General features: G+C 39.2%; 1 protein-coding gene across 1 annotated transcript; it reads right to left on the reverse strand.

The window, feature by feature from the left end:
- Positions 1–49,363: 49,363 nt before the first annotated feature.
- On the reverse strand, positions 49,364–119,876 carry ANO6 (anoctamin 6). Its single transcript, XM_083859018.1, has 20 exons — positions 119,747–119,876; positions 93,734–93,810; positions 85,199–85,327; positions 77,303–77,368; positions 75,472–75,750; positions 75,006–75,119; positions 72,841–72,956; positions 72,280–72,414; positions 70,852–70,957; positions 69,580–69,640; positions 66,115–66,260; positions 64,596–64,673; positions 62,895–63,120; positions 61,844–62,013; positions 61,198–61,295; positions 60,449–60,579; positions 59,010–59,215; positions 54,945–55,144; positions 54,400–54,505; positions 49,364–53,482 (listed from the first exon to the last, which is right to left on the reverse strand). Exons 1-20 carry the CDS (start codon positions 119,829–119,831, stop codon positions 53,276–53,278), a joined length of 2,736 nt encoding a protein of 911 aa, XP_083715144.1. The 5' UTR covers positions 119,832–119,876; the 3' UTR covers positions 49,364–53,275.
- Between the last annotated feature and the right edge of the window lie 9,876 nt (positions 119,877–129,752).

Raw genomic sequence — 129,752 nt, forward strand, 5'->3', positions numbered from 1 at the left:
AAACCACGTGCCATTCGCTCATTTCTGTTCCCCTCTCCCTGCCCTGTGGCAGGATGGAGAAGAGAATTGGAAGCAGAAAAGATAAACATCACAGATTGAAATAAGAACAATTTACTGGAAACAGCAATGAAATTTAAAAAACACCTCTAGACAAACTGTAACAGTAACAATATCAAACATGAATGCTCACAGCACAGAACCCCAACAACACTCAACCACTCAACCACACTATGTGACCCAGAAAGGACCCCTTTCCCTGCTCTTGAGAATCGTGTGAGGTGGTACAGAATAACTTCTGGGTCCTGTCCATGTCCCTCTTGGTTACTGCAACAGCTAACCCTGTCCCTTGCCAGAATCAGGACAAATGGGGATGAGAAACCTCTTGCAATGCCCTACTTCCAGTCTACTTCTGGAGTTATTTTTAGGGAGAACGGACAGATGCAACTAGCAAATGTACCAAGCGTCCATTAAGCTTCAAACAATTTTGGTTGGATCTGGTGGTCAAAAGTCTTTAACTTCTCTATGACTGCCACTGTTGTTCTAGATTTTGTTGAAATTGTCCAAGAGGTTGAAAAATTTCCAGGGAAACTGGGGGTAGTAGTTGAGGGAATGGATAATGCGCCTGCATAAGCCTCATTTCCTAAGGACGTTATACAACAAAATGAAAAATCTGCTTGATGGGGACATCTTCAATATTTAGCAGTATAGATGTTTTGTTTCAGTTGTTAATCTTACTGCTAGTTTGTGGAGAGAAGTTAAGTTTGCTTAACAGGAAATATAGCTAATCAGTCTTCATTATGCTTGGCTTTTTCTTTGGAAAACAAGAGTTAAACTGAAAATATTCTATCTCTAGTTATCTGTAGTTAGCATTTCTGATCAGAACATCCAGTTCTTTCTTCTCTCTTTCCTTTTAAAATTATGTTTTTATTTCAACCACTTTCTATCAGCAGGCAAAGCTGCTGTTACACTGTACCCAGCTGTGAAATCAATATGATTTTCATTACAAAGATAACAGAAACTCTCTTAGAAAGACTGTGAATTGCCAAAGGTCAAATAACAGTCAGTGGCACAGCTTAGAATTTAGATGCACTAATTAAAAAATCCTGTGGTATAAATATATTAATGAAATGCACCCTGAGAAATGTTTGCATTTAAGATGGCAACAATTTTAAGATATTACATTGTTTCTTTAATTACTGTAGTACATGTAAGTCACATCAAAATATAATGGGCTCTTTGTCTGGTTTACGATAATTTGTAATAAAAATAGGTATTAGCTCTTGTTTCTTATTTAATTCACAAATATTTGAGCTTGATTATACTAGAAAGTGTAACAGGCACAGAAGACAGAACACACCTAGTGAGATTTCTATCATATTGAACTCCAAAAATTACACATACACCAAATTAATGGGTGCATCAGTTATTTCTGTGATATATGATTTCATTAGGAACAAGAGGAAGTGCACCATCAAACTGAAAGCAGTACTTGAGTCTTTCAGCCAAAGCAGCCAGTTCTATTAAATTAAATCAGCATTTAAAAAAAAATGTTACTACTTTTCCCAAGATCATCCTTGATCTTTTCTTTTAAACCTCAATTTTCCCAGCAGTTAAGTTACATTTGCCTTATTACAAATGAAAATATCAGGAAATAAATTATTTTACCACTTGTATTTGTTTGATATTTCCCTCTCACATCGCTCTATTTTTATTTAAATTCTGTCTTCTCCATGCCATGCGCTGAAACCTTAAACTCAGATAGCCAGTTTTTTAGGGTTTTAATAGAAAATTTCCTCACCTTACGGCTGAGGGATTTTTGCGTTACTGTGCTCCCTCTGCTGGATAATGCCTGTTAATTTTTTGTTCCCTGAGCTGTACTAGTATCCGTGTTCTGTAAACAAGCAATCACACTGCCTTAAAGAAAGAGGCATAAAAAGTGGGAATGCGTCATTTTGATCTCAGAGAACGTGGAGGGTGACATCTGTAGACTAGGAAAAATCCTATTGTCGGGCAGCTCAAAAAGCCTTCAGCAGACATTTGAGGAATAATAATTTACCATCTTTTGAGCAAAACCAGATGGACACTAAATAACCTTCTTTCATTTGTATAACTTAGAGAGGGTGATGTAGCTTCTCATACTTTGGTAAATACAACGGTATCCTCAGATGTCCCTGTAATGTTATTAGTGTTTCAGTCTTAGTGGCATGGTTCTCATAACTTGCTTTATCCTTTGGCAGATCTTACAGAGTCACTGCTGGGGTAGCATTTGCTCAGTGGAAAAAGCAAACATACTCTCATGCTCAGTGCCCACCCCACAGCAAGATGGTGAGAATACAATCCTTTCCTGTCCCCACTGCAGTGGGGCAAAAAGCAGGAAGGGCAATATTCCAGCTTTGCTTCTAGAAGTGATTTTGATCTTTGTGGCCTTTGACTTCATGGGGTACTATGGGCTTGTTCTCCTGCTCACCTTTCTTCCACTGCTGTCACACAGTGAACCTGGCTCTGTCTGTCCTTCCCTCCTTCCTGCTTTCCTTTCTTCCTTCCTTCCTTGCTGCCTGCCTCCCTCCCTCCCTTCCATTCTTTCTTCCTTCCGTCCCAGTGGGATGTGGCTTGGGTGGGCACCCCCAACATAACTGATTCAATGTCACAATCCTCTCTCAGTTGACCCTCTAATCTCCTGACAGTCCACCCCCCCAGCCCCCCAGGGACCACCCAGGCTTCCTCACGGAGCACTGCCCACATCAGGCAACCCCTGTGTCTCACAGCCTCCCAGCACTTCTCTCTCTGCTGGCTGACCCAATTGGTTCTATGGAAAGGAGATGGAAACTCAACATCCACTTCAGTTGCTGGTGAATTTTCCCCATCTAAGCTATTTCTTCCCAGATCTTGAGCCATGGTTTTTCCAAGTAAGTTGGATACCTTTGCAGTTTCCTTCAAATTTAATGTAACATTATAAATGCCACTGCATATTAGTAACAACAATCTGGAATTTTCTTTTTAATTTGTCATGGCTGCCCTGACAGATTAGTCCACATCTCTCCCATATTTTAAAATAGATCAGGCTGGTAGCCTATTTGTGAAAATAAATAGAAAATTGCCAGTTGTTAGAGGCAACAAATTATTTTGCTTATTTTACCATTTATTTAATTTACCATTATTATATAATGGTAACTTAAATTAAATATCATTATTTACCATTAATATTTATTTCATTTTTCACCGTGATATAATGGTAACTATTTGACTCCCAGGAGAGTCAACTAGGAGATTTATTTTTGGAAAAGGCATTATGGGAAAATTCTAGTTAAGAATTTTTTTTCTAAGATCAGTTTTAAAATTCAATATCTGGATATATAAATTAATATTCCAGGTCTTTGAATCTCCCAAGCAGTCCTACAGTGAAGTAATAAAAATAATTACTTTCTCTGATTCTTACTAATAAATAAAAACAACTTCCATCTACACATACACTTTTTTTTACAAAAGAGAGTGCTTTTTAAAACTATTTTTAAAATAAAAAGCTGGTTAGAAGAATAAATTTCCAATTCCTAAAACTTTCAGTTCTTCCTGTTTAGAAGAAAAGACAGTTGCTTGGTATATTCTTCTGTTGCTAAATAAAAAAGCTTTTGCTGTTGAATAAATATTTTTCCTTAATTTAGCAAGACCTAAATAAAATCAGCATTACCATTTACAGGACAGCTTGTCGATTGGTGACAGTTTTGCTGGTGGTGGGGCTGGGCTGTGCAGGCTGGAAAGGACTTCTGCAAAAGGAATCCTTTATGCAGGAGCTTCTAGGATGAGGTTGGAAATCTTTTGCCTCAGATGTCCATTGAGTTATAGCAACTAAAATACTTGACAGTGCTTGTCTCAGCAAGGGCATACACCATATACTTTGGGAACGTCCCCAAGCAGAATATTATCCTCCTAGTGCCACAGCACCTCATTAGTACCCCAGTCACCCATTCAGTGGGACTAATCCCCCAGCCCCTGAAGTCAGTGAGGAGATTCAAGTTGTCTTTAGGATACTTGAATAAAACCTTAGATGGAGTTTGGATAATTTAAGTCACACCACAGGAATTATTTTCCAAAGTTTTAAATGCTTGCTTATTTGCCGGTTTCTTTATTCCAAGCTGCTTGTTTTCCACCATCTTATGAGGAGCAGTGATGTGAACTGGAAAAAGGAATAAGTTTTTAAAGACTTTGTGTACATTTCTGCTATTTTCATAAGTTTTTCCAGAGAAGGACTAGAATAAACTCGCACTGGAATTTCATATAATACTAACTTAAATGCAAATATATATGTTGAACAGTTTTTTTCTCTAAATATGTGACCAGTTAATGGGAAGAACTGTGGAATAAAGAAAGTACCAGTTTAAGCTATTGTAGTCCTCAGTCAATTCCAGTCAATCTTTATTGCTCTCTGGCCACACAATAATAGATAAATAATCTTTTGCAAAGTATCTTTTTATATGTAAGAGAAGAAGAATTGGTATTTGCCAAAAAGAGCCCCCTTCAGGTCCCAATATTTTTTCTAGACTAAGTTTCTTCATATGTTGGAAAATTTTCTTTTCACTCCTGTGCATTTTAAGAGCCGTTTTGAATTTTTTTTTTAATCAGGAAAAAAAAGATAATTAGGTATGTGGGAAGTGAGAAAGAATGAACCTACAAGCTGTACAGACAAAAGATACTATTTCACATAAATATATTTATGGTAGTGGGAGGGAAACTTAGATCAAACAAGAAGAAAAGACTGGAGAGGATCTACTCCAGATTCCACTGATGTGATAACAACTGCTATTACAGTACCCAGCTTTTTGAATTAAATATTGATAGAAATAAGTGAATAAAAGTCTGAGTAAACTGAAATGTGTGTTCTGGCTTTGTAAAGTACTTTTTTTTTCAGCATCTGGAGTACCAGAATCAACACCCTTTTATACAATTAATAGTACTAAATAAGGACATCAGCTGACAGGAAATAAGAAAGTTCCTATGGCAACTAAAAATAAGCAGAGGAGGAAAAATGCATCAAATGCTGTCAGCAGAGAGCATAAAAGGTGCCTGCATGTCGATAATACAATGCAAGCAGAATTAAATCCTACTTGTAAACATACACATTTTAATCGCTTTTACTGGTACTCTTTTTTCTTTGTTGTTTTGGTGTTTTTTTCCTGCAAAGAGGACGGTGATACCTTGGTTACAGAGTCTAATTACCAAGATCTCAGATTGCGGCATAGGATGCTGGTTTTAAAGCCTGTGAAACACAGGGACAGAGCTTTGCATCTCCAGGAGAGCAGCTGTATTCCCTCAGATTTGGACACTGATTTAAGAAAACCTTTGGGTGCTTCAAGTCTCGTGCACCTCTGGCAATTTCTCTCCACGTTACTCTTTGGTTCCTGCATACAAAATGTTTGAGAAAAATTTTGGGTAGAAGCAGAATGTCTGCTAGAGCTGTGCCTCGTGGAAGAAATAGAATTGTACACATCATGTAGATACTACTTACATTCATTTAAAGTTGCTTGAGAAGCTGTAGATGATAAAATCCCTGGCAGAGGGGAAACCTGAGTGTGCAGCTGCACTGCTGAGGCCACGTGCAAGCTGCTCCTTTCATCTCAGTGGGAGAACTAGTTTTAAGGACAGTTTAACTCTTGAAATTCCTGAGTTATCTGTTTTTCCTTCCTATCTGATCTTCCTACCTTCATCTCTCTCATAAAAAACAAAACCAAACTCCCTCCCACCCCTACCAGACGTGTGCATGGCAGAGAATGCTGCAGCACTTCCTCTTTGCTCTCCAAAGTTGTTGCTGCCCTTGCAGACACATCCAGGTTCCCTCTTCTGATGCAGAGATGTGGTTTTCGTAGTAGTACTCTTCTGCTGAGCAGCACAGGACCCTGCCTGAATGGCTTTGTTCACTATGGCTTGTGGGGTTGACAAACCACTATCAGTTTCTTGACTATCTCAGGAAACTTGGTTTCTGCGACAGAATATTCAGCCCTACAGGTAGCAATGGGACTGTATTTCTCCTCTGTTATTTCTATCCTGTTAAGTGATAGAAATGTGAGAGAATGCCAAAGCAAGAACAAAAAATAAGAACTGGGAGAAATGTGGTCAGACAGCCTTAATGCCAATAAAGATTCTTATATTTACTCAGGACTTCTGTAATTTCTGTTTTTGTTATATGTCTGTTCTGATTGCTGACCCAAATTTTGAATTCAGTACTCAAATTTTAAAAGGAATTCCATTGTTCCAAAGACAATTTCATTTTCAGTTTTAATATTATATGACTCAGAGGACCTTCTGGGGCAAGAAGCCCATTCCTCACCTATGGTGAGCAGCTATGTCATATAATTGCTTCCATAAAACCAATTTGGGTGTGTTGCTGTATTTATATTTGTATATGCTTCCCAATCCTGTTGTTCCATACTTATATGATAGTGTATGTCAGATGTAACCCATCATTATGTGACTCAGGCTGCAAGTCGGCACATGTAACCACAGGCATGTGGAGTATGAATAGATACCAGGCAGTGATACTGTTATAGCTTACTCTGCAGATTGGGTATGTACAGGCTGCTGTGAACAACACCCAGCCCTCTGTGGACTATACTTGCACTGCCTGCATGTCACTGCATGCATGACTCCAGAGAAATTTAGGAACAGATCATTAGGTAGTCCACAAACAAAACGTCAGAAACTAGGTGATAGTCGCTCAGAGGGAATCACCTTCTCAAACTGGCTGACAAGAACAAGCGTAAACACGTTGTGTTTTGCTCTGACATAATTAGCACAGCAAAGAAATTAGCTGTCTTCTGATTGAGTAAAGATGGATACTACACAGAAATACTCCAGCAAACAAAATGCTTCTGAAATTATCTGAAGCACGATGTTACTATAAAGGGAATTTGCACGTTATATTGTAGCAGAAATTCAGGGGATGGCAGCTGAGTGTTGGCAATTACCTCTAGATTCATAACAAACTCATTGTTATTCACGTCGTGGCTACGGGGGCAGAGCAGGCTGTGTCCGTGGGAGCTACAGGACTTGTGACAGGAAATCCTTGGTCTCTGAGCCACCCATTCCTGGGAGCAGTGTCGGGCAGGTACAGCCTGAAGCAGGAGGCAAGGCACAACCTGTTCTGTCCTTCCCTCCTGTTTGTGAGTACAGTGTGCTCTTCAACAGCTAGAGGAACTTATTGACCACGTCTCTGGTGCTGCTACAGAGCCGAGTAATTGCAGTGATTACAGTGATCAGATTACAACGCAGTTTTTCCTACTGTGCTTGTGAGATGCTGCAGCTCATCTCACCTTTTATTCATGGCAGATGGTAGATTTGCTGAGTGTATGAATGGGTGCTGCAGGACTAATCCTCTTCCCGCCCCCCCACCACAGCTAGGTTATACTCTTCACCTTGTGTGAACTAGCAGGGCAGTAAAACATACAGCTTGTCTACTTTGTGCAAGTCAGACTTGACATTTAGTTTATCCTCTCATGTTCAACTCTGCTGAGTTGAAATAACAGCAACCAATGACAAGCGAAAACAGCAACAGCAACCTCATAATTTTTGTTCCTTGGGTGAACAGATACTCCTGATTGGCTGAATCTAAAGACAAGTATTAAGAGAGAAATAGAAGAAACTAAACATGTAGTCTGAATGTTTGCAGCAGATCAGCTGTAAAGAATACATTGGGATATTGGAATTAAAAAGTTTAGGTTGGGTTTTGTTTTAGTTTTTGGGTTTTTTAAATACATGTTTGAGGTAGAAAATGGCAATGTATTTTTTACAAAATTAGTTTAGTTGTAACACAGAATGAACTAAGATGTTGTACTTATACTTGTAAGTCCTATACTAAAGGTTGCTTCTAGTGGCTCAGAACATGATTGCTGAAATGCTGACTGCTCAAAATGCCAAAATTTATGGAGGTTTAGGTCTTAAAAATATCTACAAAGCACAAAAACCAGTTTTCATATGAAAAATGTGCTTCAAACAATTGAAGTGCTAAAAGAATTTCAGAAGTCTTATTTGTGGAAGAACTAAATGAAATGTCTTTTCTCTCTGCTGTGACATTTGTCATCCTTTTCTCTAATAAAGTCCACCTCCACTGGACCTGGTGAACTTCTGGATAACATAAGTATTTGGCTTACTTATGCTGATGCAAAAATTTCTGTTCTAGCAACAGCAACAGCTCTTTTGACAGGTGCAGTCAGATTAGTCTGTCCAGCACTGGCCACTTTGTCAGCCCAGAAGATGAGAGGGAGCCTGCATTGATTATCACTATTTCAGCAAAGTCCATTGTTGAAAAGGTGTCTGGTGTTGGACAGGGAAGGCAGAGGCAGTCACACAGGGTCTGAAGTTCAGGTGACTCCTGCTGACCAAGAATGTGAACAAACTCCTAAAAGAAAAGCACTTTTCAGCTGGAAAGAACAGAAAATGAGGAAAAAAAGGGAGATAACGGGAATGGCTTTGCAATGTTAATGTGTAGTGTAATGGCTTTTTCCTTTGTAGAGTTACTCATGCTCTGAGAACTTCATACTAACAGATCTCATTTAGTGGCTCACTTGCAGATTATGAGTGGTAATTCTCTTTGTTTCATTGATGAGAATGTCGGCAAATTTTTATATAATAAAGTTAAGCTTGTTGTTTGTGGATAGTGTACTTGGAATAAAATGTTTTATAGTGCCTTTATGAGCACTTGGAACAAAAACTTCTGATATAAAATTGGACACCGCACATACAAGAAGTCAGTCTGTGTTGGTATGGGAGATTGCTCAGAAACTGAAGGAAATTCTGAAATTGGTGGGTCAAATGTTCTCTTGGCATAGTTGTCCTGTTCTGTTGGAATTAACTTTTCTCATTAAAAACAAATGTAAAATATTGCATGAAACTGTTTTTCATGTAATTTAGAGAAGGATCTTTCATGTGCTTATTCCTAAGAAAGGTAAAACACTTTTGGCTATTACTGAAATGAAAGTCAAAGTTGTTTAGTACCTCACAGGACTGAGCTAAGATTGCACATCCTGAGACCTCAGGCAGTGAAGTAATGTCATCTACTTAGTGACCTGCTATACTTAATAAATATAGCTGTCCCAAAGGAAAATCATTGCATATGTTTAACCTGAGAATAATCAGAAATATTTTATTTTATTAGTAAATTAAAACCAGGAATCATTGCATCTTCTAAACCGGGAGTACTTTTCTTTTTGAGTACATAGATTTTTTTCCTTGCTCAACATGTTTCTGTTTCTTCAGCAAGTGTAATTGGAAGAGAAAAAATATATGACTGATGCATTAAAATCAATCATACTAGAAAATGCAATATTCAAAAGGTTCTCCAGATATTCTGGGAAAAAATGTACGTGATGACAAAATGTAGTGCAATGATTAGTACTCATTTGCCATATTGAAGGCAGAAATATTTGGTAGTTTAATTTTACTCATGATTATAAATGGCTCATGACTTCAGTGGAAAGTCCAGCTATATCACAGCTTTTGAGATAACCAGGTTATCTTGCACATGCAGCTTAAAATGCATGTGGCAGAAGGGCATGTGACATGCATAAGTCACTGTCCCGAGCATAGTGTAGCACATATCGTTTGCATCTCACAGGACATATTTGTCATTTTATGCTAATATATGGTAATGAAATTTTCCCAAGAAGTGTAGCAGTTGTGTTTGAAATCTTTTCAGTGTATGTAACTGGATTAATTTATTAAGCATGGACTCCAAATCCGTGTTCCAAGTTCAAGCCCTTCAGGGGTAGGCACACATGGCTGATGAGTGCCTGGGAATCTCTTGATTACAAAGGACACAGGACAGAGGGGAAGCTGCCAGAAACCTCCATTTTGTTAAAGGCTGTGATGGTAAGACAGATGAAAACATTTGGGGTTTGTATCAATAATCAGCTACTGATGATTTGAGCTGAGGAATGGGAGCTCCAAGTGGAGAGGCATGAACTGGAGGAAAGGTCCCTTAGATGGTACAGGGTCCTTGGACTACCCCTGCACTACTAAATGAAGTAAGACCACAGAAGATGCTTGACCTTTTGACATGGGCGTAGGCTGCCCATGTCCACCCTACACACTTGGCTCTATATCTCTTCCAGCTGCCCATGACCCCAGCTCACAATTGCTGTCTGAAGTGAGGCTGTTGTTTTGCTGTGAAGCTGAAGTTGCACCTTGGATTCCCAGGCCATGTCATGGTACAGGGAGGCTGTCCAAGGGTAGCCAGTCTTTTGGGACAGTAGTGGAGGCCATGTCTGGTGGAGGTAGTGCTGGGGGATATTGGAAACATTAAATAGTATAGGTGATCTCCAGCCTAGAACCTTGGCCCTCTTATTTACCAGGTAAGAGACTCTTAACCAAAGTCTTAGATTTAGCCTGACTTTTTTTTTTTTTTTTCAGATGTTACCTTGTGTTCATGGAAAACCTGCTGTTAAAGAGGACTGCTTTGTGAAATTGCATCAAAGACAGATTTTTACTGTTTGTCATTGGATTGTATTTCAGTACTAAATCACATCAATCCCAGAAAGATATCAGGAAAAATGGAAAACATGTTGCTGCTGTCATCTCAAGTTTTCTTTGCAGTTCTTTGCATAAAAGCTCTGATTTTGCAAGAATTTTGAAGTTGATCTTGTTCTTGTCTGTGCTAGGTTTCTGGAATATATTGTTAGTTACTAAATCAGATCTTGGTGTTGCATGTAGTATGTTTATGTGTTGTAAAATCATCTGGTCTAAATGATGCTCCTAGGGAAGAATATCAGCACTTCAAACCATAAGATTATAATTTTCACTGTAGCCATTCTGCATTTTGTTACTATTTGCATGTGTTAAAATTATATATTTTAAAAAATGTTAAAAGGACAGAAAGTTTAGAAAATCAAGCAGTAAAACATAATTCTGTTTCTTTCTGGCAGTAATCTGTGCAATTTTAACTAGCTTGCTTAGGATTTATGCACTGTGATCAGTCTTTAATTAAAATAACACACTTTTTTGTTGTTGTTGTTCTTGTTGTTGTTGTTGTTGTTGTTCTTGTTGCTGTTCTTGTTGTTCTTGTAAATGAACCTCTTCTACTGGAACTCTTTAAAGTCAGACAACTGGCATGGAAGCATGTTTTATGTAGATGGTCCATTACTGAATTCAGTATTTGATTTTACTGTTGTCTTCAAGGAGCATCCAATGCTGATTCTTTTCATATTGTGCAAGACTGACGTAATGCAGAATTATTTGTTTCCTTACAACCATTTCTTTCCTGTACTTAGTGTACTCAGCTGTTTCGCAGGCAGTAATGAACTTCTTGCCATACTTGTTTGCTGCAATGAAGAGTATTATTAGTCCCGTGTTTCAGGTAATGAAGCAGACAAATATGAATAATGACTTCAAGTACAAATTTTGGGCACTGAGTAAGAAAACAATAGACAATTATTCTTCAGACTTCATTAGTTCACAATACAGCCCTCCCTGGTGTCAGGTGTGGGTGTGAGATCCCACACTTCTGCAAAACCACCACAGTCTCCTGCTCAAGCTGATGCACAGCTAAAGGGCTGAGGAAGGATGCTTTGGGGAATGGCTTTGTGAGGTTAGCTAGCTATAAGGTCTAGAAAGGAGACCCATGCCTTTCCCTTACCAACCACAGGGACTGATCCCACTGATGCAACCACCTTGTGTAACCTCTACTTCAGTTTGGTGTCTGTCTTCTGGCACAGCACAGATGGGAAAGGCAATTGTAGAGACAGTCTGGGCTTAGCCTCCTTTATTCTGAGGTCAGAAAAAAAATAGGCTTAACATGAACAGAATCCTTGGAAATGCTATTTATCAACTGCTACTAAGCATATGCAATCAGATATTTTCTCACTTATTTATAACTTGGCCATATTTGCGCATTATACCCATCCATACATATAGATGCACAACAAAAGACTTACCCATCACACAAAGACTATTCAATGCCAAATTTCACTTCCTTGCCTCAAGACATCATACTGCCAGAAATTTATAAAACTGTTGAAATACTCACTGGTAAATAGCATGATTGGCAAATAATATATTTTCTGCTGATTTTATTATTGAAAACAACTGGACAATTTATGCTAACACGGTTTTGGAAGTCAGACATGGAACATTTCAGTCCCAACAGTTAAATTCTGGAAGAGTTTTTAATGACTGAAATGAAGGGTTTCTAATGGGAAGAGTTTGGCAGCATTAACTACAAAGAGCTTTCACTATTCAGTCTGCAATTGCTTCTCCTGAATTGTGAGTTGCAAATCACCTCCACCCCTAATTCTTGCCAGAGTTACAGTCCCTGGTAAGAAGAGAGCCCAGAAGTTTTAATTTTTTACATGGAGCATGGGGGTAGAGAGGTTGAGTAGCTCTAGAATATGGTATTTTTAGGAAGACTCCACTGCTAAAAGCATATATGGAAATATTTGAGGACAAATTAAGAAGGAGAAATTATTTGTACATGCAAGGTACACAATGCCTGTAAGGAAATTTTTCAGTTTATTAATCTTTCTGGAATGACTAGGAATAGTGTTATCTGTTATTGCATAGTTGATAACTTCCAGATGTAGAATCAGTGTGTTTACAGTTTTGGTTTGATTTTAGTCATATGAATTTGCTGTGAGAAAGATGCAGACTTATATTAACATGAGTCCTGCCACAAATAAAAAAAACCCAGTGTGTACTTGTCAGGGCAAACAAGTTATAAAGAGCATATACAAAGGAGTATGTATGATTGTGGTACAAATGGGTTTGGATTTTTTTTTTTTTTGCTCATAGAAATACCAAGTGCAACAATGCCATTGCTTTTTAAATAAGCTTATCTCTCTGGTAACCTGGCTTAAAAAGAAAGCCAAAGGGCCTCACCTTTGAAGTGTTTCTTTGGCTTCAGGTAAAGGCAATACTTTGTAGAATCCATGCAGGAACTATTTTAATAGCATGGAGCTAAAATGGGCTTACTTTTACATCTTTGAGAATTGTCAGTCATTTTGTACCCGTTCATTTCACAGTCACATCCCAGTTACAACTTGTCCATAAAAGTTGGAAAATACAGCATAGAAATCATTATTATGTATTGAGGTATTCATTAGAATGTTTGGTGTGTGTATTTGGGAGGGGGTGAGGGAGAGCATCAGCAAGGAAGTGTTTTTCCTTACACTTGCAAGACTTGAGCCAGTAAGCTTCTTGTAGCTGGGAAGTTTATGCCAGCACATTGCAGAAAACAGGTTTTCACTATGAGCACGGTCATCCCTCAACTGCAGGTGTCAGGGCACAATAGAAAAGCCAGATTTTTGTGATTGATAATACAGAATTGACTGGACATACCATAAGAGTCAATATCCTGAGTCATATTTTACCAGTGTGGTGGTAAAATTATTGATATTTCAGAGAACTGATATTTGACAGTTCTGGCTAAGAGGTTCATCCTAAGTACAAGAACAATCCTTTCAACTAGGAGCTTGCAGTCCATTTGTCCCCTCTCCCCACTGCTAATTGAAGGCAACACAGGGTATACCTGATAATAAAAGCTTCACATCCTTACCTTATTTACTGTATGACTCCTTCTTGGAGCTATGGCAGCCAGCAAGCTACTGAAGAAGTCTGTCCCTGTTGGAGATGGTTACCTAAGTTCATTAGTTCATTAACCACAATGACCTTTTTTTTTTTTTTTTTTTAAATTCCCTGATGCAGCCTATATTAGAATGATTACAGACTACAATCACTTAGCAGAGCATAGGAGAGCAGTGAGGGTGATACTGACCACATGTTATCTCACTGTGATCACAGTTAATAAAGCTCCAGTCTGACCTGTTCTAATTTTAACTTGTGTTATTGCACATTTGGATTTTCCAGATCTCCCATTCCAACTTGTAGCCCCAAACTTTGATGGTAACAAGGTTTATATGATAGAAAAACAAGAGAGTCACTTTCATATTAAAAAGAAAAATCTGCTTTGTTTTCCCATTTTCTTCTTCAGTTTTAAGTCTTTTAGAGGTCTTTGCATGGCATTTCAGTAATCTTTATCTTCAAGAATTCAAGAAGCTTTTTTTTAGCCCAAAGGAACAACTTCTAAAGATACTATTTTTCTTAGCAAGACCACATCTTCTGTGAACAGAAACATATTACTTGGAATTTATAGTGTAATATTGTTTCTCTGAGTCATCATAATGAATCCACATTAGTTTATTATCAGTTACACTCAGCTCCAACACATTATATAAATGATATGGGGTAGCTTGGGTATCTGAATACTAAAGTCTACCCCACTGCTTCTGTTGTCCTGTCCTGTGTTGCATAAGATAATAATTGCTGCTGCTCCTGGACTAGTGCTGTTGTCACTATACATGTACCTATAACTACACAACATCATCTACTCAGACAGTATGGAACTGGGTATATTTTAGATCTGTAGATATTATCACTTGTGACTAAAATATTTATAGTCTCAAAGTACAACCCATAAACATAGTGTATGTTCATGCTTACCGACATTAAAAAGCCATCCTCTTTCTCTTTAAAATGAAAGGTCTCAGTTTAAAATGAGTACACTTTTTTTTTAAAAGTGCTATTTACATTCATGGCAATGACAGTCTGTTCTAAGGCCTAACTTTGCTCTTACTATTCTCAGATGTTAATGAGTTTGAAAGTGCGTTTTTGCCTAATAAATCTTCACATTGTATAAATCTTTTAGAAAAGAGGATTTGTTTGCTGTGTTTGTAGTTTGTTGGTTTTTTAAACTTTGGAGCTTTTTCAGTTTCTGCTGTATTGGTTGAAGCTTTCCTGAATTGCTTCCAGTGGAATTTTTAGTCGTGAGTTGCAAACACAATATTTTCTTCATTTCTGTTATTTCATCTAAAACTAATAAACTGAGTTAAAAAAGCAGAAAAAGGAATTTCTGTCTTACAGTTTACAAACTCCCAAATGGACGAGAAAAATATCAGTTGAATCTGAAAATTAAAGAATATATGAATATATTTGTGACCATATTCTTGCATGTATGGCTGCTTTTCAGGAGTGCCTTGGCATCTTAATGGCACTGATTTTGATGGGGAAAAAGCAGCTGGCCTACTGTAATTCTGAGACACCACAAGGCAATGAACTGCTTTATTAGGCAGCAAATACCTTTTGAAGTGAGGCCCACGATGACCAGAAACAATATGTTATTTCACTAATTACAATTAATATTTCTTTTGCATAATATTGTCATTTTAAGTAGTCTAAAAGCTTCATTTTTATGAAACAGCAATAAGAGGTCATTTATTTTACCTGTAGAAGCGATTTTAACAGGCTCATTTTTTATATTCTTAAAATTTTACTTCCATCTTTCATCTGAATACTGGTTATAAAAATGTCTTTAAGATTTGTCTTAACAAAATAATCTCCAGGAAATGTGCCCATCATTATGACCTGACATAAATAGATAGATAGATAGATATAGATATAGATATCTGTACAACTTATCATCTAAATAAATGTACATGGGACAGATCAAAAAAATGTGAACAGCTTAAAAATAACAAATCCAACATAACTGTAAAAAAATTGAAAATGATCATGCCAACCAATGAAAATTAAACTTTTTGATCTGCACTGACAGTGTCCATAGAATGCAGCCCAAGCAGGGTTGGAGCCCAGCTGTGCAGCCAGCAAACCAGGACACTGCCAGTTGCATCCCCCTGGGCGCAGGGAGCACAGCCTGTCATGGGGAATGGTCTGGATGGTCTGCAGGATACACTGGCCTGTTGAATAACAACTCAATTTTCACTTTTTTAGCTTCAAAAGGGACTTTCTTTTTAGATTTTGTTCTTAACAACATCTTTTTGGGGGCATAGAAGGGTAAAAATCAAGAGATATTTACTATTTATACAAATACTCCATGCTTATTGCTCGTAAGGAGCAATTTAAAATGATTAGTCATTATTCTATAAATCAGATATAGACAGACAACTTACTGGACTCCTTCCAATATACACTTAGACATGCACCAAAATATCGGAATGTAATTACTTTCATTATGTATTCCAATTAATCTGAAAAGGACTGAGTCTGTAAAGATGGCATCCTGCTAATTTTTACTTACATAAACCCCAATATTATATATAGAATTAGCTGTCCTCTGTTTACTTGATTAAAATATGGACTAATCAGGCACTGCTTTTCCAGAAATAGTTCTTGACTATGATAATTTGCCATCTTCTGAGATTTTCTTTATTTAGCCAAAACACAAGTGCATATTTTACCTCATGGCAATACTTTAAACTTATGTCTGCTTTGGAACCAATGACTTAACTAAAAAAAACCTAAACAAAAAAGCCATTTTAATATGTATCTGAAGATATACTCTCTTGTGTGAACCCATGTTCTGATATTCCAAAGACATTTTGTTGTTTGGTCACAGTGCTTTTTCAATATGCATAATCTTTTTTTTTTTTTTTTTGGAGATCATTTTATAGTGAACTCATCTTCACCTTTGACATTGTTTCAATCAGGAAAAGGATATTTGGCCATTGCAGTCATGTAACTGTTTCTGACCATGTATTGTCAATTATTTAGACCTTCTTTTTTCCTTCAAAAGCAATGACTTTTCTGTCTGTCTTATTTGTTTCAAAACCTGCTTCCTTCTTCCCTTAAAGTGGAGATTCATTTTTGCATATTTGGAGTTCTCCATAAAGGGGAAAGAAATCACATGAATCTTAAAATGTTGTAAGATATTAAAATGTTAGCTAAGAATATACTACTAATGTAGCATATTTTAATAAAAAAACTTTAGCTCTCGTAAAAGATTGGAAAGTTAAAGGAAGAAGCTCAATTGCACTTCCCTGGAAAATATGTTGTAAATGACGGAAGAGAAGTGTACAGCAAAACCTGAGCTCGGGACAATCAGATCAGGCTGAGAACTTTCCCTGCCCCACCCTTGGGGCAGTTGAGTAGGTGAGGTACAGACTTGCTGAAAGTTGTTACAGGAAGTGGGCTCATGTCAGCCCTGCTTTGGTAGGTGGGCTTTTCCTGGACAAGTGGTACCTGCACAGACAAAATCACTGAAGACAAGGATGTCTTGCCTTGGTGGCCAATGTGCAGCAGGCCTTAGAGCTCTTCCGTGGAGAGAGGAAAGATTCAGCTTTTGCCTGCTCCTAATTCCTCAGCTTCCTGAACACTGAATTAATTAATTATGCCTGTAATCCTCTCCTCCTCTGTCAGTTTAAGTCTTCTCTTCTGACCTTGCTCCTCCCTCTTGGCTCCTTCTTCACTGGCACCATGCTTCATTCAGTGCTTAATTACTCCACTGCACTTTGTGTTCTCTAGTTTGAAGCCCTTGTTCTTTGTTTTGTCATATTCTGGTAATGCAAATAATCCTCTTCGTTTGAAGGTATTTGTATTCTGTGATCTTGTTTCCCCTGAGCCTTCTCTTTGGCAGACTGTAGAAACTGAGTTTTGTCTGTCTAGCCCAAGTCACTAGGTACCTTTTAATGATGTTCTCTGTATATGTTTTCTGTACTTTTGTGGCACTTCTGAGCTGTGGGGAGCAGAGTAGACCAAAACTAAGGCCCCAGTGCACTTACATAAAGTATGCCATATCCTGTATTATTTTTACAGAACAACAGTGTACAATCATTCATCTCTCCTGAACTTTCACTGTAACTCTTCATGTGAAGGCAAGTACCAAGGAAAAGGGGTATCCATTAACCTATCAACAATTTGTCAATTTAAAATCTGTGCCCAGTCTAAAATCTGTGTTTGTGATTCACCATGCAAGGCAGTACTGAGACCATTACTGTTTAGAGACATTTTGGCTGTGCCTTGTCTAACACATTGATTCTAATGAAGTTATTTGTGGCTTGCATTGACTGCTTTGGAGTCTTTCTCTTTCCTAAACCTTTTCTTACAGGTGTAAAGTTGATGGGGTCTTGTGATTCATGGCAGTAAGGATACCTTGGAGAAGATAACAACCAGAAATCATGAGGCTCCTTCATGCCCTGGATCCCTTCACAGCAAGGAACTGTGTAATAACTTACAGAATGAGTTAACCGAAGAAGCTATGGAAGTACAGTGATCAGAAAATGTGCAATGGTCTCTGATGTACAAAGGTACTGACAGCAAGCACCAATGTCTCAGCTGGTTTTCCTCCATCATCTTGTCATAAGTGATGGGGAGTGGCCTGGGTGGTCTGCAGTATACACAGGCCTGTTGAATAACAAGCCAATTTTCACTTTTTACCTTCTAATCTGCTACTTATTTTTGACCCTGATGTTAATCAGTTCCACCTGGGCTGAATGCTTCATGTAGCTAGAGCTCACGGAGGGCTAAAAGAGCAGGTTGCAAGAGGCTCATGGTAATAATTGCCATTTGGCTCTGTGCAACCTGATTTTATTGGAAATTATTTGTTACAGATAGACATCTCGAATCATCAATCATTTTTAATCCCTCTTCGTCTGAGGTATCTTGCCTCTACTAGTCGTGACTTCAAAAGTTAAGGAATAAAACCTGTGCCAAAAAATATCTCACTTTTGTTCTGCACATCTCATTGTTTAGTGAATATTTCTGGAAAAATAAAAGTAAACTTAGGACAATGCTTTTTCTAGAAAACTTATTTATCTCAGTACCTTCTCTTCTTGCTTTAATATCATAAGTGATAATGGCACCCCCTGGGTACATCTGGGCCGATATCTAAACCACATCTAGAGCTGTTTTCATTTTACTGTGAAAAATTGTTTGAAATGAGAAGCTACGGATGTTTTAATACCAGGACCACAAAATGAGCTATCAATAAATCTCTATCATTTAAAAAAGGTAAGTGATGTTGAGATTTGTTAAATACCAAATATAATTTCACTGCTACCAAATACCATAGCCCCATTCTGTTGCATTAAAAACAAATGATAAAATATAAAAATAATTAGCTTTATGGATTCAGAAATCTCATAGAGCCCAAATAATAACTCTGGTCTTGACTTGGTAGTACACAAAGGATCTACCCTGTTCCACAAGATTTCCCAAAACCTTTCTGCTACTAATAATGCTTAATGGCTTCAGTGGAACAAGAACTTTTCCCAAAGAAAGTTACTTTCTCCCGTTGTTATTGCAAAATCCAAACCAAAAAACTTCATTAAAATTACGTTGTGCTTTTTAGCACAAATGATGATATATTTTGTAGGCTTCTCCATAAGGGGTAAGCAGCATGGATGAGTCTTCCCTAGTCCTTGCAGAAGCAACAACCTGGGAATCCCACAAGGTGCAGTAGGCATAGTAAAATAAGTTGTGCTTAATCATCTGACAAGGAATGCCAACAGGCAAATATACTGGAAAACACCATTTGGCTGTAACACAAGTCCTTGGAGGACAGGTAGGGAAAAAATGAAGAGAGTGCAACAGGTAAATTCCTATTTGCAAAACGATTCTCTTCCAAGCCTGGGTCTCATGTCATAAAGCAATTTGGGATGTCCACAATTGCCTCAGAAGCATTGTGCAGGCTCTGCAGAGGAATGTGTTCAGTGTAAGGAAGATACTCTAAAATATAAATACTAATAATTTTTCTCAGTTCCTCTCTTCTAAAATTATAGGCATTTCTAACTAAATAGAGTTGAAATAGTCTTTACACGCTAATCTGAATAAATTCAGATTTACTATGGAAAAATATGAAGTAGCTTTTCCTTATGTACAAGATTCAGTGGATTCCAAGACAATAGTATCAAATTCCACATTCTTTTCTAAATGCCATTCTTTTAATTTCAACACATTAGTTTATTAGAATATGTTGCAATCATTTTTCTTTCCTATCCTCATCCTGGAGGAGGGGCCCAAAGAAGAAAGCCCATGCAACCAAAGTTTGTGGTTAAATGTATTTTTTTGACGTGACATTTATTAATGATTTTTCCACAATCCTTCACTTTGAAGATTTTTTCCTTAAGATTTCTGACAAGAGGTTAATGCAAAAAGTGGCTGAGCAGAGTTACTCTCCAGGATGTGGAAGCTGTAGTCTGCCTTTCCTGCTAGCGCGGAGCCTGGGGCCAGCACACCACCAGTGAACTGCGCACTGCCTGGCACCACCCTGCAGTCCCAGCTGTCCACAAGGAAAAAGCACTTCTGCTTTTTGTGGTTTTGGGGTTTTCTCTTTTTTTTTTTTTGCTACAAGGTCCAAAACCATTACATTTTTAAAAAATCCAAACCCACAATTAAAATGTTATATATTTTATATATTAAATATTAGCTTTCAGTAAACTGAATTACCAGAAAATCTATGGATTTTTTTTCAATTCATTTTGTAAGCAAGAGGATAGAAACTTGTTTGTATCTGATGTCAGCCTTTAACAGATTGCTTGGTGCAACAGGAAAACTTTGAAAGTGTCTCTAGTCAAAAATCTCAAGAATGCAAAAGACAATGCCAACAATCTGCAGGTATGATGCAACAGTCCACTATCTGTTTGGTAAATAATAATACATTGTAGAAGCTAATCCAATGCATACAACTCTGAGAGTATGAAAGGAGAGAAGCAAAACAGGTATGGTATGAAATATATGCTGGACAGTCTTCTGAGGAGTGGGAAAAATGTGAAAAGAAAATTCAATTTTATATTCTGTGCACTCCACTTCTTAAAAGCCATCTGAGCAAAACATCTACTGTTAGCTTCCCTGTAAAGAAGAATGGGAAATGGGTGTCTAAAATATATAAAAGGAACAAGAGACTAAAAGCTAATTGCTCTTATTTCCATATAATTCAAAAACATAAAATTGCCTGAGCAAAATGACAAAAGAGATTTATTCCTAGCCTGTGAATAACTGAAGGCTTACTTGTTTCCCTATTCTAGAAAAGCTTGCATAGGAAAGTTGAAACAGGAAGCTCATGTATGCATTTCTTTCCAGGGTGAAGTTTGTCATTCAAAGATGCTGCATAGCTCCTAAGCCTGAGCAGGGGCAGGTTGTATCTGGAACTGCACCCTTCCCTCGCACAGGCCTCAGATCCCCCACCATAGCTTTAAAGTCAGCACCCCTTTTTATACTAGGAAGAACTACTGCTCTCCCCAAAAGCATCCTGGAGAGGGTGTTTGTGCCAGAATATGTGTTGTACTGTCTCCCCCGCAGCAGGGGTGTTTGGGATGACTGAGAAGCCAAAGGTTCATGGTACCAAAGCTTCCCTCAGTACTGGTCCATCAACCTGAATTGCTGGATCTCTGCTTTGTCTCACAAAAGCAGAGGACAGCATCTGCCGCCTTAGCAGGAGGCTCCAGTAGCAAGAAACACTGCTGTAACTGGGAGTAGCAATTAAACTCAATACTGGCAGCGCTACATAGCAGGACTTCAAGTTTAATAGCTCAAAAGTTAGGACAGTAGGCAAGAACGCACACATCAAATGCATTTCTTTGAAAAATTAAAGCAATTAATCAAAAACGAAATAATTAAATCTATAGAACTGAGTAAAAGGCAGTATTGTCACTACTATCATAGTATCATAGGCTTGTAGCATAATTCAGGATGAAAAGGATCTCAGAAGGTCACTAGACCAGCCTCCTGCTCCAAGCAGGGTCACCTCTGAGCCCAGACCAGGTTGCTCAGAGATATACCCATATGGGTCCTGTAAAACTCCAGAAATGGAAACAGTACAGCCTCTCTAGGCAGCCTCTTCCACAGTGTGGTGGAGAGAACGTGTTCCCTTTCAACACACCTGAATGTCTCTTATTTCAAATTATGCTCTTTTCTCTTGTTCTCTTGCCATGTACCACTATGAAGAACCCAGACCTCCCTTCTTGCCAAGAACACCACCATGGGTGCTGGGGAGCTGCTCTTGGGCCCTCCCATAGCTTTGTCTCTTCCAGGCTGACCAAGCTGGTTCCTTCACTCTGTCCTCAAAAGGAAGATGCTCCAGCCCCCACCCAACCTAGAGTGAACTCAATCCAGTTTGCCCATGTTGTTCTTTGTTCAGTATCTAGATAGTCCCTTCCCTCCAACTATGACTAATGCGGCCCAAGAGAGTTCCCAGTCACATTCTCCTTCAGGTGCCAGAAGTGCACTGCAAGAGGACTCACTGAATGATTTCCTATGGAAACAACAGTAGGCTGAGCAGTCTGCCGTTCCCTGGGTTGTTTTTTGTGCCCTTTTGAAGATCAATGAAACACTTACTTCATGTCAGAGGAAGAGACAGGAGGGAATAAAATAGAAGAATGGACCATTTTAAGCTCTGGTTTACAGCTTTTCATCTAACAGATTTTCAGCTAGGTCAGAAAGAATCAGAAAGAACCCTGAAAGATCCACAAATTGTCTTCTGGACTGTGAGAATGACAAATTAGGCCAGATTATAACTCTGCTACATGATGCTAAATCTAATAGTGATCAGTGTAGAATGTCTAGATTTTGGGTATCAGAAAGTATATAAATGAAGGGTTCACTTGTGTGGAACACTATCTAGTACCCCAGGACACCACCTCATCTTCAGCAATCATTGGGTTTGGGCTCTTAATTACACCTAAACCACTCTGCTAAGCAGTCCTCCTAATCCCATTGTTTACATACTCATTAAATTCCTTTAAAGGTGATTATTACTTTGGTAGCAATAAATTATGTAATTAAATTCTCCGTTATGTTGGAAAAATGCTTCCTTTTGTTTGACTTAAATATACAGTTGAGGCTGTTGCCTAGTTCTTCTGTAACAGGAAACAATGGGAAACGAGCAATTCCCCATTCACCTTCTTTCCACAGTATGCACTTCTTAGATCTCATCGAAGCTGCTCTTGAGCATTTTCTTTCCTGATGAACTTCCTTTGAGATACATTTCATATGTCCATCTGTCTCTCATCCCCTTCCCATGCATCTCTCTCACAAACACCAGTTTGAGAACTGTTTACAAAACAGTCCACAGATCTCCTGGCAGACTCTTAAGCAAAACACAGCCTCTAGCCAAAGTCTGTATTTTGGAAATGTTTTTTCTTTAGTAAGTATAGTTTCATTTTTATTTGATTATCTCCATTGGCTAAATGTGGTTAGCTAGCATTTTACAACAGCTATATTTTGTCAGCTGCAAAGACAGGAAAGACTCTTGTGCTGTATTTGAAAATGGGAGTGAAACAGGTCAGGAATGGCCTTCACCAAGGTCTTTCAAGTTTTTTGCATTCAGAGGGCTCCCCACATCCATGTCAAGGTGACTGCCTGGTGCAGGCCATTGCTGCCACTCAGGAATTCAGGTGGGAGGCTTTGGAGGAGGATTGGAGATTGGGAGGGAGAGGCAGGACAAGGATGTTGGGGTGTGAGTGCCTGCACACAGTGCCTGCTGGCATCTGCCCTCTGGGCTGTGGGCATCCTGCCAGAGCAGTGCTTGCTCACAGTTCTGGCTGCCACGTTCCCTCAGGATCATGCTTTTCACAGCACCACCACCTTTGTCTCTGCTTGGGGCTGGGTGCAGCACCTTTGCCATGCCACCACCAGGTGCCAACTCTTCCTCTGTAACAGTGATCCTGCAGAGCAAAAGGCAGTCTTAAAATATTACCCTTGGTGCAGTCAGTATTCTGAGTTTAGTGACCTTAGATTCAATAGTGATATAAATCAGTGCCGGAAAATTATTTCTTGCTGTGAAGGGGGAGTTTCAGCACACTGAGGTGATGAAGCAGCATGTCCTGGACCGACTGCACCCACAACTCCATGCACTGCTCTGTGAGGCTTTAGTGTCCATTATGTGGCAGAGAACCTCCTTTCCATTGTTTTTATCAGACAGAACTGCAAAAGTGCATTTTATCCTTTTATTAGCAAGCCAGGTCCACCCATAATTTTAATTCTATGGAGAGGACTTTGGGAGTAAATTTTCTGGTCATTCAGTTCAGAGCTGCATGTGTTGCCCTACAAAACTCCTCTCCCTGTCTCTCATCCTGCACCTGGTAAATACAAAACCCACCAACTATAGACATTATTCTAAATAGAGCTGGGACAGGACAATGTGTTTTGTTTTTTTTTTTCTTACAGTGACCAATAATGGTGATTAAGTATAAAAAGAGAAAGAAGAGAAAGGCAAAGCTACTGATTCTGTCCCGGGTGACATTTAGTTTTAGTCTAGACTTTGGAAAACCTAAAGCATTTTATTCAGCTTTATCATATTTTATGTGTATCTAACTTATTTTTCAGGTTTGAGTTTGAGCAGAAGTGTGGGCCTTCAAGACACGTGTTTGTAGTTTGTGAATGGATAGAACCAATGGGGAACTTCCTCCGATAAAGCCTCTGAATTTTCCATTTCAGGAGTCATACACTCTTTAACCTTTTCTTATTATGTAGTTTAATGAAGTAAAGTTGGGGCTGTTCAGCCTAGAGAAGAGAAGGTTGTGTGAAGACCTCATAGCAACCTCCCAGTATCTGAAGGGGGCCTGCAGGGAAGCTAGAGAGGAACATTTTATCAGGAACTGTAGTGATAGGACAAGGAGTAATGGGTGCAAATTGAAAGACAGTAGGTTGAGATTAGATGTGAAGAAGAAATTCATTACTGTGAAGGTGGTGAGACACTGGAACAGGTTGCCCAGAGAAGCTGTGGATGCCTCATCCCTGGAAGTGTTCAAGGACACGTTGGATGAGGCTTTGAGCAACCTGGTCTAGCAGGAAGTGCCCATGCTCATGGTGGTGGAGGTGGAACAAGATAATCATTGAGGTCCCTTCTAACTCAAACCATTCCAAGATTTTATGATTCTATATCAACACTCCAACGCTCATGTTTTCTCTTCCACAAATAAAAACTTTTGTTTTCTAGCAGCTCCACTGCCATGACAAGCCACACATATGCATAATGTCTGGATCTAGAAAATTTATACTTTTCCATTTCATCATCACAGTAAAAGGAGCAAGCTGAAGGTACTTAACGAAATTGATGTGCATTTTCTTCAGCAGTAGTGTCAGTAGTTTGAAGATCTTTCACTTTCCTTTGATTCAGCCAATTACTACATTGTATTAGTTTTCTTTAATACTATTATGTGCAAGAGCTTTTCTTCCTGTCTTACCCATGGTCGCAAGCCTTAATTGTGTAAAGTTAAAAACAGAAGGTCATAATGCATTTGTTTTGCCAGTGCAGATAGCATACAGAAGATAAGAGCATTTACCTATGGCTTACTCCAGCACAATCTCTTATAGACTATGCTGAAAATATGCAGATGGGCAATCTGCATAAGGTTGCTGTGAATGCTCTGGACAATATTTCTGACTAGATCTTCAGCTAATTTAAGTTGGCATGTGTGTGTAGACCACAATTAAAAATTATCTCAGTTATGTGCAGTGAACATGTTCACCTCAAATTTAAAGATGGCCAAACATCATGGGTTCTATTAGCCAAGAGACCATTTATTCCTACTTGAGTGATAGAAATTTTAAAGCTGGTTAAAACTGCTATGCAGCCAAATTCTTTTCATTGGGCAACCTTTCCAGAAAGGTTTCCAGTATATATTCAGTCTTTTGATACTCTGTAGAAAGAATTAATACAATACAGAAAAATTTTAAGAAAAAAAAAAAATACATATTAATTCCAGGGAACTCATATGGAGAAAAAAAGTAGAATTTGATTTATAATAAATTTTCATGTGACCCATAAAATTACAAACTTAACAGTGAAAGAAACTGACAAATATTTAAAATGTGCTTTCTGTAGGCAGTGTTTCAGATTATGGTACTTTATTTCAAAATTTATCACTTCGGAGTTACAATTCCTATGTACTGGTACTCTTCAAAGTAATTCTATTAAACTACATTATGATGAACACAAATAGGAATACCATGGGTATTTTGAAAAATGTTCTCTATAGATGTCTGTATTCCATTGTGTGTGTTGTTACATCAGGTTGAATTCAGTTAAATTCTATCTCGGAAATCTACAGATAATCTTATTTTCATTTATGATTAAAATTATTCATGGTTTTTGTTTTTGAAAGTTTTCAATAGATAAATTTATAAACCTTAGTTAATATACATCTTAATCTCTAATACTAGGGTTATAATTCATTAAATAGAAATAAATAATGTACACATTTCTTTTGTGTACTGTCTAATTGCACTTAGTTTATACTATCCAAATTAAACATCCTAATTTTTTCTCTGAGATATACATACCATTTATTTTCCACTTTGCTTAGTTTTATTTAGGAACTAAGTATGACAGATTTTATTTATTAACACCTCTGTTTTTCAGTGGGGGTATTTTCCTCTCAAAACTACACTTACACAGTTTTTTGTGTGTATCTGGAGATGGACCTGTACTGCTGGATAAATCAGAAAAGTTGAGGTGTTCTCCTTCATCAACACTCTTGGTGGGCTTTTTAAAGGACTTGTAGAAAATGTGGATATAATTTAACAGGAAAGAGTTGGTTTAGGGTTTAGACTTTGTCAGACCTTAAAAAGAGTTTGAGGAAACTACACTACTTAATCAAAGTGCTTGAAGATCCTATTTCCTAAAGTATGAAAAAGAAAAGAAATCAATATTTTATTAAATAAGCTGTTAACCACAAAGGTTTACATCATCCAGTATGAGTTTCTGAACAAGAGAAAGGTAAAAAAAAAAAAAAAAAAGCAGACTGTGCTCTATGTCCCCATGGAGGGCCTGGGCAAATTCCTGCCTCTGTGCTGAACGTTTCCCCTGTGGCATGGTGGGAACTGGGGGAAGCAGAGCCTCCACAGTCAGTGCCACTGACATTGCTGTCCCAATGCCACAGTCACTCTGCCCCTGTCCTCCTGCCCTGCCCAGCTTCTGCTCTCTCTCCTGCTCTGGGAGCACATACTAGAGGGTCCATAAAGAAAACTGAGCTTGTGTCTCTCTCCAGCAAGGATTACCATTGCATTTCTCCAGTCTCTGCAGAGGTTGTAGTTGAAACATTGTGTTTAAGCCCACATGAGTACCGGACTGTTGAATATTTAGTTGGCTCTATTATTTTCTTTCAACCAGGACAGAATATAATCTGATGCATTTCTAAGTGATTGTAGTATCTGGAAGTACATCTTTCTTTCCTGCATGGAGCGGTTGTATACCCATTCTGAAGTACATGGAAGAATATTTCTGCTTCTTTTTAATTCTTCTTCTGACATTTTTCATAGTCTTACTGTGTTTGGAAAGTCTCCAATATGGAAACCGCTAATTCACAAATTTTTGTTGTGTGTTGTTAGATTTTTAGGTTTTGGCAGATCTGAAGAATCAATCTTCAATCAACAGCTTAGACATTTTCCCAAATGCCTATATTCAGACTGTTAAAATATTCTATATTTATATATAAATATGTATTTATATCACATATGCTATATATCAAACATAGTTCGGTTTTGCAGAATTTTTCTGAGGTCATTTGCTGTGGAAAGATCACAGTTCTAATCAATCTGTTAGATCTACTGAGTCTTTCAGTGTTTTCCACCCTTTGTCACAGTTTTCTGTTTCACAGTGAATTACTAGGACCCTTTTAAGCCTTGCCCCTTAAACAATGCCCTAGGCTCCCTGTCCTTGTGCTAAAGCCATCTCTGGATGCTCAGCCTCAGCAAGGGAACATGCATCCCTGGGATTCACACTCAACAGTCCAGCAAGTATGGTCTCTTTCTACTTGGACACCATGCTGTTAGAGAGTTAAGAAACTATGTTTATTAGATTTATCTTCCATTACCTACAGGGATCCTCAAAGACCCACATATATCTCAGCTCTCTATTTGAATCCTTCACTGGGTACAACCTTTCCAGCATCCCCTGCCTCTCCAGTCATGTGTTGTATGGTTTTAGCTCCTTTTAGCTTTCTGTTTGTTCTCTCAGTCTCTAGTTTCCCCTAAAGGTTGCCATGGAACACCTTCCTTATGATGTTCCCATCCACACCTCCCTCCTCTGAACTGGCTGCACTGCATTAGTGTTTCATGGCCTTCACTACTCTAGGTACCACATGATGCTGCTGTACACATGCCTGTGATAAGCCACTTCTGACATTGATAGAATTGCACAAGTGAATAACCAGCAACTTCTCCACACCACTCCTCATTTCACTCCCATTAAATGTCTTTTTACACATAATGAGTTTTGCTGGTTCAATATGTCCCCATTTGGAATATGATCCCACTTTTGGACCATCCTCATTGTTTCTCCTACACCTGTACCATTTCTACAATGCTTTTTAAATAGCCAGGCCTGAACTGTCACCAGTAAGGGTAATTTCACACCTACCCAACACCATAGTTTCTGGTTTAACTTTTATCCCTTTCTTACATACTGACACAGTCAGTAGATTGGCTCTCTGCAATCACTTGGCAGAGCACAGGGGAGCAGAGAGACCAATGCTGTCCAAATGTTTGTTCCCCATGATCATGGTTAATAAAGCTCACTTCTGACCTGTCCTACATTGTACTTATGTTATGAAGCACTCGGTGTCCATAGATATGACACTTGACAAAACTATGTGTCTTTCTGACCACTGTCAACAGTGAACTGAGTGCCACAGACCTACCAGCAGTGACTCCTAGCTCTCTTTTATTTATGGTAATAGCTAATTTAAAATCCATTTATTTATATATGCCTAGTTAAAAATGTTTGCCTCCATATTCATTATTTTACATTTATTGACATTGAATTTTCGTCTGTTATTTTACAGCCTGCATATCCAGAGCTTGTTCATCAGACTAAATGTAGAAAAAATATCATCTGAGCCAGGCAGCACGTTTATAGGCAGCAGAGAGAAAGAGGCATCTTATACCCTAATGTATATATCCCAAACAGACCAGGGGAATCCAGCCTGTTTCTCTCCACTGAGTACAAAATGAGCCTCAGGTGGTTTTGTGTTTCTCTAACATTTATGTTGTGGTTAGGTAAAATAAATTCCACCTGTTGTGAGCTGTCTCTTTCACATTGCAGACAGCCTTTGTTTATATTGCCCTAAACTATTTTGTGTCATCTACAAACCCTGCCATGCTGCTATTTGCTTTTCTCAGATGATTTTTGCGTGAATGGGGCAGGCATACAAATCCACAGATGCTGTTGGGACTGCCCTGGAAATCTCCCTTTATGAAAAAACCCAAGAAAACCTTTAGGACCAAAAAGGGTTCCTACCCTTTCTTTTTTTACTGTAAGAGGTTTATTTATTTAACAACCTTTTGGGAAGGACATTCTCAAAATCTCTTTGGAAACACATGCATGCTTCTGCAACACAGCATCACCACAATCCATGCTCTCAATGATTATTTCCACAGAGCTCAGTGGATTTCTGATGCAAGATTTTCTCCCTACAGAAGTTCTAGGCTTTATTATAAGTTTCTTATGTCAGTTCCTATGTCAGTATTACACATCTATAGGTGTTTGGACCTTTTCTAATTTTCTTTTCCAAAACTGAGTGCTTATCTACCTTTTAAGGGGGAGATTGAGCAGTTTTAGCAGTTCTTTTACAACTCTGGGGAAATACCTTAGGGTTCTGCCGGTTCATTACTACCTATTTTATTGTTCTGTCCTAAATATTCCCCTACTACATTTGAGGTGCTCCTATTTGTTGTCATCAGGAAAGCCCATGAAGTGAGAATGTCCCTGAGTTCTTTGTGGTTACCCAGCCCACTTAGCTTCCCTCTTTCTGGAAACTTATTCCTATTGATTCCCTGATTACCCACAGCAAGTTTGAGAGAGATTTTACTACGTCTTTTGGTTCTTTTAGCAAATTGTCTTCAAAATGTTTTTCAGACCTGACTCCTTATGATCTTACCTTTTGCTTACCAGAACAAATCTATGCCTACTTCCTGGACATTTGTCTTTGATGTTGTTCATATGGATAAAATATTTTTTGTTTTGTTTTGTATAGAACCCAGTATTCTTATCATAGTGGATTAGATTAAGTGAAGCTATGACCTACATTAGGCACATATCTAATCATTATGGTGAAGGTGTAGTTTGCTATTTTTGCTCACAGTTGGTAGTTTTGGTAACAAGAAAGAGTAATTTCCATTAGTCTGAGATGATCCAAGGTAGGCAGCAGAGGTATTTGTGCTCTGGTAACCTCCTTTTTCATGGCATTTTTAGAATGCTCTCTGCTTCATTAAAAAAAGAAGAAACTCCTTCCATCTTTAAATTAATTGAGTTTATACTGTTTTCACAAGAGAGGAGATTCCTCAGAGGAAGGTCAATAACATAATTAGCAAAATATAATTAAGACGGTGGTGCTGAAGAACAAGAACCAAGTCACTGGCCTGATGCTTCCCTTAGTACAGCTGATAGGTTGGTTCTGTCCTTTGGCTAGGCTTGTGAAAAAGACAGAATTTAACAAGAAAAAAAAAAAGAAAGTTCTTGGGTCTGAATATCTGGCACTTGAAAGACAGCACGATACTACAATTTGGTTTCTAAGCACTCAATTTTCTTTGCAGTCACTGGACTTTCCCTTAAGATTCATGTTTTAGAGAAATCTGGAAGCAGTAGGATTTCCTAGCACATCCTACATACTTATAGGGATGTCAAACTGCAATTGAATACTTAAAATCTTGTTTCTGTTGCTAGCTGACCCTGGCATAATCGTAAATGTCTAGGCATCTACATTTCTGCCAGAAAAGTCTAATTTTTTGAATGATATGTTGGGAGCATGACCAATACCATCTCACTGAGAGTAACTGGGTGTTCTCATATATCCACTAAACATAGTAATTTCTTCTGTTAGATCAATGTTTGATTTCTTCTCCAGTCAATGTTTTATATCAAATAACTGAATAATCTTGAGAGCAGAAAGTGTAATGACATAAACTTCCATGCCTACTCTAAGTGACTAGATTAGAGAGTCATTTTCTGGCTTATTAGCTCAACAGACATGCAATCATTTAATTAAAACTAGAAAAACTAACCTGAAGAAACTGGAGAATGACATACAGATATATGTTGCTGGCCACAACCAGATCTATGTTAAAACAGCCTTGGCAGAGATGAGTGGGCAAGACTCCCACAGACTTGGATGGCTGTCCTCCTAGAAAGCAAGGAAACCAAGAAGGTTCCATCAGCAGCTTCCTGGGGATGAGGGAGAAAAGGTTCCCCTCCCAGCTCAGTGCCAACTAGATGAGAGATTTCTCTATTCCTTCTGGTGGCTTTCCTAGATCTTGTTTGGACATGTGGATGTCCCCACATATACGACAGGGAGCCTAGGTATATGACCCAGGGCTAGATATTTCTCAGTGGGACAAGATCTTGGATTCATCCCATGTAAGACTCAGTCTGAATTATTGCTCGGAATTCTCCATTAACTTCAGAGGAGCTCTGCAAGGTCTTTGTTTCTGGCTAAGGTTCCCAAAGGTAACGGGATGAAGCCGGCTGAAAGTGTCAGAAGTGCGACACTTGATATTGCAACTTCTAAAGGCTTTTGTGGACTGATCTGGTGGGGAAATTTTGGTTAGGTAAATGCAGAGGTATTTTACAATTGACTTTAATAGCCCTGGAAGTAATTTAAAGAATTCTGTAAAATAGCTAATGCTGCTACTCTAGAAGTAGGTATTAACTGCCTTTGGTCCAATAATATTGAGGGATCAAAGCCATTCCTACTAGGTCTTGCTGTAATGAAAGATGGGATTTTAACTATTCTTTAAAAGCAGTGAATCGTTTCAATTCTTTCTCTCCTGAAAGCTCTTTCTATCAGATGTATTTTGATAGAGTTAGAATCATGTCCCTGTTTTCTTACTAAATGTTCCTATTTATATGTTAAAAAAGCTGGCAGGTTTGCAAGTACTGAAAAAAAAACCTCAAGGGGACAGCATTTTTTAAATGGAAAGGGATTCAAAGTGAGAATTCATGAATATGCCTTTGGCTGGCTATGACTGCAAATCTTACAGAGATCTGTGACACTCTCATTCAGCAGAGTCCAGCTGGGAACTGGCATGTTGTGTCTGTGTAGCCCTTTGCTCTCTGCATCTGTAGAGAAGGAGGTCAGTCTCGAGCCCCGTGGAGGGGGAGAACGTGGGAGCTCTGGTGCAGTTTGGGGAGGGGCTGTGGTTATAGCTGGAGAGCAGGCTCTCTGCAGGAGAAACCTGAATGGCTTGCATGAAACTGGGCTACTGTCAGCCTTTTATTTGGTTCCTGATGAAGAAAGAGGCTGTGGGTTGGGGAAACCTTCCTGAGCTCAGTACTAACATACACATCATTAGAAATCTGTTTCGGCATTTGCTGATCTCTTCTCTTTGAACACTGACTCTACAGAATAGAAATTACCATATTGCACGGTGCATCCTTAAAACAGAAAGCAATTATAGTCACTGCCAAGTCAAGAACATCTGCCTGAGGGAAGATCTTGCTGGTCCAGGCCATGTTGCTGTGAGGTAGAACATTGATGGTTTTTCCAGCATTGTTCTGTTATGTGGCCCAGTTCACTTCTTCTGATTGTGCTTCCATCTTACTTTTTTCTACATTCCCATAAACTGTTGAATGAAAAAAGACTTAGGAGCAGAGAAGGTCTGGAAGAATACTGTCTGCTGCCACAGATTAGATAAAGGGTGGAAGATTAGCTGCAAGGGTTATAGGGTGGTAGGAAAGATGGCACCAATCAAGATACTGATCTAATTTTTTTTTCCCCCGATTGAAAGTCACTAATGCCTAAGAACATAGACAAAGACAACTCATTATTATACTTAATGAGCAGTTAGTTGTATTGCATCAGGTTTCCTTTATGTTACAGAGTAATTGGACAAAGCAGAGTCTTGCCATACCAACAGGCATCATCTAAAAGCTGGGAAATATTTCTGTATAGAGAGATGGAGGGACCACAGCTGCTTGATTCAGAAAGCGAATAAAAACAGTAAATGCATGAATAGAGTCAATATTGAGTGGAAGATGCACAAAATAAAAATGTTATAGAAAATCAAGGTCTCCTATTTATTCTTGAGCATAATGCCAAAACAAGGTAATTTGAAATGGAAGTCAAAAGCAGCATATCCTGAGTGGTATATTATCAATTTATGGTATTGATTGGTGCATCAAAATGAAGGATTTAGTAAAAATAATAGCAAGGAAAAGTCTGTGTATGGATAATGAGAAGATCTAAAACCTGTTAGACAGCACTGGATGACACAAGCCAAGGGGACAAAAGGTAGGGCCTTAATTAATTGGCAGTAGATTTCTTGTCCCTTCATTTTGGCAGTAATCTGAACAGGAATTTCAGATGGCCAGATCATTTCTCTGATCATGTGTTGCAATGCTGTAAAGACAAGCTTAGGCATGATTTTGCTAAAATGCTCAAAAAGGCTTTTGTGTATCCACATTTGCAGCTAAAATACGTTTAACGTGACTGCCGTGGACAGCTTGGTGTCAGCCACAGTTGCTTTTCACAGCCTAAGCAGTATTAAGGAACACGAATTTTATAAGAAACAACTGGAGTACACTTATCTCTAAGGTAACTCCACTGACCTCGCTAGCGCTGATCCAAAGTTCAGTTTAGCCTTGACCTGTTTTTCTGTAGTTCGCAAGTTGTGTGTCTGGAGAACTGCTTCTACTTCTGCTGTTCTATCCATCTTTGTTCAAGATAATAACATAAGAAGTAAAAAAGGTTCAGGGAATGGCAACAAACATAACTGGAGCACAGGAAAACTCTCTTTGAAGGGAGATTAATAAGGTTGGAGTTGTTTCTCTTAGGTGAGGCAAATAAAAAGGAGGCAAAATAAAAAGTAATCTGAAAGGACTCATCCACATATCCCTTGTGACCCACTAAAGGACCTTTAGAGGTCCATAACAATGGAATTAAACTCAACTGCTGCTCCCTGCTGCTCCCTGCCAGCTGGATGTGCACTTGGGCTCTCTGTGCCTTTTGGGGTATAAAGGCTAAAAATCATTCATATAGGGGAGGAGCAGCTATTGTCCCTGTTTCCCACCCAAAAGAAAATAGAGGGAGTCACAGAAAATCTGAGAATATTCCAAGTCAGAGGAAAGGGAGAAACCTTTCCACATAATACACAAACACCCATGGAACTAGGCAATAAATAAATAGTGTTTGAAGATACTATGCTTTGTAACAAGACTTTTCTGGGTTATAAGAGCTGCTGGTAAAGCTTGGTGCAGCTGTGCAGCCTTGGGGATGCTGAATGCTCCATGGGTGGGATGCACAAAGACTGACAGAGAGCATATTTCCCAGGAAAAGGCAAGGCTGAAGTGTCTGAGGCTTCAGCCACACTGGGGTGTTAGCTCCAGTCATTATCTGAGGCGAGAGGGTCAGCCCAGCTTGTGAACATAGCCTGTGGTCAGTGTGGACAGCAGTATTCATAGAGGGATGAAACTGGGTCGGAGCAAACACAGTTTCTCATACATTTGCAGTAGACAGGCAGTAGAAACAAGTAATCAGTTACCATGGTTCAGTTGGTGTTTAGTAACTCGGGGGTGATGGTGAAATATCACAAGACCAAGTCCTAAAAACATGCCACCCATGCCTCTGTATTTCACAGGTAACAACCATTGTAACAATCTCTGAGGACTCACTAAACAAGTTCCCTAAGCAGCTGATGATAGTGCTATACTTTCTCAGTAAATTCAATTTCATGTCAGTGTACTTTATTTGATGAGTATTTCTTTTTTGCTGCAGGGCTTCAGCAGCAGTGCAGATGGAGACTGCCATGCCCTTGCTTTTTACCATGGGGTTCACTCACAGTACACCTGGGTTTGTAACCCAGCAGTCCCCAAACAGGGTATAAATGTATCTTTTGTGCCTGGACTGGGTACTCTGCCGAGTCCCTTACTGCCCAGGAAGCACCTACCGACTTGGCTGTCATTTGAGAAATGAGAAGTATCCCTGGGCTACTGCAGGGACCAAGCCCTGGAGATGACAATGGATTCCTACTCCCAAGCCTGTAAGAGATCTGCATGTCAGGGGCTTTTCTTTCTAACTTTTCTTTCTTCCTTAGAGAGTCTTTGAATTCCAGTTTATTCTTCATTTAATATGAAGGGAATTACATTGATCACTCTTGTTAATAGCTGTTAATGGGAATTTTATTCTTGAATCTCCTGTGTTTGGAAGCATCAATTTATTTTCAGAGCGAATTTAGGTTTTAAGTGTTCATGGGAAGAAAAAGTTATCAGACCACCCTCTGCACTTCCTAACTGATGTTATACAGCCTTCTCTGATTAGTTTTAAAAAACTATTTCTAGCTTAAATATGCAGCATAGAGCCCTAGACACAAAGCTTGATGGTGCTTATCACTTCAAATACACTATCAACAACCTCCTCCCAAAAGGAACAGATTGTAGGTGTGTAAGAAACTCCCTGTTTTCCTCCTGCAGTCTTCACTTTTGATATCAAAAAGCTTGGCTGCAGTGAGTTCCCCAGCTACTTTAGCCTGACTCCAGAGATGGCTGAGGCTGCAGGTGAGCTCCCTGCAAAAACTGGGGCAACCTCAAGTTCAAAGTGAAGCAGCTGGAGCTGGATGGGATGCATTCCACAGACACTTCTCTTGTCTTATATTTTTTAAAATTCCCTTTGCTATATTATATTATTCTATTTCTCTTTTACTTCTCATTTTTCCCAACCCAATTAATGTCTTTTCACTTGAAAAGGTTTGTACAGTCGTTAGGATTTGAGGAGACGTAGCAGCTGTAATGCTGTAAGAGCTGGGAGGCTTTATCCTATAGCCCTCTGTGAGTGCCTCTCAGTGCTCTCAGAGGCCTTTGTACATGGTAACCTTACTTAGGGGAGTTTGTCTAAGAAATTAAATTGTCATACAGATCTTAGTTTATGGAGGTGGTTGAGTGGATTTAGGATGCTTATGTGAAATTGAGTATATATACATGGGTAAAAATAATAGTAGAATAAAAGAATATATAAAGCAATAGCCTTTCTAATGCCCAGGCAAAAGTAACAGTTTTGTGTATCCTAAAGCACATGGAATGAGCTTTCTGATGACTAGGTGCAGAAATGCTTACTTATGCCCCAAATATCACGTTGCCCTTTGCTTTTCCTTTTTTTTTTTTTTTTTTTTTTTTTTCTTTTAATGCATGTGAAAATCATTTGCAAAGTCAACTCTAAAAATAATAGTGTTTGTGCAACAACTGCAATATTTTTTCAGGTGAGCTTTGAAATTCAGTGTTTGTGTATGTAGTTAAGAACATATAAATTTTTCCATCCCAGCCTCTATCTCACATCTGTTGAGCTGATGTCTTGTATTATTTGATCTTCTCTAGAATAAAAGTCACTTGCTTTTAGGTTGAGCAAAAGTTTCTCAAGGACCTTAAGTAGGAAAATGGTAGGAAGCACGGCATAATCATTTTTGTTTCCCAGTTTGAGAGGTTCCTAAGTCACTCCTCAGAATATGGATGCAAAAGTTAAGTTATAAAGGTATCTGGCAAATTTTTTTTATAATGGATTTAGAAAACTCCCCTGCATTGCTGCAAGTGAGTAGGGATAGATATTTACCTTTTCTGCAATACCAACCAGTCTCTAGAAATGAGTCTGGCCATTTCATCTTCCTTATTCTGATAGAAGGAAGACAAGTGTAACAATCTGTATTTTGTTAACATTCAAAGTTGGTTGGGTTTTCATGTTAATAGGCTTTTAATGATTTTGCATGGGAGAATGTCCTGTTTAAAGAAAGAGGGAACAGCTGTTAAGTTCAACTATAGGAAAAATAATTTAATAAAACTCATGTAACATGGCAGCATATAGAATTTTTTATTGTAACTTGTGCTGCCTCTGTTGTGAAGTATCCTGATCTTTATTCCATTCCATACAGTTTAGTACTCAGCTGAAAGACTGTTGTTAGTGATTGTTTATCTTTAAAACCTTCACTAACAGCATTATTTTGCAGTCCATTTTCAAACTGGGTGCATTTTAGAAATAGACTCTTGGTTAGATCCCATCATATTGGTGTCTATATCAGAGGGCAAAAATAAGACACTTAAACAACTTTTTGACTTTTTTTTTTGCCTCTCTGAATGTTTGTACAGGCCACTCTGAGTGTGGTCAGCTGATGGGTGTGGATGGTGTGGTGGGCAGGTGGTTGTGTCTGCTCCCTCTGAGCAGCCACTGCAGAGGCTCTGGTGAGGAGGGTTTTCTCACACACCCCTGCAGCCACCAGCAGCAGCTGCCCAGCTGTCCTTCACTCTGCATCACTTGGGAGCACACTGATGGATGACAGCACATTTTCCTCTGATCTAGAGACATTTCTGAACCTTACTAAAGCTGCCTTCTGCTTCAGCTAAGGGGCAACTAAATTCACTAAAAAGAAAGCATCTAAAATCAGAAGTGCAATAGATAAATGAGTACAGGAAAAAAAAAATCAGTTGCTATCTTGCTCTTGTTCAGTCTGTCTTTTGAAATTGTAGTGACACTCCACACTGCACTTCCAGGTGAAGAGCAGAGCCGTCTGTGTAAAGTTAAGGGCTTTACACAAGGAGAGATTGCTCTCCTAATCCATCAGACAGGTGAACTGCATTGCATTTAGCCAGTAAAAGGTGGATATTGGAGGAAATAGCCCATTAAATTACCATTACCTAGTCCTAGAGAGATATTCCTGCAGAAACAGATCACTAAGGTGTGAAAGAACAACCAAGTCTCTCCTCAGGTCCTAGTTTTGGGTTTGGAAAACAGCAGCAGTGCCTGTCTCTGGGTGAGTCATGCAGCTTAGAGCAAGGACTTTTAAAATCTTCTTATCATTAGAGAGAGACACGTGTGTTACACCTGATGCGTGTTACATGCCAGTTGTAAATCAGATGCTGTAGAGGATTTTTCCACAATCCAACCCCCAAAACACCTCTTGATGGGCAGGGTCAGACCCAAGGGCAGGGGGGAGTGCATCTCCCCTCAGCCATCCCTTCCCCGGACCTGGAAGTAAAGGGGCGTTGTCCACTTTCTATTTTTGGTTTTGTGGAGTTTCCAATCCCACCGCAGGCTGGGTGAGGCGTGGGGCTGGTGCACGGCTCAGTAAAGGCTGCAGGTGAGGTGTGCTGAGAGAGCAGCAGCCAGGCTGGCAGCAGGAGGCTGCCTTCCTACCTCAGAGACTTTTGGTCCTTGGATCACCCTGGGCCTCAGACCTGCTCAGCCTCACCTGGGTCCTCTCAGGGACCCCTTAGCTCATTGCCCCAGCAGAAGATGAATAAAGCAGTTGCAGTGCCTTCTTTTCTATCTCTAGGAAAAAAAAAACCCTCCAAAAAGTTAATTTGGATTTTGGTTTGAGGATTGGTTTTACAATGAAGAAAATGGGTTTTAATATAAATCCAGCCTTTACAAAGCAATGCAAACCAGTACTTCATTTCATGCAGCATCTGTACATCTCATTTTATTTGTAAGCTAAACTATTATTCACAAGTGTAAGCTATAGATCAGAAAATACTGCATACATTTGTAAATGGTGTAAATAACCAAGTAAATTGGTTTTTTTCAAATTACAAGATTATTTGTGAATTGTGCTTCTTCCTAATTTAAAATCCTGAAAATTTGTTCAGCTAAATTTGTTATGTTCCTAAGATCCAGATCCAAAACCACTCAGATGTCTTAACTGAAAGTTCCTCTAACACTTAAGTTGACAATTGTGAATCTTAAAATCCAGCTAGCATCTATGTAGCTTTTTTTACCAATCAGTTCAAAAGTGATAGAACTTTACCACCCTTCTACTCTAAGTTATACTACACTTGATAAGGCACTGCTCAGGTTTTCATTAAACCTCCCAGCAAGGATAAAACACACCTCTTGACAGATACACGCCATGGAAAATCAGCCTAAAAGTCAAATGAAAACAATCATAAAATCTACTTTTTTGGCAACTAAAATTTTTAGTCCTAGCCAGGATCAGCTTTTGGATTGCAAATGGTCTCAAAACATATATCAATGTTGCTAAGGGGACAGGACATAAAAACTGGATTTTTAATTCCATAAAATTGAATGACAAAGCTAGGAAAAGTTAGATCTCAGCTGTTATCTGCTCTGTGTTATGGACTCAGAGGTGTCTTAGCAATATTTCAGTCTTAGGGCTTTATAGAATTATGTTAATTTTAATACTGTGAGGTCTATAGATTAATTTTATTTTTTTAATCATTGACACTTTCTAAGGAGTTAATTTTTTTTTTTATCTCTTAAGTTGATTATTCTAAATTGAAGTGGTTAAGAAAAAATATTCTTTTTCTTATGAACACACACAAATCCTTACAGAAAGGCTCCTGGCTAAAGTGAGGTGTTTCTGGTCCAAGCTAGGAGGAAGAGAGAGGAAAAGGGGAAGAAGAAAGCAGAGGGGAACATTTCTCTTCTTCCTTTCACCATAGGAGAGTGTCCCAGGCCCTCCTGGGATTCTGAAATCTTTGACTGAAGTCAAGCTTCCCTGATTTCAAACCTGGCAGGAGTGTGCCCAGATGCTGGATGGTAGCTGGGATAAGAATTAACTGGGAAGGACTCACTGAGTTACTTCTAATTAAATAATTTTGTACTGTCATTTTAGATAATTAGACCTTGGCATAGAACCTCAGTCTGCTTTCCCCAAACCCTGATGAAAAGCTTTATTCCAGCCCTTTCCAGACTTTTAAGTATGTTTGTGGAAAACTTCCCAAGGTCTTGGGTTTTCCTTTGGTTGCAAAATATATGTTTGGACTCATAGTAACTATCTGGGAAGGGAAAATATTTCCTGTTCAGCTCTTGTAACAAAACAAACCAAACAAATACGTTTTCCTTTTTTTTTTTTTTTCCTTAAAGGTTGCTAAGAGATAGATACTTCATTCTTTAAAATTGCTTTTTCATGGAACTGTACAAATGTTAGCAGACAAAGCAAGCTGGTCTTGCTGCATTGTAAGGTGCAGAGAACAGGCCAATAAATAGATTGAAAAGAAAAATTGCTAGGAAATGCTTGCTATGAAATTAATTAGGTATTTAAACAGGAGGAGCTGATTTCTGTAAAAGCAAGAGAATTTCTCTAAAACCAAAAGTGCTTTTTAATAGTTCTTTCATAGCAGTTCTGAGATTCAGTCCTTGAGTGAAGAAGTCCTAGAGGGCAGCTCTAATGCGTTGGTAAGCAAAAAACATGGACCAGTGAATAAGAAGGCAATATCTGCTTTATAAATACATAGAGACAGATTCACCTCTCTAATGTGTTAATCATGAAGCATTAGAAGCACTGTGGCCCCATGTCTTGAGGAACATTAAAGTGTTACTGTTACTGCAGTGCATTGCCTATCCTGCTTAGTGTTACTGCACACTCGGTATATCTTTCAGGCTTGTAGTCATGCTATGTTGCACAGTATTTCTTTATATTTAAATAATCATAGGCCTAATTTCCAGAGAGTGTCAATATATCTGGCTGAAATGGAATCAATGGTACCAAACTCCTTTATTCTAGCTAAGGAGCTGGTCCTATGTGCTTAAAAATAGCCTAATGAGGGAAGGACCAGTCTACCCACAGAGAGGTTTTGTGACCTACTTCTGCTGCTCTCCTGCTCTTTTGGGAGAGCTCTGCTGGGGCTTCTGGTTCTTCAGCTCCTTGGTCTCCCCCAAATCACTCACAAAAGCAAATTCCACCAGAGAGAGAGAGAGAGAGAGGCAGCTGCTTCTGCATATATTAATAATACACAGCTCTATAAATGATTAATAAAAGATACCACTGGCTTTGAATTATGGTGTAGTAATTCACGCTTAGCTGTTTCGATGGCTCTCAGCCTTCATTCTGACAGTGCACGATGGGATGAATGATTATCCTGTCATGCAGAATGTTGTTTCTAGTTGCTTAAATTGAATACTGCACATATCAGACAGGATCATGAAGCTGATTATGGCCTACCACATGGATGGTCATAATCAGACTGATTAACTTTTAAAATTGCTCAAAGATGCATCTGTGGGAATGGTGTCAGCCACAGACTGTGAGGGGTTCACCCTTTGACACGCTGGAACCTAGAGCTGGTCCAAAGAAGTGTCTAAATTTGTGTTCATATTTAATTTAATCACATGTGTGCATACACTGCTGAATCCTATGCAGTACCTAGTACAGAGTGAAGTCCTGTTGCTCCTCTGGTGGCAGATATGTTCATATTATCATTCTCCAGCTGTTCACTCCATGGGAAGTCTTTGCATTCTCTGCTGTGCCTCTCCAAGTTCTCCACAATGATTACATTTGTGTGAGATCTATCCCTAAAAAGGGAATATTAATTTTGAAAAAGCCTTGCAAAAATGAGATTACGTTTCAAACAAACAAACAAAAACCCCTCAAACTGAGAAGCTGGGTATTAACTGAGTAACTAGGAGCTGAGTAAAAGAAGTTGTCCATGGGAGATAGAGAACAGGAGCAGGATTACAACCCTGTCTAGTCACCTGCAGGTGACTCAGCCAGCTCTCATTTACTTCCAGGTGATTTACGACATCCCAGTGTCAATCAAAATGGATCAGAAAGATGACACCTGAAAAGTGCCAGTTTTTCTCTGTTAATTACTAAGAGATCCTGAGGTGGCTCACTCAAATATAGGTGACTACTCTCCAGAGCCCTAAAACTCGGGGAGGTGAGGCTTACCTTTTAAATCCCTGTACTCCCCGTTCTCTGGAGCATTCTGTAGGCTGCCAGTACACAGAAGAGTGAAAGGCCACAGTATCATAACAATCTATTCATCAAGATGTGTTAAAATGCTGTAGGGAAGAAGTGACTGCTGACTGGAGCTTGTAGGGGTGTAAAATCCCCACAGAAACCTTGTCTCTGACTATGGTATGCAAAGGCGAGGTGGAAAACCTGGCTGGGTTATCCCAGATAGAAGGAAAAACACCAAAGTATTTAGATCCATAAGTGAGGCCTCCCTCCTCTTCAGGGGAAAAAATGGGGCCTCAGAAGGAGTTTGGTGCCTTTGTGCTGGTTTCTGAGTGAAGCAAACCTTTGAGGGGAAACAATGCTAATAGAGTCATCGCTTTGGCACATGAGCTCTGCTAGAAAGAAAGCCTGTTAATCCCCTCTATAGTCTCTCTATTTATACCCTTAGGCTGCACATAAACTGGCCAAGTACAAGAACAAAAGCTGACTAGAAAAATCACTCCTGTGACTGTTGTTCTCATGAGCTATTATCCCCTTTATTAAGGAGCAGGCTCAGAACAACCTCTCTTAAGGACAGTGTTCTGTAAAGAAATGTGATTATCATGCTGATTTAGGTGAAACTTGGCCCTCTGGCTTGCCTCTCCCTCTGCTCTCCCTGCCCATTTTCCTTACTGTGCTTTTAGGTGGTGGTGCCATCAGCCAAGCTGAAGGAATGCTCTGACCCCAGCCCTGCCCCTTGCTTCTTCGGGAGATCAGTATCAACGTACAAGTTAAGTTTGTCTTCCCAGCCATTACTTTAAGGCATTTGGTTATGTAAGTTTTACAATATAAAGAAAAAAAAATCTTGGACTACCCATTTGTGTGTCATTTTAGAGGTGGTATCTTCCAGAGAAGGGCAAGGTGTGGGACTGTTCACCAGATTGCCAGTGTCCTTTCTGGTATTTCTTACAGTCACTTAGAAATGAATGTATATGATATTTCATTTGTTTCTTTAGTATATCTGAAGCCAAATAATAATTTGGAATATCTTCTCTGCAGTTTATATTTGAGAATAAAAATCCTCACCAATGTCCTGTTTCATGTGACTGAATGGAGATGCACCTTCTTGACCTGGAAGCAATATGGGCCAGGTTCTTTTGTGCCAGTCAAATTAAAAGAGGAAAAAGATGGCTCTTTTGATCTTTCTGCAAAGTACATTTCCAGAGGCTTTTGGAGAAACCTGTCCTTCATTGAAATGCACTTGACTGAGAAGATATTTCGAAAATATAGAGTGCAAACAACTCCTCCAGTGGTTTTGTTGGAGAAAAAAGAGCAGGAGGGATTCATCATAGTTGGCTATACAAGCATGGAATGTCTTATTTGGAAAACTGCCTGCATCAAGAATAACTGTGTTGCACCTTACATTCCTGCAATGAAAATTGTTAAAAAGATCAGCTTAGACCTGTCTGTAAGAATTTTACAAATTTTGACTAAATGTGACATTTCCATTAATGCATTGCCAGTATGATTGAGGATAATTCATTAGATAACATGGACTTAAGGGGCCTATGAACTGAATAATGAAGATTCTTGAAATAAAGTAGTAAATATTTTTTTCAGGCTATGTGTTTACAGTTTTTTGACCCTTCCAGTGTTGGGCAATCAAAAAAATTTATCTACAGTATTCCCTGACTTTTCAAGTCACAATCCTATTTAAGGCCAGACAACAGGAATAAATGAAATCAATGCAAAGAGCCACACATTAATTTGTGGGATTTTTTTGTACTCTATAAGCTATTTGTGAAATGAAATTAAGTTACTCTAATAATGGTTTAATTATAGGTAGGCCAAATGAGACTGTTGGTATTTAAAGACAGGGAATATGTATATTTAGAGAGATGAAACTCCAGTCACACTGGAAAGATAGAGCAAAAAAAAAGATGATAAGATAGAGTGGTATTTAGGCACATGTCTGAGGCTGACTGGAGCCAGATGTTGGATTTAGATGTGGTGGTGGGTGGATTCTTATGAGCTTTCTGCTGCTGAGAGCACACTGGAGTGGGGCAGAGAAGAACTGCCCTGATACCATTGTGATCATAAGCTACAAAGTACAAGTATTGTCAGTCCTCCTTTTGAAGACCAAGTAAAAACCAGAAGCAACAAGAGAAAGCAAAGGTTTGGGAATTTTTGCACAAATGAGACTCATTATGGGATAGCTAAGTAGGCAAATAGGGTGTTTCTGATTTTTGCAAAAGCCAGACAAATAAGAGAATGTTTATTAGGGCATATGTACACATCAGGCACTTCTGAAGCTGGAGGGCAGGAAAACCTTTCTGGTGCAGAATTGAGGTTTGGGCACACTTGTTCCTTATTCCTGGGTAAAGAAGAGGGAATTTGGAGACCCTCTTGGCCACCATACTGAATATAGTCTCTTTGGGTTTGACTGAACCTACCGATCATCTCTTGCACATTTAATCAGGAATAATCTAGGAAGGGATTGCACAAAGCTGCTAGCACCCATGTAGGACTTACAGTAGCAAGTATAAGAGAAGAACCACTGGGAGTGTCCCGACTCGTTATTCTAAGAATTTCTATCTCAATTAAAATATCTTTTTAAACATTTATTAGGTTTTTATTTTCCTGAGAGGGATATCTGAAAAACGGAAGTGGTATTCCTGAGCCAGATGTTTTCCAGCACTTTTAGTGGCTTTTTAAGAAGCTTCCTTTGTTACAGGTCTTTTAGCACTCTCCTGGCCAAGCCTTGGTAGATGTTCAGCTTCCTCAGGGGGCTTGAATTCGGTTCCTTTCCACTTTCCTTCTGGGCTCACTGATGGATTTTGAAGATGCATATTCACAAGTTAAGACATCATATATTGCATACTCCTGCTCTAGCACAAACAGGATTTAATATTAATCTTTGTTTACTCAACAGTGTAAGTAGTATTTAATCTAATATCTGTTAAAATTAATACTGATAAATTGAGCACTTTTTAAATGTATGTTCACATTCTGTCTTAATCTATTATATATGTGCTGTATAGATGTGATGTGTTGGCTTTATGAACACAGAAATAAAGACAAGAATAAAAAAAGCTTTTGCAAACCAAGTAACTACTCTGTGAAGTAATGGAACTTTGAGAGCTGCAGTTCATTCCATGGGCTCAGTTGATCTAATAAATCATAAACCTGACAGGGCAGGTTTGATCGCCCAGCTTTTGACTGTGTGTTCCTTCAACTCTCACTCTGGTTCTGGTGGTGTTTGGATCTGCAATGAACCAGGTTGACTCATTGACTCACTTATCCAGAATAAAATTGAATAGATAAAAATGAGGGAATTTTGTCTTGGGTTAATGAGTTGAATCATCTTCACAAAGGGCCTGGGAAATGCTGTGCATAGTGAAGGCTGATAGAGAGGGAGAATGATGACTCCTAGGTAGCAGAGATCTGTTAGACCCACTTAATTGCCTCTTCCACCTCCCCAGCCAGGACATCAGGACATGGGTCTGCAGGACTTTGAAGCAGTCCAAGTGAGTCTTGCTGTCATACTGTACTGTGCTGTGACGTGGTGCCCTGCTCTTTCTGTGCACCAGCAGTTGTGTCCACTGGCTCTGTGATGAGCTGGTAGAAGAATATTCAGTATTAGTGTGATTTTAGTTAGGTCTCTTCCAATTTTGCATCTTGAGCTGATCCTTCAGGATGTCAAGTAAACACAAGTGATAGTTGAAAAATGTGCAGGAAGGCTTGGGGACACAGGATGTGATTGAGCTCTGACAGGGGTGCTTTAGATTACTTGAAACTGTGGGCTTCAGTGCTGCAACAACTGTTTTTCTGCATTTTTGTTTCCCCTTTGCTTGGGTGAATTTGAGAGGCAGTTACACTTTCTGTAACTGACTGATTTTTCGCGTGTATAAAGCCGTCTGTATACAATGGCCTTAACTCTGATATCTGGGTTGCAAAACTCTCTTTGTACTCACAAGATACTGAAAGCAGTCTACAAGAAGGTGAATCTGTCTAAAGAACAAATTCAAGTGCATTAATAATTTTAATGAGATCAGACACAGACATGACAAGCAAAATCCAAATCACCAAACTCATGTTTGCTCATCAGAAATATCTGCAGCTGGTTTAAAGAATTTGATGAGGTACAGAAATCAGCTAATAATTTGTCATAGACTCTGACAAGACTAAATCAGATTTTAAGAAATGGATGGACCTATATTTCCAGGCTGATCCACATGTCAAGTACAGTGTTGTGGAAAAGTTCCAGCACTGTTCCCATATGTACCATAGATCATACTTTAACTGTTTGCTGCTTTGGGCATACTCCTTGTAATAAGGTCTCTGTACTTGACTGAGTTTGTGGTGCAGGTGATACTTCGGTGAACCATGCACACCTTCTGTGTGCCTGGGACTGCTAAAGGCCATTGGAGAACTAGAGCAGACATTGTCTCTGATATAGCAGTAAAACCTGTTTTCATTACTAGGCCTCAGTTCCTGAAGACAGCCCAAATCCTCCAGCACTGGAACTTTCAATATGACATTATTTGTCCTGCTGCACTGTCAATAAGATGTCATTACTTTAACTGCAAGATAAGAAAGGATTTGTTAATGGCTCCTCTTGGGGGATGGTGACATTTTTTCCCCCTTATAGATCACTGGGGAAAAAATACCACAGCAGGCTGTCAAGGAAAGAAAATCAATTTGGCATTTTTTTAATATTTAAAATATATTTTTTAAAAAAATATTTATGCTTCTCAGTATAAGCTGTAAGTTATGAAAAACACAAATTCAACCTTATTCTTTTATCTGTAGTCGTGCAAAGCCAGTGATATAATGTCCATGTGTATATGTGTTTTTAAGAGATGAAAAGTAATGCTTTAGCGTCTTTTAAAAGGAAAGCTGCTGTCAGAAGTAACAGGTCTATAACCTATCATTAATCTGGAGGTGCAGTAGTGCAGGAGAGGCAGATCAGTTTTTGCCTTTTCCACATCTAAGTAAGTAGTTACTAATGAACAGTGGATATGGCAAGCAGTTTTCAGTCCTTGCTTTGGCACAGCAGTCAGTGCTGTAACCCGGGGGCTTCGTGGCTGGGCATGGGGCTGCTGCTGCTGCTGCTGCCCTCACCCTGCCACCTCTGCCTCTGACCAAAACGTCCTGCAAATACCCTTGTCTGGTGTCACCTCAGTCCCAGGCTGCACGGCTGGCTCCTGCAGGTTGCTGTCAATAAAACTCCCTCACTGGCCTGGGCCCTTTCAGAGTCCAGGTGACATTTTGGAAATTTTTGATTGAACAATGTCATATTTTTTTGCAAAACCACATTTAGAACAATGATAAAGGGCCAGGTCCTGTGAGTTTTTAGTCAGCTATATAATCATCTATGTAGTTAAAGATATGAGCACACAGACAGCATGTCTGAACTTGGAAAATTCACTTGGCTTCAGGTGAAGCCTGAGCTCAAAGCACAATAGCTACACCTGAATAGGGATATTCAGAGGACACAGAGCAGGTGCCAAGACAAGACCTGCTCGTTTGCAGTTGTGCAGGGGATTCTTAAAGGAACAACTCTGCTCATTCATCTGTGTAACCAGCTTAGGCAGGCAGGCAAGTCCCTCTTTTTAAAACTCATTAAAATAACTATGGGATGAGGAGTCCATTTGGCTGTGTTTTGGTAGATTTTTTGGGTCAGAGGCTTCCCCGAAGCTGGGGGAAGCTCTCCCACTATCTCATCTCTACTTCCCACCCTGCATGACCCTGTCGGGCTGCCCGTGTGGCCAGAGCCACACATGCCAACACAGCCACCCGTGCCAGCACGGCCATCCATGCGGCCACCCTCCCCTGCCCAGCTGTGCAAACACAGGGGCTGGCAGGAGACAGCCCGGGGGGGCAAGGAGAGGGCAGAACCTTTGCCTCCTCATGCTGGCACGGCTGCCAAAATATTTTCACGGGACAAGTAATCTTAACCCCTGGCAGCCTGGGTACTCTGATCTCTATAAAACCCAAAAATACAACAACCCCCAGGAACCCTCAATCCTCAGTGGAGGGGATGGATGTTCAGGGCTGAATGCCAGGCTGGGGGTGTCAGTCACAATTTCCATTGGCTTGCCTGGCTCCAGCAAGCAAAGATCCTGCCGTGCCCATCCAGAGAGACTCACAAGTTACTGCTCACTCTGAGCAGCCAGACCGGTTTAGAAGATGCCTGCATGAATGAGCACGGTACGGCTGTAACATGAGACTGAATGGTGCGCCAGAGAACGGGAGGTAAGGCAATAGCTGCAGGTGGCTGTAGCTCCCTGCACAGCTTATTTAGGCACTTGTGGGCATCCTAATTTCTCAAAAAGCTGTGAAATTATGTGAGAGGCTTACATGGATGCTATACAAATACCTAACATCCCCCATCCTGATATTACATGGGTGCTATCAGAGTTGGTTGTAATTTCTCTTATGTCCCACAATTTAAGACACGAGTTTCTCCCCCCACCTTGTCCTTCTCCCAGCTCTCTCTTCATATGCTAGAGATGGCCTTTTGGTGTCCTGCACTGTGGAATGCAGTGGGATTTTCCCCTTGGTCTGTGTTATGTACTTTTTTTTTTTCAGCATTTAGGATATTACTATAGCCTACACATTTTTAGAGAATAATATATCTTGATGCAATTGATATAATTCCTGACTGATTAACTATAACTTTAATCTCACCGACTAGCATTGTTTTTACCAGATGTATCAGAAAATGCAGCAGAAATTGCAGAAAGCAATTTTAAAAGACTCTTGTTTTCAGACACTTCCAGCTTGTAAATAAAAACTACTTTCTTCAACTTTCCTAAAAATATTTCTTTACCATTACCAGGCTTTTAAAACACATTATTTTCTTATGATGAAATATTGCTCCAAGCTGCATTGAAGTTATTTATGACTAACCATATCCATATCTTTTTGGTGTTTTGCATACCTGCTACTGATCCATGCTTGAGGTCCACAAAAACACAAATAAAAATAAAACTTGCAGCCACCATCACTTGCTCCCCCATATCGGAAAGACAGCCTTATGTAATAGACTGGAAATTACAGGTAGGCATACCAGAGAAAAATCTAGACTTGGTGTGAATTGCTCATACTGTTGCTGACATCTCTGGTTATGTGCAGGCAGAGCACACTTACAGGGTTGGGTGTTCCAGGTGGGGCAGAACATAGTGTGCTTTCATCTGGTATGTACTGACTATCCAAAATAAGGGCACTTCATCTGCTCTGTAAAAAGAAAAAATTACATTCTAGCATCACAAGAAATAAAATCCTATGCCTTTTCTAATTGTATATTAAGTAGAAAAATAACTAAAGCCTGTTGTTAGAACAGTTTTAAAAGTATAAGTCAATTTAGCTCAATCCTTGTATGGATTTGGGCTATGATGATACTATATCTTTTTGCTTGTAGGACAATAATCCTTATTATGTTTTATTCTAAAGTTTCTTCTGTTCTTGTTCTGACAAAGCCAAACTGAAATAAGAGTGGCAGGGCAATGTGGGTACTGGTATCTGTGAGGCACATAGCCCTTAGTCAGCAGAAAACAGGTTGGAAGTGGTAGTCCTTCTGCTTCTACAACTGTCACAAAGCTGCTGAAAGCAGATCCTGAGAATCTCCATGTGAAATAAAACCAACACATCGCAGTGCAAAGAAGGTCTCTATTTAAAATTACCCTCTAACTTTTCTGTTCTCTAAGTCTTAGGAAAGGTTTTCCCCAAAGCAGAGAGCAAGACTCGGAGTGGAAGCAGAAGAGAACTGATGGCTGTAAGGCAGGGAGAGACAGAGTGGACTGCCTGGAGGTGAGGGCATCCCAGATCCAGATGAAGAAATAAATGATGACTCTGAAACATAACACAGGGTTTATCATGACAGGAGTGAAAAGTTATAAAGACCTTTATTTGTATGAGACCATAATGCTCCTCGTCATCAACATGGTGTTGAAAGGAATGACTTCCATCTAGGGGATGCAGAAAAACACAGGATATACATTTTAGCACTAGTAACAGTTTAATGGAGTAAGATCGAAAAAGAGGATGAATATGGAAATTAGACAAGGATGACACTGTAATAATTTAAGTGTAGCATTTGGCAGCAGCAGTATCATTCAAGGAAAAAGAGACAACACTAATCAACATCAGATGTATTGATATTTTAAAATATACTTTATTTAATGACAATAAATATAAAGAAATCTTAATATTCAGAAACTAATTGCAAACATTCTTAGAAAAAATACACTCTTATATTCTAAATTTTATTGACATATGCAGAATCTAAAACAGTGGTGATAGTCTGTAATTTATGATACTTTATGGTTAAGGCAATGAAATGGTCACTGGTCCAAATTCACCCTGACTTCAACAGATCTGTACAAAGTAGGAGTCTGGCCTACATATCAAGTGTAGAAACAAAGGTAAAATGGATTCAGAGTTTAAAACAAATGCTGATTTTCCCTTCAAGCAAATCTGTAATTAAAATGACAAAGCCTAAAAAAAAAATAAATTACAAATACTCATATGTTGGCAACTGGCCCCCAGCATTTTGTTCTTATGCCTCTGCAGAGCTTCCTGCATGCAAGCAGAGCACATTTCAGCAGCTGGAGGTAGAGGCTTCAGAAACTGCACAGATTAAATCAAACTATTAAAATGCAATTATTAGGCACTGTGTTGGCTTCCCTCTTCTTTTTCTGATTCAGAACTCTGCTGTGAATAACACTGAGCACATGGCAGACTGAACTGAATTCCTGATGTAATGTCTTCTGAAATGAAATGTTACAGCTACATTAGCAAGGAGCATGGCATTTCAGAAGCAAATCACCAGAGCAAAAAGTTAATGTTGGCTAGGTGATGCCCATGCAGAGCTCACCACTCTCTTCAGCCCGGCTCTGGTTTCAGCTCTGCAAACTAAGTGCCTGTCAGTGACCACTAAATGCATGTCTAAAAACTGCCTTCTGGGTCAGTTTGAACCAGAAGGAACTCAGTCCCTGTGTACTCAGACTACTCTGTGATGTCTCCCAGAAAATGGAGACAAGTGGAAGACTAGTTTCAAAAGCACATTTGTCATCTGAACAAAAAAGGTTACATAGAAACACACTCAGGGCTGATTAGGATTTTATTATGGGAGGAGCCTAAGCCATAGGCACATCGGCTTTGCTGATGTAGCAGGTTTTTAAATTGTTATTTTAAAGACAGGAATATAAACTCTTTATGACACTGAGGGCTAACTACTCTTTTAGGAAACGATGCCAACTGATGTAGGAAGAAACAACTTGGAGAGTCCCCAGGTATCAAACAAAGAGCAAAGTCTAGGCGCTCCTGAAACGCTCTGCCACTGCTCACAGTATGACAATTCGTTTCCTAGTCTCTTTAACTGTCAAAGAGCCAAGTATGGAAGGAGCTGACTGTCCTTTCTAACCCAACTCATTTTGCACAGGGAAATCCTGAGTACTTCACTAAAATTTTTCCCTGAAACAGTTTTTTTGGACAAAACTTTGTTTTAACTGAAAGTTTGGTATATTATACAGTGATAGGACCAGAGGCAGTGGGCACAAACTGAAACACTTTTTCACTGTGAGGGTGACTGAGCAGTGGCACAGGTGGTCCAGAGGGGTTGTGGAGTCTCCATCCCTGGAAATACTCAAAAGAAGAAGAGGCCCAGCCTGGCTGAATGGAGAGCTTTGCCTGAGACTCAGAGAAAAAGGAGAGTTGATGACTTTTGGAAGAAGGGGCAGACAACTCAGGAAGATTAATGCTGTGAAGTTATGCAGGGAGAAAATTAGAAGGGCCCAAAGCCGAACTAGAACTTAATCTGGCTGCCACTGCAAAAGACAATAATAATGTTTCTATAAACATATTAGCGACAAAAGGAGGGCTAAGGAGACTCTCTATTCCTTTTTGGATGGGAGGGGAAACACAGTAACAAAGAATAAGGAGAAGGCTGAGGTGCTCAATGCCTTTTTTGCCTCAGTCTTTAGTATTAAGACCAACTGATCTCTGAGAACCCAGGCCCCTGAGCTGGGAGACAGGGGCAGGGAGCAGAATGAAGCCCTCACAATTCAAGGGGAAATGGATTATCAGTGACTTGCTACACCGGTTAGATGGACACAAGTCCCTAGGGCCAAATGGGTGCTGATCTGCTCACGGCTTGAGCAGACCTACTGTTTACCCAGCCTGGCAGGATTGCTGGGCTCTGAGGGTGGTATTTAAAAGACTTGTAGATGTGGCACTCAAGAGACATGGTTTAGTTGGGGAGTTGGCAGTGTCAGGTTAATGGTTGGACTTGATGATCTTAAAGGTCTTTTCCAGTCTGAATGATCTTATGTTTCTGTAGGGTTTGCTTCAAAAGACAGGCTTGAGTACACAGCACTCAGTATTTGGAGATTTTGCTGCAAAATTAATAGGTTTAATTCCTTCTGATTATTGACTGGATAAAAGACATCTTCTAAATGCTATTTAGTTTCTCTAAGTGTACTTCACACGTAAAAAAAAAAGCTATGTGAATAATCTGCCTAAAAATTTTGCATATCTGTTGCATTTAAGAAGAGTACAAAATTACAAACATAAAGTAATCACCTGGCTTATAGAGTACAGGCATATTTTGCTTTTTTAAAAAGGTTTTGGTTTTCATGATTTATATAAATTGGTCCATTAAAACTGTTAAAAGAGAAAGCAAGTTAATAATCTGCCATTTCACTGCTTCAGGCACAAAATAGCCCTCCACATACATGCCTAATCTGTAATTCCCTAATTCCCAGTTTACAGCTGGAGCCAAAATAAGCAAGGAGATCGGCAGCCTGATTTGAAGATGACTGATAGCTGTAGCACAAGCCTCCACACCTCTGACATCCTTCCGCATTATTTAAAGCTTCGTAGCATGGTTAAGGCCTATTAAATGGTTTATTCCAATCTCCGGTTTAAATAGATTAATAGTCTTGTCAGAATTCACTTTATCACGCAATGTTGTATCAAAATGTTCAGCTGCACATTTGTCCTATGTCAAAACCTCAGGGAAGAGCACGTTCTGGTGTGAGAGAAATGCAAAAGACAGCCCTCCACAAATATTGATTTAGTATGTGAAAGGACTTTTAACACTTATTGCTTTTACAGGTAGGAGACCTTCAAGGCTATGAGCATTTAGCTCAGAATGGGCAAGTGAACTAATGAAAGTACATTGACAAGGGAAAGATAAAATGCCTGAGTTTTCTAACTCACTTGGAGTGCTATAAGGTCGGTTTGTATGCATTGATTTCAAAGGCAATTCTCCTGTTTACACAGAGATTGATGAACAGGATGGGCTTACAGTTCTGTTGCTTCTTGTGATCCAAGTCCATGATTAATTGAAATATCTTGTTATCCATTTAAGTCTCAGTAGGCATAGCTAATTCAGAGTAGCAAACAACCATGCTTAGTAGTTCCAATGGCTTAACAACGGGATTTTGAATTGTATTTTCTTTCTTTTTCCTTCATGCTTTGGCTTGCTTCATTTTATAGCTAAGGTTGCATTAGCAAGCAATCAAAACTCCTTCATTAGATGTGATGATATTCTTAGAGCAAATCATTCTTGTTCTTAAGGTTTTATTCAAGTCAGACTAGTAATCTAACAGCTGATGCCTAAAAAAAGTAGAAAGCAGTCTAGATGTATGGGAATTAATCTGCATCTTCTTACGAGGATAAATAATTTTCACCTTCATCTTTTTTTTTTTTATTATGTCCTAAAAAGCTGTTTAAAAAAATGATAACTCTTCTCTGCATTGCAGTGGTTGCATTTGTCCAAGTGAAACAGGTAAATGAGTATGTAAGAGTTCCAAGAAACAATGTTTAGTAAATCCACAGTGCTTGATAGCTATTGTTAATATCTGGACAGGTATTAGTTGTGCAAGTACTGTTACTCCATATGAAAAAGTACTTATTCATCTTTATGTCGGAAAGTGCTGTCTGCTCCCTTGATGATTTTGTCGGCCATTTTGCCCATGTTTTTTTTCACACCTTTGAGATCATTCTCGTGTAACAGTTTCTGTGTGAGGTACTTCTCTCGTTTGACCTTGCTCTTGGTCTTTTGTGATACATCCGGAATTGCATATGAAATAATAAACTTCACAAAGTATATGACATGCTGGGAAAGGTGAAAATGAAAAAATGTCAGTCAGGCTGAACAGGACATTATAATGACTATAAATGAAATGTCACCTTTTGTCTTAAGACTCTGCGTTGATTCAGTACCAGTATAGAAAAAGATTTTAAAAAGACATGACTAATAAGATAGAATAATTATCTGATAAACAAAAATTTCTGATTGTCCAATCCTGATTTGAGCAAGGACTTCTCTGCCTGCTTTGGGGAAACCCTGGTACACACTGCTTCCTTCCTGCATGGAAACACTGGTTACAGCTTCCTATAAGGTTTTTAGGTTTGTTCAAATGACTCTGGGGCAATTACTTTTCTCTGATACAGGAAATCTGCTCTAACCAGTTTCTGATGACTTCAGTAGTGCCTAGATCATGCCCTAAATACTTTTAAAAATAAATTTAATATTCCCAATAACCCAATATTTCTCTCTCTTCATCTTGGACTGATTCCCACCTTTTGTAAGCCCAGGTTGTACCTGCAGAAGAAGGAGTAATTCCTTTTTGATGATCATCTAGAGACTCACTTCTTACAGTGACTGTCTTTATAGACTTCATGTATTGTACCTGTATTATGTCCATGTATTGTGTACAGGTATCATGTATATGCATTCAGGATGCTGTGTGCAAACTTCCTCCAAGTACATGTATTCTATTTCTGCTACTAAAAAATATTCTACAGTTCTTGAGAAAAGAAGCTGCAGATATGTGGGGCAATCCTCAGCTGATGTCATGATTTTAAGGCATTTTTTCTGACGTTGCTACTCTTAATTTACATCTCCCAAGTTCTTGCTGATGCTAGCACATGTCACCAGCTCTGATAGCTGTGCCTGGACCGATGCAGAATTTCTGCAGGACAGGGAGGGAAGAGACTAACTAAGCAATGCTCAAACCCCCATCCACTGACCTCCATGACAATGATGAAAGCCAGCTTGGCTGCAATGACATGCCAGTAGTATATGTTGTGCTCATATTGGTGCTGGTGACCAGGAGGATAGCGGAGATCCCGGTATCTGAAAGCAATGTAGGAAAGTCAGGAGCTGCTCTGGCATCTCTGCAGTACGGCACTGTGGCCAGAGGATGGAGCACCACATGGCCCTGCTTAATGCATCCAGGAACAGTTAGCTCGGGAACTACTGTGATGGCTAAAATCATATCTGCAAGATAAGCCATATTTGGCTGAAATGCCATATTTCTGACATTTTATTAAGAATTACTGGTAAAAATTTTAAGGTGCTTTTTTTGAAAACTATTAGCTAGGAGAAAGCCAAATTTAAATAAGAATTTTCTGAGTAGCACAAACTTCCACTCCATTCTGCCATTCAAAATAAGCTGGGTTTTCTTGTGTTTTAATGTTTCTTATGGGATATTGTTAACTGAATTAGACAGCTTAGATATAAAAAAACATTATTTTTATAATTGGAAAAGGACAAACACTTATTTGACACTTGCCTGCATGTCATTTGGTTTCCGAACCAAGGGGAAAGAGGCTTGCTTACATTCTTGAAGTCTGATATATTGAAGACAGAAAGTGTGCTGTTTATATACCCCTTCATAGTGTGACTGCTGTGACTCCCGTAAGGAGGGACTGAAAAGGACCAGTAATAAACCAGACGAGGAATCATGTCAGATGTAAAAGCAATGATCATAGCCTGTGTTTCAGAAAGAGAAGACAAAAAAAGCAGAGCAGCATTAAAGAAATAAGCTTTAATATGCATTCCTTTGCCATATACTTATTATCTCAAAATTTAGAATATGAGCTAAAAATAGAAAATATGTTCTTTTCCCGTCAGTGGTTGTTCATCCTGTAAATGAGCATGTAGTCTCTCACGGGCACAAAACAATCCCTTTCTGGCATGTCCACTGTGTACAGTTTCTAAATTATGCTAGCTCTGCTGAATGCCTTAAAACAGTTATACAATAAAACACTTGTTTTCATGTGCGTGCAGAGGAGATCAGCATATGTGTTTCTTATGAGTACTTATGAGATGCTTAAAGAAATTCTGCCTGATGAAACTAATGGAAACAACAGAAGAGTTCTTCAGTAAAAGAAAATTAAATGTCACCAGGTTCTCCGATGTCTGAGTAAAGGAATTAAATAAATTAGATATATAAGTGATCCGTCTCTGATCCTAGAAACATCCCACCCTTTCTGAGACGCTAGCCAGCCCAAATTCATCTTGGTACTTGTTGCCTCCTACTACAGCATAATACATGTGGAAACTGCTCTTGATGCCAAGATAATTTTTTTTAGTAGCAGCTGCATAGTGCTGTTTTACATGACGTGACCATTTGTTTTTATCTCGCTCCCAAGAGAGTCCCTGTCCTACTCAGTCTGCTAGTCACAAACTGGGTAGGAAATATGATCTGTGGGTTTGTTGTGGGAAGTCTTTTCTAAACTCATGAACTTCCCAAAACATCCTATTCTGGAGGACAGGTTAACTATGTTTAATCCAATTTCTTCCCCTGCTACTGCAAGTTCAAAAGGTTTCCCTGTGAGGAAGACTTTCCACTGGCAAGATCTGCAGCTGAGTACTTAGCAAGAGGCTGCATGCCAACTCATGACAACAGGCGTCTCTGGTGCCCAGCACCTGGGAAGGAGTGACCAGCTGCACTCCAGGACTGAAAGAGAAGTGTTTTTTCGCATAGCAGGATAAAAATACCCACTTGACAACATGGATGGAAAGAACCAGGGCAGAGACTTGGAGGAGAAAGGTGTGAAGTAGGGATCTGATGAGATCAGGGGGAAGGAGGTTTACGCAGAGATGTATAAAAGAGGCAAAAAAAAATACAGGAAAATTGTGGGACAGTTAGGAGCAAAGTCAAGCAGTAATGGGTTACAGAGGAGCATAAAAATGGGTTAATATCTGTATTTTATTCCCCAACATGCCAGTCTGTAATTCATGAGTTCTGTACTGTCTTATTTTGATGACATGGGGCAAAAAATTTCCATTTTTGTGCAGCATTCCCAGTCAGACAGTCCCAGCCCAAGGAGGTATTTGTAACAGTTGTAGAAAAAGGTAAGGGGAGAGAGGAGAAAGGGTGAAAAAAAAAAAAAAAAAAAAAAAAAAAAAGAGTGGATATCTCTTCTACAGTTGCATGAACAATGAATGCTTTGGTGGCCATGCTAGCTAAAACAACCTCCTGCCTCTGCCTCTAGCAGTTGACTTGTACTCTGCATTGGCATGGAAATTCCTGGCCCCATGCAGAAGATCAGATAGAAGCTAAACTGTAGTTAAGATAAAAGTTGCAGAAACAATCCTTTTGAGACTGTGGTCCAAAATCTGTATTTAGTTGTCCAGAATATTGATACAAGTGAGTGCAGTTCAGAGAAAGTTTGGCTGATGAGAAATAAAAGAGAAGCACCCTAGGTCTCATTGAAAATTTTCAAGGATGAGGTGTTTTTCTTGTACTGCACTTTGGCTTAAATCAAATGTAGTTGGCATGCACTTTTAAATACTGTTTTTAAGCATTACATGCCAGTGTGAAATGAAGTGAAAATTATGTGTTGTTTATATTTACATGCTGAGTGGGTGTTTTTGACTGACAAGAAGTATATATTACTGTGTCTTGCAGTTGCAGGGAGACGACCTCACAGCTAAATTACTCTGTTTTTAACTCTGAAGTAGAGTTAAAAGTAGAGTACAAGTAGAGTATTTGTAGTCTGAATTACAAGCATAGACATTTTTTGTTAAACTTCCTTTCTGTTCATTAGCTCATCTAGCCAGACCACAAATGAATTAATATCAACTTAACAGTAAGGCAAAAAAAAAATCCTTCTCCCTTTGGACCAAATGAGTTTGATGCTGCTTCTTTGTATCAGAAAGACGATGCAATATGGTATTTACAAACTTAATACTTGATCTTACTGAATCTTTTTTGCAAGGCCCCAGGTCTCCCATCATCCTACATCTGAACCCTGTCTTACTCTCCTCCCTCTCTCAGAATGATCTCCAGATGTGCTCCGGAGAGCTTCAAGGACAGAAATACGAGAGCTAATCCTAGGGCATCCTCTCAAAGGAAAAAACTCTTTTTCCTCTTGAATTATGGGCTGCATTTCAGAGTATTGCACTGGAGAACTACAAACAAACAGCACATTCTTTGCTTCCCAAGCTTTACTGCACACAGTTTTCCATTTATACCATAACTAATTAAAATCAGTCTTCAAATCAACAACAGATGCAATAGCAAGTCCAGTGCCTCACGGCAACTCTCAAAACTGGTAGCTTTGTACAAAAGTTGCTTGCAAGTACTAGCAGCTGCTACAAAGGTAACATGCATGAAGGAGAAGATGCATGAAGGAGAAGATACACTACCCAAGTATAATCAGCTGTAACAAGTCATGTAGAAGAGTAGAAACACTTTCTGTGTACTGAGGTAAAATCAAGGCAGGGTTGGTAAAGGAAAGACTGATGACTTGGATCAGTTCCTGGATGTCAAACAAGAAAAGAAACACACTTAAAGAAGGAAAACAGCTTCCAGCATTTGCTCAAGCACATGGCTTTATGGCCCACACTTCATTAGCAATAAATACCAGCCTCTTTGACATCCTCACAACACATGCCTCGGGGCTGTTTGAAGGTGACAGTCTCTGGAGCTGAGCCCCTGGCAGGCCAACAGCCCCACAGATGTGAGTGGCTGATGCCCTGTTTGCACACTGACATCAGCTGCAGAGAGCAGGGCATGAACACCTTCCTAACAGCAGCCTACACACGGCTGAGTCACCGTGAGGTCACCAGAGCCACTTTAACTCTGCCCTGAACACCATGAGAACTGTGATAAGGTACAATACTTTAAAGTAATCTTAAGATACACGTTCAACTTCTAGTTTCATATTTGTACTACAAGATCCAGCTGGATTGACTAGGAAATACAGTTATCTTACCCAATAGCATAACGTATTTGGATCTTTCTGATAACAGAAGTAAACAGTGACCTTGTTGAGAAAGGCTATTCCCCATGGATAGTCTGTGGTGTTACTGTCCCTACAGAAGAATCCATTGGTGATTGCTCCTTTAAAAAAGGCCAGCAGGAAGAATTTTCTGTAGGTTAATATGTACTAGTTACTGTATAAGAATAAGCAATCAAATAATCCACAAATAACAATGGCTTATTTTTCTTCCCACAATGCAGCCTACAAATAAAATATTGGTGAGTTGATACAAAAAATGTGAAAGGTGTGAATTTCATTGTTACAAATATACAAATCAGATTTTTTTTCTTAAATATTTTCAAGAAACTCTCTTAAAATTCAGTTTCTTTGTTGTGTACTTTAAAAAATTAAGTACAACTGAAGAACAGGTTAGTGTCCCAATTTTCTAAAAATTCATTCTGATCTGCAATTTTGAGCACACATGGTATTTTTAAGTACACAGGAGAGAAGCTGAATTTCTGTTGTAAGAAGATGCGCCTCAAGGATCATTTCAGTTGCACTGCCACACACAGCATTCCCACATTTGGATGCAGCACCTGCAGTGAAGGCATTTTATCTTTTACAGGTGTTGGCACCGTACTTACGTTGGTGACCACGGCCAGAATGGCTATGCCCTGCAGGATGGGCTGCCAGGCACCAATGTCCTGTGCCTTCTGTGGAACCATGCGCCTGAACTGGGTTGTCAGCTTCCAAGCATCCAAACGGATTTCCAGCATGTTGTTAATAAGGGCCAGAAGAGGAGCCAGGGGGAATGATGCCACAAACAGGGTCACAAAGCCAAACTGTATAACTGTGAAAGGGAGAGGTGACATGCATTGATGAGGCTTTCACTTACTGGAGATAAGCAAGTGCAGGCATGTATAGTTTATATATTCCAAATTCAGATGGGAGAAACAAGAAAGAGTAGTGGGGTTCCTAGTGAATCTTCTGGTGGAGAAAATAGTAGCACAACACTATTGGAAAAACCTGCTAGGTAAAGGGGACAGAAAAATATTACAACTCACAACACAGCATGAGGAACTATTCTGGGTATTCAAATATCCATTTCTTTCTGATATCTTTATCATGAAGACCTGGAATGACTATCTGTCTCTGTACTGAACTGGAGGGCCCAAACCAACAATTATCTTATTGGTGTCTGGGTACTGCCTTAAGTACGCTGGCAATGTGTCACAGAACGGATGGTGGCAACAAACCAGCATTGGCCTGCCAGCTCCATGCCTTAAGCTTTAGCTTTCATATTTGCAGATTCTGTGCTGCCTAGGGATGTAGTTCTGAGCCTCATATTAAGTGCCAGTAAGCTCTCTTCACAGGGTAGGTAGACAAAACAAATCCTTTTTCTGCTGAGAACCAAAGACAACTTTCAGGCCCAAAAGTACAAACAATGGTGAACTGAAGGAAGGAACAAGAAGGATGAGACTTCACCATCTGAACCTGTAATTGGACAATTAAACCCCAATATGCAAACGGACCAAAACTGATAAAACAGTAAGCTCTTGTTACCAGTCAGCCATTTGTGTGTGGCTATTCAGTGGACTCTGTGTACAGCCTTGGTCTGGCTCCTGTCCTGCCCAACGCGGATCCTGAAGGCCTTTCAATAAATATCTACTTTATTCTCTAACTATTCTCAGACTGTTTCAGGTCAGCCTTCCAAGGCATCACCAGCAATGAGCCCTGGTGACTGCAGACCTCCAGCAGAGCAGTCAGACACAGGGCTCTGCTATGCAACACCAGAACATGACAGGGGTCTGCCTTCTGAATGCATTTCTCACAGGATTAGGCAAGGAAGCAGCAGTACTCCTCCATGTATAATCACATGCTGTTTCCTAGTTATAAAATGAATTAAGGCTTAGCTGCTTAATAAAAGCTTGTAAAACCATCCGTAATGGCTCAATCGCAACTTGTCTCAGAAAACATTAATGTCTCCTCTGTCCACCATATTAAGCATTGCTTGTATGAAGTTTTTATTTAGAATATGTCTATATCCAGCAGCAGTAGTGAATCAGACTAAACAGTTCCTTACCCATTTCAAGATACTCATAAAATAGTCCAAGTTTTCCAATGGGTTGGAGGTGGTAGTCATGTTCCCAACGTGCAACAACTTTTTCTGATTTGGCAGCTGCAGAGTATCTTCCAATTAGATTCTTGACCAAACTGTCAGACAGGGAGAAAAAGAACACTAACATAGGTAAAAGAACCTAAAAACTTCAGTAAATAAAAAAAAAAAAAAATAAAAAAAAAATTGGCATTTCTGCTGTTACAGGTTTAAACAACGAATTTATTTATTTCTGAATTATTCAAAACTTCCTTCCTTCCTTTTGTGCCTTATCCTAAAAGTGGATTTTTACAAACTATAAATTAGAGTGTAAAGAGGATACCAGAATCATACTGATTTATATTTACTAAATAAGTTAAAATAGTAACTTACATATGATTTTTAAAAGCCCAATGTAACAACAAATCATTCCAATCAATATTGAGCAAATCTTCAGTTTAATATTCTCATAGCTTCTACTATCTCAGTTTTGAATATTGAACCTGAAACACATTGAGTTTGACTTGCAAAGGAAGGAAGAATTTTCAATTAAAATCAGTTAAAACAATAGAGACAAGAGCCCAGACTACCAGACTAAAAAGACTCCAAGAACAAGTCTTATTCTTTCAGAATACAATACGCACTTACCAAACTCAGTGACCAAGCGCCTGAAGGCATAAAGCAAAATAATATTGTTCAAATATGAAAGAGCAGATTATTTAATAGTTTGAACTTACGGAAGAAGAACTTCTTGAATGTTGTTCCAGATAGCTTTCCCTCCTACTATGATGGCAAGCTGGGTTGTGAGCTCGAGGAGACATCCACCTGGATCACACTGAAGGTTGGGACAGACAGGAAAAATTTTTGAAGCGGGGTAACTTTTCAGGCATGAATGAAACATTTTAAATTATGCATTCCTGGTTTATTATAATAACATTACTGAAAGCAATCGAAGAAGACTGTCTAGGCAAACCTTTCCAGTAAGGTATGCAAAAACCAATTCCAGGCCACATATGGTAGGTTGACAGAATACCAGTGAAAGAGTGAAATACCAGGTGAAGTCATGCAGCTCTGTGCTATCACCAGGTGAGGGTCACTCAGCAAAATAAGAATGCTTCTACTGACATTCTCTCCTTTCTGTGAGCCCAGTCACAGACTGTAGGACCACAGTAAAATACACTTTTTTGGTTATGCGCAATACATTTCTAAGCCCAACTGGTCTTGTGCCATATTCTTTTATGCTAGGGGTTAGTGAGGAGGCAATTAGCTTGGGAAGCAGCCCCTTTTTAAACCCTAATGTTAAATATGTACAACTATGTTTTACTTTATACACTCCTAACTGCAGCACAATACCTGGACTAATTATACATTCTACATTCTTACCTCTTCATTGCGATACTTTCCCAGCCAATAAACTGGACTTCCAGGGTGACCTACAAATTTACCCTTAAAGAAGGCTATGTAGAAACATGAAGAATAGTAGTTGACAAACTGGAACAAGAACATCTTTGTGGTCAGACTGTTTTCATAATCAGTCTGTGTCCTTGGAAGTTCTGCAATGAAAGAAAAGTAAATAAATTTAAAAAAGCCCAATCCAACCAAAAAGTAGCCTACAAGCTGTTCTAGAGCCTCGGCAGCAAAGTATCTGTATGCCTCACATTCCTTTATATGACTGAGAGCATTATCATTTAGATTGTATGTAATCCCCATGTATACTGTAGCCATTATATAATTCTAAAACTGTATGGATTGTAAAAAGAAAAGAACTCATTCTCTGACAATAAAGAAAAAGAAGAAGCAAGAATTCTAATAACTCAGGGGAAGAAAAAGCACCCAAATCCAGCAGACTCAGGAAAGATGCAAATGTAACACTTTGAACTGATGAAACAGTATTAAATGAAAACACCACACTACTTCATACATCCAAAGTAAAATAGCTACTTTAGTGTTGATGGCCTGAATATAGAGAATAATATTATTTTTGACTGTTTATCTGTTTAACAACATCAGAGTGGTATGTAGCTTTGGAATGGTGACCTTAGTTCACTTATTTATAAAGAAAATAGCTATTTTCTCCATAAACAAAAGCTAATATAATTGAATGTATTACGCCTTACTGACCTGTTTTCGTAAAGCTTGGTTGTTGTAGTAATTTTCTTTGCTCTGTATGTTTCACAAGCACAAAACTGTAAACAATTGATCTTTCATGCTGCCTATGTAAGGACTTTTCAGCAAAGAGCTGAATATCATATTACTCTGGTATTGAGAAAATCTTTATCGGAAAATTTCTAGGTGGTATTGTGTGATTTTGTGGGAAAATTCTGAAAGATGTGGCCCAGGTCCTCATTTATTGTAATACCTACTATACATATAAATGCTAATTTTTCTAGCTATTTTACCCCACAGTTCCATCTGAGGTAGAGCAGCAGCATACCAAAGTCAGTGATCAGAATTGCCACTTTTTCATAGATGATGTTGAGAATCATAATGACGACAAAGCTGATGAGTGAAGCAGTTACTGACGTGGCTGTCTGTGGAGTCAGGTACTTGCGGATCACCTCCGTCCCACTGATGTGCTGTGACAACTTTGCAGAGAACACCAGGAAAACTGAGAGCCTGTAGACAATGATTCCGACAACTGAAGCAATAATCAAAAGTATCTGCCAAGGGAATACAAAAAGGATATTCATGTTCTACCACTGGCATTAGGAAAAAGTGAGTTCAAAACACTTTTTATGATAGGCAAAAGGAAAGCAATTTTGTGCCTGTCATTCCATTGCAAGAGGATGATCAAATAAGATACAAAGCAATAAATAGAGAACCCATAAAAGAAGCCTTTTTTCATGTAGCATAGTAAATCTGCAGGAAAGAAAAGAGATGGTCTGTTTTATGACTAATACCAAGGTTTGCACTGATGTAAGCCAATATAATGAGATGCGTAATCAAATCTTGCACCTCAAGACATGCGATGCAAGAAAACTCTTCATGTTGGACAATTGGCAGGATGGCATATATACTAGCAAATCTACATTGATTATGGAGAGGCCTGCATCTTGTCTTCCACAGGATACTATTACAGACTACAGATACCTCAAAGGAATAGAAGAGTTTTAAGCCAAGTCATGTAGTCTGCAGGAGTTGCAATAATGATCCAGATACCCCATCTTGCTTGGCATCTCCTCTTTCTGCTTCTCTTCCTGCTTTTATTTCTTGCTGGTTCTCTAGCTGCTATTATTCAGTTTAAGGTCCACAGGCTGTGTATCTTTCTTTCACTATCTCAGCAAATTGCCATGAACTACCCTCCCTGACCCTGCACACAGTAACTCTGCAGTAACACAAGTGACAAACCCAGAACAAACTTCTTCCCTCCAACATGAGGTCTGGCCATTTAAATACAACTACAAATCAGTATTCTTTCCTTTGTGTTTCAAATGTGTCAATTCTGAGGCTCTCCTGGGCTGCCAGAGATCACTCTGTTTCCTATCTGCATCCTACCACTGAGAATGAGGTCTTTTCCAGCTGCTATTCGGGCTATAGATGTGGAGGACTTGCAGCATGCTAAAACACAGAGCTTTTCAAGGCAATCTCTCTGGGCCTGCTAGTGTGTTGTGTCATGGTTGACTGGACCGCTTTCAAGGTTTACTTTTAATTAAAGTAGCAGCTCTGGAAGATTAAAAAGCACCCAGCTTTGCTCTGTTAGGTGAAACACAAAACCTGAAAGAGGTCATGGACTGTGAGACACAATATGGAAGAACACAGCTGGAACATATCAGACAGAAACTCACAGAGAGGAGAGCATATAAACCAAAGTCTTCCCATTACCGTGCCACTAAAAGCAAAGACATTTGTCTTAAAATAATGAGGGAAAAACCAATGGACCACCTTCACAAACATAATTCACAAGCTACAGCTGCAGGATATTTTGATACTGTATGCTAATGAGTATTGGGTGACTACAGCTACATTCTCCATATGGATCTATATCCCATGCCTTACAGGCTTGATTTATGCATGAGATGGAACTCCAACCAAACCTGTTCCACTCTCATATTTGTTCTGTTCAGGAGTATAATTTTTTTAGACACTTACTAGAAAAGTGAATTTATGAGGGGAAAGAATAAGAGCAGAACTTTACCCAGAAGAAGATGGCACTTGTACAGAACGTCATCCGTACGCACTTCCCACATGCAGTGTATGGCACATGTTCTTCTTGCTGTAAAAGATTAAGAAATAGATCAAGGATGCACACAATCTTCTTTTATTTTTTTTTTTTTTTTTTTTTTTTTTGTGTGCTCCAATTAAACTCTTTATTATACTGAGGGCAGAAAGAAAGGAAAAAAGTACCTTTTTGTTTCATGGAAACTCAATATTTATTCATTAGTTCAGAAGTCCTGCCTGATTACAGGTGTCTTTTTTTGCTGCCTCTTCTAAGATGAAATGACTTCCATAGAGGTAGAGGGTTCTAAGATCTTATTGACTGCAGCCATGACAGGGTGCATAGTCCTTTTGAATGGACCCATCCTTCCAGGCTGAGGTCATTATTTTTCAAACTTCAATGACTAAATTTAGCAGGCACTAAAATTTTGGTCCTTCATCTCTGTATTTCTCAATGTATTCCATACGAACAATGGGATGGCTTCCCCAAATGACTACCTCAGTGTGGTACTGTGAAAATTCACTGAGTCTTTAAAGAATCACTGAGGATTGAAATAAAATATTTTAGCATATTCTTCACTCTTTGAGCTGTCTGAAAGGGACTTTCTAGCTATGACTTTATATATTCAAGGTGGCACAGGTTTATAAGCTTTTAAACAGAATGAGTTTTTTGATAGTACAAGATATAAAAAGATCTATATAGGATAGTCTCAACTATGGCAGTTAATTTTGAAACTTTACAGGTGCCCTATAATAAACATTAGTATAACATGGATGGAATGTGAAAGCAGTGCAAATGATTAGATAAAAGACAGAGTAATCTATTGACAGAGAATAATAAAAAGTGAAACAGAACTTGAGTAAGCTGCCAAAGCTAAAGCTTCTCAGATGTATAATAAATAGAAATCTATACTAAGATCCTCATAAATATGAATCCTCTGTCATTGAAATGAGGTTTGTCCTTGTCTCTGCAAGTTTGTTGTTATTAATCATAATTTCATCCATATGCACTTAGCAACAATAGCTATTTATACATGTTTCAAACAGAAACATCTTCAGTTAAAAAAACATTCTTGGCATCATATATAATAATGCAACATTTCCCTCTATTCACCCTTTTTTCCTGATGCATTCCTAGGCAAAGATAGCAAATGCTCTGCGATCCTGGCCTCTGGTAGCAACACTTAATAATTTCTTGGGGGATTTAATAAAGTAGACTTAGTCTTCTAAGCTGGGGATGATGTCTACTTCTGTTTAAGACAGAAGAACCTCAGCAACGCAAGGTCCTCAAATAGGCAACTACTTTAAAGTGCTTTCAGTTAGATATCAATTCCCTCTCTCTGCATCTGTACTTTATCAAGTCACTGTTTTCAGGCCAGCTTATCAATTTGAGGCACTGCTGATTTATAAAGCTCCAGTCCTGATTCACCATTTCATAGTGTCTGCTCACAGTGTGCCTATAGCAGTAATCATCACCAGTTATCAAAATAGTCCTTTACCTGCGTGATTTCATTCATCACGACATGAGTGCAGCGAGCTTCGTATTCTGGGCGAACTTGCTCTTCTTGCTCTAAGAACTCAACTGTGTCCCATTCATACTCCAGTTCAGCCTGCCGCCGCTTCCAAAACTCCAAAAAAAGAGTAACTATCCAAATGACAGACAAAATGAGCAATACCAAGTGAGTACTGGATACTGCTTGACTCCTCTGGGCTGTAACACATGGCTCAGTATTCCATACAACTTTTCACAGACAGATGGAATAAAACCTTTATTGGCTAATGCAAATGGATCTACCCCTTTATGCAATTATGCTTTTGGATGTATATGTATTTTAATATAAGAGAAACCTGAGGTAAATGGTGGTGTAATCACATGCTAAAGAATGTATATACTTTATCTATGTATTTTCTTTCTGGCTAAGGCCAAAATATGAGCACTTTAGATTTCATATTACAGACTGCTTTGAAACAGTTTAGCATGGGATGCTGAAGAAATTAAGTTGTTTGGATAGGTGAAGACAAAATGCTGGAAAATGCAGGACTTCTAGAAAAATTAAATTTAGTATGCTAAAAATTATAACAGGGAAGAGCTCATGCTCATTCACACTGCAGTTTTTGTGTAGACAAGTTATCAATTTGCAGGCTACAAAAACAATGCTTGTTCAGGTAAAACTGCTTAAATACAGCTGTCTTTCCTCCTCTGCTAGCACAAACCTGGAGTCTGCATGTCTTTTGTATGTCACGGAGCTTAGAAACTCCCTGGGCTGGGCCAGCTGTTTCCCTGGACTGTGCTCCCACAGCTGGAAGTGCTGAGGGATCATGTACACAGATGCCTAAGTGGTAACGGCTAAACACGAATCCAGCCAAACTTTTTACCTTGTCCCAAGACACTACACAGGCAGATCTGGCAGCAGAGTCTATGACAGATGGGAAGGCTGGGAGGAGCTCAGGATGCTGGGTGTCAGTACCACGCTCCCTGGCACACCTGGATGCTTCATTATTGAAAAGGTTGCAGGCTCAGATTAAAGGAGTGGTGTGGCTCTGCAGCACTGTTTCCAGGTGGAGTAGTATCCAATCACTGCACTCTCATTGCTCTCATTGTCTGTGAGTAATTAACCTTAAAACTGGGGTTTTCTTTTGCTAGTTTGGCCCCTCATTCTGAATGATGAAATCTCAGCGGCATGCAGTTATAAGTCCAAACATTAAAGGTTATGTCTAAAATCAGGTGTGGTTGAAAAATCCCAAAGAGAAACATTTAAAACCCAAGAAACTCCATGGGCTGGGCTGTGAGATGACCTTGGCATCTGCAAACAGGCATAACTCCAGAAAACCCTGCTCCCCTGATTATTCAAGGGCCTCTTTCACAAGGACTTCTCCACTCCTTCATGCTTAGAAGCAGCAAGGACATTACAAGCAGCAGACCAGAGGGTCTCATCTGCTTTCTCCTGCAGAGCAAGGACATTAGTATTCCATAAACCTCTAATTGCTGCCCAGCCCAAATCACAGGAATCTACAGGCTGTACGGATTTGTTCCAGCTGCAAATTCAGCTGTTGCTGGAGAACCCAGAAGTGCAGGGACTCCTCCTGCGGTGATAGCCTCAAGTGCTAACTGTGGCAGAAGGGCACATAACACAGGGACAGCTCTCCCAGCCCCCTGCTAGCCAAGCTGTGTCTTTCAGAGCAGGAAAAGAGCACCTACTAGATTTGCCATTTTCCTTTCATTTTGAAGCAAGATTGTTTCAACAGTGGAAACAAATGACATTTCAGAATCAGAAGATCAAAGCAGTCATTTCACATCATATTGAGTGGTTTCCCCTTTCATGTGTCTCCCAACACCCCCCTTCAGGCTGGCCCAGGTATTCTGCCTCTGAAGCTGTGTCACCAAGGTCTGAGAAGTGCCTCCATGGGAGAACATTTTTTGGTTTAACTGATCTTGCTCAGGGAGGGGATCCAGGAATGGCAGCAAGTGAAGTGAAAGCTGCCTCTTCATGACCTTTGCTAATCTAGTGTTACCATCAAAGGGAGAATTGGCAGAGCATTCATGTATAAAAAAGGCTAACTCCTGAGGCCAAATTCCCTGGTGTTTTATAGTGCTTTAAGATTTTTGTAGGAAATGCACACAAGAAAATATGCACTTATTAAAAGTGTACTGATGATAATGATGCAATAATATATCTAAGAGTCTAATGTTAATTTTAATTGTTTTGGACAAAGAGGTCTAAAAAATTAATAGAGCAAGATGAAAATTAAAGCTGAAATTATATCAGGACCATGGGTCATTTGGATTCAGTACAATTTTGGTTGAATTTCTGTAATATAATTCACCTCTTTATATAGTGGACTTATAACAAGAACATTAGTAGACCTTGCAGCCATTTCTATAACCATGAACTTAACTTTGTAATTATTGCTCCTGGAACCATTCTTCAAAACAGGAAGCACAGTTTTAATTAAAAACTACACTGACAGTAAATTAACTCTTGACATGATGGGAGAAGATTACATTAGTATCAAACTTCTAATAACTTTCAATTTAGTAAATTCCCTGCTGGTATTTTGACTTTTGGCATATGTTTTGGAAGAAAACCTCTCTTTGAAATTTTAAATTTCACCTTACATTTCTTTAAAGCTGGAGTTATTTTGAAGCACTTCAGGTCATCATAGGGAAATAAAAATAAGGTATGTTTTACAAAGAAAGCAAATTTTGCATTTTTGTCAGTATATATATGAATTCAAAATATTACATGAGATACATTCTCTATAGCAGCCTGTATACAGACCTAACATGGAACTTACTTCTGTAATTACCAGATAAGACACTGCAATAAAAGCCAGTTAATAAAGCTGCTAATATGAATAAAATAAATTTATAAATAAAATTCTAGGAAAATAAACCTTGCCTAATCCCTTGAATATAGCACCAAGTGTTTTTACCTGTAGGAAACATCCTGGTTTCATACACATTTTCTCTGCTAAAAGACAAATCTAGTCTTTTACCTACTACACTTTCTACAATCTGCTTCTTAAACAAAAGCATAAGGAAAAAAAATCCTGGGAAATATAACAAATTACTATTTTTCAATTGCATTGTGCAGTTACACAGCTATCAATAGCACAAGCATCTCCATGTCTTTGGGAAAAACCCTAGCTCCTCTGACAGATACACTTAAGCATGTGGCTGGCTCCTGCTGGATGAACATGTGGCAGCCTTAACTACCTCCCTCAGACTTTTCTTCAAGTCATCAAAACAGAACAGATACTGAAGACTAATTTTTAAGACTACGATTTTTTGTTTGCTTATGATGAACTCCTGTGAATGTGCTTGTTTTCTATGGAACTACTTTCCAATGAATTCCCAAGTGCTAGCAAATGAAGTCAGTGCAAATTTATCCATGTTTTCTTGGCTGATGCTGGAGGCTAGGCCAAAATTAGATAACAAACCACAGTTGTTGAAATCTACTTACCCCATATTCCCATAAATACTGCAAACACCAGTGTTCCAAAGCTATCAAAGATACAGAGTTTCTGGAAAAGTGGAAAAGGAAAAAAAGTCTTAAAATATAACTGACCATTTTTATTCTTCTGCACCAACTCAGAACAGAACCCAGAAGCTGCTTACTGAAAATGTTGATTTTCAGTTTTTATGTAGTTTCATAAACAACCCTTGTGGATAAGTGTTTCCTCAACTTCTGTCCATGCACACCACTCTCCAGTAAATGAAGGAAATTAAACGCAAAATTGAGAACAAAAAATAAAAGCCATATATGCATTATGGGGTATAGTAAAATGGTGTGCTATCAAACTTTCTTCCATCTGTTGCATACTAAGAGGAAAAACAGTGCTTCTGGTCTGGGAACTCAGTATAGAATTATGGATCTTTAGTACAGCCATTAAGGCCATGGACACATCTGGTTCTCATAAGCAGGATAACAAATAAGTTAGTTAGTAAAACCACACTCTGATGAAATACCTCTGTGGTCACTATCTCAATTTTTTTTTCTCATCATAGCCCTTTCCCTGCATTCTTATTTCTTTTACCATGTAAGTGTGCTGATGCAACACATTAAAGTTGGGCAAAATATTTTTGATGATTAGTTGAAAAATCACAGTTTTGGGATTGAGTCTACAGAGAAGAATGATGAAAGGCTAATATTAGCTTAGTGAGACAAGGTAGTGGGGAAAGAAAGCAAGGTTCTTTTTGACCAGAATAAAGAGCAGACAACAGGACACGGCTGTGTCACAGCCAACACCAGCCTCTCCTGGTACCCATCTTCTCCTTGGCAACATGGATCAAATTCAAGGCATAGATCCAGATAACTTCTTCACGCAGGGAGGAGGCAGAAATTAGAAATGTCAAAACAAGCTTTAAATGTTTCCTTAGCAAAATTGATTCAGAGCTACTGAATCAAGGCTTTAACTGAATCTTCCCTTCCCTCAAAAAGAAGTACCCCCAAATGAAACCAATTTTCAATTAAAATAACATTTTATTCTCATCAAATATCAGCAGCTATGTGAAATAAAATTTTAATTTTTTTAATCTTAGATCAAAGTGGAGCAATTAATGCTGTTGCTTTCACTTTTTGAAGTTGAGTCACTGTATCAAAAGGAATACCTATTTGCACATTTTTAGCAGTTCTGCAGGACATTAATGGAGGACCAATATTATTTTATATGTAGTTCTAGAGAAAATGCAACTACAGTTCAAAAGTGTGTCTACAGGCTGTAAATATAGTTACCTTGGATGATTCACAAGTGATGTTGAGGTTCCAGTAGGTACATACTTTATCACACTGAGGGCACATTATGATATTACCTCCTATGTTGGGGTCACATACTTCTTGGCTAAAAACAAAACTAGTCAGTCACTCACCAACACTAAATTCTTTAGTCCTTTTTCACACATGAAGACAGTGCAGTAATCTCAGGGAATTAAGAAATAATTTACCAGTGATCTGCACTCAAGAATTCCACCCCCACCCCCTGCTCTGGCAACATATCCCCATTTCCATTCATAGCCCTCTTCTCAAAAATGGATGACACATGAGGAAAACAATTTCCATCCCGTGTATGTGGTGGTAATTCTCAAAACTGCCCACACTAAAAATAAAACATCTCTTAAAAGATCTCAGAGTCCTCAGTAGGAAACCCACAGTTGCATTCTCACACATGCTGTTGTAGCAAGTCTGAAGGGAGAAGGAAGAGCAGCACTGCCTAGCAGAACAAGGAATAGCTGCAGAGTCCAAAGGACTACCTAGTCTCTGTGGTCTTCTAAACAGGATCAGACTGAAACTTGTGCAGAGGGCAGCTGTCACAGTGGTTCACAGATCTGTCTCCTTAGAGATGGCAAAGGAGCTGCCATCTCATACATACTAGCTCAGCATGGTGGAGGCTGAAAGGTAACATCATACTTTCTACATATCATCTACGCATTGCTTTCATACATCAGGGGGCTAAACACCAGAGAGGGAGCTGAGCTGTTTAACTAGATTATAATACTGGCAAAAAGCTAAATGGGTACAAATTTGGCATGGAATGGAGCTGTGGAATAGCCCTTCAGCATGGATTATGAACACCATTCCAGGAGGGGGTATACAACTTGACGGCCTGTAGGTCCTTTGACACAATGCCATCATTTTTTTTTATCCTAGGTCATTTGGCAATGATTGAATTTTGCTGTGTTCCAATGAGAGAATCTGTGTCATGGCTATGCCTTGCCTTCCAAGGTATACTAAGCAGCTGAAGGCCCCTGTGCTGTTGCTCTTCCTATATTTTCCCAAATGAGAGGAAAGAAATTTTTAACATCTTTGGACGTCCAGTTTAAGGATTACCACAGTGAAAATTTTGTCTTATGGCAATTTGTATTGACTTCTGACTATTGCTCTTTTCTTTGTGTTTCTACACTAGGTATGGTGAACCTTATGCAAAATACAAATAAAATTATGAAACAGCAAACTCCTTGATGTCTATCACTGTAATGGTCCATGGATATCCATTATTTATCTAATATTTTATGCTTTTGCCTTCAAATCCATCAGGGTAGCTGTTCTCAGGCCCTTTAATTTTGCCCCCTTCATTAAGCAGTGTCTTGCAAACCCTGCACTGTCCCCTTGTGTACAGGACTGACCAAAATTGCACGTGATATTAAACCAGGCCTGGTCAGGTACCTCCAGGTGCAGTTGTCCTTTGTCAGGCATCCATACAGAAAACAGCCAACTCCTACAACTGCAGCCACAGTCAGCATATTTGTGTAAAAGCCCAGCCAAGCAAAGTAGATGCCAATTTTCTCTCCATAGTATTTCCTGTGGAGGAGAAAGGTGATTTTTTTTTCCTGAAGCAAGTAGATCTGCATTTCTGTTTCAAATGGCTCTTAATTTCACGCATTTTATGCCAGCCCATATTGTAATAGTCCTCCAGCTTGAACTTTAGGACTGCAGTAGTATTGCATGCTTTTGTAAAAGCATAGAAATGGAGGGGGGGGGGGGGGGGGGGGGGGAAAGGGAAAAGAGAAAATATCATACATTTCAAAGAAGAATTTTAAGTGGTTGCCTTTTCATAAATCAGCTCATCATGAAACCAATCTCAAATTATGCTCCTGTGCATGAGCTGATCTGGGTGTATGTATCTTCCCTCAGAACTGACCTGTGTCTCTTTGACTTGCCCAAAACCAGGCCTATTATGTAGATTTCTCATTCTCCCTGCATTAGTCCAGTGCCAGTTAAACCAACCTGATGAAATCCAGAGGTTGCAGTTTGAAAATGTTTTTAGGATGAGCCCATTCTCTGTAGAGGAGATACCGTTCACTTGGGCAGTTGGGATCAGTTGATGGGTGCCTAAAACTTGACTGCAAAATAGAACAAGCATGAGAAGATATCACCCAAATCTAACCAGTGCAGCTCATCTCTCATCTCTGCAGATGACCTCTACACCATAGAGGTAGTCTGGAGTAGCCTTTTAGACAGCCTTACTGCAAGCCAGGAAAAGGAGCAGCAGCTCTGAGAGCACACCAGGATTCAGGATAGAAGATTGTCAGAAAGGCACTGAATGCTAAAGTAAATGTTGTACATATGTGAGCTGAAAATAACAGACTCATCATGAACTTAATCTAAGCACATGTCAGTGTCTTGGCACTTAGAAATAGAAAATAAAAAAGGATCCATTCTAATTAGAGAACAGGACTGAATTAAAATGGATTTTAAGTAGCTTTAACATACTACACATGCTTTGCTTCAAAATAATACTGTACCAGAATACAGGCTGGAAAGACTGAGGGCAAAATCCAGGGCCTCTAGCCTCTGTTTTAAATTTAAAAGAGAGTTCATGTGGAGATAATCTTTGTATTTCTTGGTAGGCTATTTAAAAGCCTATTTCAATAAAACCTGTTTAATTTCAGACATTTTTCCATTCATCTGTGATGCAACAAGATGAGTGATGTTTGCTACTTTTCATTTTCAGCATAGCTGTGATGTATAATTTCAAGTGTATAAAAAGATAGTCATTAATTACTAGTCATACTGAGTCCAAATTCCCCATTACATGATAGAAATAATCTGCAAGGCAGGTTTTAAATCTTTAAAAGGAAAGCTTAAAAATGGCTAGTCACAAATTATATTAATTCTATTCTGTAAAGCTTTGATTACTTACAAGAAAAATGGTTTGTCTTGATTCTGCCTTAAAAACTTTGAAAACCTTGGAGGCCTCCTAAATATTTTAAGCCAAGTCCAAGCTGTTATCATTCCTGACCTCCCATGTTCTCAACGTCTCCTTGACAGAACACACCTTGGATACAGAATGGTGGCTCTGAGAGGGACAAGTTGGGATGCTGTGGTTATGCAATAGATAGAATACAGAAAAACAGTCCTCAGTCTTTGCTCACTTTGCATTCACAGCCTCACATGGAGTTTTTTCTTTGTCAAGTATTCTGAAATCTGATCTTTTCTCCTTGATTTTTTTTTTGTGCTATTGCTAGTCTTAGTATATAAAACTACTAAGGAAAAACCTCAGCTTCTCTGATAGATATACTTAAGCATGTGGCTGGCTCCTGTTGGATGAACATGTGGCAGCCTTAACCACCTCCCTCAGACTTTTCTTCAAGTCATCAAAACAGAACAGATACTGAGGATTAATTTTTAAGACTACGATTTTTTGTTTGCTTATGATGAACAAACAAAAATTCAAATTATATATTTTAAAATTATATAATTATTATTATTACATAATATTATTCAAATTACATAATTTAAAAAGCTTCAGAGGTGTAGCTGCAAAAGCTGGATTTGTTATTATTGCGAGGTGAAATTGAAACCAGTTAAGCTTTTCTCTGCAAGATTCTGACAACACCTGTGAGGTAGTGCCTGGCTGGGCAGAGTCCTCTTTTAGAAACCTGAGCCTCATGCACGTATGTAGTTTGGGAACTAAGGGACTATTCCTAACTGTGCAAGACTTTCACACACCCTAAAATGAGATTTGTAGTCTACATCTCTATCAACAATGTCAATAGGAATTTTAATATTGGAAAATTGCATAGTAATGAAACATTGATTTAGGACTGATAATGCAGTGTGTCATGGGAACTATCTCTCAGTCCAGGTGCTTTACTGAAATACATCTCCCAGAGAATACAAGTTTCAAAACTCTCAAGTGAAATATATTGCTTTTCATTTATAGAAATATATTTTTAACCAACAGAACTTTGGAAGAAAATCTCTAGCAAAGCCACATCTTAATCTTCTGTGTGTATAATACCAGTCCAGGAATAAGGCAATGAATATCATGTATCCTTATATATATATATATATGTAGAGGATATATGTATCTAGATATAGTTCAGAATTCTAGATATAGTTCAGACCTCTTTATTAAACTGTGTTTTAGTTACAAGCACCAGACTTACATCGTGGAGGGGAAATGCTGCTTTGTAGATTCCAGTGTCCAGTAATTTGTTAATGCCAAACTTTTTCACATTATTTTTTGTTGCATACTCCACACGGGACAGGATAAAATGAACCTGAAATTTAAAAAAATGTTTTTGTGTCCTTGCAACCTGAAAGAAATCATGTACAGCTATACCTGTCTCAGCATACAATCAAGTCAGGAAAGAGTAAGCAGTGTAGACAAAATTAATTGCACAGGGTATACAAACCATTCAAATCCCTCCTTTAAATTCAGGTGAAAGAGAAATAAGACAAATGTCACTAAAGTTTTCCCTCTGGATTGCCCAGGCTATTTCATAAATTACACTCTTGCATCCCAAACATTTTTAATTTTTTAAGATGTTTTAGTGAAGGTAATTACAGTGATTTGATAAAAGGAACAGTTTATTTTTAAGAGTAAATGCTAGAAATACTCCATAGACTTACAATTCGGCTTCTAGTTGCAGGATTGAAAAATGTGTCTTTGTCTTGGATATAGAAGTTGGACAAATGTTCCTTTTGAAAAGGGGCAGTGAAAAACTCTTGCTCAGGTTTGATGATATTTTCATCCACCCTGAAGAATCTACTGAACCAGTTGAAAGCTGAGTCTCGGGTTTTCAGGTCATTGTGTTGCAGAGGCAATTTGATGTGCATAACCTCAGCGTACGTGCACAGCACTTCCCAAGGCGCATGCACTTTCACAAAAATAAGTTTCTCATCCAAAACCTGAGATGAAAGAATATTGAAAATAAGTATGCAAGCAAAGAAATTTTCATTTTAGCAATTCTTGAACTATCTAGAATTTTCATTCTCTTTACAGCTCATAGATAACCTACTCAAAGTTATATTCATTGTCCATCCCAGCAAATATATCATTGACTTCTGTAAAAGCACTGATATGAGGAAACACTCAGGCAGATGAAGGCATAAAAAGGTATATAAAAAGGGACAGTTAAAGGTTCTCTTAATGCTTAACGTTTACATCTCTGCAAAGTATTTTACAAAGCAATTTAGATGTAACACTTTCCCCATACACGGTCATTAGGACTCCTTTTACTTGTAATTTGACATGGCTCTGGAGCTGCCAGTGACTCCCCAGCAGCTCAGTTACAACCCCAGAGTGATGGCAGCAGGTAGGCACTCATGGGTGCTCCTGGGCAACAAGAATTCCAAGCTTCCAAGAGAAAATGGAGAGAGAGAAAGGGAAATTAGATGAAACTGCTGAAAAAGACAGCACAAGGAATATTTGTTCCCAGTGGAATACCCAAACCAGCAGCAGTATACATTGGGAACCCTGACAGGCACTCCTGCCTCCTGTCTACACATCTCTTGACCTACTGCTGCCGTGCATTAGCGAGTGTCAGCCACATTAAATTTCCTTATGGAGCTCATTGGCTCAGGAACACTGGTCAGATATCTCATCTAGCGTGGGAAAATGTCTAGTTTCAAATGTTTTTCAGTCACAATCACAGCAGAACTATTGAAGACTGCAATGTGTAAGTATGGCACCAGGTCTGCAACAGCCTTTCAGACAGCAAGCATTTACTTTCTTATGAATGTGAAGAACCAGGCTGTATTCTTGTACATGCAGCAGGAGCCCTCACTGCAGACAAATAAATACTGTGCTGCCATAGATTTTGAGTCTAATTTGGGAGGAAGGGGCAAAGCAACCATTTCTAGAGCTCACTATAGACTACCAAACAACAACAAATTTAGACTGGTTGTGATTGTCCTGGAGAGGGAGACACAGACAGTGCACTGCAGCCATTCCTGCAGGGCAGGAAGAAAGAGAAGGGATTCAGAGGGGCTCTAACCCTCCCTGACAGAGACAGCAGCTCTGGCAGCTGGTGTGCATTACCACAGTGCTCTTGAACTGCCTGCAGGTGACATCGCAGCCCAAAATACACAAAACACACAACAGAACCACTTGCACAGTGCCAGGCCTTGCAAGAAGCAGGGTCATGTGCAGGAGCCCTGCACTGCTCTTCTGGCAGGGGCATTCTGCACCAAACACACACTGGCTTCCCACCTCTACTACACAGCCAGAGTACAGGAAATACCTCTCTGCAGGGTACAGACAGTAATTTTTATCTTCCAAGCTCCAAGCAAACACTGCTAACAGCTAAAGACATTGCTAAAGACACTGCTAACAAGAAAGGTGGCCTTTTTTTCTTGACGGGAGAGAAATCTTACAGTGAATTCATATATCCAGCTTCTCTAATCCCACAGGGGAAGCTCTGCTCTCAGAACAGCCATTCACACAGAGAATAGCACTCACCGACCTCGTTGCTTCTAGGTGCAAGCCATTGTTTATCAGATTTGATTCATATACTTGTCTCTTCCTCTGTTAAAAGATATTGAGCACTGTAAAACATCTGTTCCAAATTTCACAAATATGTATGCACAGAAAAATGGAATTGCCTCCCAAACCCATCATTATGTTATCTCTATAGCCCACTTGATAGTTACTATGGTGATACGTACAGTCCTACCTAGTAATTAATCCAGATCCTGAGTTTTTTGTCTGATATGCAATATTGCCCTCAAATGCAAATTGTGGAGAACTTATCCTCTCAATTTCTGGTACATTACAGAGTTGTAAGTGTGACTCAGATTTTGAATATTTTGAAATCTACCCCTCAAATTGTGATCTCTTTCGCCTTTAGTTACTAAGTGAACTACGTTAATCTCCCTTTAGAAAGTCTTCATCTTATGTGCTTTCCATCCCACTTTCCTTCCAAAAACCTGTAACTTTATGCTTCTTTCACTGTAATCATATGAGTTCACATAGCAGTTCAAACAGTAGTATCCCAATATATTTTAGTCCATGGATTACATCCCCAAAGGAAGAAGTAGAGAGCTGTGGCACTTGAAGAGTCAGTGATGCTATCCAGGAGCATTTCATGTCCCCAGAAGGACACAAAGAGTTTTCCTCAGAAAAGATCAAATTTGTGGATCATTTTAATTTAATTTCATAGTTACCAGTACTTGGCAGACAGTGAGTTACAAAAACCTAAAATGTCTTTCCAATCTTGAATTTGCTTCTCCATACAGCTGACCTCCTCCCAAGAAACACAGGAACATCCCCTTTTACCTCAAATACATATAGCTCCATATGAGATTTATAAGAAATTTTGAAACTTCCTGTGAAGCAATCAAATTTAAAAGCTTTATTTGTTTATGTGAGTCAAGGGTAACCAGCTCTCATTGAGCTACAGACTGCATGTCAAAATATCAGCATGGGTAGTGGGGGGCACCTGTAGGTAGCTAGGGCTGGAGGCTCTTGCTGGAAGAAGATGACTTTAATGCAGGGGGGACTAAGAGCCTTATTCCTGTACCAGGTTAGGCTAGGGCTGCACTGAGGTTCTTGGAGTGACTTGGGGATATTACTTTCTTACTCCCAGATTCCTTTTGTGCCACTGGCCAATTTCTTTGTTGATTAATATGTGCTTAAAGGACTTGGCATCTCCCACGGGAGGGAGATGTTTTAGTTCCCACAGGAACTTAAAAAAGAAGGACCCAGTGTTTTTCTGTCATGTGGCTCTAGAGTGATTCTAGCTGCCTTAAGATCTGTGCACAGGATCCAGACCTGTTGCTACTGTGAAGGACCAGAGTCAATGAATGACCCTCTAGGTAAAGTCTTAGGAATTTTGATAGGTATGTAAAAAGTGGTTCTCAGGCCTGGACTCACCCACTCTAGGGGCAAAAAATGCTTCAGCAAAAGGGTACAAATCTTCACAGGAACAGGTCAGTTGTAAATCCAAATAAGTTTCATTCAGTTCTTGAATATTTTAAGATAGTTGTAAGCCTCTAAACAAGAAAATGCTATTTTTCCAAAACTCTAGCAAGTCTTGAAATTAATAATTATAGAACTGAATAACAATATGAACAGCCTATCCCATTTATAATTTGTTAGTTCTTGGCTGCAGCAGCTGCATGTGGCAATGATCTCAATAAACTAATTTACTAATTTAATATTTTGTGAAAAAGTATTTTTTTATCTGTTTTGGGTTTTCTGCCTTTTTGTTCCAATGAAAATCACCTTCTACTTGAGCTAGGCACAAGAAGAGCCAAGTATTTCAATCTGTTGGTTTGGTTTCTTTTTCTCCCATCAATACTTAAGACTTTTCTCCTTATTCCTTGCTTTTCTCAGGATAAAGCCACAAACCCAGACTTTGATAGCACTCTCCATGGAGAGATCTCTCCATGTCTCAGTAATTCACTTGGCTATTGGTGACAGTATAATGCTGTTTATATTTTTTCCTTATATATATGTGTGTGTGTGTAACGTAGACATTTATGATGTGTACATCTAATTATCTTAGTTGTGCTGACAGTTCTAACTTAAAATCACAAATGTGAATGAATGTTTTTCTTACAGTAATATATTTTCTTGAATTTTCAATATTTCATAGATCTCCTTTAAAGGTGTTGGTGTTCTCCAATCTCTTTTAAAGCTAAAGGTTTTCAGCCACCTTGGCTTCTAAGTAAACTATATAATGACTTCCTCTGCAATTTTTGTTTTATCAAAACTCATCTCTCTTACCAGTTCATTAAATGTGTAGTGCACAGCACACAGGAGTTTGTCACTCTAGTAGTAACTCTTCTGCCACTTCATCCTACCTCTTTGCTTCTTCTGTAGTCATGTGGGTATTTCTAAAGTGAATATTACTCAATCATGAAAATATTTCAACCCAAGTTCTGCTTTGTTCCAGCAAATAAAACAGGCAGGGGGATAAATACCTGTTTCATTTTCTTTCTAAAATGCATAAAAATAGATGCAGAGTCTAATACTATTTTTAAAAATCTTTTAATCAGATTCCTTTAATAATTTATTATGGTGAGGAGTTCCCAAAATTAATTTTGCCCTGAAAATCTTAGAGGAATGTTGACAATATTAAGGTTTCTAATAATACATGAATTCAAGTAGTGAGAAACAAAGCCTCTGGGAGGATTTGCTAATTAGAGGCTTTGCTATTTTATATAAATGATTGAATTATGCATATAATGATCTATGGAGGAGCTAGACTTCTACTCGGAGGAATCTGTAGTGGTTTTGCAATTGACTGGGGAATACAGTATATAGATATAATATTTTATTAGGCTGGAAGGTGAAGACTGTCCAAAGTTTATTTTAGTATCTGACATTTTCTCAGCTACCTGCAAGGCTAAGTTGCAATAATAAAGTAATCATGGTAATGCTGCTGATCTAAATCTGACATAGGTTTTGATGATTGAATGGCTAACCAATAGACTAAGACACCACAGGATGCATAATCATACACAGTCTTAAGAAAATGAAAGCAGAATGTAAGTAAATGCCAAGTATTTACAGGCATGTGGAAGGATCAGCTTTTGTGAGCTGCTTTTTCACCATGGTGCTTTCAATTTCTGGTGATTGTCTTGCCAAGTTGAGGAGATTAGCAAGATTGTGGGTCTGGAAATTGGTAGCAGACCAGTAGCCCTTTCCCCCCTGTGTGTTGTAAATGGTAGGGAAGACTTGCTTTGATTACAGTGACATATCTTTTCTAAGTTTCTTTTGTGGAAAGAGAAAAGTTCCCTACCACAATATCCATGTGGATTCAGTGGAAAAATCCCAATAAGAAAAGAGAGTTTGAACAGCCTCCTTTGCCTTACCTGACAGGCAACAGATAAATTACAGTCAATAAGAGAAAGAACATGGGGCCAAAATCCTCCCCTATGGAAATCAGCTGAAGGGAGTGAAGAGGATCATTGTACCAATATTAGCTGCCTCACAATTTCTTTGATGGTATTTGGAAGCTATCCTCCGAGTCCCAGCTGTCAGCATCAGAAAATTAATTGATTGAGAAATTCCGCTTTTTAAGCTTCTTTCATTTATGTTTGAAGACAATCATAAAAATATGAAGCAGAACATGCTATAGAGAATAAGCCCCCAAAAATGCAAACCCAAAGAACTCCAAATACATATTTTCAGATATACCCTTTGATTTTAAGCCAGCTTCATGGTTTTCTGAAACCTGATCCATGACCACACAGAACTGGTAATACTGCAGTCTAGCCCTGCCTTCGACAACAGCTTCTGGTTGCCCTGTTTGGAAAAACTCATTTCTGTCCTACAAATGTACATAGTAACTGCAGAGTAACTCCTCCTTCTATCTGTCTTCATATTCTATTGTCATTCTTCCTTCCAAAGTAGTAAAATTTGGGTTTGTGGTTGCCTCAGTAATAGAGGTTTCATTTCAGTGAATTTCTGCTTCAAAACTGAACCATCCAGCTGAGATGAAGGCAGGTGTGGCTGCCCTCCTCCCAGTGCTGAAAATCCCTTCATACTTGTTATCAGACTTCCTTAGTAGGTTGGCAGAGCACACCACAGGCATGCAGGGCCTGTCATTCTCTACTGCCTCACATCACTGCATAAAAAGGCACAGAGGTACCCTTTTACCTCTAAACCCAAGATCTGTTCTCTCACTGCAGGTATGACACATGCTAAGCAGTGGGATGAGTATAATTCATGTTTGAAAAGTTACCCAAGCTTATTTTTGGCCATGTTTTTTTCTTTTTGTGGTTTTATTGTTGTTGGTTATCTGAACTTGACAAGTATAGAGGCAAGAATTGTTCATTGCTTATGAAAACAAAATTCTCCAGCTCTGCTGAAGTTCTCAGTAATACTATACTTAAAAAATCCCAACAAGATGTGTAATGTTCTCCATGAGTGATAGTTTCATTCAACTTGAAAAAAAAAAATCTATCTATTTCTGAGAAGCACAGCTGGAAATGAAGGTTTTGCCCACATTACAACTTAAATTATTGACAGTCCTTCTGTTTATTTCTTTTGAGGGAATGGGCTAAAATGGGCTAAAATGACATTCTGCATTGATTTTTTTTTTGAATTTGCCTTTCTGGCCCTGATCTTTTGACTTTCAACAGTGAGCTCCTTGAGGACCCCAACAGATGAAACTGGTATTTGGGAGCATTCCTGAAGAGACTGGTGATATTTGATGGTAAGCTATCCTGACAAATAGGGTACATAAATCGTAGTTTTAAAATATATGCTTTGAGCAAGAATTTCAATTGCTTGCAAGGTACAGTTTTTGGAACCTTCTCCAGTCTCATTTTTGCTAGTGCTTGCAAAATTAATTGTATACCAACTTTAAAAAGTTTGGAGCTTGAATTGAGTTGCATATTTGATACTTACCTACTAGCTTTTGGATCTATAAATTATGTTAGAACCTTCCCTGAGGTTGTCTTTTCATTAGTTTGACTTTGCCTCCCCTAAACCAGATTTCAGAAACAGAGGAAAGTAAAAGAAGCCCTGTGGATCTCCAAGAGCTCCAGAATCCCGTATTTTTATTCCTTCTATCAAATCAAACCTGTGTTTTATTTCCTGTTGTCTTCTGAGATATTTTCCCAAGAATATTGCTTATTATTACAAACTAATGCTGGACCATTCAGTTACATTTATCCAATTCTTTGGAAAATGAACAGAAAGCCATTCAAATCCAATACAATGATAATCCCAGGATCTGAGTTTTCTCTTGCTGCACAAGAACACGTGGATCTATCTGTTCCCTGTTTCTCTGAATTGGTAAATTGGATACCTAGGTTGTAGCCTGATTTTCAAATCCTTGTCTGAAGTCAGTAAGAATTTGGGGACTCCTTCACATTCAGTACCATAAAAAAAACCAGCCACTGCAGCACACAAAACATTTCACTTCAGAAATCTACAGATGTCCCCTAATAATTTGAAGTGAATTCTGAAGTTACTTCCACATCATGAAATTGGGTGGGGTGCTGTGTGTGTTAGAATTTTTCCCAATGACAAATCTCTAGATTTCACAGACCTGTAATATTGCACACAACCAGTGGAAAAGTTGCTCCTGACTCCAGTGATATGAAGATGTCACCCTATGAGAACAGACTTCACTGAATCTCCTATTTTTTAGTAAGCTGGAGTTTTCAAATTCTGTGCACAATAAAGCTCTGGATAATAGCTCTATAAAACTGTCAGGGAAGTCAAAGAAAGAGTAGCATGGGCAAGGAACCTATTCCTGGTTAAAACATCCTGAATTACACAAGATACTACTTATAAAATTTGTCATTTTCAGTTCATCATTGATGAATACAACATTTAGTATACTGTATACAGTGATGTATACAGTATTTAAAACTGATTCTAAATGGCAATGCAATTTTTTTGGTTGCATTTCATCACAAGGATAGAAGTCATTTGCATCAAAAAATTACAACCAGATATACAACAATGTCAGTAAAGACAAACGATCAAGTAGGTTTTATGCCAACATCAATGAAATCTGAGTGTATCTTGGGCATCACCAACCCTACACAATTCTGGGAATTGTGGTACGCCAAAGTGTTAATTTCCTTCCTGGAATTCTAAGGATGTAAAGCTGCACCATAAACATCATCTTAATTTCAATCTCAGATATAAGGTATATGTGTACAGTCTCCCTCTTGCTTCAGCTTCTACTTATCCATAGAAATACTGGTTTTGGCTTCCTTCTGACACATCCCAGTCACTAGCCCCATGTGTCACTCTCCTGGCTGTACTTCTGTCCATATAGGCTTTGTTGGCCACTTTGCTGTCAGGCTGCACAGCTGGTTCTTGTTCAGCTTGCTCTCCATGAAAACCACCAGGGCCCCTTCCACAGAACTGCTCCCCAGCCACTCAGTCTTCCCTTTATCTGGTCATTTCTCTAACGTGGTCTTGTCTTTGCATTTGTTGCGTGTAGGTAGATTGCTTCCTCTTCTTCAGCACACCACAGAGTCAACGTGGCTGTGGATCTTCGCAGAACTGAGACCTTTGAAGGTAAAGTTCTTATGCAAGCACCTACCCACAATCTCCTCATCTAATTATTAAAGATTTCATTCTGGTTAATGTCTTAACATTCATGCTGCATTGAAAATACTACTCCACTGCTCACATTTAATTTCCATCACTACTTAGAAAAGATGCTCATTATATTTTTAATATATTTGGGCAATGGCCAAGTATTACAAACATAAATGTAAAATGCTAATTGATAAAAACAATTCTTTCCAAAGGGGCAGCTCTTTTGTCTAATTACCTCTTTCAATTAATTTATACTGCTGATCCTGTGATCATGTGTAACACAACATCCACCCACGTCAGGACTCCCTCAAACCCTTCTAACAACATTCCTTATGTCTGTGCTGTTAATGCCAACAACAACACTGTGTAATGAGTATCAACCAACTTAGCTACAGGCTTTTTTACTCCTACTCTTCTATTTCCTAATTGCAAATTATTATTTGTGTATGAGCTGCTTTCAGTGATATCTTTGTTCCTGCCTGTCTCTAGTAGAGGCTGCTGCTAGAACATGGATTATTACTAAATCAGAGGAGGATGTGGGTGGGTGGGGGAGTGCAGATGCCAAGGGAACAATTTCATGGATGCTTATTTCTCAGACAATTCAGTGGCATGGCTGAGCTTGTTTGCATGACCCTGTGTGCCATAATGAATGCAGTCCTCTGATGGAGCTGATGAAATGATTAAAGAATAATAGTTAATCTATTATTGTGCTTCATTGTTAAAGGAGCTATGGAGCTGTGGACACTAAGGAGCATCAAGAAGTCATTGACTTGAGTCAGAAACTTTGCAAGGTCTCTAGCAAGGGTGAAGCTGCTGAAGTGCCAAGGGAAAGAATGGTACAGGGAGAAATTCTGGTAGCAGATGTACAATTATTTCCCTTAAACAACTTAGCTACGTTATCAGAAGTCAGCATCTGTGTTCATAACTATGATCTGGAGCAACTGGTCTGCTGCCTCCTTTGGGTTCCTCTGAATACTGTGATTTTATTACCAAAGTCCATCAGGGGCCTAACTGAATCACTGCAGGTACAAAAAATCATCCCAGTGCGAAGATCTCGGTGTCTAACTCTAACCTGACACTGGCACTTCCTGCTCACATTATCCTCTCAGGAGGATGCTCTGAGGTCACTGAGTACACACTGACAGACATGATGTGCAGTGCTCTGCCCATTTACACAGCAGTCTAGTGGCTCGAGCCCTGTCCCCTGCTCAGTTTGATGGGCTTCAGTCTCCCAGCTTCCAAGAGTACTCTGAGGATAAGGCAAAGAAATAGCTGTTCTGGGTGAGGGCACTGTCATTTCTGCCCACAGCTCTAACACCCAATATAAGAAAAATAACTTACTTTTTGCTTTTTACGATCACTCCTCTTATGAGTCATTTTTTTACTTTCATCTTCATACACCAAAACAAAGTCAATTCTTCGCTGCCCATCTTTGAAGAACAAGGTGTCAGTCTTATCATCAAAATCCACCTGAAAGGTAGGTGGCATAGGTTAATATGAAGATCTTTACTTGCTGGTTCCTTACTTGCTTTCATTTACACAGTATTTCAGTGAACATAGAAATTCAACATATATCAGCCTTGTGTAACAGGAAGCCCAAAATGACAAAGTTGCACAGAGTAGAATGAAGAAAAAAAATTATCCAGATGAATTTGTCAGGTCTTTGTTCAAACAGAACTCTGAACTTAACTTTCTTCTTTAAAAATGGTACATTAGCTTTTTATAATGAGAGAAGCACTGGGATGCAGCACCAGTACCAAATAATGCATCTGTCTAGTAATGTGTACACCACCATGGACATATCATATGATAGCTTGTCTACAGGATTGTTGTTGCCTCTTTGGAGTTTCAGAATTAATTTCCATTAATTCTACATCCCCATCTGTTCCCTTACCTGAAGAATTTTAAGCAGCATCTCTGCAATTACTAAGGAAAAAAAAAAAGAAAAAAAAAAGAAAGTAGCTTTATGCATGCTTATACTTAAATCCACCACTGCCAAGAGAACAAAGAACATGGTCAGAACAGAGATGAGATCTCCAAACAGACACATATTATGTGGATTTATTTCTCATTTTATCTGCAACAACTCAGCAAGCAAAAACACATTGTTGTGTGCCACACATCCATCATGTTATAACAGATGCCAAAATCAAAAGTTTTAATATATCCATAAGCCATTATCTAGTCCCTGGAGGAAAGTAGGATAGATTGTCATATCCACTAATAACATCTTAATGTGTTATTTCAAGCGTGAAACGATACAGACACATTGGTGACAGGGAAGCCTGAATGCTTGAATAATGATTTTGTAGCTTCTTAGAGTACTCTGAGGGCAATATCCCACATTACCAATCCCCTGTATATTTCAGGTAATATATGGCTGTAATCAGGCTATGGAATAGGTGCCAACTTCTCAGGTACTTGGCCAAATCCATCCATACTGTTAATGGAGGTGGTACCACTGAAGTGGAGTGATACCAAAAGCCAGAAGTGGGACTCAGCATGGCATTAGACAGGAACACCTCCAAAGCTGGCAAGCCTCCCATACAGAACTGCAGAGGAGCCTTAGCCTCCAGCTGACTGGGCATGGAGGGTAGGCCAAGCCAGGACCAGGCCAGGCAAAATGACACAGAATAATCTCTTGCATTTGCTGTGGGTACGGCAATGATCCCTAGATGTCCCATCCCTGGAATTTCCCTGTCAGTTCAGACCAAATTTTGTGATACATGCCAGGTCAGGTTTTCGAGCTCTAGTATGTCTGGTCCAAAGAAAGGCCATGGAAATGTGGTTATGGTGTGAGAAGCCTTAGAAGTGCAGCCTGAAATGGTTGTTCTTCAACTGCGAAGAACAGAGAAGAATGTCAGTCTTCAGTCAGGAACACCCAAGTTCCAGGGAGCATACAGTGTTTTAGGAACCACGTGTCAGTTTTTCCAAAACAAATTTTTTCAAGGTTTTGGGGTTTTTTTTCAAAACCTCTTCCCGTAGATTATTTTGTAACTGTTTATTGGCTGAACTAAAACAGGCAACCAAGATGTGTCTCCCCGTAATTATGACAAAATGTCCATATTTTAAATAAACTCAGGGGAGTTTAAACTCATAATTTTTTATGTCACAAGTGCAAAAGCTAGAACCTGCTGCAAAGCGGTCCTGTTGACTTAGTTGCTTCAAAAGTCTGAGCAGATTCTTGAATAGAACAGTTTTCTTTGAATGCCACCTGTATGTCGGGATTTGTGACAAACCTGACAGCAAGCAGCTGTTCACACACATACACATATGGCCAGTATACACACATTCTGCATGTTAGTTTCACAGCCTGAGACAGGATTTAGAGACTACCTAGGCAATCACCAAATCAACATACAATTTCATACTGTAAATAAAGTTTTAGGAAAAAAAAGGCATTAAATTTCCAGATGACATCACCAGACCACAATAACACTGAGTATCTCTATCAGCCAAAGCAAGTCACAGGTGTGAATTTCTAAATTCTTGAGAGATGAAGTTGGCATAGTCCTATCAAGAAATCAGAATTGGCTGTGGCAAGCTTTCCTCCTGCTGAGGATTAGTCACAGGTGTAAAACACAGCCTTGCTGCTGTCATTTCCAATCTCATTTAAAACGTAACCATGATGATTTAATGTTGACAAAATTCCCTATTGGGAGGAAAGCACCAACAACAGCCCCTGTTGGGAGACAGCCTGGGAGGTGCCTGAGCAGCAGGCAGAGCCCAGCCTGGAACCCCAGCAGGCTCTGTCAGGTCACGGGCTACGATGGCTCTGTGTTGCAGTGCTGGAAACACAGAGCCCAGATCCTGTGGGAATGAATAACAGGGGGAAGGGTTGTCACTAGGTAAAGCACAAGGTCTTTTAATTGGGCTTTTTCCTCTTTGGAATCTTAGAAACATCATTATAATAACTTCTGTTTAAAGACACACAGTTTAGTTGTGAAAGTCAAGCACTTGAAAGCATAAAAGTAGTAATTGCTTTAACTTGTTTTTCACTGCAGCTTTTAGCACTTTTTCTGGTACGACCTGTCCTCAGGGTAGAGAAGAAAGGCATGGAAAAGAGCAAACATCAAATCAAGTTTTGATAGGAGAAGACTTGATCATAATTTGTGTTTGCATAATTTCACTGAATAATTTCCCTTTAAATGTAATCTTTTTAAAGCTTAAAACAGCAGTGATAATTGGATTAGCAATAATAATTTATTATATTAAAAACTATATATAGAATAGTTACAAAATACCTATTTATAAAATAAAATCTGCCTGTTAACTAGTATTCTGACTAAAATACTAGAATAAATTTACTTATATGCATTGTCATTCACATGTATGTAAACTGTTATCTTTATTAACTGTTACTATCTTTATCTCTCTCTTTCACACACTATGCACATATAAATCAAATATAGCTGAAAGATCAATAAATATTGGACTGCCTGAATCCAGATACACAGAAGTTCATACTTATGCAGTTAACTTCTTATATGTAATCTCCATTGCTTTTAGTCACAAGGGCATTGTTCAGTTGACCTTTCCATAGACACTTTATATATCAATAAAATAATAAAGAATTGACTCATTAAGCCTGAATACTTGAGAGATCAAGAGCCACATAAATAGATCGTTATGTAGCTCATATTAAATAAATTAAATATTGCTCAATTAAAATTAAGAAGTAAAATGTAAAAAAGAAGGTAATAGCCAAGTTTCCAACAGCCACATTAACTTACATGTGTGGTGTATTTTGTAATCCCTACTGGATAGCTGGTAATGAAAAATCATATATTATTCAACATAACTATCCAGGGAAAAACAGGACTGGAAACCAAAAAAGATGTGGTGTATTTGAAGTTAGCATTTCCTTTGAGACAATGTTTGTTTGGTTTTTTTTTTTTTTTTAATTTGTAATATTATTTGACAGTTTTACAAATGTTACTAGCATACCAATGCACACAAGCTTGCATGCATAGACAAATTAATGGGGCTGAAATTTCAATATATAGTTTTTCAAAGTATCAGTAGCAAATTATAGCCTCAAATTGAACAGGTCCATTGATACCTCTTCATTTTGGAAGAAATGAACACAGGACTATTTACTGTACTGTTTAATTATTTAAGCCTTGAAATAAACATGTTTTTAAGTACTGATGGAGGCAATCAGTTGTGCATTCTAATGTTTTAATAATACCCTAATGGGCAGCAGGTTAATATTGATTAACACTACCAATAATATTATATATATACATATATATATATAGCTGTGAAATATTAATTATACTTATCACACCATCTGCAGCCTTTAGTAACTGTCCAAGTGCTGTACAAACAACTGCTTTCCTACCAGGGAACTATCAGTTGCTTTATTAACACAAGGAATCCGAAGGAGAAAAGAACCTGGCCATGAATAAAGATTTTTGTAACACTGAAGTTGTACTTATATGGGCTAGGCTAGAGGCAGCATGGCCACATCCATGTGGGTATCCCTCTGCATTTCAGTTTGGAACAGGTCAGACCAGGGGAGCATCAGAGGCTTGTCACTCCAGGGAAGGAGACTGGAGGAGCCCATGGCAGCAAAAAGCCCAGCAAGGTGTGTAATGCAGACACCGCCTCCCCAGCACCAAATGCCTTTTGCACTGACCTGCTGCTCAGGCCGTCACTGCCAGCAGATGCACACACAGGTTGTGGCTGTGGAATTCTGCTGGAGCTGGGAAGTGCTGCACTGATGCAGTCTCACGGAAGGTGCTGGTCATAAGCAGTGCTCTGCCATGCACTCCCCTTCCCTGACACACCTTATCTTCCTACTCCCTGAGTGTGTCCCCCTGCAGCCACCTCGGCAGAGGAATGAGGAGCTTGCTGCCCTCTGGTCACCCAGCACAAGCCATGACCAGCCAACAGCACCGGCTCCCCCACACCCCGGGACACAGCAGCACTCGGAAAAGGGGCAAGTGAGACAGGAAGATAAGCTTGCCCCAGCATACAAGGCTGATACCCCAGGCTTGCTGGTATCTAACGGGAGCTGCTGTGTCTCACTCCTGAGAGCTGCTGCTGTAGTCATGGCTACATGTGATGCCTGCAGCAGATTAAAGGGGAACGTGCAGGCAGAAATCTCCCCTCAGCAACAGCCATGTTCCAGGGAGGAAAAACGGTTGCATTACCAAGAAACTTGCCTGACTTTTCCAGGCTTCTCGAGGCATGATATAGTTAAATATTCAGGGGGGATGATTGTGGGAAGGGCAGCACGGAGACAAGCATGAAGAAAAATATGTGCACAGGAATTGCAGCTATTTATTGTTTACTATGCTCTGACCAAGCATAGTATTGTAAACTGGATTTTTTAAATAACAAGAGATTCTGCAGGAACGATTTATCTAACTGGAAAGATGAAAGAAGTGCTTTATTTTGCCTGTAAGAACCTTTGGTGTGACTGTCAATAGCATCAAATGTAATCATTACTGAAGGGATAAACTACTTGTCTACAAACTCACATAATTTTCAGATATGCTTCAAAATAGCTTCTTGCATCATGCCAGTGAATAAATCAGTACAGGGAAAGAAGGGAGCAGAGCAGAGCCTGTGTTATATTGCCTCTGCTGACAGGCACCTGCAAAAAATCCTCCCACTGGGGCACAGAGACAGGCACATGCGGGATCTGCAGGTTGCACTTCAGTTGTGGGTTTTATGAAGGGGAAAATTTCTAATTAGGAGCACAGTTATTTCTCTCTTCCTGCTTCAGGAGACTTTGAAACAAATAAATAAAAAGAAAACAAACTATATTACCAGGGTATCAGGAAACATAATTATTTATAAAGGACTTTGAGATCATCTGAAGAAAATGTAATAGAAATACAAAGTTCTTACTATCACAGCCATATTAAAAGATTTATTTATTACTTTAGGTTCTGAGCAACTAATAGAGACAACTTTTTGACATTAAAACCAACACAAGCACTTATTTCTGGATTATATTGTTATATATAATATATAAGATATTACTGGAAGATGTAAGCTTATCGGCATTTTGCATAATCATGTCGATCTGTCTCCAGAGGGAGACAAATAAAACTGTTGTGTCCTTAACATTTTCCTTTATTATTCATGTTTTTTAATAACAACAGAGGACTGTTTTAGTTTTCTTTTTAGCAATAATGTGAATATTAGCAAGCACTTCATCAGACTTTTTTTTCATTTCTTCAACACGCAAAGGAATTTCAGCTATGTAGCAAACTGAAATAAACTGAGACCAAAGATAAGTAGAAAAAATATGGGGTCACTACAGTCATGCATTTCTGTCAGCAGAAAGCAGCTGGTAACCAGCCAGGCATTGGGATGCCTTGTCCCCTGAGCTAAGTTTGGACCAGACACCCACTTGACTTCCTGTCTGAGCATCAGGTTGCTGCTGGCTGCAGGAGGAATTCCAGTGACTCCTGATTAAAGAGACCAAATGGCCTTAATTTTAAAGAAAATTAAGAAAGTGCTCACTGAAACCCTGCTTTTCAACAACTCCCATCTTTCCTGGGATGTAAGAGCTGGGAAATCCACCCTTTTGAACTGCTCGTAAGTCTCTTGCAGAAGACATTGTATAAGGGGCAGCAGTAATGGAAAATTTGAAGAAGTTAACCTTCTCTCTGCAGATATTCACTCTCAAAAAAAAAATCTTATTGTTGCATGCCAGTTCAAATTATCTACCTACAAAGCAGATAAGCTGCAAAATGAAACATGAGGTGGAAAAGGCTTGAATTATTGCTATCTGTGCGGTTTTGTTCTTCCTTGTACATGTTGTTTATGATACAGGATTAAATTGTAGCATCACATGCCATATTTCTATGCTCCTTGTACTAGTTATAGAATACTCCTTATTGTCTTTACTTAAGTTTTTTTCGTTGGTTTTTTTTTTTTGTTTGTCTGTTTGTGTTTTTTTTTTTTTTTTCTTTCTTCCTTATTACAGCTCACCTAAATAGCTCAAATGCTTAAAATAGGGATTTCCTTCTGACTATGCCTTTGGTATTCTCCTTATGGAATCTCAGTGTTCTGCAAGTGTTGTGAAACTTAATTATAAAAGATCCCCCAGGACAGAAAGTAACACTATAATTTTAATTTTAATGGTCATCACACATCTAGACATCTATGCAAAAACCTCTTCACTGTCTCCTAAATTTGGAGTTACAGCTTTATACAGCAGGACAGTGACATCTTTCCAGACAGCTCAGCAATTCTCTCTCTTCAAAGAGCAATGCATTCAGTTCCAGGTCCATATGTCACTCTCTTGCAAATGCAAACAGGGCCATGGATGTTTTCCTTCGGCACTCAAGAAAAAGAAAAGCTGGCTGCAACTTTATAAGTCTTGCACAAAAATCCTATAGCAGGGGTTGTCCAGTTATCTAGGACTGAACTCACTTTTTCTAGTGGTAAGAGCCTTTCATTCCTTTGCTGCAATTTCCAGCCACATTTAAAGCTTTCTGAAGTACCACAAACAATATCCTCACAGATTTTTGTCTTTTTGGAGATAATTGTCCTATTCATTGCCAAATGAGGCAGGGATCTTGTGGTAAACTTTGCATATGATCCTGTAATTGGAGAAAGCACCATAAGAAGAACATGACTGTTTCTATCAGCCAATAATTTATTTAGTTCAGGCTCCTCAGAAGAATTTGCAAAATCAAACTGAATTTCCAGACTACTTCTGGCTGCAACACATAATCTAAGTTTAGGCAAAAGGCACAGCACTTCCCTTCTATTCAATCATTTCAGGTTAGGCTTCCTTTTCAGTTTCTGTTTCTAGCTACAATTAGCCCAAATTAATTTAGCAGAAGTTCAGTAGATCTCAATTTTATCCTTCTGTCTCCTCCAACCCACTGAAACTATCTAGTGATCAGCAAGGAGGACTTGACACAGAAGGAGCAGGGCAGACATGCTGCTAAAACTGAGATGAAACTACAATTTCTGGTAAACATGAGTAACCAAAAATAAAAATTGATTTTGACCATCAATTTTTCAGTAGAAATAAAAATAAATTCTACCAAGGCTGTTCAGAGGAGACTGGTCTAATCACAAGGTATATGACATTCCAGCTGTTTTGATGCTATTTCACTTCATAAAAATATGTAAAAAAAACCCCACAAGGAGATTCTAAGAAGGATTTTTTAACATCCAAGTCTAGCCACTCAACGGGAAATGGAAGCTCTTGGTTACACCTCAGGCTTCAAAAATTTTTAAACAGCTTCAGATCAACAACTTGCTGCAAAACACAGGGTCAGAGGAGGCAAGGGTGACCACCTCCCAGAAGGAAATGCATTTCCAAGTACTTTGGATATTGGTTTCCTATGAGATCTGAGCCAGGGGTTCTTGAGCTAGAGCCAGCAGCCTGTTAGCTGCAGAAAATCTTAGGTGAGCTGGGAACTTTGAACTTTGGACAAAGGGAATGGACTCCTCTAGGTCTTTTTCTTGCCAGTCCAGTCTCTGGAGTAAGGAATTTCTTGGTGTCTCCAAACTTTCTTGGAACTTTCTTGGGTATGTGCAGGGTGTGTTCAGAACTATTTATTCTTGTATACAAACACAGAAATCCTATACATTTGTGAACAAAATTACATTGAGAGAGGAGGTGAATATATAGATATCAGTTTATAATAAGTTTATATTGGTCATATATCATTGAGTCCAGTGCCTGTGACAACCTGTACTTACAGATCTGAATCAATTACTTCAGCTACCTTTAGGGAAATAGGAATAACAGAAACTCAGATTTAATCACAAAGATGAATTGCATGTGATGCAAATGTAAAGGAATGCTAGTCTTCTGGAACACCTACTGGACTGTTGCATATCTACAAGAAAAAATTTTACAGGTAGTCACAGTTAAAGTAAACAGGTACCCACCCATTCAGGAGTATGAAGGTTTTGCTGGTCCGGCACAGTTCCGTAACTGGGAATAATCCCCTGGTTCAGTTCCAAAACTAAAATGAAACATAAAAAATAAAAATATTTTAGCATTTTTTGTGGTATGGATTTTTTATGGGTTTATAGTTTTTAATTTTTTTCTTACTAATGCTTTGTGGAGAAGCTAGATTATTGCACTTATTTAGTGTTTCAGAAATGAAACAATTGTGTGTCACACTTCAGTTACAATCAGCAGGTGGCAAGACAGTGAAACACCAGGATGACGAGGTAATGCTAGGAGAACATTTTGAGAGTGATGCATCCCTACAGTGATGTAAACAACATCCTTTTACTAGTATTTTACTAGTTATTTAGTATTTCAGAAACTCTATGGAGTTTGTAGCAGAAGTTTGCTTTTCAATGAATAAGGGTACCAGAACTGGCTCCAGCTGTGCAAACAACCCTAGCTCATGCTGGCTGTATTAGTCAGGCAAGAACAAATAACAGTAGCAAAGAATTCTTCTCAAGGCTTGGAAGGGGTGTTATACAGGCTGTGATACTATAACATTCACTCAATAACACATAACCTAAAAACACACCTACAACTTCAGTTTGTACCTCAGCTGCCCCTCACTCATTTCATCAATACCTGTTAAAAATGAACAACCTGGAAACTGAATTGGTTTCCTGAAAGTACAACATAAACTAAAAATAACTGTCAAATCTGCTACTGCATGAAGCCATTATCAAGCACACTGGGAATACTGGCCACCAAATCAAGCACCGGATAACACACAAATTCATCCTAATCTAGCTACGGGAAATAAATTACAGAAGCTCTACAGTTGCCGCAAGGTATTTGCAGGGTTTAGTTTCTCCACAACTATTTTTGTGTCTTAAGGAGAAGTCAGATAACATCCTGAGGCTGAAGATAACATCAAGTAGCTGAAAGGAGCAGGCTGCTTCCTTCCTATGCACGGCAGGCAGATGGATCCCATCTGTTATTTTTAGATCCTTAAAGCTGAGATGTATCTTAGTCAAGTCTGTCCTGCACCAAGGAAGGGTCATGGATAACACAGCAACACAGCTACCTAAATGTCATTGTTGTCTGGAAAGGACAGCCCCAACCTACCAAAAAATATTATAATACTAAAAGAAGATTTCCAAAGTCTAAAATAATTACCCTATAGTACTTTTAGAATATGTCAACACTCATTAGATACAAAGCCAGGAAGAACACAACTGATATGCCTGGTTATGTTTTGGTTTAGTTTAGCTTTGGGTTTTTTTTGGCTTAAAACCTTCATTGCTAAATGGCCAAATTTTCAAGAGATTTTAAGAAGCTTTTCTTTTTCAGTGATGATGCTCATTTATACCAGCTAAAGATATGTCAAAACACTTAGAAAAAGAGGACAACAAGATTATAAATCAACAGAACTCTCTCATGGTCTCCAAGCAGAAAATTCTTTAATTAGCAGAAAATTAAATACTCTTTCATAGAGTTTGGTAGGGACTTAGTTCCAGGTGGTATTGTCAGTTTCCAGATCTCTGCTCTGGTGATAGCAAATGCTCCAGGGAGAAGATAAAAGCAAGTCCATTAATCTTTTCTGAAATATTAGAGCCATATCCAAAGGTCTTCCCAGCTGAATAATCAAGGTCTGTGAGCTCTCAACAACATTAAGATCTTCAGGAACATTTCCCAGAATTTAAAAAAAAAAGAGATGGAAAATATGAACTAGTGCAGCATTCAAACATCACATGGTGGGACAATAACATGAGGACTCAAAAAACACAAGCACCTCTCAGCAGCTACTGAAGAATTGCTGAACATGTGGATCATTATGGTTTAATGGATTCAGCTGAGACTAGGGTGAGAAGGGGAAAATATATATTCTCAATGACAGTGTAATGGACATTTCCCTGCATTTCCTTCATTATTCTCTGTGTGGACACAAAGATATCCAGATACAAAGCATTTCTGAAAACCCACAGAAGAAGGAATGTTTCTGCCCACATGTAGAGGGAAGTAGAAATACAAGCATCTTATTTTGAAATACAAACAGTTGCTCTGAATCTCTGTGTGCCGTTACACAAAACATGCAGGTGTGGACACTGACATGAAGACTCTCAGCCACTGAACTGCAGAATCAGGAGTTAAAGTGGCGCTTTTGCTAAGAAACCACACCCTCATCATCAGTCCTGTATAGAAAACCATTCAGACAGAGCTGAAGATGAAAACATGGCATTCACAGGAAGAAGAATCCCAAATCCTGATGGATCTGAGGCTGGTCAGAAATATTCTTATGAAATTTGTACATGAATACAATTTGCTTCTGCATCAGAGTCTCTGTCCAGAATACCTTCCTCCTGATACAGTGAATGTCATGGAAACTTTATAATTGTGTCTATATTTAACATCTGAGCACATTTGCACTCAAAATAATGCTCAAGAGAGTCCCTGGGACATTGTCCCTATGGAAGAACTTATGTAACAGGGAGCTGCTACTATCACCTCTCATGAGACAATAGCCAAAAACTTCTCTCAAGTTAATTACAGATTAAGGTTCATGTGAATCCAAAATTACAAAGCCTTGACACTACCTGAATGGGTACTTAGAGAAGATTTGTTCTGACAGTGGTTTGCAAGGGCAGCTGTGCCAATTTGTGCAGCTTTTATCTGGAGGAGACCGTTCTAGTCTCTCAGAAATACAAAAACAGTACTGCAAAAAACAGCTTTGCCAGAAAAAGCTGCACCCACACAAAGTGCTTTTTATACCCCCAAAATCACTTAATTTATTTCTCCTACCTCCCCTCCAGCATTATGGTAAAGTCAGTTTTAAGTATGGAGGAAAAAAAAAATTGCAGCATAGAAGTTTGGTGCTAGACACTAAGAAAAACCTTCTAACAGCAAGAACAATAGAAGAGAGTGCCTGGGAAGGCAGGTCTCTAACATCAGAGATTATTTAGTACAGATGAATTAAATATCCTGGAACAATTTAGGCCATGTTAAATCTGGCGTCAACTTTATCAGGCTGGCCTAGCAGAACTTTTGAGATCCTTCCCCAGACCCAGTTTCCTCTGACTGTAAGTCTGGCCATGGTGTTCTCATAGTTATGTTTAAAGGCCACTTCGCTGAAATTTTATATTAAAATAATAGTTCTGCTTACTCATATCTTCTTCGGAAATGTTATCACTCCTGTTAATATTTGAGTCATGGTACATCAAGGTTAGATGTTTGTGTTCTATCACTCAGCCAAGTAAAGCAAAGGAGATGCAAGGGAACGAAGAAATCTACTTGCTTTGTGCCAGCATACTCTGATTTTAATTGACAGATACATCAAATTCTGTCTTCAAGCAATCCAGGCAACATATGCCTTTGCCAGAACACTTGACCTAATTTCTTTTTATTGTAGTCATAGCTCTGAGTGTCTGCTCAATGACCAGTTGGTCTTTGATCTAGTCCTCTCAAAAGATGCCGTTGTAAAAATTTTAAGTACTGAAAATGTGCAAACTACTTTTCAAGAACATCTTGGTGGTATTTGAGCTGCCAATGTAACAGTGGTATTTCCAGCTGCCTGGAGATCATTCTTCAGTGCAGGACACTGAACTAAGCTGTCAACACCTCACACCTTCCCTCAAATATGCCTATGTAGAAGTACTAAGAAGTCCATGTTAATCCCACACTACTTCTTTATGACCTATGTATATCCCATTCTTTTGGCCTGGCCATGGGAGATGCATCCTGCTGTTTATTCTAGCAGTGATTTTTTAAATGAGTTTTCTCTATAGCTTTGCTTTCTCACAGGTGAGCCAGAATTTCTGACTGGATTGAATAAAGATAAAAAAATTTTCTTGATAGCCAACACAAAATGTCTGGTCTTTTTATGAGTTACAAAGCATGATATTTACAATAGATGGTTTTGTAAGTTCAGTGATTTCTCATTGCTTAATTCAAATTTAAAGGCTTTAATGAACATTACTACTAGCAATCTCTACCTATTGCTATAGGTGAGAGGCTATGGCCTACTGATAGACATGGAAGCTGCTCTTCCTTTGTAAGAAATATAAAGAAGGATTAAATATAAAGAATTAAACCTTTCCTTGGGGTCTGAATAGTGAAATAATGGAATATCTCCAAAGCACATGCAGCAAGGATGAAACAAGTTTTTTTAATCTGTAAATTAAAGAGGACTGAGAATGGAAAAAAATGCAGTATCCAGAAGTGAAGAAAAATGCTGTCCAAAAAAACATTAATGACAAGAAAATCACAAAAATGTTGGATAAGCTGATGTTTGAAAAAACTACTGGGCTTGGCTTAGTAACAAGTACATTGTCAAACATGCCTAAAGATGCCAATCTTTTTGTGGCAAAGAAATTCTATGTATTTGTTATCATTGATTTCCTCTCAAATGGAAATAGTCAGAGGTGAAAAAGAGCTGCAGCACTCTTTTGCCTTGTAAATCACTTGTATTAACCCAAATTAATAGGCACCGAATTATTCTGAGAAGTCAAGAAGATTTTACAATACTAAACTCATAGTACCTGGTATTTAACAAGCCTGTGAGACATTGTTAAGGACAAGATCTCAGCCTTGGCGCTGAACATGGTCCCTCATGAGCAAACAAGAATGCAAAGCCAGAAAAGTGACATCTGGAACCCCCGGGCTTTACCGCTTTGCTATGGAGATCACATCACCTCTCACTTCCCTCAGAGTTTTGTGAGAGTGCTGACTGTCTCTCACAGAATTTTAAAACAGTCTAAGTCCCAAATCCTCTTCTTACAAGAAGAAAAACAAGTGAATAGAACACTGTGCTCTCCTAAGTACAAACCGATGTCCTCAAGAACATCCGCTTAGCCCCTCAGTGGGACTTGCCTGCAGCATGGAGTTCCTGTTCCCCAAAGAGGGAAGCTTACAGAATGGTTTCAAAAAATGAGAAATGCAGTGCTGGGGCACAGTAGCTGGTCTGCAGCACCTGGCTGCACGCACAGTGCAGCAGGTGGGAAGCAGGGGAGGAATGGGCAGCAAAAATTTACTGAAGGAGAACCCTGAGTAGATGACATTTCAAACCCCCATTCAAACTTCCTCATAGCCCTGTCCTCACATAGCCATGCCTGAGGCAACAACATTCAACTGCACATAGAAATGTATGAACATTATGCACACCATTAGACATGCTGAGGTAGTTTAGGCCTCAAATAGATTGCAAAGAAAATGAGTATAATAACAAAATATGTCACTGACTGGAAAATACCAGGAAATACTTACATGCAATTTTTATCTGAATTGACACACTTCCTGATACATTTGACAGCACTGTCATCACATCAGAAAAGAAAAAAAACCCTACGATTAGTAAAGTCTATGTATTCTAATGAAAATCAAATTAAAAGATTGTATCATGTTTGCCACAGTGAGGCTCAAAGAACTGGATGGAGTCAGATTGTTCCCATCTGCTTAGATAAACAAGAAGATCCAAAGACCGGTCTTTGTCCAGATGCTGATTTTTCTTGACTAGTAGTTCTCTGGGCTGTGGTATTTTCTCCATGCACATATGAGAGCAGACATTACAAAATTATCAATGGTTTCACCCCATTCCACCAAAGTACTGTTGGCATGCATTTGATAGCATCCATTCTGCCAAGTTCTATGATTAGAACGTGTTTGGATTAGCTTTCTTTCATACCTGCAGACCTCATCTGAAAAATGTATTTAAATTAGTTTTATTTCATACTTGTAAACCTCATTGAAGAATGATTTGATGATTTCTTAGAAAAAAATTATTCAACAACAAATTGAAAACCATGCCATATTCTTCATTTTCAGAAAAAAAATGCATTTGAAGAAAAATTGAATTATTTTTATATCAAACTGTGCTTTATAACTTATCATTTACAGTTAATAAGAGATCTATACAGCTGCCTTCCATGTGAAAGTCTTGCTCTCCTCTTAGGGTCATCTGCAGTCTTACAGCATGAGAGAAACATGGTGACAATTAGTAATGTTAAAATGTAGCAATGCCAAAATGGTTTTCCAGCTGTTAGTAAATTACATACTTTGTGCACTCACATAGTGCAGATCTGCAGGTATCATCCATCTAAAAACCTAATCTATGCCACATAATAAGGAAAACATTGATTTTCATTTCAGAAGCCCAAGGAAACCTAATAATGAAGCCAGAGATGCTGCTGGAGCACAAAGGAACTGAAATGGCTGCCTTGCCAAGATGGTTCTTTCTTGTTTGAAAGGCTATTCTTTCCAGTAAGTTATCTTCTTTTACAGCTGTGGAAACAAAGGATGGGAACATGTGGAATGCCTTTAAAAAATAAATGCTTTTTCATGGATAACCCTAAACAGGAAAACATTCAGTTGGGTGTATAATAGAGGTCATTGTTAGCCTGAGTCGGGGTAGTTCACCAAAAATAATAAAGTAAATAACCAGCAGTTATAAAAACAAGAAATCTGACTTTGTGGAAATGATTCTGCTGATAGCAATGCCTAAATATTTAAGAGACACTGAACTGCAACATTTAGGGGGCTCAGTAATTGTAATACAGCTCTTACGTGTTCAGAACTCAAAGAGGGCCAATTGCCCAAAACCTGTGGCAAAAATCCTAAAACATTTCAGTGAGACATGGACGAGCCCCAACCTCAGCTTCAAAAACAAAACATCATGCTAATAATGTTTGAGTTACAATTCCGTGATTTCAGAGTAATCCACTGAAAAGCCGACATTGGCTCCTGTTTCTCACGGCTGCAGTGCACGCCAGAACCAACCTGGCTTCATCCAGTATCCACACCCCACGCCAGCTGACTGTAAACCACTGCAGAAATTCAGCTGATAATTAAAATATTCCAAATGCTTTTTCTCAAGCTAAACAGTTTACCCACGTTTGTTCAGCTGAAATGGCTGTCAAAAAGAATTATTTTGACTCTCAACTGTCAATAGGCAATTTAAAGATAAACAACCTTTGGTTTAGAATGTATTAACACATCTACCTATAATAATTTTAAGCAATATTTGGTATGCTTTTCAGTTGTAAACTGATTGTATGCATGGTAAACACATAGCTCACTTTGTCAAAGTATAAAGTGATGGAATAAAGTGATTAAGTCAGCAGGCTTCAGACTGTTACACTTTTCAGGCATTAATCTCAGGTTGGAATATGGGCTTGACTCATTTTCTCTTCTCCACACATGTCTTTTTATAATCTAGTAAGTAACTTAAATACATTAAAGTGATGCAACAAACAAGCCTTCTTAAATTTTTTAATTAAGGGCTGCTTTGGTTTAATTATATATGGAATCAGGTAGAAAACTACTGTAATGTTGACTGCCAAATAAGCCTGCTTCATGATTGATTCTGTCACACTCCTACAAACTGAGGCATACATACATGCATATGTATTTTATTTCTTTCATTTTTAACAATAATGAAAACATTGTAATTCCTGCTGTCAAAAATCCAAGTTCTTAGTTTCTAGAGTTGAGAAAAAGAATGACCTAAGTCACATTAAGAACATAAGGGATCAGCTGAATCCAGCACCAGCTTATAGACAACTCGGAGTTTTATCTTTCTTAGAAAGTTCTAAGAGAAAATTTTCTTTACTTCCAATAACCTGTTTTAGTCTGAAAAAGAAGAACAGGTTGCATTTTTTCCTGTTGGAGTAAATAAAATCCAGGTGGCAATGGATGAGATAGACTAATTTTAAGAACCCAAAGGGCATTAGGACAGGTTTGCAGAACATAGTAGGCATATAAAGTTACAGATAAATACTTGCTGATGTATTCAGAAGTATCCAAGCAGATTGACAGTTTTTACGCCAAATTATATCAACCATAGCACATGGCCCTTAGTGCCAGAATGAATAAATTAATTTAATTAATCAATACATCAATTTCACTATTATAGTTAGTTTCCCTTTCTTAATAAAATATTTTAAATGCAAAATGTTTCATAAATGCACTTTTAAAGAAGTATACAGCATGTTTAAGTCAACTAATAAGCATGTTTTTCTCTATGGTATATTAACTCTGCCTACCAACAGGATGCATCTATATAGAAGTTCAGAGTAAATAGGAACTATTTAGCACATTAGAAAGAAATTATTCAACAACAAATTGAAAATCAAAGAAAGTGTGCATTGAGGTACATCCTTGATGAAATTAATGTGTGTCTGTGAAAATAAAGAAGAGATGTAGGCCCCTAACACAGGATTTGGGAGTAACCAAAACATTTAGTTCCAGAAGTGCAAACTGAAATCACGACTTTGCAACTGCTGGCTGACAGGAATTTCTTACCCTGCTGTCAGGCAGTGTGGGTATTTCCCTGGGGGTTACCAGGGTCCAGTCTGGGTATAGCCCCTGTGGTGCCCCCAGAAATGTCATTACACAGTAGAACATGAGGGGTCTTAGCTGCTTTACCAATCATCAAGAAAAACTTCTTTCCCTCAGTAAGTTTTTAAAAGAAAAATGCAGGTTACTATGTATTACAACCTGTAAATTAAATCAGTAACTGCAATAATTCCTCTTTGGTTAATATGGCTCTAATGGTAGAAACTAGCTTTCAGGGTTCTTCTGAAAAATAAATTTATAGAGATGTGGCAAGTAAGCAGATCAATAAAACTTCAAACTCAAACTCGTGAACACTAAAATCGTTCTGGTTCAAGACTGTTTGTCATTTCAGATCTTCATTTTAAAGACACAAAGAAAGGACTGGATCCTGGTTTTTCTGTTTCAGAATTTTTTGTGACTACAAAAAAAGATAAAAGGAACACAGTAATACCACTTGATCTACCACAGGAGATGCTGGCAGATTTTAAGGCAAAGAAAATAATTTTTCAGTATAAACCCCACATGGTTATTTTTCCTCAGGACCCTACCTTCTTTTGTATACAAGATGGGGCTGCAATGATGATGACTCCAGGTTTGGCTAAGTAAAACTTGTCTGTCTAGAGCTTTAAATTATTTTTGCAAAAGACGGATAGTATATATGGCTGTGTGAAGATTGAAAGGAAGAAAGATTGTCTGTTTGTCAAAGAATTTGCATCCAGTCTCACAGAAGTGGCCTGTGTCCCAGCCTCTAACACATGTGGCACTGAGCCAGCTGCTAGAACAAGGTTTGGCCCAGCTTTTCCTGGCAGAGTTTTCAAGATAACTGCCCAGGGTGCTGCTGCCAGGGAACTCAGCACTTCCACAGCACAGCTGGGCATTTGTCACTAAGAGAGACCCTTTACAAGAGCATGTAGTGACAAGACAAGGAGGAATGGCTTCAAACTGAAAGAGAGTATGTTTAGATCACATACTAGAAAAAATCCTCTACTGTGAAGGTGGTGAGGCACTGGAACAGGTTCCCCAGAGAAGCTGTGGGTGTCGCATCCCTGGTTGTGTCCAAGACCAAGCTGGATGAAGGTCTGAGCGACCTGATCCAGTGGAAGATGTCCCTGCCCATGGCAGAGGGGTTGGAACAGGATGATCTTTAAGGTTCCTTCCAACCCACACTGTTCTATGGTGATTCTATAATGAAGTATGGTATGATATTTGTAAAGGCAAAACTGGAAAAAGCTCTTGTTTCTGAAAAATGTGTTCCAAAGCTTTTGTCATGTCATTTTGTCATGTGACCATTTTTTAGACAACCTTGTAGAAAATTAGGGAGTTTATCAACTATAAACCCAGAATGGGATTAAGATCTGACTGTAAAAAAGAGGTTGAAAACAAGTTATTTTCTTCGAAATCTAAAAGAAATGCATCTAAAAGATGCATTCCTGCCATTGCAATCACACTGGATTCCTGCCAGAGCAATCTGGATCTTCCTGTTCAGCATCTTGTGTTTGCACAACCCATTCAGAAGTGTTGCACCTTCCCCACATGTTAGTAATCACTTCAGCAGCCTGCATTCCTATGAAAAGGGCCTGGGTTCCTTAAACTCCCTAAGAACAGGAGTTAGGCAACATAACACATCCCTGTTGGAAACAGTGGTTCACATGTGGTAAAAGCATCATAGAAACACAGAGGATGAAAGGAATGAAAATGTTTTGTGCAATACTTGGATAATTTGAGTTAAACAATACCTGAAGCCATGCTGTTTATGAGGAAGATAAAAAGAAATCTGCAATTACTACCAGTTTACTGAATGAGGCAGTGGACTTAAGAGGAAAAAAAGAACAATGTTTGTGTACATAAACATTGTAACTTGCATTTAAACAAATGGCAGGGAAATGAAAGTTGCCTGGGCAATACTAATGCTGACACTGCCTAACTTCTAAGTGCTTGACTTCATAAACTTAATGTTAACATTTTTTAGTCATAATATATTATTAGCTGCAACCAATTAGGGATGCTATGGCTCCTGCTGGTAAATGGTAAAATTTCCATTTAAATATGGAGAAAGATTACTGCTAGCTATACTGTATTATTTAATTATACAGTCAGTTTGAAAATGAAATTATATCAGAAGCATTTGAGTGATTCCCTTGAGCAGAAATGATGCAACAACTATTACTGCAATTGGCATGAGGACTCTTTGCTGAAAGTCTAGAATTTCACCTAATCAGGCAATTTCATTAGTGGTCCATATGTAGCAGCAGTCTGTACTGCTGCAGACTAACCTCAAAATTCACTGCAAGAAAAGTAATCATAGTAACTGCAGACACTTCTTCTCTTGGATCAAATTTATTAAGTTTTAAGTCAGTTCAGAATAATGTAATTAGTGTAAATTCAGTACCATGATGGAAAAAGCCACAATCGACCAGTGTGATTGCTTTAGCTTATTAAAATCATTATGAACAAAAATTCTGATTTCTGCTGAAAATTCAACTCATGATGCCCAGCAACTACAGCTGGGTAAGGTCTGACAGTTTCCTGCCAGACAGATGTGGCTTTGGAGACACAGAGGTTTCTAAATTTCTTTCTGGGAAAAGAGGCATTAACAGGAGGGATGCATGCATGCACACAGCTTTCTAATAAGAATGGGCAACTGATGGAAAATAAGAATCTGCTCCCTCTGCCTGACTTTGAAAAATCCACTCTTCAACTAAAGTTAAAAATAAATGCATATGAAAACACCAACTCAAGAACTTTATACACAAATACACTGGGAAAACATGAAGGCAGTAAAGGCAAGCTTCAGAGAGAGCATAAATTTTTTTCCCTGGACCTTGAGAACATGGAAGTAGAAGGATGTAAGATCCCAACAGTGATTACAGTCCTCTAATAAGACAAGGATGGAAAAAAAAAATGAAGTAGATTCCTCTGGAGAGAGAATGACATGCTGAAGGTCCTGGTCATTTCAGTCACTGGTTAAGAGCCCCAAGGTTTAGGTGACAGATCAACCACTGCACATTTACCAGACCAGCCCTGAGCTTAGGCAGGGTTAACAATTAGCTTTCCAAGCTAATGCCAGCCTCTTGCTGGGATGACTGGTTTGTCATATGGTTTGTAAGCCCAACTGGTGACTTCTCCTTTCTGAGAGATGAGGAGTGAAACACACAACTGCCTTGTGGTCATTCAGCTGCAGGGCTTAGCAGCAGTTCCTGGCCTTTGTCCTTGGGCAGAATGCCAGCTCCAAGTCCCCAGCTTTACATTACAGCAGAGTCATTGCTGTACATCTTGTCATCTGTGCGGGTTCTTACTGCACCTTTTCCCCAGACAGGGAACACTACGACTGCTCACTAATTTTACACAAGGGCCATGGTCCACCTAGCCCAGCCTCCTGACCCCAAGAGAATCCAATGGTGCTGTGGGTCAAAACTACCATTCAGTGTTTCCAAAGTGTAATATGAGGGCGCAGAGATAGGGAAGCTCCTACTGTATATGATCAAAGAGAAGTAGTACATTCTTTTTAGATTAAATGCTTTCGAGCCTGCAACTGCTTCTTATATGTCTTGGCTCTGGGATGAGTGAGGAGCAGAAAGTTTTTAATCACCTATCCATGACGCGGCACATTAGAAATATTCTCAGACATATTACATAGTCCTACAAGCCCTGAGACAGATACCAAAGATACCTGAGACAATGTATGAACAGCTGACTATGGGACAGCGAGAGCTTTTTGACTGCTTGACATGCAGCAATGTTAATGAAGTATCAGGTATCTAGCTTAAGATTTGTGCTTATAAGCAACCTATATAGAAGAATTATTCCCTGGGTAGAGTCATACTTCAGATTTCAGTATGGTCACCCACCACCATTGTGAACAAGTCTTTCAGAGTAGGAACAGCAGGACAGCTTTAGACCCAGCAAAGTAAATACATGATAGTCTGGCATAAAGTGCCATTTCTAGATTTTTCTAGCAATTGCTGCCCCTTCATAGAAGATTACCCATCCCAGATTGAGTGAATTCTCTCTAAGAATTTATCAGTAAAGAATACCCATGAATTTATAAGTATAAGTCTCCTTTTGCTTGGCACAGAGAATAAAAATACCTGTATTTTGGTAGTGTCTCTCAGGAGGGAGCTAACAGAACTATACTCTGATGATCCTGATGAAAAATGACTAGCATTGAATCTTAGATTCTGTTCAGCTATAACAAAACCGAGCAGCAAGAATAATAAGGAGGAAAAAGCCAAATTCTGGCTTTCCTCCTATGTCACCTACACTACAGCGTAATTCTATGAAATCTTAAAAACAGCCCACAGAAGAGGAAGTGCAAGCTTTGTTTTGGAAAGCAGGGAAAAACATTTTACTTTGGTGTCTGTAAGGAATCCTGCTAAACTGTTTTACGTTGTTATGAACATACCAGATGGCAGTAACACAGGAACAACGACAGGTTTTGCTCATTTTGTACAACATTATAGATCTCCATGAGAGTACAACCAGTGCTGAGAGACCCAGTGATAGCCCTCCTCACAAACTCATTTCCACTGAGAAAAAAAATCCATTTCTTCAAAACTGTGGAAATGAGAAAATGTAAAAAAACAGTTTTCCATTGAAATAAAACCAAAACCTAACCAGCAGCCTCTAGAGAGCTGCTTTTCAATTAAGCTAAGAATGCTTATGCATCTCGTTATAACAGTAGGGAAAATGCAAGTTTGATGGGCTGTTAGGAGGTTAGTCCTCATCCCTTGATATCAGTATATTGAGATTTGTTCTGTTTTTGAAGAGGAGACCAGAGGGGCTTTACTGCAGATTCCATTTTTTGTGTCAAAGGTAAGAAAAATGACCTTTTGAAATGTGTGAGTCCAGCTCCTAGACTGTAAGACCAGAAGGTACCAGCAAGGTCATCCTGTCTGATCCCTGAATACAAATACAGAGGATTTAACCTCCAGATTTTCTTTTAGTTTGCAAACTGGAGAAATACAGAAACATGAAATCATGGAATGACTCCTCTATCCCTGCTTGCTCCAGATTGGCACTTCAGTTTGGACCTGAAGAGAGTCCTATGCCACTTGGGAGTGACATTTCTCTTCTGCAGGAGCCAGATCTCTTCATATGGACTCAAACTTGGCATTCTGAATGCCAAGAGAATGACTGGCCCTAAAGGGGACACGAGAAAACAGCAAAGATAGTGATGGATATGGAAAAGAACTGAAATATTCATCATGAAAGCAAACAGGTTTTCTCTAATGTCCATTTTTGCATGCAAGGTGTTCCTAAGGGACATTCTGATGAGATGAATGGTTAGTGGGTTTATCTGGCTAACTATACACGGTGAGAGTGCAGAAGCTCTTCTGATGGACACATTTGACCTTAAAGCACAGGACAAACATCTACACCCAATGCATTTAATTAAACTTTCCTCTACACTGAGGAAAGAAATTAAAATAAAGCAAGGATACACCAAATGACAAGTGATAAATGAAGTATTTTTATTTATGCTGTCATCATGAATAACTTTGGAAAATAAACAACTAAAAAAAAGCCCCACACTGAAAAACACCAACTAAACAGCTACCCCCAGGCTCTGGGGACTATGATGGCAACACTTACACACCACTTCAAGAACTTCATGGATGCTGCTGGATCCACTTATCTCAAAAGAATCATTCTCATGTCTGTGCTCTCAAGTTTGGCTTGTAATTCTTCCCTACATGGACTGGAACGCAGAAAGGAGCAACAGCCTGCTACCTCAGAAGTTTATGCTGTTGTCTGAGAACTACAGGAGCAAGCTGCAGGTAATCCTGTAAAAAATCAGTATTCCTATCACAGCCTGAGATAAGTACATGAAATGGTGATGTAACAGCTATCAGAAGATTGAGTCTAAGCTTGAGCTCAAACTCCATAAAATATCATTATTTTCATATTATTATCATTATTTTTTCTTTCCCTGAGTAATTTCAGAGGAGTTAGTGAGATCTGATTTAAATCAGCTCTGTTAAAACACAGTATTGCTGGTATCTTAAGAAATAGAAAGGATGAAACCAAGAAGCAGCACAAACTGGTTATTATTTTTATGTGAACACTCTCTCTCCCCTAACTAGGTCTCATACATGCCCAGAACCTGGCCTGATAAACATGCATATAATCTGTAGGCTGACTTGCTGTAGGACTGTGACAGAACGCTTTGGAGAGGACTGGAGAGTTAGGTCTCTGGTCAAAAGTCTGACAAGCTGCTTTTATACCTCCTCCAGTGTTGAAGGTCCCCGAGGGCTTTCTTGAATACGAAGGTATTTTCTTCATTGCTTAAAATAATGTGATTTATTTTTGTTTATTTGTTTTTACCCCAGATCAACTAAAAGAAAACAGCTCTCCTGAAGAAGGAAATATAAAGAAGATAAGCTAGTTCTGCTTTTGTCATGAGACAAATTTGCCAAGATTAGGCCCAACCATACTGTCAAAATTACTACCCATTTACAGAAGGAACTAGCATACCCTGCCTTCCATGTGTTTTACAGGAGGGTAGTCCATGCACAGCAGTTACCTCAAGCTCCAAACACAGGTTTTTTAGCAGCCAAGCTGATCCCTAGATGTTCCTCAGCCAAACCAAATCTCCAGGCAGCAGCTATGGAGCCTTTTCATAGGGAGCTGACATGATTAACCCAACTGTAACTGCAGATGGCTGTTTGGTCAGCCTTCAATGCCTGTGGATGAACGAGCTATCTAATTAGAAATCCTGAAATATATTTATAAAATTATACCCACTGCTATTAAATTTACATGTCTCAAAGGAGAGATATTTGAATTTCTGTAATGAGATTCTCAGCATGTTTGCTTTAAAGTATTTCCCACACTCAGATGTCAGACAGGGTGTCTACAAGAGGGTCCCAAAAAGATACTTCTAATTACTTTTAAAAACAGTGAAAATATTAAGTTTAAAGTCAAAACCTAGAGGCACTTTTTAACTTGTGTGTAGGTGCAAAGACTCTGCCTGCAAGCATTTTTGATGTTGGACCCAGAGTTCAGAAACAAACTATACTTTTGTTTCCTAATCAGGAAATAGTTTGTAGTTTTAGCAATTAAAGGACTATTTAGATTTTACTGTGATGACCAGTGACAGGACTCAAGGGAATGGCCTGAAGCTGGGCCAGGGGATGTTTAGGTTGGATATCAGGAAAAGGTTTCTCACCCAGAGGGTGGTTGGGCACTGGAACAGGCTCCCCAGGGAAGCGGTCACAGCACCAAGGCTGGCAGAGTCCATTTCAACAATGCTCTGAGGCACACGGTGTGATCCTTGGGGCTGTCCTACGCGGTGCTAAGAGCTGGACTCAATAATCCTTGTGGATCTCTCCCACAATCAGATTATTCTGTGGTTCTGTGATAAACGAACTTGACTCTTCTTGCAAACTCCAATAAACTTCCAAAAAACATCTGGAGCTCTACTTGGCTGGACTGCATTGCCCTTGAAGCTTTTTCTCTCCTCACTTGGTTATCAGCAAAAAACAAGTCAAAAAAATAGTCCAGCATTGACTCTTCTATTCTTCAGGTCATATTTTTTTTTTTAAAAAATATTACATGTTTAAGTCTTACCAAATATTGTAGGAGGTATTGCTGGGTTGTGTCTTAAGCACTGCCATCAGTTTATAGATTAAATTGAGCTTTAGTGCAAAATTCCTTCTTGTATTTTAAAGACAGCAAAATAATTAAATGAATTTAATTATTTTTCCTAGAATAAATCTTCATATAGGAAGACGATTAAAGATTTAATAGAGATATTCCTTCCATTAGGGACTAATTCTGCTTTTTCTGTGTTGTATACAAAATGATGCTATTCCCACTCTGGTTAAAGGGACTGCTCGCAAGTGTAAGGTGTGCCTTGCTTGACCTCATCCTTGTTCATTAATGCCTATAAAAACTCCATTAGACTACTTACAGAAAAAAACACACAGAAAAAGAACACCAATAATCTTATTAATATTGCACACAAACTAATAAAACTCTCTGGCACTGCTAGAGCCCTCTGGATTATCATCTCAGCCTTATTATCTCTAAGTGCAGTGCCAAACCTACAGCAGTGGAAATTTTTTTGCAAATAACTAATCGTATAAAGATAGTAGTTTTTCTTTTCCTGCTGAATAAATTACCAATGAACACATTGCAATTTTTACTATATATTAAAAATATGCATGAAAATGCCACAGATGAATTATTTCAATTCACTGCACTCATAGCTATATTATCTTAGCCCCTTCTGTAGTTTATTTTCCTGATGAACTCAACAGGAAGAATCTTTATGCCACTGCTTAATGAGTGCCTGACCAGATAAATAGGTGAATTACAGAATCATAGAACCACAGAATGGCTTAGGTTGGAGGGAACCTTAAAGATCATCTAGTTCCCAAACCCGCTGCCATGGACAGGGACACATTCCACTAGACAAGCTGATCAAAGTTCCATCCAGCCTGGCCTTGTACACTCATACGGCATATGGCATTTACAACCCCTCTGGCGAACTTGGTCCTGTGCCTCACCACCTGACAGTAAACAATTCCTTCTTAATAGCTGCACCGGCCAGCCCTCCCCTTGTGAGTACTGTCAAGAGTTCCTCCTCTTTCATTTTTAATTTCTTTCTTCCTTAGTCTGCACTCAGAACTCAACATATTTTGCCTTCATTTCCATTTCCTTACCCTTTTCATTATTTCAATACTTCTTATTTTTTGAGGACCTTCAGTGAAGACCCAGGTTTGTGCTACATGAGTCTTTCCACTGATCTAAGCTCAAGCCTAGTGCTTATCTCAGGCTTTTTTAATGACAGTAACAGACCACAGCTTCTTCACAGGCTGTTTGGTCATGGCTCTTAGCTCCTCCACTGTCTTAGCACACCCTTGGATTACTGATATCAGTTCCCAGGAACTTTAGCAGGGTTGCTACACCACCAATATTTCATAATAACTTCTCATAGTTCCCAACCTGATCTGCAACCCAGATGACATTTTTTAGTTACTGTTCCTCCCACGAAAGAAGGAAAGAATCCACATTATTTCACCCATTGACAATCATTATTCTCATCCCCTTCTCCTGACACAAGTCCATTAGTGTCACCACCACATAGGAAGTGCAGAGTATCTCAATGCAAGCACTTCCTGCTCCCTAGACAGTGAAGACTCCTTATCTGACTGTAATTTCCCAAAACAGTAATGGTTGCGGGAAAGGTCACACGTCTCTGCTGCAGCCATGGAAAAAGAACTAAGAGCTGTCAGTCAGAAAAGAAGGCTCTGAAGAAACCTTACTGTGTCATTTTAGGACTAACTGGCAGCCTATAAGAAAGATGGGGATAGGTTTTTTAGTAGGGCCTTTAGAGACAGGGCAAGGGTTAATGGTTTTAGGCTAAAACAGGGTAGACTCAAGTCTAGTTATAAGGAACAAGTTTTTAACAATGAGGGTGCTGACACACTGGAACAGGTTGCCCAGAGAGGTGGTTCGATGCCCCATCCCCGGGAACATTGAAGGCCAGACTGGATCGGGCCCTGAGCACTCTGATCTAGTTGAAGATGGGGCTCATGACAGTGGGGTTGGACTCGATGAGCTTTCGAGGTCCTTCCAACCAAAACCATTCTGTGATTCTGTGATCTATCTCCACCCATGCTTGGAAGCCTGCAGGACAGACACACGGGCACTCAAGTTTTCCAGGCATTTAGCCTGCTGCAGCAGCTGGTCTCAAACAGCACTGAACACAAAAGATGTAGTAGCTGTTTCCTACAGCAGAACACTGCTGCACAGCTCATTCTGATGGCTGTAATGTAAGCAGTCTCCTATGCAAATATTTAATGTCCCATAATAAATCATATCTAAAAAATGCTGGAGAACCTGACTAACCAGATTAATGGGGCCAGATGAAAGCCATCTACAAAAAAACTGAAAGGAAGGGAAATAGTAAAAGCAAAGCAAAATCTTCTGTTGGTGGCAGTTCTTACATTACTTTAATTTTCAGTTGTGTCTAAATAATGTTGATGAATAGTGGTTTAGTCGGAAATTATTTAATGTAAAAAACTAAATTGAAGGGCCTTTACGCATTTTGAAACTAAGTCGCTGTTTCTACCACATGAGTCATAGAAACAATTAGAAGAATGTTTATGGTCCAGCAGGCTTGTAACTACACTTCTTAAAATTTAGTTTGCAGTTTAATATATTTTATTAATTTTCCAATTTGAATCTGGGATTCATTAAGGATGCTTCAGGAGCTCACTTCTCAAGTCCATGCAGGGAACCATGCCCATATGTCTACTGCTGTTATCAAATACTTGAGAATGGGGTAGGTAAGAAGAGAGTAATTCCACTGAATTAAGCAAAAGTATATTTCAGAAGTCTGTATATTCCCTTGGGATACAATCAGGACACTTCTGTCACAAAGCCTTCAGAGAGATGCGGGATGCCTGAGTAAATTGTGAGGGGTGGAAAAGACAAAAGATCTATGCTCAGACACCTGCATTCTTAGACTGAGTAACAAGCACAAGCTATTGTTTGGTGACAGTCTGCTTGACTGCCACTTTTCATTTACCACAGACAGCAGCAATAAGAAAAGAAAGTGTACAGTGTCATTCTGTGCAGCTTTGCATTCCTACCACCCTGACACTGAGACTCCCCAGTGAAAGATAAGGCCAGAATGCCTAGGAGACTTAGGCTGCTGCTGTGGGGTGGTTGTGCGTGGGAATACTTCTTTTGGTAGCCAAACTAGTTTGTGCCGTTTCACGTTTGTGACATTACAGCCTCCAGTTTTCATTTCAACTTCCAGATCTATCAGACTGGAACCAGAACACCAGATGGGAGTGGTCTCTCCTCACAGCCAATGCAGCAGATGAACACACTCTCTTCAGAGGTAAGACTGTTCCACCTACACTCACACTAAGCCTGAGTCTGAATCAAAAACCCCTAAAAATTGCAAGTGATATTAGGCCCATGACCTAGTGAATATTTTTTATATTTAATATTAAAATATATATAAAGTATCAGTTTAATAAAATATATTTTGTACACCAATATTTCAGACTGTTAGCTAGAACTATGCCAAAGACATGCACATAGTGACAGTCCACTAAAAACAATCTGATTTTTTCTATATAGCAGGACACAGAGCTCAGCACTTTTTTCCTCAATATAAGAAGAGCACATAAACCAACCCATGGCACCTACTTCAGAGCTGTCCTCCTTGACATTCACACTCGGTTAAATAAATTATCTTGTTAAACACGCAACTGCAGCAGTTCCATATGCTTAAGGCCTGAAGCACCTTTTCTAAAGGTTTTCTCATGTCAAGCACACAATATTTAGTTTTATTATTTGTGCATTACATAAAAAGCACAGCAATCAGTAACCCCATTTCCTGGCTATACCAGTTAATCCCAAACTTAGGCTAGTGCTACTTTATTTGACTTTTTAAGGGATACAAGAGTATTTAATTTATGCCATGTAAAACAAAAGTACCCTTGTGTTTGGCTCTTTTTTTTAAATTACAGCAGAAAACACGCATTTTAATATGAGGTTTTCCATGGGGTTTGCCACATGTCTAGTGGCAAACTAGACCTTAAGTACACAGCATGCCACCCACCCATCATTTCCAAGGAATTGGCAGGTATGAGGAAACAGTAGGATGAGGTGATTTAAATGAAAACTTTATTGAATGACATAAACGATAACAACTTTATGGACAACAGAAAGCTGGGAGAAGTGGCTGACACCCCAGAGGTCTGTGCAGCCCTGCAGAAGGACCTCAACAGGTTGGAGAGATGGGCAGAGGGAAATTGTCTGAAATTCAGCAAAGGCAAATGCAGGATCCTGCACTTGGGGAAAAATAACCTTCTGTAGCAGGACAGCTTTGGGGCTCACCTGCTGGGGAGCAGCTCTGTGGAGAAGGACCTAGGGGTCCTGGTGGACAACAAGCTGTCCATGAGCCAGCAGTGCCCTTATGGACAGGAAGGCCAATGGGATCCTGGGCTGCATTAGGAAGAGCATTGCCAGCAGGGCCAGGGAGGTGATCCTGATCCTGCCCCTCCACTCAGCCCTGGTGAGGCACATCTGGAGTGCTGTGTCCAGTTCTGGCTCCTCAGTGCAAGAGAGACATGGAGCTCCTGGAGTGGGTCCCAGAAAGGGTGACAAAGATGACCAGAGGAATGGAGCATCTCTCTTATGGGAAAGGTTGAGAGCTGTGCCTGTTCAGCCTCAAGAAGGGATGACTGAGGAATGACCTCACCAGTGTCTATCAGTATCTGAAGGGAAGATGTCAAGAGGATGTTTCTAGCTCTTCTTGGTGGTGCCAAGCAATAAGGACAGGAGGCAATGAGCAGAAACTGATGCACAGGGAGTTCCACCTGAATATGAGGAAGAACTTTACTGTGCAGGTGACCATGCTCTGGAACAGATTGTTCAGAGAGGTAGTGGAGTCTCCCTCACTGGAGATATTCAAGAACCATTTGGATATAATCCTGTGCATTATGTTCTAGGATGACCCTGCTTGAGCAGGGAGGTTGGATCAATGACCCACCATTCCAATTTTACCCATTCTATGATTTTGAGAATTTCCCAGACATACAGTAGCAGATCTTATCAGTGATTCTTCTCTAATTACTCTTGAAAGGTCCTTTTCTGTGGAAACACAAGATCTGTTACAGCATGGGTACATTTTTCCTTCCATGTCTCTGGTCTCTTCAAGTTCTCTATCTGCGCTTTCATGCACTACATAAAGCACAAATCAACTGAAATTAGCACAGGTTTTTTGTGAGCTTTTGATTGCCTTACTTTTAGTAACTGTAACATTATACAACTCCTGGAGTTCTGTAGCATGTAACAAAACTCTGGCTTTTTCCTACATATTCAATTTAATGAGTTTTCTTTTTTACAAATGGTAATGCTTGAAAAGTCATTTTAAAAAATCTTAAGTTATTGAGTTGTGATAAACACCCACCATAAAATCTATTACTTCCTAACCAGGAAGAGAAACAAAACTATTACTATTAAAGTTGTGCAATTTGCACAAGCTAATACAGTGGCAGATAAATCCTCCTGCAGTTTGTAGACTTACCTGTAAAATGCACTCAGATGTTCAGTACAGCTAAATTCAAAATACAGGAAGTAAGAATACTTTCAAAGTACAGGAAGTTTTTCATGGACAATTCTGAATTCAGGTATGGTAAAACTCTTTTAAAATAGATTAAAATTGGGTATATGTATGAAAGTTGTATAAGTTTCCTAAATTCTTGCCTGATTCTCTGATCTCCTCCAGAATTTATGAATTATAAATAGCTGCAAACTGGTAATTATATTGCAATTAAATATTTATATTCTTACCATTTGGTTTTTAGGATTTCTGCAGAAAAATAATTAAATCAGCATTAAACAGTGACTGGTACCAGCAGTGTACTTTCAAATGGAACCACACTTGGTGACAAGGTTAATGTCATTGTGTGGCTTGGATTGTATACTCATCTGTGGCCTGGATTCTGCAAAAGCGAATTGTCAGAAGTTCAGGAGATAAAAATACTGAAGTATGAAGAGACAAAAAATGTAGGTAAACTATCAGTGTAACAGATATAAGAGAAAGGACAAGAAGGCATGAAAAATAGTTTAGATGTTGACCAGTGTAACAGGCCAGTGTATCCTGGACCTGTGCAAATCCCAGCTCACCAGGTAGAGTCTCTCGCTCCCCCAGTAGTAACTCAGAATAAATGAGGCCATGTGTCTACATTCCTGCTTGTTTCTGCAGGAATGTACATGGATGAGATGTACATGCACAAGAACAGTGTTGCAAACAGAATGCAGAGAGCAGAAATTCTTGATTCTCAGCTCATCAGACAGCTTATTGCCATCTTCAGGAGAATGGAGAACTGCAATGTACTCCAATCATTTTTAAGTTGATTGCAAATATGAGAAGCAAAAGAGAAGAAAACCAGGAGTGAAAAGACACCACTGGGGCAGTTTTACTCACTACTGTAGGTAGAATGAAAAGGAACAAAATGTCCTTTCAGAAACAGAACTACTTTTTAAAAAGAATCTGCTTATAAAGTCTTGTGTGTTAAAAAAATTATTAGATCTGGCCTCTTTGAAACTTTCCAGAGGTGAGGATTATACTCGATAAATTGCAGGACAAAGTCATACTTCTCAAAAAAATAATTTAAATGTTCAGGCTTTCCATTGCCTTTAGAAGACTTCTGTAGAGAATTGTCCATTTCACAGCATCACGAAGGCAAACTGGAGTAATTTGGAGGACACTGTTGGTATGGTATATGTTCATATTGGAGTACAGTATATGATATCAATATCATATTTGACTCAATATTTGTTGGGTCATACAAGAAACATCAAGTTATTGAAGCCATTGAAAAGGAAAAAAATAAAAACTCTGGGCAGGCACCATGACTAAATGCAGTGTATGTCAAGAGGAAACAAGCAGAGAACATAACAGTGAGCAAATGTAAGGAGGTAAAGAACAGCTATGCCTACTCTACACCATTTGAATTACATCAGTACTCAGGGCAGCCTTCCAGTTGTACAGAGGGCTGAACAAAATCTGTTGTCTTAGGCCATCACTCCACAATTAATGTTGCTTCTATAAACCAGTACTTTTGTACATTTTTATTGTAGTTGCTAAAAAATATGTCCTGAACAACAGCATGAAAGCCTTTTTAGAAAGAAGAGCTGGAATTCTCCCTGAATCCTCATCAGCATATTGTGTGAGGAAAAAAGGCTGACATGTGAACATCCTTTCCTTGATCATCTATAAAGCATGGTCTGGTCATTATTGCAGCAGCGTCAAAAGATGACAAGATGTAGACTCAAGGCTCAAGGAGCAGCTAGGATATATATTTGAGTATAAAACCAAGACCAAAAAAGAGTAAGCAAGTTGCTAACATATCCCTATAAGACGAAAGTCTTTCTTGTCAGATGGATAATCAGGATGGATGCCTCTGGATATTGTCTGCATAAGTTAATTTTTCTGGAAACCATACTCAAATATTCTGTAAATCATCAAACACAAGCAAACCAATTTGGATATGGTGTGAGGTTTGCACCAGAGAAAGAAAAAAATTATGCTTTATGGAAAAAAAAAAAAAATGCTACAATGTAACAATCCTCTTGAAAACAGCCTGAGTCCAAACAAAAAAGTTGCCCATCTTGTTTAAGCATTAGAAAGAAAAGGTCTCAGCTTGCCAAAAAGTCTAACCTTAGGACAAGACTTTCTTCCCTAAGCACAGCTCTGACTCAAACAATTAGTTTCAAAGCTGTGTACAACAGGCAGAACAGCTCTGGTACTTCCCTGTGGACTGGGACAGCTCTTTCTCTGGATGCCAGCCTAATGCTGCCTCTGACGTGTGCTTTGCTAGTCATCAGCATGGATAACCAAAACCAACTGTATGCCAAAATAAGACAGATCGCTCCTTTTATGTGCCATGACTACAAACTTTGATATTCCATAATAATGCTTTTCTGATAAGCTATAATGACTCTGGATTAATCTTGAATAGAACTGGAAAGAGTTCAGAAATCTTGCTTACTTCCTGAATCAGAGATGGTGTCTGTGGGAAAGATGCAGATGCAAGTGGTAAAATAAAACTGGAGGTAAATGGATGATTTACATGTTTGTCAGACTAATAAAATAGTTCTCCTGTAATTACACCTAATATAAAAACCTTAAGACAGCAACATGTACATTTTGTAAGGCAGAATAGCAAATGTGACAAAGCCAGGTGCTGCGTAATCAGGCTTTGCATAACAACTCATGAAATCATCACTGCACAATTTTTAGGCAATTTTGCCACATAGAACTGTTGCATACAGTATATGAAGCTCATGATTTGCTGGCTCTGAGAGCTGAACTATCCCCAAGTTGAACAAAGAGTTATGAGTAGGAAAAAATTCAGTTGTTCTCTGGGGTGAAGAATGGAAAATACAGCTGTTGATTAATCCACTGCAGTGCTGATCCACCCTTTAAATTCAGGGAGTGGAGTCAAACAATACCTTTGCCTCACTTCATATGGAAAATTGAATTTGTCTTTGGACTATTACTGTAAGTAAGGGATACTCCCATCTGAAACAAAGGCTCATAATGTTGGAGGAAAGACATTCCTGATTTCCACAGACATTGGGTGAGGCTCAAACTTTATACACTTCTGGAGTAAGCTAACTGAATAAATGTGGCAGGCTGTATTTACTGTTATTAAGGATTAGTATTTGGAGGTAGTGAGAGTATCAGAGAGACTTAATGTCACTAAATTTTTTTACAAATGCAGAAATTCAGACCAAATATTAAAAAAAAAATCATCAAAAACACGTGCTTTTCAGTGAAAACATTCACTACTTTTTGAACAATAATGAGCAGAAACCCTCTTTATTTGCTAAAATTTATATAGAGAGATCCAGATTTTACTTGCTTGTCTGACTTTTGCCTGCATTCCTTATTTGTTAGATTTATTTTAACAAGTTAACTAGAAATAAAAGGCTTTATAATATCTTGGCTATGGCAGCTGAAAAACAGCTTCTGAACTGAAGTAAATCTGTGTTTCTTCAGTGAAATGAACAGGTCCCTTCAGTCTGAACCAGCTGAGAAACAAGCCCATTCAGGCTGTTTTCTGGAAATACTTTTATAGAATTCATTCCCACAGTAAATACAATGTCATTGTCCTGGGCTACTGGCATTGGAACAAGACTAACATACACTTTGAATTTAAAACTCTCTGTCCATTTTAATGTCTGCTTTTCTGGTAGACACAATATGCCTTTTCCCTGCCTCCCCCCCAGCAAAATCACTTCTTTCTTTGCTTTGCCAATTTTCCCCTTACATTTTACTTTGTTTGGTTGGTTTGTTTGTTCTGGGGGGAGGGAGTGGTGTCACTGAAGGAGAGTAGATTTAGATTAGGTATTAGAAAAGAATTCTTTACTGTGTGGATGGTGAGGCACTGGAAGAGGCTCCCCAGAGAAGTTGTGGATTCTCATCCCTGATCATGTTTAAGGCCAGCCAGGATGGAGCCATGAGCTACCTGGTCTGCTGGAAGGTGTCCCTGCCCGTGGCAGCTGTGCTGGAACTGGATCATCTTCAAGGTCCCTCCATCCCAAGCCGTTGTGCGATTACCCTTCTCTTCAGCTCGGTGTCAAGCTAAGGCGGCAGTCCGGCAGCGCGGGGGGAACAGGGACGCTGCGAGCCCGGGGCGGGCGGAGGCGAGGCGCGTTTGTGTTTGCCCAGGGACCGAGGCCCCGGGGCCCGGGCTGTGCCTGTGCCGGGAGATCACCGCGACACCAAAGGTCTCCGGCACCGCGCTCGCTGCAAAGCGCTGTTCTGCCCGCTCTCAGCGTTTCCCTCCCGTCAGAGGGGAAGGAACGGGCAAAGTTTTCGGTGCTTCTCGCCCACCGAGCCTTGCCCATGCTACGGAAGCAGGACCACCGCCACGGGGCTCCGCAGGGCAGCCACACCTGGCACACCCCGCCAGCACGGAGAAAGTCATCCCGCATTTTCCGCGGCAAGCCCTCAGCAGTGTCGGCGGAAGGAGGCGAGCGGCGGTGCGGGCTCCCCGTGTGCCGGTGGCTCCGGCCCCGCCAGGTGCGCTCCCCGCCAGCCCCACCGGGGACTTCTCCAGCCGTACCCCCCCCGAGCCACAGCCGCCCGGAGCTGAGCCCGCTGCCCAGGGGGACCCTCCCCGCGCCAGCCCCCTACTCACCGGTCTCCCCATCATCATTATCATCCTCCTCCTCCTCCTCCTCCCCCTCCAGATCCAGCAGCACATCTTGGTTCTCCACGTTCATCCTGCCGAAGTTGCGGCGCCCCGCGGCCGGTCCCCGCCGCCGGGGAGGAAGGACACCCCGAGCCCCGCCAGCCCCGGGGGCGGAGCGGGGGGGCGGCACCGACACCGACACCGACACCGACACCGACACCTTCCCGGCGGGAGGAGCCGCCCCCGCCCCCGGGCCCGCCCCGCCGGGCACCGCCCTGCCCCGGGCCCGCCCAACTCTGCCCGCGGCTAACGGGAGCGCCAGGGGCCTTTGGAGCCGTGACTCTGCTAGAAATGTGTCAAAATATGCCCTCGAGATTGAAGGACTCACCGCCGCTAAATACTGCTGAAGATGTGAAGCCTACATATGCAAAAAGCTCCAAAGCAACAAGTAATGGGAGAGTTATTGGAAAAGGTAACGGAAGTTGAAGGGGGAATGCTCAAGGACTGAATAAGAAGCCTTTCTCTACAGCTCTAGTAATGTATTCAACTCGTTGTTGACTATTTCACAGGGAAGAGGTTGTCCTCATCTCCATCTTCGCCTCCAGACACAACCTAGGAGAATTTTGCAACACAGAATGCAGAATTTGCACTATGCAGGAATGCTGCGGGGGCAGAAGGACTTATAAAAAGGGATTTAAGTGCTCAGCAGTATACTCATCTACTCACTTGTGTTGGTTCCAGGGGCAAGTAAAGGGTTCCTAAAACTGCAAGACATGTGCAGGAGTGACCAGACAGGAACTGGACTGAGGTGGTATAGTGGGAAGAAATGGAAATAAGACTGTAAAAATGGATTGAAGAAATGGAGGAGCAATATTTGGGGAAAGGAGAAGACAAGATGCACAAGATACCATTTGAGGTTTTGGTTGTTGGTCTTTTTTTTCCTGCAGAAAGCAGGAAAAATCCTATGTGCAATCTATTTTTACTCTCCAGTCTATTGTTGATACCAAAATGACTCACAGGACCCAGGATGTTTAAAGTGTACATACAAGAAACTGGATGAAAAGCCAGTTGTCAGATAAGCTTGTCGCCTGTTGATACATTGTCTGTTGTCAGTCAGCTGTGGGTTAGAGTCACAGCAGGGCTTGGTATTAGAGGAAGTCTAAGTGCAAGCTCTTTCAGCAACAAAATGAGTTCAGAAATTTAATTGCAGAGTTTTGAAACAGCTCTGCTTGGCAAAGACCTTCTCATAGGCTGGTTAAAAACAGAAGTGGTCTGCGAAGGCATGAGTGAAAACATCAGAATAGAAGCTACTGCTCTCGCCCTGTTGATAATGCCTCACTGGTATTATCATTATCTGCACCATCTGACACTGTGCATTTTTCTCACTCAGATTAGGAATGACTCACAGAACTGAACCAGAGAAGGAGAGCAATGTAATGGGAGGATAGGCAGTGGGGGGTAATGATGCATAGCAAGATTCGTTCTTTTGTGTCCTGAGTTAGAAACTTGGTGTGCAGCCCTGTGACACATCCAATCTGCCTCTGACCATCGAAGAACGTGCCTTACTCATTGCTGTGACTGCCTGTCAGGTCTCAACTCCGTGAGGTTATGGGGAGAGAGTTACATCGCTCCTAGCCAGGAGATTTCACTCCAAGATGACTCATTTGCACACACATCATGATTTTTATGTGCCTGGAACACAGTTGCAGTAACATCTTTATATACCTGTATTGTGTAATATTCAGCTGCGCCCTTTTCTTGCAAAAAAAAAAGTCCTCCCCAAAATGTGGTCCTGGCTGGTGTGATTTTGTTTCATAAATGATGGGAAGAGGGCAGGGATTGTTACAGACAAGGTACAGCTTGGTTTAAGGATGGTGACATGAGATTTGTGCACTCTGATACTCCCCAGGGACATCATTGTTACCTTGGTTACATACTTCCCATTTTCACATTTAATGAATGAAAATATAATCCAATAATAGCAAAGTTAAAAAAAAAAGCACTTCAAAACCAGGCTTTAACAAAACGTGGGGTTTTTTTAACTTGATCCTACTAAAAATACAGGTAAAGGATCTACCTCCTGCTCCCAGCATAAAGATTTCTCCCAGCATTTACAAGACATGAAGATTTTGTAGGCCTCATTCAGTCTTCAATACCTGAATGTTCAATTTCATGGATTACAGAGCTGAGTTTCACCTTAGCTGAGCAGATACCTTAAAAATCAAGGCAAATATTGTGTATTAAATTCACATGAAATGCACGTATGTTGGAAAATGCATAGCTATTTGTTTTTTTGACTTTGTACCAGATGGAAATATTTCTATGTGTAGTTTTGGTAAAACACCAAAGCTGCAGAAGCTCAGTTTTGTTACTTTTGAAAAACATATTTAAAAAAAATAAGTAAATGAAGACAAAAATGCAACAGCACCACCCTGCTGCCATCTCTTTGTCAGATGGATAATAGCAAAAGGTCCACTCAAACAATTGCAGTTGGGTTAGCTCTAGCCAAGTTTTTCAAAAGTCATATAAAACGAAAAACTTAGGCTAACTAATCCACACCCCAGCTCAAGCATGACTGTATTCAATTTTATTGAAGAAATAAAACTGTTTTAACATTCCTGGTAGTGAGAAACAGAGACAGTAAGAAACAGTCCATGGAGCCAGTGGAAAAATTGCTTCCATGGGTAGGGGTTTCATAGCAACTGAAACAATATAGGTCAGGAAGAGAGTAAAAGAGATTGTTTAGCCCAGTAGTGACAAAATCTTGGTGCAGGCACTGAGTCTTTAACTGGAGTGGATCTGGGCTGGCACCAGGAGCTCTGAGTCACAGGGCCTTTGATGAAGAATCTGGCACTGAGTATCAGAAGCTTGCTGTCAGTCACTGCTCTGATTCAGCCCCAAGCAGTAAGGCAGGTTTCAACATATCCCCACACTGGTGTCAAATATTTGCCATCATGTCCTTCACATCCTCTGGTAGGGAACCCATGAGGCCCCCAGTTTCACTCCTGTCGATACACAGCCAAAAAATTTTTCAGCATTTGAAGTTTTCTTCTGGTCGTTCTCCCAGCATCTGTGAGAACAGCTGGCTGTTGTTCTCTTGATAATGACGTATTACATGTGTAAAACTATCACCTCAATGCCTCTGAAGCTTTTCTCTTCCAGATTACACAAATCCAGGTCTTGCATCCTTCCAGCACATATCACTGTCTTTCCTTTTTTCTGTTACAAGTTAATGTAAAAAATGCAGTGTGAGAATCTATGGTAGGAGAAGGTGATATCATTTTACAAAATCTCTTAAGTACATTGGCTTTACCCACTCACAGTCCTTTTCTCAATGATTGCATTCCCTTACACTCTCACATCCACACAACTATAAGAACCAACAAGTAAGTGGTCTGGGCAGGGTCTTGTGTACAACTTGTACTTGTGTACAACACAGAGGACCAGGGGATCGTGGAGCTCCATCCTTGGAGATACTCAAGAGTCACCTGGACACAGTATAGGTGGTCTTCCTTTAGCAAGGGGCATGGACAAGATGACCTGCAGAGGTCCCTTCCAACCTCAGTCATTCCGTAATTCTGCGATTCTGTGAGTGGATGCCAGGTGTCAGGTCCTCATCATCTCCCTTGAGGAGTGACAAACTAATTTTTGGACAGTTTTGTACCCAAGAACCAAAAATCACTATGACATGATTCTTTTGCATTGGACTCCTGCTTATTTCCACCTCCACAAATTTTAGGCAAGTCCGGTCTGAGATTTTAAGGCCACAGACTGTGTTATAGATGGGTTAGAAATAAAAGGAATGGTGGATGTGGTGTGACATGATGTGATGTGATATTGCCGCCTTCTTTTCTTAGAGGTAAAGTCCTCTGCTGGCAGGTCTGGCTTGACTGGAATGGTGAATGCAGGAAAGAGTCCTAGATCTTTCTGTTGGGGACTGTGCCCTTCCTTTTATAGGAATGTGGTCCATTTATTAATTGAATATAGTCCATTGTTATCACATTTATGCAGTCATATCCACTCATCCTTCATTTCTGCCCTCTTAATATTTCTATTTCAAGTCAATACTTCTGTACACTTTCTTTCATTGCCTAACCCTTTATTTTAATGTACCGTGCTCAACAACAAATACTGTATTACAAGTAAGAACTCATCCACAGTGAATACTATTGCTGTATCATTTTGGATGTGATTTTCCTTCTAATATGTCCACAGCAACAATATTTATTTTTGTCTTCCCACAGTTGTCAACTCATATTTCTATTGCACTCTGCAATAAGTCTTAGATTAATTTTTGCAGCTAAGCTCTTTGTCAGGCAATTTCCCATTTTATATTTCTGTAGTTGATTTTCTGTTCCTAAGTGGACATTTTTACCCTTGGTTTTATAATATTTCCTCATTTGATCAATTCTTTCTCATTTTTCAAGATAATTTGGAACAGGAGTGTTTGTTTGGGTGTCAGCAAACTGCTGGGGGACAAAATTCCTATGGCCTAAACCATAAGCCTAGCAGAATAAAGTCCATGAGCATGTAGAAAGTGAACAGTCAGAATATTTGGAGGACTGGTAGATCAAGTGTGCTCCAAAAAAACCCAAAAATCATGGAGGGAGATTTGTGGGAAAGCTATAAATTATTGAAAGATATTAAGGCCACTATGGCAAATTATATCAGTGCACATGAAATTTGGGAAAAACAGTAGGAGACAAGTATCACTGTGTGAGGGTTTCTTTAAGAATACAGGAGTTGGAGTGGTTCATCACTGTGGGATTCCTTGCAGAGCAGAGAACACAGATGTCTTTCTATTCTGCCTTCTCAGTTGGAATGAAAGAAATAATTATCCCTGGGACCAAACAAAGTCTATTCTTTCACATTTCATAAAACATTAGACTTTTTAATAACTGCTGGGATATTGTGCCTTTGTGTCTTAAAGCAGGTGACTTTTACACCATTACTGAAACCTTGAAACTCAGTAACAGAAAAGAGATCATTTGAAATACAAAGCCCCTGCTGTAATGGAAAAACAAAATCAGAGAGAAGATAAAAACTAACGAAAGAAATAATAAATAATACATATATAAATATTACTTATATTTAATAAAATGGTCATTCCACAAGAAATTCTCTTAAGTGCACCAAATTATTCACAAATTTGTTGCATTAAAAGTCAGTAAAAGAAAACGTAGAAGAAACTTCTTTCAGTTGACCACACCATGTATTTTCCCTGGTATTAAGTTGGTGCTTGCAATTTTTTAAGCCTAGAGAAAAATGACTGTGAAGAGTTTTGAGATAATTTTGTTTCATCAAGCTCTTGTGTTTATTTCAGCCTGATTCACGGATAGGGAGAGCAGTGAAGCATTAAGGGAAATTAAATTACTCAAATTCTCTACAAGTCTAGTATTTTTCTTTTACCTTGGTTATATTTCCAGTTGCATGTAATCCTCACAGATTTCTTAATTCTCACTCTTGCATGCAGCCTCTAGTCTGAGATGACAACTTCAGTCTCTTTTGCCCTCTATTGAGGTGAATTGGTAATAACAATTACCAAGGAAATGTGAGCTACAATGTATAAAAGAGGATATAAATAATGGATCTCAGACCAGTGGCGTGTGAAATTACTTGATGCAGAAGTCTGGTAAGGGCTGCCAAGTCTTCTGCTGACTCCTACCTATGAGTTCCTTCTGCCTTCTTTTGCTAGCTATCCTTAGCATCGGAAGTAGATGTGGTAATCATTTGGCAAATTTTTTGTCTGATATTTCTAACCTGTTTAATACCAAGCTTTTAATTCTTAGGGAAGATACATTGATGGCCAATATGTATCTTAGAATAATAGACTCAGAGTTCAAGTACTGTTATTTTTCTAACACAAATATCTGAACTCAGATAGTTCAGAATATTTAAACTTTAGGGAGATAGTGAGGTTATTTCAAAAGGTGAATTATGAACAATAACATTCAGTCATTTTCTTGGAAGTGTGCTGTTCTAGTTTTTTCTGGATATTTTAATTCTATTTGCAAAAAAAAAAAAAAAAAAAAAAAAAAAAAAAAAAAAATTAGCCTCAAGTCTGTCTAGATATCTCTAAGTCACAGGAAATGACTGTAGCAAATTTTACTCATTCTTCAAGAGAGAATACATTCTCAGTCATCCCGCCTTACTCTGCAAGTGCACACACACTGCAGATGGTGGGAAAGGCAAAGTCACCCAAGTGAGCAATGTGACTAACGTGGCCAGGCCTTTCAAAGGCAGAGCTCAGACCTCTGCATGTTGCTGGGGATACCCTGAGCTGCTCTGAGCCAGCTGTGGTATCTGGGCATCACATTTGACTGCTGGGGAAGTTATGGCCCACACCTGTAGAGCAGGCAACAGGTTTTGTCTTAGTGCTCTGAAAAAATGCAAAGAGCTGCATTTAATACTGACCTGAACCCCACTGAAAAGCTTAAACTAATTTGAATAATGCTGTGCGTCATTATCATGCCCAAGTGGAGGTAGGCTCTGGTTGGGAAAGTAAAGGATAAATAATTTGCCACACTTGTTGCTAAGTGTTTTTAACAGTGTCACTTTCTCAGTTACTTGGGAAAAAAAAAGTCTGATATAAACCAGGATGGAAATGATACAACCATAGCTGAGTGTTCAGACTACAAAAAAAATTATATTTCAATGAAATCTTTAACAGTTTTTCTAATTTCAAATAAGAGATGTATGTCCTGGAAAGATTAAATTGTTTGTGAATTCTGGAACATAAGGAGATAAAACATACTGGAAAAGTTGAAGAGTGACCATAACATTGTGGTAATACTACAGTTTTTTCTGCAGCTGCCACAAAAACACACATTAAAAAAAAAGAGAATGTTTCTAGAAATTTGTTCATAGAAGCCATGATATTTTATTTTTGATAAATATTATATTAATTTTTCTATTTCCATGTTGGCTTACTCAGACAATCTTCCCTGAATAACTGAGAAAGCTCCACTTTGTAGAAACCACTTAGCAATGTGTGTAGCAAACTTACCATTCCCTTATCAGTGTCATAGATATTTTTTCAGGAAAAACCCTGAATTTATCTGGTGAAAAATATGCATATGGGAATTTATCAATGATAAGGTCAGAAGGGGTTGTCTTGGCAGTTACATGTGCAGATTACAATCTCTGCCCTCACTGTCATCATCTCCCCTTACTGTGGTGGCTGATCCATCCAACATTTCAGCCAATGCTCATTTTAACAATTCCAGTGGGATAAGCATGTGCTCCTTCTGCAGGCTTTCAGTAAAGCTCTATATTTGTGGTAAAGCAAAGTGCTTTTGGTGACTGCTACTATACATCTCCCCCACCACTTGCAAGCACAGATTTTCCATTAAAAGTTGAAGAGAGAGGAAGAAAGAAGAATTCTGAAACAAATCCCACATTTAGAAAAGCGACTTAATGTCAAAATACTTCCCAGCACTTTTAAAGATGATTTGGTTCTATCCTGTGGCCATGAAACATTCTTAAAATAACTTGTCAATAACTGTATCCTGCAGGGATAGAACAGGACCTTCTGGCACTAATGAAAACCTGGCAATCAAACTTCATAAGGCTTTACTTATAGCTGAAAGTGTGAGTACAATTGCACACTTAAATGGCTTTCTTCTGTTTCCCAATCAGATTTCTTCTATCAGGATGGGTTGCTCTTCTGCTAGGGATGGTCTTAATTTTCATGTAATTTTCAGTAACTTTGCTGTTTCTGGGTTGTTCCACTGTTAAATGTTATGTCTGTACTGGCTTGTGGTCATGTAAGTGGCATAAATCAGCAGACTCCACAACTGATGATGTGAGAGCGTTCTGTGGCAGGCTTGAATTCTTGCACAGGAGTTGGAGGAGCACGTATCTCCTGCATCAACTCCTCTTCCCCTCTGCTGCAAAATGAAATGATCATGTTAGCAGCCCTTCCTCCTCCTCCACTCTGTTATGTCATGTTGCACATCACTGTATTTCAAATTTACTCCAAGAAGGAATTACACTGACATGCAATCAAGGAGAGTTTTGGTCCTCCTGAAGAATGTGAAGGAGGGGTTTTGCTGTATGCTGGTTTGAAGCCTCAGGAGGATTACCCACATGTTCTGTAAAGTATTTTTATTGCACTTGAAAGAGAAATGGATCTTTCTTCATATATCTTTCAAGTCTTGCAAATGGCAAGAAAGAAAACCACTCTTATTTACTATGAAGCATTAAATATGTATCTCTATATACATATACACACAAATCTATATCTCTCTTTATATATATAAATAGATACACACAGAATGTGAGAATTTCCTTACCTCAAGGTATGAGTCAGTTTTAAGCAGTTTCTTTTTTCTCTCCTTGTGTTTATTTTGCTTTTCTTGTTTTCTATTAAAAGTGAGATTATATGAGACCTAAGATGTTAGTTGGGTAAGATTGATCTCGTTCACCAGACAGAAGCAGAAAACAAAACAGATAGAAGTGTGAGGAAGCTGGGACCACAGACCAAGTTACCGATCCTTTGCCAGGTGTTTGACACCATGGTGATTTTAAAATGAGGAGTTTTCTGTTTGTCTCTGTGGCTTTGTCCTCCTCAATGCAGGCTGCTGCATCGCCAGGAATGTGGATGCTTTCTGCTGCCCAGGATCCTGTTTTGTTAATGCTTCCTCCTTCGGCCACTTGCCAGAAAATCACCTTGGAAACCAAGGCACCAGTTTCCATGGTCACTTGGAGGAGCATATGCATCCTTCCATTGCATGGGGTATTGAGAGGAGGAAGCCCACAAGCATTTTTTGCCAGAATAAATTTGGCAGGATTGGACTCAAAGAGCTGCATCCCGACCTTATTTCTTCCATCAAATCCTCAGTGAAACCACAGAACTGCAGAGGATAAACAAGTGCAAAATGTGGCTTTACATGAATGTCCTCACAACTGAGATGTGAAATTACATCTTACAAACAACAACAACTTATGTCTGACTTATTATCCAGAGAAACTCAAGAGTGAGATAAACAGGAATAAAACAGAACCTTGTTCTCATCTCCCAAATGCAGGCACATCAAATTACATGAACAAGAAAAGAAAGTCCTTAAAAGCACTCACCTGATGGCTGAGGTGAAAACTAGCAGCTGCTGGTCAATCTGAAGGTGTGACTGTGGCACTATCCCATACTCAGAAAGGGCCCATGGCCGGTTGTGGAAAAAAGCACAAGAAATAGCATGAGGATTTTTCCTGACTCCCATGCTAGTTGGATTCAAGCACTGTAGGATCAAAGGCTGAAAATGCAGAGGAGGAACTTGTTGACTTCCTCTAAGGAAAAGCAGAAATGTTCCTCAGGCTGCTGTGTTAAGGCTTCTTTCTGTTTTGACCACCGTAGGCTGCAGCAGAAGCATTTTCACAATCAGGCATTGTATTCAGGTCAGAGAAAACACAGCAAATTTTAATACTCATCTCTGGCTTAAACTTTTCCAGGTAAAAGTTGTCACAATTCCCCCTCCATCTAGAAGTTAGTTTCCTTCTGAAAGGTGCTATACCCATCAAGTTCCTTAGAGAAACAACATGCCTAACCACAGGATCTAGAATGATGGTTATGAAATGACCAAATACATACTGTGATCCTGCAAAGTCCAGAAAATCTATTTAACATTTTGCAACATTTTGTTTTCCAGATCAGCAGTTTGAAGCCAGGGTGGTTGCTTTGTGAACAGCAACTCTTCTTGTGGCTGTTGGAAATTAAAGTTTCAAAGAGAGAAATTTTTCTTCTCATTTATAGGTATGACCATTCTCAAACTTGTGTCTGAGACACCAAGTCACTGCAGCTCTTGTTTCTTGATTCTTACTTTTCTAACCTTCCATTCTGAAGGAAAAAAATTAGATAAACAGGAAATTAGGAGGATCCAAAGTCAAACACCATAAGAACATTTTCTATTATATCTGATGTTTCAATATGGTGATGTGACAGATCACTGCCAATACACAGAAGGGTGGGAACAGCTTTGATCTTATTTTGCTGAAGATATGAGCAGACTAAATGCCA

The sequence above is a fragment of the Zosterops lateralis genome (assembly GCF_965231275.1).
Source record: "Zosterops lateralis genome assembly, chromosome: 4".
NCBI lineage: Eukaryota > Metazoa > Chordata > Aves > Passeriformes > Zosteropidae > Zosterops > Zosterops lateralis.

Excerpts from the sequence above, each read along its gene's own strand:
- ANO6 (XM_083859018.1), bottom strand. The coding sequence starts at position 119,831 with ATGAACGTGGAGAACCAAGATGTGCTGCTGGATCTGGAGGGGGAGGAG. Across the intron at positions 69,641-70,851 it reads TCACTTGTGAATCATCCAAG|AAACTCTGTATCTTTGATAG; the intron begins GTAACTATATTT and ends CCACTTTTCCAG. Across the intron at positions 59,216-60,448 it reads TTATGAGTATCTTGAAATGG|TTATACAGTTTGGCTTTGTG; the intron begins GTAAGGAACTGT and ends TCCCTTTCACAG.